Genomic DNA, 143,500 nt, shown 5'->3' on the forward strand with positions numbered 1-143,500 from the left:
GAAAGAGTTGCTGCATCACATGCGCCTCAGGCGCAAATAGAGTGCGCCCTAGGCGCATTCAAATTTTCTCTTTTGAGGTAATGTGCCTCAGGCACACTAGAATTGTCCCTCTGGCGCATTGTTATTTCTCATTTGATTTTAGTTTCGCCCCGGGTGCATCTCATGAAATTACGTAGGTCCTTCTTGTTGCAAGTTTTGCTTATTTTGAGTTCATGTTCGCCATTTCCTTGAGACTTCTAAGCTTCGAAAGAATGTTAAATTTCCTTCAATCGGCTATTCATGGAAAACCGACTCTTCCTTGGCTCACTTTGTGTGGTTTCCCAGGTGGTCTTTTTGGGTGGTGACATGTCAGTAGAAGTTTTTAGGAAGTGAAAAACTTGTGTTTGGGCCAAAATAATTTGGTTTGAAATGCCTTTCAATGGTTCAAACCATGTAAAAATCGGAGTTTAGGAGTGTTCATGACAAGACTGCAAAGTTTGATCGATTTTAAAATTTGAAGGATGTGCCTGGGGCGCATTGAATTGCGCCTGGGGCGCATGGAAACTTACTGATATAGCTGGCTCTTTGTTTTCATAGTAAATCCTATCTCGCTCTTTTTCGTTTAAGCTTTGTGCTTGGGCGGAACCACGTAAATCTTTTTATCCTTCTTTTCGATTGCTTGTTGGTTTGTTTGTCTCTACTTCTTGGTTGTCATAACACAGACATTGACAAGAAATACTTTGATGAAATCCTCAAAGAGATAATATGAACAGAGATCCAAATTGTTAAATGGAATTCTTAGAATCCCGTTGTACTGACTTCTTGTGCCTCTATTATGCTTCAACAATTCTTGTAATGTTTAAAGGTTTGCATTTTACAGACTCCAACCAATTAGGAATAGGAAACTCACTAAATAAGGGATTAGAAATAGTTGCCGCATCACATAGGCCTCAGGCGCAGTTCGAGTGCGCCCTTGGCGCGTCAAAGGTGTCTGTTTTGATGTAGTTGCGCCCCAGGCGTATCCTATTTTCTCAGTTTTTGTAATGAGCCTCATTTGAATTGCGCTCCGGGTGCATCCTATTTTCTCTTTTGATGTATCCGGTGCAATTCAAGCATAATGATCAGTTGCGCCCCGGGCGCATTTAGTGAAATTACCAAGGTCATTTTTCTTGCAAGTTCTGCTTATTGAGACTTCATTTTAGCCATTGCTCGAGACTTTTAACCTTCCAAAAGAACATTTAAACTTCGTGCAATCAACTTTTGAAACCTATGCAACTATGGAAAACGACTTAATATATCAGGAATTAAAAGGGAAAGAAACATAACAAATGCATTTTGGATGTCTAAATGTGTGCATTCCAACACTTATCAACATGCTCTTATGTCCATTACTTCTTGGCTTCTGCAAATTAAGGAGGAGTTTATCACGATAAGGGGACCTTTAAGAGCAAAACGATTCAAATTAATTGGTTTACCTGGGCTTGCAAAGTACCATTACCAAGAGCAGAGCCGGCTCATAAATTTTGAAGGCCGGAAGCGAGCCTCTTGAATGAGGCTTCTCTATATTTTCTATACAGAAGTTGGTTTACAAAGAGTTTCATAAATAAATAAAAAGCATTACAAAAGATTTACCTTTACAAAATATATGCATATAGTTATCCTAAAAAATGCGACCATTACAATATCGCAAAATCCAATGTTTGAAAATTAGTCTTCTCGCATTTTTTGCTGCAAACGTACTAATTAGGTCTCCATAGTCAAACTGCTTCACCAATTTATTCTCAATAGATTATATATATATATATAGTCAATCCATTTAATAAAAGAACTTACTTGATAGAGGTGGAGAGTTGGAGATGGAAAAAGAGGGGCCTCAAGGTGGGACCAGATCCCCTCAATTTGCATCGGACCAGTTTGGTCCATTTAGTGCATCCGAGCCGTCCAAAAGTATTTTGGATGACTCTGATTTAAAGGGGTGTTTTTAAAAAATAAAAATAAAACAAAAACACCCCTTTAAATCTGAGCCGTCAGCCAAATTGACCGGATCCAATCCCCCTTAAGGCATGCTATTTTCGTCCACGGTCATCGGACGTTGTGTCCTTTCCCTCGCGTAGTCAGACGTCAAGCATTTTTTTTTTTTGGTGGTCTTTTGTATCGTTCATGGCAGGTTTTCCACAAACAACAGCTTGGCTTCATCGGGTGATCTCTGAGGACTCCTGTGTTCTCTCCTACAAAGGGAAATTAAGAGACTCATAGTCGCCTGTTCCTTGAGTACCAAGTCTCGATCCATTGCAGTTTGGGGTCACCATTGCAGAAGTGAAGTGATGGTTCTTTTCCTCAGCAATGGTCAGAAGTGTGGTGAATCTAACCCCAGTAAAGTGCTCAAGTTGGTGTTTTCTGCTGCTGTTTTCAGGAGTGTATGCCCTTATACCATGACCGTAACGATCGGTGGAAACTTTCATAAGAGCTTCACCATCCTTTGTATAGTATAATGGCTCCAACGTATCACAATCTGTTAAGGTCAAATTCGATATGATAAACAACAAAGTCCACGATTTTTTCATACCGTATTCCTTCTTTTTGTAAGTTTAGATAACTATGAACCCCGTGCGCTGAAGATGATTTTTTCAACATATTTTTTCCTCCAAAAGAGCAAATTTAGCCAAGTTTTCTACTTTTTGAACTTTTTTTTTTATCGACAAAGTAATATATGTACCACAACGTAGTAGGTCCATTAGTTTGTCCTCTAGGATGAACTCCAGTTCGCTGCTTCTGCTAATTGACAAGAAATAATTTGGTGATGGCTAATTTTTTGATAACTCAGGCATCCGGGCTGACTTACACCAACCTCGACTAATCCTGGGGGCGCAATCCTATCGCCCATTTGTTGGGAGCCCAATTAAATTGATGATGGCTAATTTTAAATGTATATGAAATACTCAATGTGATAATTTAATTTGTGTTGGAGATTGGAATTTTTCAATGAATTCTTCGCGGATTGTGGCTCTATTATCCTTGAATAATCCTTATAATGTTATGGGCATGCATTTTACAATCTCCAACAAATTAGGACTAAAATCTCAATAAAAAAAAGGAAGTAGAAATAGTTGTTGCATCACATGCTCTTCAGGCGCATATAGAAAGCACCCCTGGCGCATCGAATGCGCCTCAGGCGCATATAGAGTTTGCCCTGGGCGCACCATTTTCTATCTTTAGGTAATGCATCTCAGGTGCAGTACTTGAATTGTGCCTCAGGCGCATATAGAGTTCGCCCTGGGCGCACCATTTTCTATCTTTATGTTATGCGTCTCAGGCACACTTGAATTGTGCCTTAGGCGCATATAGAGTGTGCCTCAGGCGCACTGACTTTTTCTATTTTTGTAATGCGCCTAGGGTGCGTTTAAATTGCTCCCTGAGCACATCCTATTTTCTCTTTTGATGTATTGCGCGCACCTCAGGCACATTGTAGTTGCGCCCTGAGCGCATGTAGTGAAATTGCCTAGCTCATTTTTCTTGCAAGTTTTGCCCATTGACACTTCACTTTTGCCATTGCTTCCAAAAGAATGTTAAACTTTGTGCAACTGGCTTTGGAAACGATTTAATATATCACAAATAACACCCTCTATCAACAAGCAGGGAACAAGAATTTTAGGTTTGAATTTCAAGGGGTGCAGAGGAGACTAGAGTCACTGGTTGTTTTCTTGGATGGGCTTGACGTTGGATTAGATTGCTTGTATAATTTCCTTGTATAATTTGATGATGGCTAATTTTACAATCTATATCAAAATCCTCAATGAGATAATTTGCTCGGAGATCCGAATTTTTCAATAAAATCTTCGCGTATGGTACTCTAGTTGAATCACAACGTACTGGCTGCTTGTGCCTCTATTGTCCTTGAACAATCCTTGTAACGCTCAAGGGTTTGCATTTTACAATCTCCAACCAATTAGGACTAAGAAACTCAGTAAAAAAAATGAATTAGAAATAGTTGCTGCATCACATGCGCCTCAGGCGCAAATAGAGTGCGCCTCGGCGCATTGAAATTTTCTCTTTTAAGGTAATGCACCTCAGGCGCACTGGAATTGTCCCCCGGGCGCATCGTTATTTTCTCATTTGATTTTAGTTTTGCCCCTGGCTTATCTCATGAAATTACATAGGTCCTTCTTGTTGCAAGTTTCATGTTCGCCATTCCTTGAGACTTCTAAAGCTTCAAAAAGAATGTTAAACTTCCTGCAATGGGCTATTCATGGAAACCGACTCTTCCTTGCGCTCAGTTTTTGTGGTTTCCCAGGTGGTCTTTTGTATCGTTCATGGCAGGTTTTCCACTAAGAACAGGTTGGGTTCATGGGGTGATCTCTGAGCAATCCTGTGTTCTCTCCTACAAAGGGAAAGAGACCCATAGTCACCTGTTCTTTGAGTACAAAGTCACTATTGCAGAAGTGAGGTGATGATTCTTTTCCTCACCAATGGTGTTTTCTGTTGTTGTTTTCAGAAGTGTGGTGATGATTCTTTTCCATCCACGATGATTTCTTTGAACGATTGGGATCTCTTATCGAAAGAACTTGCAGAGAAGAAGCTGGTAGAGGGGGACGCATTTGAATTACCTTCTCCATCAGAACCAAATACATTTTGGACTGAATGCAGCCATTGTAGGATCCAATAGAAATACCCTGTTTACATGAATCCAAACCTTAGCTGCCCTTTTCTTAAACACCCGTTTCATGCAACTGAGATAGTTGACTCACCCACCGGTCGACACAATTTATCTACCCCTCATCCCCATCCCTGCACAATCAAAAAATGTGAGCAGTTCTATTGCAAAGAACATGTCTGCAGCAAGAGGGAAGAAATGAGCTTCAGAAATTCTGATTTATTTTGGAGAAAAGGTATGAAGAGTCACAGCCACAAGGGTGGTAGATCCGCTTCCAATTTGGTGTGGAAAAATCCTTGAAACTAATTTGACTCCTTCAAGACTTAAGATGTCAAATCTTTGCAGCCCCTTGTGACATTGATTCCTCACAACTTTTCCCCAAGATTTGAACTCCTGAATGTTGTGCTTTATGGGAGTCATACACAACTTATGAGAGGAAAAATCTCCGACTTTGTATTAATCGACTCAAATACAAATCATGAAAACCCTCTCTCAGACAACTCTAGTTCTCTCTGATCTCTCTCAGTTCCACACCTTTCTACTCCTACACATACATGTATACATACAAGAAAGGTGAAACAAAAGTCCAAAGCCATTTAAGGCTCAGTCACGCGAGAATCAAATTTGGATTTTTACACCAACACTATCATTTGACAAGGACATCAACCACACCACCTCCACCACCGCTTGATCACCTTCCTTGCACTAGTTCTGTCGCCGCTACCTTGAGCACAAACACTTCACTACTGCTCCTCCATCACCACCCACATCGTTTCAAACTATCGCCAACACAACCACCTCGCCATCATTCCACCAACATCCACCGTGATTTTATAACTGCCCACACCAAATCTCCCATATCACACAATACAATTTGAATATTTGGCCTCTAAAATTAATTTTGTTGGAATCTACTGTTTAGCTTTCTAGTTTAGCAACAAATCAAAATTGCATCACTGCTGCTGCTAGATCAGCTTGAAGATCACCATGTGACCACGGTTTTGATTAGCAGGGGCGGAATTCATGGAGTTGTCTTGAATTCTCACACAAGGGTCTTAGTTTTGGAGGATGCGCCCTGGCGCACTGAGAAGCTCCCCGGGCGCATGGAAACTTATAATATTAAGGTCCCAAATCATGCCAATCGTCAAGCCTAACCACACAGATTGGCCATGGCCTACCACCAATCTGTCATCGAAGGCTGGAAAATAGATCTCAAATCGAACCATTTCCTCACAGGCCAAGGGATTCGATCAGTAACCCAAAATATATATGGCCAACACTTTTGTCCATCTTCATCCTCGTAGACATATTCCTCACAAGCTTGTATGGATCCCTAATTAATGCTACTAGTTTACACAAAATTGGAGTTCGGGAGTAATCGGAGCAAGATCGCAATGTTTGGTTAAGATGCGCCCGAGGAGCATTGAGTTGCGCCCGGGGCGCATAACATTGCGCCTGAGGCGCATTTGAACTACACAACAAGTACTGAAACTTCACGGGCTTGCCAAGAACACTTGTGAACTCCGATTTGCACGTGGTTTAAACCATTGAAAAACTTGTTGAGTCTACTTTATAACTCAAGTGGTTTGAATAAATTATTTATCAATTAAAAAACATGACAATTTTGCCCTTAACAAGTCAAGGGTTTTACTCATTGTATGTTTCATTATTTACTTAAATACCTACGTTGGTGATAAAGTTGAAATATGGTGCAAGTTGTGGGGCAAACGAAGGATGTCTACAGGGTGAAGTAATAGTGGTGGAGTTGAGGTATCACGGTAGTAGCGTTGGTGGTGGAAGGATATATGGTAGTGCTCCGAAGATTTTTGTTATTAACAATGGCTCTCTACCCACTTTTCATTAGTGAAATTTTATTATTTTTATACTCAGAGTCCACAATCTTGTAGTACTTGGAAAAACCTTTTTGACAACATATAATAGAACTTGATCCAGTTTAAAATGAGCGAAATGTTAGCATCTTAGTGAATTTTTTTTTTTGACCCACTAAAAGTAAAAATGGCATCTTTTTTACTTGCGTATAATTTTAAATCCAAACAACTTAGGTTATAAAATACATTTAACAAGCTTTTTAACGGTTAAAATAACAAACAATTTAGAGTTTAGGAGTGATCGGAGCAACCTCGCAAAGTTTGGTTTGTGGTGGAATTTCAAAGATGCGCCCGGGGAGCATTGAGCTGCGCCCGAGGCGCATTCGAACTACACAACAAGTCAAATTTTGAGGGCTAGCCACGAACACTCCCCAACTCCAATTTACGGGTTGTTTGAACCATTGAAAAGCTTGTTGAGTATACTTTATAACTCAGGTGGTTTAAATTCAAATTTATTTATCAATTTAAAGACATGACAAATTTGTCTTTGACAGGTCAAAAATTGGAAAAATCATCGCAACACTCTCATTTTAAATAGGATCAAAATAAAGAGGATATTAAACATAACAAAATGTTATGGAGTCAAACCATAAAAGAAATTTTTTTGTCGAAATCACTAAGACTAAAATACGTTTTTGCGCCCTTCTACTCATTGTAAGTTTCATTATGTACTTAAATCCTTACGGTGGTGATAAAGTTGAAATATGGTGGTAGTTGTCAGTATGCGAAATATGTGTATAGGGTGAAGTAATGGTCGTGGAGGGGAGGTGTTACGGTGGTAGTGTTGGTGGTGGAAGGGTGGTAGTGCTCCGAAGATCTTTGTAGTAGATGATGGCTCTTTACCCACTTTTTACAAGCAAAATTTTATTATTTGAATAGTTTTTTATTTTTATCGGCTATTATTTGTATAGTTAGATTGCAACATCTTGTAGTACTTGGAAAAAAGTTTTCGACAACATATAATATATCTTGTTCCAGTTTAAAATGAGGGAGCGAGATGTTAACGCACATCTTACCGAAATATTGTTTTTGACCCACTGAGGATAAAAATGGTATAGTTTTTTATGTAAAAATAATTTTCAATTTAAACAACTTAGATTATAAAATACATTAAACAAGATTTTTAACGGTTCAAACCACACACAAATTGGAATTCGGGAGTGAACGGAGCAAGCTCGCAAAGATTGGTTTCTAGTGGAATTTGTTCAAAGATGTGCTCGAGGAGCATTGAACTGCGCCCGGGGTGCATAACATTGCACTTGAGGCGCATTCGAACTACACAACGAGTCAAACTTACCGCACTGGCCGCGAACACTCCCAAACACTGATTTGCACGTGGTTTGAACCGTTGAAAAGTTTGTTGAGTATACTTTATAAATCTGGTGGTTTGAATCAAAATTAGTTCTATGGGATTCATTCATTCCTTAAGTGGTCGACAAAATTCAAAAGGCTTTCCACACTTCATCAAAACACACAAAAATTATTTCACCATTGGAATTCGTCCAAGGCGCTCAAGGCGGCGCTTATACATTGAGCAAATTTGGGTTTTTACACCAACACTATCATTTGACAAGGACATCAACCACACCACCTCCACCACCGTTTGATAACCTTCCTTGCACTACTTCTGTCGCCACTACCTTGAGCACAAACACTTCACTACTGCTCCTCCACCACCGCCCCCATCGTTTCAAACTATCGCCACCACAACCACCTCACCATCATTCCACCGACATCCGCCGTGATTTTACCACCGCCCATACCGAAAAATCTCCCGTATCACACAATACAACGTTCTCAATGTCGGAATCTACTGCAATCGATCAATTCGTAGAAACTCAGTCTCCTGTATCACACAATACATTTTGAATATTTGGCCTCTAAAATTAATTTTGTTGGAATCTACTGTAATTGCCTGCTAGTTTAGCATCACTGCCGCTGTTAGATCAGCGTGAAGATCACCATGTGACCGTGGTTTTGATTAGCAGGGGCGGAATTCATGGAGTTGTCTTGAATTCTCACACATGGGTCTTAGTTTTCGAGGATGCGCCCTGGCGCACTGAGATGCTCCCGGGGCGCATGGAAACTTCAAAATATGTCAAATTTCGCGGGCTTGTCATGGATACTTCCGAACTCTGATTTGCACGTGGTTTGAACTGTTATAAAGTTTGTTAAGCCTACTTTATAAGCCAAAGTGATTTGCATCCAAAATTATTTCTGCAATAAAAGACATGATGATTTTACCCTCAACGGGTCGATAAACAAATCTAATTTGGAAAATCATCGCATCACACTCATTTTAAATCTGACCAATACCTATTTTTTATCAAAAAATTGGGTATTAAAGGTAATAAAATATTGTGGAGTCAAACCATAAAAATAACTCAGGTGAATAACAAAGAGGGTATTCAAGGCTTGTGCCTAAACTATTACATCATTGTTGACTTAAAGGGAGCCCATCTTTCATTATTATTTTTATAACTCATGTGTTCGGATCAGTTTATGTGCACATCGATTAATCCTAGAGGACCAATTCCACCGGCCTTTTATGGGAGCCCCAGTTAAAAGTAGAGCAAAGCTCTGTAAGGACTAGCCCAAAAGAGTTGATAGCACCTGTAAGGTTTTGAGCGTAAAACCTTAGAAGGAAGTAAACTCTTAAGTTTCGTACTTTTACCACCAGACCAACCCTTTGCGGTCATATATATACATTCTAGATTTTTGCAACTCTCACCTTCCTAATTATCAGATTATTGTTGACTTAAAAGGGAGCCCACCTTTCAATATTATGAAGACTGTGTGGTTCAACCTTATCCCCTCTTCATTTAGTATAAATAGCGAAACCATAGGACAATTCTTCTCACCATCCTAAATTCTGAGCTTCTATAACTACGCAAAGTGAAAGAAAATACTCCCAAACTATGGCTAGTTTTTGAAAACCAAGGAGTAGTCGTTAGGAAATCCGATCGATTAGTTTGCTCGCACCAGACCACGCTTAGAATCGAAGAGGAGCTAAACAAGCTAAAGATATCGGAGGCATCATCAACCGTGACGAATGCAGAGAAAATCTGCCGTGGTCTATTAGGCCTAAACGAAGCAAACAGATGCTTGGACGAGGCTCTCAAGTTGCCACTCACCCGTGCCGTGGTCTATTAGGCCTAAACGAAGCAAACAGATGCTTGGACGAGGCTCTCAAGTTGCCACTCACCCGGAAAGCCCTATCTCTCGACCAGCACGAGAGATGGATTGATGAGTCCTTTGACGCTTAGGTCAGGCTTCTCTACGTTTGTAGCACTGCAAAGGATTTCACATCTCAGATAAAGGAGCGTGTTATAGATCTCGAATCTGCTATCAGGAGAAAGATGGGGGATTCGATGATTCAAATCTGTACCGCGAAATAATTTTCCTTTAGGAAGGAAATGAACAAGGGCGCGAAGAAGTTGATAAAAGACGTGAAGCTAATTTACAACAAAATCGCATCACTGCCTCTGTTGGATCAACAGCTTGAAGATGATCACCATGTGACCGTGGTGATTAGAGTTCTAAAAGAAGTTAGTTCGATCAGTGTGTCCGTTTATAATTCCCTCCTCTTGTTCTTTTCCCCGCGGATTTCGAAGCCCAAGTCCAAGAGTTGGTTCAAATTGTTGGACAAAGGAAGAGTGGCGTGTGAAGAACAGAAGGGGAATGGGAATGAGTTGCAAAGAGTGGATGTTGGATTGAGCAACATATGGCAATGTGGGGGTTCAAGTGAAGTGGGTGAAAATATGAAGATGGCACAAAATGGGCTTGAGGAGTTGTAGGCCAGTATTGAGTCTATCGAGAATGGTTTGGAGTGCTTGTTTAAGGGATTGATTAAAGCAAGAGCGTCTCTTCTAAACATAGTCTCCCTATGAATTCCTTGTAGGACTTGTTTAGAGTTATGGATTTGAACTCTGAGTTCAACAGCCTTGTACATGAATCCATTGTATAGGTGTATATGAGAAAAAGAACATAAAAATTGTGAATCTCTCTCTCTCTCTGAATAACAAATGTCAATCCTAGTTAAACTTTGGGCGTTAAATTTAGAGAGGGAGGAACTTTAACTTGAAGAAATATGTCGAAATGGAGGAGGCCACATTAACAGAAAGGATCGGATCAATGCTCTTGACGATCTGGAGGAGGCCACATTCTGTTTCCTTTGGGTTTTAGTTTGTTTGGGTGTTATGTTGTGGGGTTTTTTAGCAGTTGTAAGGGTTTCACTTGGGTCATGGTGTCATGGTTGGCTTCTTGCCATCCTTTTTGGTTTGGTTCTCGCGTGGCTTTTTGCCGGTGTAATGGCCAACACTTTTGTCCATCTTCGTCCTCGTAGATGTATTCCTCAAAGGCTTTTATGGATCCCTAATTAATGCTACTAGTTTACACAAAATTGTAGTTCGGAAGTAATCGGAGCAAGCTCGCAATGTTTGATTAAGATGCGCCCAAGGAGCATTGAGTTGCGCCCAGGGCGCATAACACTTTTGTCCATCTTCTGCATAATGGCCAACACTTTTGTCCATCTTCGTCCTCGTAGACGTATTCCTCAAAGGCTTTTATGGATCCCTAATTAATGCTACTAGTTAACACAAAATTGGAATTCGGGAGTAATCGAAGCAAGCTCGCAATGTTTGGTTAAAATGCGCCCGATGAGCATTGAGCTACGCCCGGGGCGCATAACATTGCGCCTAAGGCGCATTCGAATTACACAAGTACTCAAGTGGCTTGAATCATTGAAAAACTTGTTGAGTCTACTTTATAACTCAAGTGGTTTGAATAAATTATTTATCAATTAAAAAACATGGCAATTTTGCCCTTTAACAAGTCAAAAAACAAATTATTTTGGAAAAATTATCGCATCTTTCTCATTTTAAATCTGATAAAAATAAAGAGGGTATCAAACGTAACAAAATGTTGTGGAGTCAAACCATAAAATAAATAAAATTTTGTTTTGAAAAATGGATTTAAACCAAATCAATTCAAATATCGTCGGAACCACTAAGACTAAAATACATTTTCTTGCCCTTTTATTCATTGTATGTTTCATTATTTACTTAAATCCCTACGTTGGTGATAAAGTTGAAATATGGTGCTAGTTGTGGGGTAAACGAAAGATGTCTACGGGGTGAAGTAATAGTGGTTGAGTTGAGGTGTTACGGTGGTAGCGTTGGTGGTGGAAGGATACATGGTAGTGCTCAGAAGATTTTTGTAGTTAACGACGATTCTCGACCCACTTTTCATTTGTGAAATTTTATTATTTGTATACTTAGAGTCCATCGTCTTATAGTACTTGGAAAAACCTTTTTGACAACATGTAATAGACCTTGATCCAGTTTAAAATGTGCGAGATGTTAGCATCTTACCGGAAATTTTATTTTTTACCCACTGAGGTTAAAATGGCATCTTTTTTTATTTACATACAATTTTAAATCCAAACAACTTAGGTTATAAAATACATTCTACAAACTTTTTAACAGTTAAAACAACAAACAATTTAGAGTTTTGGGTGTGATCGGAGCAAATTCGCAAAGTTTTGTTTGTGGTGGAATTTCAAAAATGCGCCCAGGGCGCATGACATTGCGCCTGAGGCACATTCGAACTACAAAACAAGTCGAATTTTGCGGGCTTGCCACGAACACTCCCCAACTCCAATTTACGCGTGGTTTGAACCATTGAAATGCTTGTTGAGTATACTTTATAACTCATGTGGTTTAAATCCAAATTTATTTATCAATTAAAAGACATGACAAATTTGCCTTTAATAGGTCGAAAATTGGAAAAATCATCGAATCACTCTCATTTTAAATTGGGTCAAAATAAATAGGGTATTAAACATAAGAAAATGTTGTGGAGTCAAACCATAAATTAAATTAAATTTTGTCGAAATTACTAAGACTAAAATACGTTTCCGCGCCCTTTTATTCATTGTAAGTTTCATTATGTACTTAAATCCCTACGGTGGTGATAAAGTTGAAATATGGTGGTAATTGTCGATATGCGAAAGATGTCTATAGGGTGAAGTAATGGTGGTGGAAGGGAGGTGTTATGGTGGTAGTGTTGGTGGTGGAAGGGTGGTAGTGCTCCGAAGATCTTTGTAGTTGATGATGGCTATTTATCCACTTTCATCAGCGAAATATTATTATTTGTATAGTTTTTTTTTTTGATCAGCTATTATTTGTATAGTTAGATTACATCATCTCGTAGTACTTGGAAAAAACTTTTTGACAACATATAATAGACCTTGATCCAGTTTATCATATAACCTTTGGTGTTGACATGCGAAAGTTTGAACCACAGCTGTGATAGGAGTCATTGTTTAAGTGATGACTTACGTATTCTAGGAGGTGAAGTTTTTCCCGACCATATAGAAATGTATTCTTCTTTCCACTTCTGATTTGCAAGAGTAGAATTCAAAGCTATAAACATCATATTTGGTGGAGTATATGCCTCATTTTACGTACTCTGGAGGAATGTAACCACTGCAATTCAGGAGTCAACATCGCCATTTTTGTTTACTATAATACATGTCTAAAAGATTTGAGAATAGATTCACTTACTATGTTCCAACAATCCAGCCGGTGTTTGCTTCATGTTCATTTTTCTGAAAAATTCTAGCTATACCGAAATCTGCAATCTGAATTATGGTGAATCTTGAATATTCTTGAAGATATAGAAGCCCTTGAGTCACGCCTTCGATGATATGAACCCGTTTCTCCCAATCCAACAGTGCCCGTCTAAGCGAATCTACATCATACAAATTAAGAAGTCACCACTCGATAACTCAGGTAGAAGCTGGACGAGCAGGTTAGACTTCAACTGATCATGATTTCATTCAAGCTTGAAGGTATGTGGCACAACATAGGAACCTCTTAGTGAAACTCTTCTAGCCTTTTAGGCACAAACACATCGAATTCTTCTGGATTACTGTGGATAAGTAATATTGTGGGATAACATACGGCAAAATATTAGTTGTACCATGTTTGTTTGGTGTTCGGATAAGGAGAGAATTGTTTAGAGTCGTTAGACTGTTGGGAAAAGGAGGGATATAATCTGGATGGACTTAATCTCAAAAGTCCATGGGGTTAATGTCTGTTCTTTGTTCAGGAATCAGGTATTGTGGTTTCTAGTGTTTGTTCTTTCATTTCGTACAAAAATCTTAGTACTGCAGCAATGCCGAGAGAGGGTATGGGCCTGGAAGTGTTTTGTTAGGCGCCAAATAATTACTGGTATAGAAGGGGAGTGTAAGAGATGGCGTACCATATAGGTAGAAATCCAAACTTTTCTTAGGCATCTACTCATAGATCAGCAGCTTTTCTTCCTTTTCAGTACAAAACCCCACAAGTCTTACAAGATTGACATGTTGAAGTTTTGCAGTGAGTGTTAGCTCATTTATGAACTCCTCTTGCCCTTGTTTAGAAGATTCCGAAAGTATCTTCACCTCAACTTCCTGTCCATCTCGCAATCTACCCTGCAAAATCTCACTTGGTTAGTGTTATAAGCAATTGAATAGATGGCAAATTTTGTGATGCCTTCAGCAAATGATTGCTGCAAGTACCTCTAACCTGAACTTTTTTCATCTATATATATTTTTTTTTTCTACTTTATGCTCTCATATTGGAAAGCACTGCATGCAAATGCATAATCAACCAACTCTAGTGTTAACGCAAGTAGATATGACACCGGTCCAATTCTTTCTGTGGTTTCGAATGGCCTAATATAACGTGGATTTATCTTAATTTTCGGAAAGAAGAGTTCCTTGGGTGATACCTTTAAGAAAATTGAGTCTATAAGTTGTACACCACATATCTCCTCTCCTCTGTTGTACTATATAACTTTTTGCCCATGGTAGGTCTGCCCTTGTTCGTAGGTTTTATTATTTCCATTTGACCAGAGTGATGAAATATCAATGCAAAAGTTGTTTTCTATTTGTAGGTTGGGAAATGATTTTCACACTTCCCTTATATTCTACTTCTGGCCATAATTCTTCGAGGCCAAGAGTAATTATTGGCGGCCATGAGTAATTCTTCGCAACCATGAGTAATTCTACCAAATCCTTGAAAAAAATCCCTGGTCATCAGTACACAATCTAAAATCCATGCATCTACTTGAATTACGTACATGGAAAGCACAAATCAAAGATAACACATAGGGATACAGAAGTGCATTACATGACCAGAACGTGGAGATACGAATGGCTTATCAAATTATAGGAAAACTGAATAGCAGAGACACTACTGATTAACTTCATAAATCAAGTGGTTTGAATCAAAATTAGTTCTGGAGATTCGTTCATTCCTTAAGAGATCGACAAAATTCAAAAGGCTTTCCACACTTCATCAAAGCACACAAAAACTGTTTCACCATCGGGATTCGTCCAAGGCGCTCAAGGCGGGGCTTATACATTGAGCAAATTTGGGTTTCTACACCTACACTATCACTTGACAACGACATCGACCACACCACCACCACCATTCGATCACCCTCCTTGCACAGTTGCACTAGTTCTGTCGCCACCACCTTGAGCACAAACACTTCAGTTTTGCCACTTCCAATTAACTTCTTCCAGATTTGTATTTGGGACTTGTCCACAAGCAAATAGCGATTTTACGTCGGTGACAACTCCATTCCACCGATTTGCTGGATAGGAGAAACTCTTAACCCTTTCCGTAACCCAAACTCCCCCTTGTCTATGAGGCTTATTTTCACAGCTAGCCCAGCTTCCTTTACCAGAAGCACCTTGTGACTCCTCACACCTTTTTTCCAAATCTGAATTCCTGAAGCCCATTTTTCCCTCTTGCAATACACATGTTGTTTACAATTGAACCACTCACGGATTCATTCTGCAGGGATGAGGGAGTGGGTGAGTCAACTATCTCAACTCCATGAAACGGGTGTTCACGAAACAGATAGTGAAAGTTTTGATTCATGCAAACAGTAGAGTTTTGAAAATGAATTCTTCAAGGGCTGCATTTGTGCAAAATGTGTTTGGTTTTGATGGAGGAGGTGATTCCAATGTGTCCTCCTCTATCAACTTCTCCTGTGTAATTCCTTTAGCCTTAACAACCTCACCATTGTTGCACTCCATTTCTAAAATGTCTTTCTCCTCTTCCCATGCGACTCTAGCCCACTCCGGTGTCAAAAAGAACTCATTTCCCTTCATCTGAAGTCGAGTTAAAATAACTCTCGTACATCCTCTGGTTAATTAGGGCCTGTTCAGATGGAGGTAAGTTGAGTTTGTTTTGGCACCAGAGTGGGCTAGACTCACATCGGAAAGGAAAAAGATATTTTACAAATGGAGCGCAGCAAAGGTGAGGCTGCTAAGGCGAAAGAACTTGCAGAGAAGAAGCTGGTAGAGGGGGGCGCATTTGAATTACCTTCTCCATCAGAACCAAATACATTTTGGACTGAATGCAGCCATTGTAGAATCCAATAGAAATACCCTGTTGTTTACATGAATCCAAACCTTAGCTGCCCTTTTCGTAAACACCCGTTTCATGCAACTGAGATAGTTGACTCACCCACCGGTCGACACAATTTATCTACCCCTCATCCCCATCCCTGCAGAATCAAAATATGTGAGCGGTTCTATTGCAAAGAACATGTCTGCTGCAAGAGGGAAAAAATGAGCTTCAGAAATTCTGATTTATTTTTGGAGAAAAGGTATGAAGAGTCACAGCCACAAGGGTGGTAGATCAGCTTCCAATTTGGTGTGGAAAAATCCTTGAAACTAATTTGACTCCTTCAAGACTTGAGATGTCAAATCTTTGGCTACCAAATTCGGTAGATCACACCAAATCCTAGAAAGAAAGCTCTTATCATCAGTACCCCCACAATCTATATCAAGGACAACAAATATACAGATACATAATCACAGATGCATTTACAAGATGCTAATATAAAATGTAAAGATATGATTGCTTACCAAGTCTCGGAAGCATGAATAGCAGAGGCTATTGATGAAATCCAACCAAATTTGCTTGGAACCTTATTGACTAGCCATATCAAAGATTCGAAACATCGCCAAGTTCGGATCTTTTAGAAAACACAACTATTGAAATTGTTTTGCCTCAACTAGTTCTAAAAAATTGTCCAACACAACCATGAACAAAATGTAGGATGGACTCCTTATATTTATAGCAGACTGTTTCCCAGAATCAACCTTCTTGGCATTGGGTTGAGACAAATCATGCATGGTCAATTTTTCTACTCTACTTAATGAACCATTAATATTCTTGTCAGTATTGGAAAAATAAATATCTCTCCTGGAAATCAAAACCAATTTTGAATTATCAGATGCTTGGTTAAATCTTGGGTATGAAAGCTAAGTATTACCATCTGAGATAATTGATTTAGGGAATTAATTTTTGCCACTCTCCTTTTCTCTAACAGCACTCCCCTTCTTTCACAAAACAAATCACCTAATAGAGACACAGAGGGGAGTGTCATTACAGAAAAGGGGAGTGGCAAAATCACTCCCCTTGATTTAATCTTAATTCTCACAATGACTTAAACTTTGTGTAGCTTACATCAATGAATTTCTTTTGTAATTTAGGGGGAAGAACTAATAAATGCATATTATAAAGCTGATTTTCTAAGACTTTGTTTCCCATTTTGTCTGTATTTGCCTAAATCTTTAAAAAGACAGCAGAGAAAAATCCATGCCAAATTTATTAGTATAAATGTCCTGTCACTGTTGGCATGGATTGCTGAAATGAGTCCTATCTGGAGATGGTCCAAACATAACTTGTAATCTCACTTTGATTTTTGCAATCTTTTCTTTCAGCAAATCAATTCATCAATATTTTTGCCCGCAACTTAATCTCTTAAAGATTTCTAGAATCAACATTGGAAAAGGAAGGACTTTTTTCTTGGGCTGGGCTGAGTTCTCAGTTTCCACCAGCAGCATTTGCATTTCCATCATTCTGTTCTTCCATTTCAAACTTGGCCCGGATTTCCATCCGAGACCTGTTGGCTAGCAAATTGGTATTTTCCAACCTTGACAACTCCCTTCCACTATTCCCCCTGACAGTTTGAGAAACTCTAACAACCCTTTCTGTACTCGAGCTCCTACCCTGATTTCCATGCGCAACACCCCCACTTCCCGTCTCCAATTGACTACGCGCCTCTCTTGAAGTAACATTCGCCTCGAGCCGGCTCCTTTTCAGAGGCCGCTTTCCCTTTCCGGAACTGGACTTCACATTGGAAGCTAACCCAACACCCTTTCCCTCTGCAGCGCCTTGTGACACTGATTCCTCACAACTTTCCTCCAAGATTTGAACTCCTGAAGTCCTCCGTTTTCTTCCTCGTCTAGCAGCAAACATGTTGTTTGCAATAGAAACACTTACATTTTGCTTCTGCAAGGATGAGGGACTAGGAGTAGATAAATTCTGTTGACTCGTGGGTGAGTCGGTTATCAGAACTGCATGAAACGGGTCTTTACAAAACATGCAACGAAAATGTTGCGTATTCATATTGTACTTTGCAATGGTCACATTCTGTCCAAAATGTTGTGTCTGGTTCTGGTGGAGGTAATTCCAATGTGTCCCCCTCACCTGACTTCTCCTCAGGAATTCCTTCAGCCTTCGCAACTTCATCTTTGCCGCGCTCCATTCGTAAAATGTCTTTTTCCTTTAGAAATGCGACCCTAGCCAAACATATTTCTCCATTTGTAAAGTACTCTTCGATCTAAAACTCTTCTTAACAAGAAAACGACCAAACCATAAAACCACAAACATAATCATCGTAATCGAGTAACCAGAGTACGAACTGACAGTAGTTGTTCACCATCAACACTAGTAGCACATATTTTCTACATCCAACACTTCTATATCCTGATCTAAAAACTGTCTTTAGATAACCAACCGGTATGCAAATGAACTAACTAAATAGAGAACTTTGAAAAACAATTCAATGAACACTGATTTCATCATCATTTTGATTAGCCATTTTTACACCCATCCAGTGATCCAAATTAACCTAGAGTCAATCTATAATTCAAAAGAGCAAAAGTGGTCTGGTGTAGTCACCATTGAATTTTACTCACTAGAACTCCCAACTGGTTCCATCGGTTTGAATTACTCTTGGCCACCAAGAATTACTCATGGCCGCACATAATTAATTACTCATGGCCGCAAAGAATGACTCTTGGCCGCAAATAACAACTTCTGGCCATAATTCTTCGCGGCCAAGAGTAATTATTGATGGCCATGAGTAATTCTTCGCGGCCATGAGTAAGTCTGCCAAATCCTTGAAACAAATCTCTTATCATCAGTACACAATCTAAAATCCATGCATCTACTTGAATTAAGTACATGGGAAGCACAAATCAAAGACAACACATAGGGATACAGAAGTGCAATACATGAACAGAATGTAGAGATACAATGGCTTATCAAATTATAAGAAAACTGAATAGCAGAGGCACTGCTGATTAACTTTATAAATCAAGTGGTTTGAATCAAAATTAGTTATGGGGATTCGTTCATTCCTTAAGAGGTCGACAAAATTAAAAAGGCTTTTCACACTTCAAAAAAGCACACAAAAACTGTTTCACCATCTGGATTCGTCCAAGGCGCTCAAGGCGGGGCTTATACATTGAGCAAATTTGGGTTTCTACACCAACACTATCACTTGACAAGGACATCAACCACACCACCACCACCACCATTTGATCACCCTCCTTGCACTAGTTCTGTCGCCACCACCTTGAGCACAAACACTTCACTACTGCTCCTCCACCACCACCCCCATCATTTCAAACTATTGCCACCACAACCACCTCGCCATCATTCCACCAACATCCACCATGATTTTACCACCGCCCATACCGAAAAATAGTTTACAACGTTCTCAAAAGTACATCAAAAGTACAAATGTCAATCCGGGTTAAACTTTGGGCGTTAAATTTAGAGAGGGAGAAACTTTAACTTGAAGAAATATGTCGAAATGGAGGAGGCCACATTAGCGGAAAGGATCAATGCTCTTGACGATCTGGAAGAAGATGATTTTTTTGGAGGAAGATGATGAGCTCGAAGGAAGGAGCCTCCCTTTCTCTGGAATTTTAATTATGGTATTTGGCGGTGCTTTTGGTTGGTTACTCTTGGCATTTTTAATTTCCTTTGGGTTTTAGTTTGTTTGGGTGTTGTGTTGTGGGGTCTTTTAGCGGTTGCAAGGCTTTCACTTTGGTCATGATGTCTTGGTTGGCTTCCTACCATCCTTTTTTGTTTGGTTCTCGCGTGGCTTTTGCCGATGTGCCCGACATCCATTTAATCTTTGTATCCTGTTGTGCCGAAAACGAAATTGAGAATATAAACAAAACAACAAGTGAAAATCAAGAACACAAGATTTACGTGGTTCTCCAAACTGGGTACGTCCACAGGAGAAGAGCAAGAGGATCCACTATAAACGGGGAGATAAAAACAGAGCCGGCTATACCCGTAACTCTCGTTGAAGCATCCAATTACAGATATCTAGGGACAAATCTCTGGCGGAACCCGATAGGGATACTAAAACCCTAGGTGGAACCCAATAGAGCATAAACCAAAACCCTAATATCTAATCTTCAACATGAGAGACCCCTTGCGGGCCTCTCCAAAGGGATTCACTCAAGAAGTCCAAAACCTAATAAAGAGAATAAGGCTATATTTATAGCCATAGAGTCCTTCCTAAAATCAATACTTGCCCAAACAAAATTCCTTGCACCCAAAGTCTAAACCAACAAGGAAACAAATCTTTTAGGAAGTCAAATATCTTTTCGACCATCCCAAATTCAAGGCATATCTCCAACAAATCTCCACCTTGACTTGAATTCCCTCGAACTCAACACTATAGGCAATTCTCTCCTTCAATCGCTCATCTCCCCAAAAGCCCCCCATGGGGCAATCACTAATGGCATAAACGAGCAAGGCTCAAGCACACCTGCTTGACATTGTAAACGCGACTTAGGAAACCCAGCCGCACATGCCTCCAAATTGAGCCTCTATCTTCCAACGGGCACCTCCCACCCAACGCATCCCTCCCGGATACACACGAAGATCTGCTCAAACTCCACACGGAGTTAATTACCGACTCCACCACGGAGTTACTTACCGAACGAGTATACCGATAAATATAGTCTCCTCCTCAAACTCTTGACAAACTTTATACATCTCCTCCAACAAAAAAACCCTTGAATAATCCTTGTTGAACAAACTTCTCAACTTTGTAACAAGTCGCCATTGAAACGATCACCAATTGCACAATCCATAGCGGAAAACAAAAGCCTCGAATTGAAAACCCAAAGCTCCGATACCAGTTTGTTGTGTCGAAAATGAAATTGAGAATATAAACAAAACAACAAGTGAAAATCAAGAACACAAGATTTACGTGGTTCCCCAAACTGGGTACGTCCACGGGAGAAGAGCAAGAGGATCCACTATAAACGGGGAGATAACACACAGAGCCGGCTATACCCGTAACTCTCGTTGAAGCATCCAATTACAGATATCTAGGGACAAATCTCTGGCGGAACCCGATAGGGATACTAAAACCCTAGGTGGAACCCAATAGAGCATAAACCAAAACCCTAATATCTAATCTTCAACATGAGAGACCCCCTGGGGGCCTCTCCAAAGGGATTCACTCAAGAAGTCCAAAACCTAATAAAGAGAATAAGGCTATATTTATAGCCATAGAGTCCTTCCTAAAATCAATACTTGCCCAAACAAAATTCCTTGCACCCAAAGTCTAAACCAACAAGGAAACAAATCTTTTAGGAAGTCAAATATCTTTTCGACCATCCCAAATTCAAGGCATATCTCCAACATATCCCTTCTCAAAGATTAATGAAATCTTTTTTGCCGATTAAAAAATAATAATAATATTTCACCCTTAGCCTAGGCCATGTCCAAGAATCACCATGGATTTTGGGGAAACTTTAGCAACAAATTAAGATCTAGCTACACATATTGAGCCCAACCCTGCTTCGAAACTTATAATATTAAGGTCCCAAATCATGCCAATCATCAAGCCTAACCACACAGATTGGCCATGCCCTACCACCCATGTCATCAAAGGCTGGAAAATAGATCTCAAATTGAACCATTTCCTCACAGGCCAAGGGATTGGATCAGTAACCCAAAATATAATGGCCAACACTTTTGTCCATCTTCGTCCTCGTAGACATATTCCTCACAAGCTTGTATGGATCCCTAATTAATGCTACTAGTTTACACAAAATTGGAGTTCGGGAGTAATCGAAGCAAGCTCACAATGTTTGGTTAAAATGGGCCCGAGGAGCATTGAGCTGCGCCCGTGGCGCAAAACATTGCGCCTGAGGCGCTTTTGAATTACACAAGTACTCAAGTGGCTTGAATCATTGAAAAATTTGTTGAGTCTACTTTATAACTCAAGTGGTTTGAATAAAATATTTATCAATTAAAAAACATGACAGTTTTGCCCTTAACAAGTCGAAAAACAAATCATTTTGGGAAAATCATCACTCTCATTTTAAATCGGATAAAAATAAAGAGGGTATCAAACGTAACAAAATGTTGTGGAGTCAAACCATAAAATAAATAAAATTTCGTGTTGAAAAGTTGATTGAAACCAAATCAATTCAAATATCGTCGGAACCACTAAGACTAAAATACATTTCCGTGCCCTTTTATTCATTGTATGTTTCATTATTTACTTAAATCCCTACGTTGGTGATAAAGTTGAAATATGGTGCTAGTTGTGGGGTAAACGAAAGATGTCTACGGGGTGAAGTAATGGTGATTGAGTTGAGGTGTTACGGTGGTAGCGTTGGTGGTGGAAGGATACATGGTAGTGATCAGAAGATTTTTGTAGTTAACGATGACTCTCTACCCACTTTTCATTAGTGAAAATTTATTATTTGTATACTTAGAGTCCATCATCTTGTAGTACTTGGAAAAACCTTTTTGACAACATATAATACACCTTGATCCAGTTTAAAATGAGTGAGATGTTAGCATCCTATCGGAAAAAAAAAAATTTTGACCCACTAAGGGTAAAAATGGCATCTTTTTTATTTACATACAATTTTAAATCCAAACAACTTAGGTTATAAAATACATTCAACAAACTTTTTAACAGTTAAAACAACAAACAATTTAGGGTTAGGGTTTGGGGGTGATCAGAGCAACCTCGCAAAGTTTGGTTTGTGGTTGAATTTCAAAGATGTGCCCCGGGTGCATGATATTGCGCTTGAGGCGCATTCGAACTACAAAACAAGTTGAATTTTGCGGGCTTGCCACGAACACTCCCCAACTCCAATTTATGCGTGGTTTGAACCATTGAAAAGCTTGTTGAGTATACTTTATAACTCAGGTGGTTTAAATCCAAATTTATTTATCAATTTAAAGACATGACAAATTTGCCTTTAACAAGTCAAAAATTGGAAAAATCATCAGATCACTCTCATTTTAAATTGGATCAAAATAAACAGGGTATTAAACATAAGAAAATGTTGTGGAGTCAAACCATAAAATAAATAAAATTTTGTCGAAATCACTAAGACTAAAATATGTTTCCGCGCCCTTTTATTCATTGTAAGTTTCATTATGTACTTAAATGCATACAGTGGTGATAAAGTTGAAATATGGTGGTAATTGTCGATATGCGAAAGATGTCTATAGGGTGAAGCAATGGTGGTGGAAGGGAGGTGTTACGGTGGTAGTGTTGGTGGTGGAAGGGTGGTAGTGCTCCGAAGATCTTTGTAGTTGATGATGACTATTTATCCACTTTTCATCAGCGAAATTTTATTATTTGTATATATATATATATATATATATATATATATATATATATATATATATATATATATATATATATATATCCGCTATTATTTGTATAGTTAGATTACATCATCTCGTAGTACTTGGAAAAAACTTTTTGACAACATATAATAGACCTTGATCCAGTTTAAAATGAGCGAGCGAGATGTTAGCGCGCATCTTACCGAAGTATTTTTTTTTTTTGACCCACTGAGGATAAAAATGGCATATTTTTTTATGTAAAAATAATTTTCATTTCAAACTTAGATTATAAAATACATTCAACAAGATTTTTAACGGTTCAAAGCACGCACAAATTGAAGTTCGGGAGTGAACAGAGCAAGCTCGCAAAGTTTGCTTTGTGATGGAATTAATTCAAAGATGCGCCCGAGGAGCATTGAACTGCGCCCCGGGGCGCATAACATTGCGCCTGAGGTGCATTCGGACTACACAATGAGTCAAACTTCTTGCACTGGCCCAAACACTCCCAAACTCCGATTTGCACGTGGTTTGAACAGTTGAAAAACTTGTTGATTATACTTTATAAATCAAGTGGTTTGAATCAAAACTAGTTCTAGGGGATTCGTTCATTCCTTAAGAGGTCGAAAAAATTCAAAAGGCTTTCCACACTTCATCAAAACACACAAAAACTGTTTCACCATTGGAATTCGTCCAAGGCGCTCAAGGCGGGGCTTATACATTGAGCAAATTTGGGTTTCTACACCTACACTATCACTTGACAAGGACATCGACCACAGCACCACCACCGTTTGATCACCCTCCTTGCACTAGTTCTTTCGCCACCACCTTGAGCACAACCACTTCAGTACTACTGCTCCTGGCCTCCACCACCACCCCCACCGTTTCAAACTATCGCCACCACAACCACCTCGCCATCATTCCACCAACATTCACCGTGATTTTACCACCGCTCATACAGAAAAATAGTTTACAACGTTCTCAATGTTGGAATCTACTGCAATCGATCAATTCGTAGAAACTCAATCTCCCGTATCACACAATACATTTTGAATATTTGGCCTCTAAAATTAATTTTGTTGGAATCTACTGTAATTGCCTGCTAGTTTAGCATCACTGCCGCTGTTAGATCAGCTTGAAGATCACCATGTGACCGTGGTTTTGATTAGCAGGGGCGGAATTCATGGAGTTGTCTTGAATTCTCACACAAGGGTCTTAGTTTTCGAGGATGCGCCCTGGCGCACTGAGATGCTCCCGGGGCGCATGAAAACTTCAAAATATGTCAAATTTCGTAGGCTTGTCACGGATACTCCCGAACTCCGATTTGCACATGGTTTGAGCTATTATAAAGCTTGTTAAGCCTACTTTATAACCCAAAGTGATTTGCATCCAAAATTATTTCTTTAATAAAAGACATGATGATTTTATCCTTAACGGGTCGAAAAACAAATCAAATTTGAAAAATCATCGCATCACACTCATTTTAAATCTTACCAATACCTATTTTATATCAACAAAAAGGGTATTCAAGGTAATAAAATATTGTGGACTCAAACCATAAAAATAACTCAGGTGGAAAACAAAGAGGGTATTCAAGGCTTGTGCCTAAACTATTACATCATTGTCGACTTAAAGTAAAGGGAGCCCCTTTAATTATTATTTTTATAACTCTGGTGTTCGGATCAGTTTATGCGCACATCGATTAATCTTAGAGGACCAATCCCACCGGCCTTTTATGGGAGCCCCAGTTAAAAGTAGAGCAAAGCTCTGTACGGACTAGCCCAAAGGAGTTGATATCACCTTTTTAAGGTTTCGAGTGCAAAACCTTGGAAGGAAGCAAACTCTTAAGTTTCGTACTTTTACCACCAGGCCAACCCTTTGCGGTTATATATATACATTCTAGATTTTTGCAACTCTGACCGTCCTAATTATTAGATCATTGTTGACTTAAAAGGGAGCCCACCTTTCAATATTATGAAGACTATGTGGTTCAACCTTATCCCTCTTCATTTAGTATAAATAGCGAAACCAAAGGACAATTCTTTTCACCATCCTAAATTTTGAGCTTCTATAACTAAGCAAAGTGAAAGAAAATACTCCCAAACTATGGCTAGTTTTTCCAAACCAAGGAGTAGTCATTACGAAATCTGATCGATTAGTTTGCTCGCACCAGACCACGCTTAGAATCGAAGTGGAGCTAAACAAGCTCAAGATATCGGAGGCATCATCAACCGCGATGAATGCAGAGAAAATCAGCAGTGGTCTATTAGGCCTAAACGATGTGTACAGATGCTTGGACGAGGCTCTCAAGTTGCCACTCACCCAGAAAGCCCTATCTCTCGACCAGCACGAGAGATGGATCGATGAGTCCTTGGACGCATAGGTCAGGCTTCTCGACGTTTGTAGCACTGCAAGGGATTTCACATCTCAGATAAAGGAGCGTGTTATAGATCACGAATCTGCTATCAGGAGAAAGATGGGGGATTCGATGATTCAAATCTGTACCGCGAAATAATTTTCCTTTAGGAAGGAAATGAACAAGGGTGCGAAGAAGTTGATAAAAGACGTGAAGCTAATTGACGACAAAATCGCATCGCTGCCGTTGTTGGATCAACAGCTTGAAGATGATCACCATGTGACAGCGGTGATTAGAGTTCTAAAAGAAGTTAGTTCGATCAGTGTGTTCGTTTATAATTCCCTCCTCTTGTTCTTTTCCCCGCGGATTTCAAAGCCCAAGTCCAAGAGTTGGTCCAAATTGTTGGACAAAAGCAGAGTGGCGTGTGAAGAACAGAAGGGGAAAGGGAATGAGTTGCAAAGAGTGGATGTTGGATTGAGCAACATATGGCAATGTGGCGGATCAAGTGAAGTGGGTGAAAATTTGAAGATGGCACAAAATGGGCTTGAGGAGTTGGAGGCCAGTATTGAGTCTATCGAAAATGGTTTGGAGCGCTTGTTTAAGGGATTGATTAAAGCAAGGGCGTCTCTTCTAAACATAGTCTCCCTATGAATTCCTTGTAGGACTTGTTTAGAGTTATGGATTTGAACTCTGAGTTCAACAGCCTTGTACATGAATCCATTGTATAGGTGTATATGAGAAAACAACCATAAAAATTGTGAAACTCTCTCTCCCCTCTCTCTCATTGATTAACAAATGTCAATCCTGGTTAAACTTTGGGCATTAAATTTTGAGAGGGTGGAACTTTAACTTGAAGAAATATGTCGAAATGGAGGAGGCCACATTTGCATAATGGATCGGATCAATGCTCTTGACGATCTGGAGGAAGATGATTTTTTTGGAGGAAGATGATGAGCTCGAGGAAGAAGCCTCCCTTTCTCTGGAGTTTTAATTATGGGGTTTGGCGGTGCTTTTGGTTGGTTTCTCTTGGCATTTTTGGTTTCCTTTGGGTTTTAGTTTGTTTGGGTGTTATGTTGTCGGGTCTTTTAGCGGGTGTAAGGCTTTCGCTTTGGTCATGGTGTCTTGGTTGGCTTCCTACCATCCTTTTTTCTTTGGTTCTCGCGTGGCTTTTTGCCAGTGTGCCCGAAATCCGTTTAATCTTTGTATCCCTTCTCAAAGATTAATGAAATCTTTTTTGCCGATCAAAAAAAAATAATAATATATCACCCTTAGCCTAGGCCATGTCCAAGAATCACCATGGATTTTGGGGAAACTTTAGCAACAAATTAAGATCTAGCTACCCATATTGAGTCCAACCCTGCTTCGAAACTTATAATATTAAGTTCCCAAATCATGCCAATCATCAAGCCTAACAACACAGATTGGCCACGCCTTACCACCCATCTGTCATCAAAGGCTAGAAAATAGATCTCAAATTGAACCATTTCCTCACAGGCCAAGGGATTCGATCAGTAACCCAAAATATAATGGCCAACACTTTTGTCCATCTTTGTCCTCGTAGACATATTTCTCAAAGGCTTTTATGGATCCCTAATTAATGCTACTAGTTTACACAAAATTGGAGTTCGGGAGTAAACGGAGTAAGCTCGCCTGAGGCGCATTCGAACCACACAACAAGTACTCAAACGTAACGGGCTTGCCAAGAACACTTTGTGTGGAACCTTGTTGACCAGCCAGATCAAAAACCTCCAAATCAAAATCTAGATAGTATGAGAAATAAATAAAACATGATTTATGTTTACCAAATTTCCTGATTGATCGAAATCAATGCAGACGATTGAAACGAGTGCTGGAATGTGGATATGGAAAGATGGAGTTTGTTTCTTTGCCATTTTCAAAACTTCTTTGGAAGCAAATAATGAAGTGGATGAAGTATGAAAGAAGAATAATAAATGGAATTTATTAATCTTGAAAGTAAAAGTACAATCGACTAGAACAGTCGAGTGAACGATTACAAGTTATAACTACTCCTAGAAAAGATAAAAAAGATTGGCGCGATTGGGTGTGTCTTACAATGAGGCCTAAAAAGGCTATTTATAGAAAACAAAGATGTGCACGAAATAACTTCCTAACTTCTTCAATACTCTTTATTCTCCTTTGCTTCCACTTGTCCAAATAACTTCCCACTAACATCAAAGTGTGTAGTAGCATGTCAAGTGTTCTTTTCAACCTCCAAGTGTGTAGGACAATGTCGTGTGTCCTTTAAACTTCCAAATTTGTAGGAGTAAGCCAAGTGTCCTGCACATCATTAAAATACAAGCAAATAAAGGAAATACTAAAACTAGTTATATTAATATGAATTAAATAAAATAAAATAGAAAGCATTCTCATAATCACCACATTTCGATCGATCATCGATAGGCGGTGAATATATGGTGTAAACAATTTCGTGCCAAGTTCAAAAACAACATTATATGACAGCATCCGCATTGACTGATTCCCATATACAGAAGTTTATGCTTCCTTCAAATTTCTACTCTGTTCAAAAACAACATTATCTAAGTATTACGTACCATCTGTCAATCTTTTTTTTGGAGATAATTGATTTAGGAAATTAATTTTGTCACTCCCCTTTTCTCTAACAGCACGCCCCTTCTTCTTTCACAAAACAAATCACCTAATAGAGATACAAAGGGGAGTGTCATCACAGAAAAGGGAAGTGGCAAAATCACTCCCCATAGTTAATCTTAATCCTCACAATGACTTAAACTTTGTGTAGCCTACATCAATGAATTTCTTTTGTAATTTAGGGGGAAGAACTAATAAATGCATATTATAAAGCTGATTTTCTAAGATTTTGTTTCCCATTTTGTCTATATTTGCGCAAATCTTTAAAAAGACGGAAGAGAAAAATCCATGCCAAATCTATTAGTATAAATTTACTGTCACTGTTGGCATGGATTGCTGAAATGAGTCCTATCTGGCTTTGCAATTGTGAACAGAGTAGAAATTTATTTCCTTAAGTTCTATTCAACTAATATGACAGTTCAATGCATGTGGAGATGGTCCAAACATACCTTGTAATCTCACTTTGATTTTTGCAATCTTTTCTTTCAGCAAATCAATTCATCAATATTTTCGCCCGCAACTTAATCTCTTAAAGATTTCTAGAATCAACATTGGAAAAGGAAGGACTTTTTCCTGGGCAGGGCTGAATCCTCAGTTTCCAGCAGCAGCATTTGCATTTCCATCTTTCTGTTCTTCCATTTCAAACTTGGCCCGGATTTCCATCCGAGACCTGTTGGCCAGCAAATTGGTATTTTCCAACCTTGACAACTCCCTTCCACTATTCTCCCTGACAGTTTGAGAAACTATAACAACCCTTTCTGTACTCGAGCTCCCACCCTGATTTCCATGCACAACGCCCCCACTTCCCGTCTCCAATTGACTATGCGCCTCTCTTGAAGAAACATTCGCCTCAAGCCGGCTCCTTTTCAGAGGCCACTTTCCCTTTCCGGAACTGGGCTTCACATTGGAAGCTAACCCAACACCCTTTCCCTCTGCAGCGCCTTGTGACACTGATTCCTCACAACTTTTCTCCAAGATTTGAACTCCTGAAGTCCTCCGTTTTCTTCCTCGTCTAGCAGCAAACATGTTGTTTGCAATAGAAACACTTACATTTTGCCTCTGCAAGGATGAGGGACTAGGAGTAGATAAATTCTGTTGACTCGTGGGTGAGTCGGTTATCGGAACTGCATGAAACGGGTCTTTACAAAACATGCAACGAAGGTTCTGGTTCATGAAAATAGTTGCGTATTCATACTGTACTTTGCAATGGTCACATTCTGTCCAAAATGTTGTGTCTGGTTCTGGTGGAGGAGGTAATTCCAATGTGTCTCCCTCAACCGACTTCTCCTCGGGAATTCCTTCAGCCTTTGCAACTTCATCTTTGCCGCACTCCATTCATAAAATGTCTTTTTCCTGTAGAAATGAGACCCCAGCCAAAAATATTTCTCCGTTTGTAAAGTACTCTTTGATCTAAAACTCTTCTTAACGACAAACTGTAATGAAATTAACTAACTAACACCGAGAATTGGATAAGTAAAAATGGATTAGTAGTGATAAAAATCAAACAAAACGACTTTGAACATTACTAGTAAATGCATCTTCCTAGTCATGGAAGCCAAAATATCTATCCTTTGTAATTGCCTTCTTAAAAAGAAATCGACCAAACCATAAAACCACAAACGTAATCATCATAATCGAGTTACCAGAGTACGAACTTACAGTAGTTGTTCACCATCAACACTAGTAGCACATATTTTCTACATCCAACATTTCGATATCCTAATCTAAAAACCATCTTTACAACCAACCGGTATGCAAATGAACTAACTAAATAGAGAACTTTGAAAAAACAATTCAAAGAACACTGATTTCATCATCATTTTGATTAGCCATTTTTACACCTCCAGTGATCCAAACCTAGAGTCAATCTATGATTCAAAAGAGCAAAAATGGTCTCGTCTATGTAGTCACCATTGAATTTTACTCGCTAGAATACTCAGCCGGATCCATCTGTCTGAATTACCGCAAAGAATTACTCATGGCCGCAAATAATTACTCTTGGCCGCAAATAACTACTTCTGGCCGCAAATAACTACTTCTGGCCGTAATTCTTGGCAGCCAAGAGTAATTCTTTGCGGCCATTAGTAATTATTGGCGGCCATGAGTAAATATTTGCGGCCAAGAGTAACTCTACCAAATCCTTGAAAAAATCCCTTATCATGAGTACACAATCTAAAATCCATGCATCGACTTGAATTACGTACATGGAAAGCACAAATCAAATACAACACATAGGGATACAGAAGTGCATTATATGAACAGAATGTGGAGATACAATGGCTTATCCAATTATAAGAAAACTGAATAGCAGAGACACTATTGATGAAATTCCCTCCAAATTTGTGTGGAACCTTGTTGACCAGCCAGATCAAAAATCTCCAAATCAAAATCTAGATAGTATGAGAGAAACAAATACGACATGATTTCGTGCCAAGTTCAAAAGCAGCATTATCTGACAGCATCCGCATTGACTGGTTCCCATACACAGAAGTTTATGCTTCCTGCGATCTAACACTCTTCCTACCTACCAGCAGCTATGAAAATGATTCTAGCTAGAATACCGAATTTTTGAAAAAGGGAAAACGGATTAGTGGCGATAAACTCAAACAAAACGATGTGGAAGACTATGGATTTAGGTCATCTTTGTATTTATGGGAGCCAAAAAAATTTCATCCCAGTGTAGTAGCATTATTTATGAGAAACCGACAAAACCAGAAAGGTAATCGTCATAGTCATCTAACCAGAATACCGAACTCTTGAAAAACAACCGTCTTAACGACCAACAGTTATGAAAATGAACTAACCAGAATACCGAACTTTTGAAAAACACAAATCAATTTGTCATCTAGAAATTCCAAGAAAACTACTTTGATCCAAACCTAGAGTAGAATTAACCCAATCCATAATTCAAAAGAGCACAAAACTTCTGTGGAGCCACCACTTCAAGCTCAGAATCTTAGAAACTTGAGATTTGAGATCTGGGGTTGAAAAGAAAGCCCTTATCATCAGTTCATAGTCTCAATCAAGGACAACATAGATAGAGAGATACAGAGTTTCAGAATCACATATATATGTACAGACTACAGAATGGAGATATAAAAGGAGAGATATAATTGCTTACCCAATCTCAGAAGTGTGAATAGTAGAGGCACTATTGATGAAATCCCACCAAATTTGTTTGAAACCTTAGGAACTAGCCAGATAAAAAAATTCCCAAAACAAGATTTGGCTCAGCAAATTCTAACAAAACCTTTTAGAAACAAACATGAGTAGAATGAGGATGCACTCCTTGTATTTAAAGCAATTTGTTACCTCTAACCATACATTAGGCATTGGTTGAGACCGTGAGCACTCTGGTTAATGAACGATTTTGTCTAAATATGGACAATGAGTTAAAGTGAAAATCTTCTAAAACCACTAAAAGTTTAAAATCTTTTTGTCTTTATTAGAAAAACAATACCTTTATGCTTTGTAGGACAGATATGAACACAGACACGGCGGGAGACACGGACAGGGATACAAGAAACAACAATTCTAAAAAAATGGGGATACAAATACAGTAGAGGGACACAATAATATATTTTTCAACATTTGTTAGGTATGCAAACCAATAAACACTAAACATTTGGATTGTGATACCTATCAAATGCATTATCGACCGATAGTGTATACCTATTCGCACACATATGTTTCATGTAACTGTTTTGGGCCAACACTTTTGAAGTTAAAAATATTTTACCCCGAAAGAACTATTTAAATTCATAAAAGTCACATTGTTTGTCCCGATGTGTCTTGCCGGCGTGTCCCTCCCATGGCCCCGCATAAAAATATTATAATATAATGGACACATCATGTGGTGTGTCCTATATGTGTCCCGGTGTACCGTGTGTCTGACACGAATATGGGGATCTCTCTGTGTTTCATAGCCTTTCTGGGAAATAAAAATGAAGTTGAGAAATAGTTTTCTTGTTATTTTCATGCTATTCTTTCTTTTTCCAAAGCTGATTTATCAGATACCTGGTTTCAAATCTTGAGTATGCAAGCACCATATTGCCCCTTTGTCAATCTTTTTCTTGAAATAGCTGATTTAAGCCTAAGTCTCACAATAACTTTAATCTTTTATAGTCTAAATCAATGGGATTTCTCTTTAGTAGTAATCGATATAAGAATATCCCGCAGTTAACGAACTAATAAAAGCATATCAGAAAGCTAAATTTTTTAGAATTTGTTGGCTAATTTTTTTAAGCAAGGCTAGATGAAATTACTTCCATGCAATTTATTTAAGACTTGACTTAAGCGCCCTCTAAGTCAAGATTGGCCTCATTTTTGAACTTCCGATTTTTTATCGATATTCTTTATTTGTTTGCATAACAAATGATACTAAAAGGCAATTTCCACACGGAGCTTTGCTCTTACTTAAATTGGGTTTTCGCTAATAGACGATGAGATTGGTCCTACGGAATTAGTCGAGGTGTGCATTAGGATACCCGAGTTATGAAAAAAATGGTTACCTCGGTCCACAATAATTAATTTATGCCGTATCACTGTTGACATGGATTAGTGAAATGAGTCCTCTCTGGATTATTTTTTTCTTTCCTTGTATTGTAGTCAATTTATACAGTTCAACTCATGTGGACATGAATTAAATATCCAACCATATTTATAATCTCATTGAGATTTCAAAGTTTCTTGAAGATTTTGGCAATCCAAAGTATAAATACATAAACAGATTTCAATTAAATGTTCATATTTTTCTTCTTTTGTCCCGTCCATTTCTTTTATTCCCGGATGTGAGACCTAAACATAACCCCAATAAACTAACGGTGACAATGGTAAAGCTCAGAGTGTAATTAATTGTCAGTTACTGCAAGTGAAACGGCAACAACTTTGTGAATCTCACCTTATCTGACATGACAGACTTTAAACCAAAAAGCTCACATGATAATGTAGAAGAGTAATTACTCATGTTTGGGCGTACAAACAAACCAAGCTGGGAGCCTTGGAATCATTTGGAAATTAGTTGATCTTAAAATAAGCAACGACCAATTCATAAGCACACAAATTGCTTAGGGTGTAGAAAGAAACTAGCTGGACTTGGCATGGCTTAAATGTGTTGTTTAGGACTTTAGGAGATGGAAGAGATAATTCAGGTTCAATTTGAAACTGGGGTAACACACGGGGGGATTTATTTTGTAATCTGACCTAAAATTAGTTACTTCCCTTTTTTGCTTGTCATGTTTTTATTTTAAAGGAAAAAGGGACCGAAATAATATGCAATGAGAATAAAAAGGAAAAGAGGAGGGAAATAAAAATCTCCATTATTCTTTCTTGGGTATTGTTTGTTTTTTACTTTGTTACTAATGACTAAGTTCCGCTAAGAGATTTTTGGATAAAAATCCTTACTTATTCGATTTCTCTCGTCAAGACGAATCAATAAGGGTAAAAAAAATTGTCGCAAAACGAACAAACGCGAAAAATCCAAAAATCCATTAGCAAAACTTGGCCTAAGAATTCTTTTCCTCAAGTTCCAAACAATCTAAAATTTTCACACAAGTTTATTTGAGGGGAAATATACTGTATTTTTGAAAAAAGAGAGGTTTTCTATACCCAAAATTGAATCGATTATCGAAGTGGATCCCGAATGAGCCCTACACAGTCAAAACTGAACCGGTCCAATTTTCTCCCTGACTGGAGAGGATACGTTTCTAACTTCCTAGCGGAATAAGAGATGTTCCCAATAAAGAAAAATATCGATTCCATGGAAAATGTGATCGATGCCAAAACCCAAAAACGGAGAAAGTGCAAAGTTGACTGACACGACTCGAATTGGCATTTGGCAAATACCAAGTGCAGGACCTGTCCTGAAAATGTTGAACGACGAACAAATAAACAGCAACCTTCACAACACCTTGGGGCCTCTGAATCCAAGTTACATCCGAGAATGGCGGGAGAGCCTCTCCAGGACCATCCCAATCCAACTTTAATGATGTGTATTTTAGAACTCGTCAAGAACATCAATCATTTCAAAAATTACAGTGATCGAATACCATTAAAACATGATAAGAATCCAATGATCTTGTGAAAATCGGGTACCTATTCAATGTGCCAAACTATTTTTTAAAGATGAATATCATATCAATCAATGTGATTTTTGGTATATTTGGGAGTTCTCGACAAGCTCTAAAATAAAATATGACCGGTGTTGATCACTGAAGCGGCCCACAAACGCCCTTAACAGGACGGGGTCCAGGTGGATCCTCTCCCACCAAAATAAGTAGGAGCAAGACAAAAGCATCTTCCGATACATGAAATTAGTTTTCAATGTAAGCTTCATAAAACGTGTTTCATGAAGTAAATAAACAAGGAATGTTCGGCACAAGACTGCGAAATTTTAAAATCACCATTTTCTACAAATAAACCATATCGTAAGTTAACGGCAGAAGAAAATAGTCTCAGACAACCTTTTTTCTTCAGTATCCATCCAACTTTTACCAACAAGAAAACTCTGGTTTTCAAATTACTCAACCTCCTCCAGGTAATCAGCAATTTCAGATGGCGTTAGGACTCTGAAATATGGAAATAAACAAGTCAGAATAGTCATTCTTACTGAGCATCTCATCACTACTGAATTAGGGCCAAGGGAAAAAGGTATTAAAAACAAAAGCTTGCCTGAATTTTCTATCATTGCCGATTATGCCAATCTCAATGTTCTTTTCAGAGATCTGTCCTTCAAATCTGGAAAGATACACAGAATGACAGGTTTATAAGAGCTACAACGAGGAGCTCCATCAACAAAAAAAATTAGGAGCAAGCACGATTTATTTAATCTACAACGGTACATTATTAATGTAACTTATTGTGTAGGGTCTTCCATAGTTCCTTGCGCATTCATCAGCATGTGAAAAAGGTCAGATTCTTACCCCTCCTTCAGAGTCAAGATTGCTGTGTGGACAGCATCATCAAGCTCCATATCATCTGTGTACCTGCAACAAACACTCAAATTGATTCAGCACTCCATCAATTGCATATCAACACAAGTGGAATCTGGAATTGCCATGATACATGGCTGGTCCAGATTCGTATCTGGTGTCAAACCAACCAAACCTCAAAGTGAAGGGTAAGGCTATGTGAACTTGCATGAAAATACTGACATTCGTTAAATCTATTGTGGAATAACACAGTATTCCGTTTCAGTTAAGAGAGTCAAGTAGAAACTTTACTCGGTCTCACAAAAACAAACATATAATGACAGTAGTATTTCTTCGATCATATAACAAATGTCCAGCGGCAAGTATTGGATAAATACCCCCAACATTTCTCCATGTACCAAGTGTTGGACGTGGGTACTTGATTTATGTTTAGACTCCATGTAACATTAGTTGGAACTTGGAAGTAAATAGTACGGAAAGCATGATGCTCGAATGGTTTAACCCCGTCCACAACTGCATACTAATCAAAACCAGTTTCCATAGCAAAATGCCATTTTAGCACTAAAGACCAGTTAGTTCACATCTAATCTTCACACAGATTAGCTGTCATTTGCAGTCCAACAGAATGAAAGAATTTGTTGAACCTTTATCATAGTTGAATGAGGCTTGTGGATATTGAGATGGTAATTAATAGGATAAGATGGAAAAGGTAGTGCAGAATGGCAGAACCCAAAGATCCAGTAAACAACAAACATTCAGGGGTGTTACTAATAGAAACTAAGGAGCAAATACAAAGTTTTGCAGAAAGTTGTAATCAATGAAATTAACTCACCTCTTCTCAAGAAATGTTTTTGCATTAGACACATTCTTTCCCATTGCTGAAGCTTTCCAAGAGAAGTACGAACCTGATGGATCCACCTACAACACACAACATATGCACATACAAAAGGGTAAAAAAAATAAAAGAAGGAATGAACAAAAAGGAAGGGATCTTATGAAAATCTACATCTTAATAACTTGAGAAACAATAAAAGAAGATGAAGGAAAAAGTATTCAAGGTAATAAAACAAAAATTGGACAGGACGAGTGCTAATCAATGTTCAACACCAAACAACAACATGCACCAGAATCCAGACAGCTCGTTAAAATTTTGCACAATATGTGTAATTGAAAAGCCAAAATATGACAAACAGGCATTAATGATGAGCAAGGTACATCTTATGTTAAAATGGCAAATAAATGAGAGATCTAAAGCCAACCATAGCTCATATAAATAGGATGGATCATCCAAATTCGCAAAATCACAGTTGTAGTAGACACCTAAAGGGGTTTTTTGTCCCTTTAAGTCAGTTACAAAATATATATAAACCACCTGAAAACTTTAGATTCTTCTAAAAACAACTAATACTATCATAACTGGTGCTGGTCTATGCGAAACCATGAAATAATAACTGCATAACATGACCTGTTTGTGGAGACCAAAAAATAATTGAAGACATAGTACAGGTACATAGGTTGTATGGTCATATAGAAACAACCAATCAAGGGTAAAAAAAGAAATAGTTGATGGACTCAACAAGATACGTTATTTTATTTTGTGCGTGTGGTTTTGGATGCTAATGAAAACCCCTAACTTATAAGTACGCACTTTGGTGAAATATCCTTAAGAAAATTCTGTTTACAAAAATATAATGCTTAGTCACAACTCCGCAAGAGCAGAAGAAAGTACTAACCCTGTTTCATGAGACTGGCCCTATGTGGAAAAGAATGAAAACTGGGCATGTACAAAAATCTCAAACTACAACAAAGAAGGTTAATCCAACCACTGATGGAAATGGCCGAATCAGGGTCATAGGCCACATGCACCAACAATAAGGTTAACATCAGATCAGGACCCAAATGGCATACCTGATACAGTTGGGGACCCTTGTCATCAAACCCAGCAACTAGCAGCGAAACGCCAAAAGGCCTTACACCACTGCAAAGAAACATAAGGGTAACTAATGGCAACAAAAATAAGCATCTGCCAGAGCCAAATCTAAATCCAAGCCATGATTCATAATGAATAAAACAAGTGGAAAAGGACAGAAACAAAAAGGTTCATATGTAGGCCCACGTCCATTTTGACTATGATGAAAAGGCCAGCCTAGTACAAAAAATCAGCTTAACATAGCTTCAAAACCTTCCAATCTTTATTTTAGCTTTCAAGTTTCTCTTCCAAACTCCCAAGTGTTCTGCAAGGACTGGACATTTGATAATACTACTTTTTAAGTTTTAAGGATCACATTGTAACAATTTTTATTTGCAACATCAGTGAATTTATTTAATTGCCTCAAAATGAGGTTTTACTGTTAAAACCCCACCAGCCTTGTTTCTTGGAACCAGCAGTGCAAAGATACCCTGCTTATCTCCTAGCACTCCTTCAAGATTGTAATGGTTAACAAAGTTACTTCATTAACTCGCTAAATTTAGGGAAGGTATTCAACTTATACATTTTCCCCTCTTTTTATCAAAGAACCTTTCAAGACACCACCATCTTTAAGGTACAGTGATACGCAAGTGTTTTCCTGAATTCAATATCAGAGACTCTACGCCCCTATCTCAATCCCTGAGAGAGAAAGCGGGAGGGAGGGGTATCATTATCTGAACTTGTGTGTTTGCTAGCAATAGTTGGGCGAAAACCGTAGGGGATGCATTAAGTTACATATTTGCAAGTTGCAACTAGTAGGGTGAAGATAATGCTGCAAAGCTGACCTTCAAGAAAAAATTTCAAGTATGATAGTCAAGCTCTCTTGCCAAAGAGGGAAACAGAACCCTGCCCATATGATAGTCTTTATGAGATGTACAAACATAAAATGCGAGAAAATAGTTACCCTGACTGGGTGAATTCCTGCATAACAGCAGCAGTTTCCCTAACAAGTTGAGTTACAGGGATCGGTTCCTGCAGATTACCATCATCGGCATCATCAGAGACAGAGTTCTATGGTCTAAAGGAGTAATACAGCTAGCATAAACAGAAATGCAAGGGCAGGATTGAATTGTGATATCATTAATGACTTGGCAAGAAACAGGAAATGTGGCAAATACAGGAAACAAACAACGAAAAGGAAAATTGATTGTACCTTGTATAATCGATGATATTGTTCAGCCTGCTTCCTGCTTTTTCTAACCAAAACTCGAGCATCAGGGCCCATGCCACTGCAAGTGATAAGAAAGTCAAGTGAGAGAGATGCAAGGTGCTGGGGAAATATCCAAGAACAAAATAAGGAACTAAAAATGCAAAACAAAGTTAGAAAACTCATTATTACGTCAAGGCAATGTTTGGCTTGTACAACAACGGCTACATGCACATCTAGAAAGATGGGTCCTTATTAAGTTTCCCATATACCACATTTTAATTGGACTAAGTATTAGGATGTACCAGTTATCAAGAGATCAAACTCTAAATGCACTTAAGATATGAGAACATAATACACTTCCATATCATGACAACCAGTCTAGTTGTGCCCGGTGCCCACTCAAGGAAAAGTAAAGCTGGTAAACTAGAGTACTGAGCTAATGAGGCATGGAGGCTAGTCAGAGAAACCAACTCTCAATCACTCAAAGACTTCCTTTAGAGTTCAAGACCAAAATAAACTTTTCCGATAGCGCTTTTCTGCAATTTTCAGTTCCAAGATTACTACAGGCCAGGTTATATGGTGTTAAAGTTATGGCAATAACAAGACGTAGGAGCATTAAATATTCAAACCTATATACAACTCCAATATTTGGGGTCAATATCTGAATCTTTTGCACCTGCAATCCAACAATTCCAAGAATTAAAGCAAGCCTCTCTAATTTCTCTAGACATAAAAAATAACGAAGAAAAACTGCAAACATTCTTAATATTAATCAATCTACAGTACAGTGCAATAGTGAAGTGATAATTGTAATTACAAGAAAAGCCATATAAATTAGAAAGAAAGTGAAAACTCTTGGCACAGGGGTCACCTTTTGAGCTTACTAAATAAATGGCAAATTTATTTAATCACACAATTAGAGATTTTGATAGCTGAGTTATATCATGGAATTGTGATAAAACAATTTGCAATAGTAAGTTAGTAACATGCTAAATATTAGTAGACATCTACTACTAAGAGAAAGGGGGAAAAAGGAGGAGGAGAGAGCCATAGAATTGGTTGATTTACTAAAAAATCAAAGAAAATATTGCATAAACTCCAAGTCATGTCACGACTAGGAAGAGCCATGGAAAAATGTTTATACTAACCGATGCTTCATCAACCAAGATAGATGGTAGTTTCTTCTCTGTTGCAATGACGACACCATTAGCAGCTGCAAACACCAAAACAAGAAACCAAAACAAGAAAATTATACCAAAAGGATCACGAAGATATAATTATCTAAGCGTGAATATAGATATCTCCACTATGCCTACGAAGATGGATAGCCAAGAACACTCTAAATAACTACAAGGGTCAATAGTCAAGACCAATGATTAGACAAGTCCAACCACTTCAGCTCACAAGTAAAGTTTCCATAGAAAAAAGAGAATAATAGACAACAGAGAGGAAAGGAGCAATATTGGGAGTCCTTTCAGAAATTGAAATACCATGTTCCCCTCTTTTCAATGTCTCACATGCTACTCTCAAGGTAACTTTGAAGGTGCTAAATGGCTCAAACCAACTTGGTCAACTTTTAAATTGGATTTGAAAACCAGCTATACAGCTTTTATCATCAATATTTTCCTTCCCGCAAATTGGCATAAATTTAGATTTTGACTCACTTCAACTAACTGTAAAACACTCAAAATTCTTGGTCACAGAACACGATAACTTTGCAGGTATTAAAAAGCTCTAACAAAGTTGGTGAACTGGTAAATTGGATTTCATTCTAGTTATACAAGTATCAAAAAATATCAACAGCCTGGTAAAATAAAGGAAACAAAAACTTATGAAGCACAAGCACTGGTACACAAGAATGTGAACGGTACAAGACCATTCAAACCACTTCAATAAGCAACAGAACAGAAAATTGCCATATGCCATAGACCTAAATATGCTTTCACGTGCAAAGAGAAGTTGGTGCACCCAACACACCAATGAGACCTCTCACTCACACAAGAATTCTCACCTCTACTATCTGCCCCTCCTCCTCCAAATAAGGTTGCATCTTCATCAAGATATCAAATTTAATCGCTTCCCCTAAGATCAATGAGGATTTCTACGCAACTGATGACCCATCAGCGAACACTAAAAAGGGAGAGGCAACACCTAGTCTTAAAACATACTATATCCAACATGGCCCTAAACACGTTTGTTTCCTTATCTAAAAATGGGGTGTCTGCGTAGCGTGTTTGTGTCCGTGCTTCGTAGATGGCAAAGGCCTAACATCCACTACGCTGTGAACTTATAGTCTCCCACTACCTTAGTACCATGCTTGCCAATAGCCTACAAACGAAAGCCAATACTTTTACGAAAAAAACACTTAAATATCGACATTTAATAGAAGGGAAACGTACTAAATAAAACCATAACCATCACAAGGAGATAGTAGGTTTCGCATTACCTTTAATCCCCAAGGATGTTTGACCCGATCCGACGGCCGTTAAGGCGTGTTCGATTTGAACAAGCTTCCCAGAAGGGCTGTTCCACATAATACCAATGGTAAGTAAAAATCAGAAATTTGTGGGAAAAAAACACACAAATACGGATGTATAATACTTTTGATGAGTACAAAAAAAGGAAATTGAAAACTTTAATATCAATTAAGTGAATTCATACCTGAATGTGGTGAGAGAGAATGAATACTGGCTGTCGCCCATGGTGTTTTCGTTGGAAGTAGCAGAAATATCACTGCAGGACACAAAGATTAAACTAGGGTTTAAGAGGAACAATTGCCTTAGATAGATCTAAACATAGAAACCGGTGGAAAAGTTCACAGCTTTTTTGAATAAATGGCAGAAACCACATAATTGATCGATCGATCGACTGATCTTGCGTGAAAAAAAAAAGGAAGCGGAGAGAGAGAGAGAGAGAGAGAGAGAGAGACTTACAGAAGAGAAACAGAGAAAGAAGCGGCGAGGGGAAAGGGTGGTGTTCTTCGATGGTGTATTTGTTTTGTTGGGCTCGACTTGTGCTGCAAGAAGGGACTGAAAAGCGATTTGAATAGGCAGAGGAAAAAAATGAAATATATTTATACTTGATCTAACAAAAACAAAAAACATAAATTTCCCTTGTTTATTTATTTTTTACTTAAACCACGTTCTTCTAAATTTTTTTACTTTTTAAGTACTTAAAAGTGAGACGCCCCTTTTCATTCGGTCAAGCCACCCTTGATCAAAGGGGCGAGGGACGTTGAGTGACTCTTAGAGGTAGGTTATTTATTTTTTCTCAATTCAATTGAGAGAGAAAACATTAAATGAAACCGAAAATTTTATACTTGATCAACCAAATAATTTATTGATTTCCTCTTTCTAAATGAATGCGTATTGTTTTGGTTTTCTCCTACTTTGGCAAATGATTATCGGGATTTTTTTTTCGATTGACAGGAAAAAAAAAATGATTATCGGGATTTTGTTATTTTAGTTTTAGAAAACGCTTAGGTTTTTTTTTTCCCTCCGGTGGGACGCCTATTTTTCATTAACAAAATACTCCAATTGTGTAATTGATTGTGTACCTACTAGGCTACTACCTAGAATTTTCCGTGTATTTATTAGTATAAGATTACAAATGCCAGTTGTTATGTCGAATAAGTCGATATGTCCGAGTGGTTAAGGAGACAGACTTGAAATCTGTTGGGCTTCGCCCGCGCAGGTTCGAACCCTGCTGTCGACGTATTATGTCTTTTTCCCTTCTCTCTTTTTTTTTTTCCTTAGTAAAAGGGTGAAAGATTTTTTTTTTCTTAGTAAAAGGACAGAGCAATCCTTTTTTGGGCATAATCACGATCATGAACCACAGGCGAGTTTTGCAGGAAAACCAACTTCAAAAAGGGCGTTAGTATGATTAGAACCTCCTGAACCAACTCTTTTCTCAGTGTGATCGCGAATCATAAGCGAGTTTCACAAAAGAACCAAAAATCAAAATGACGGCGTTAGCATGATTCAAATCTTGTGACCTCTTGATCCAACTCTCTTGGGCATAGATCACGAATCACAAGTGAATTTCTTGGAGAACCAAATCCAAAAGAGTGTTGCTAGCATGATTCAAACCTCGTGACTTCCTGACCACCACCCTCTCGGGTTTAACAAAGTTAAGGGAAAGTGAACAAAATTATTCTCCCGTGTCGGGTGAGGAATGAGCGACTAGGCTATCACTTCCCTTGTGTTACAAATAAACACCCCCCCCCCCCCCCCCCCCCCGGTTCTTGTTTCAGGGTTTTCCCGTTCCTCTCTTTTCCAGCGCCCTTTTTCCTCATTCAAAAAAACCCATCTCCAAATCAATGGAACCCAACACAGCAATCTCGATACCAAAAACCACCCAGGAGCTAGCAATCGAAGGCCAAACCCACTTAGAAGCAACAATCGAAGCAGCCTTCCAGATACTCTCCTCCATGAACGACGAGCTCTGTAACCCTAATCTGTGGTCCACCACTCCTTCTTTCTCTCCTAACAACAGCAACAACAACACGAGTGCTATGGGAAATGGGCATCACGTGAACGGCGACGTTTCTTCTGATTCGGGGCATCATTTCGAGATGGGGGGTGGAGCCCTAGACGAGGCGAGGCTCCGGTACAAGTCTTCTGTCGCCGCTCTCCGTTCGGTTCTCGCTGCTATTCCCAATTCGCAGAAGGTAATAGAAATGGGGTTTAAGTTCGTGGCTTTTGATGTTTTATACTGTATGTCATTCTTCAGCTGAAACATTTTCTCGCTTTCTCTTGACTTCTCCAAGTCAGCCATAAAGAACACTAATACCATCATATATGATGGGGCTCCTACTGTTTAACGGCTGATTTATCTTCTCTTATCACAAAGTCTCAGGAATGTGTTAATTGACAGATTCACTGTGAGCCATATATAGTTGCACTATTTGAACAAGTCACTTCTTTTATGCCTTGTAGATATTCTAACTGTTGAATGAAATGCTGCTGCTGCCATTTTAATGCTTCTATCATCAAGATTCCAACGGTTTTGTGACGTTTGATTGTTGCCTCTGCTGAAATTAGAGAAATTTGGGCACCCTTAGAGATGTTTGTGCCCAATGCTGAAACTGTTTCCCATAACTCATTGATAGCACCAGTAATTTTTGACCCATGATAGGCAAGCCCTTATGACGCTGGTTCCACTACAAGCAGTTCGGTATCCCTGCCAGACCAAGCTGAAATTGAGAAGTTGGAAGAGCGAGCTTCTGTTTTGAAACAGGTACTCCTGTGAATCTAATGTTTCTAGGATTTACTTTTTGTTCTTTCTCTGTTTTGCGATGTTGGGGATGGGAAGGCGATCCAGGGAGTGATGATTTACTAATAACCTAAGATTTAGAAATACTTATCATGTTTGTTTGCAATCCATATTTATGTATTCCTTTCTTTTAAGGGGCAGGGTTGCACGCATACAGACGTGGGACACAGACACAAACTTGGCATTTCGATTATCTAGACACATTGTACTTGTTAAAGTAAACAAGTAATATGTATAATTGAGGTATCTATCTCGAAGTAATATAGATAATAGAATATTATTTCTGTCATGCGACATATCAATAAGAATTCAAGAACTAACAACTAAGCATCCATAGTGATGTTGACCTGGCCTAAACTCGCTAACATAGCATTCCAACCTCCTGACATGTCCCCAACAAGCAGCATAATTTTAAATTGATGTCGGAGACACATTTGTCTGACATGTGTCTGGATCATTTCCGTGTCTTAGACTTGTTGGACACAAGTACGAGTCTGGTAAGTGCTTCTTAGGTTTGAGTGGTCACCTTCTAGTGACATTGGGCAGTCAAGGTGCTACCATCTAATGAAGAAAAGACAAGAGTACAGCACTTGGATATAGATTAGGGATATCCCTTATTGGTTTTGTTTTGGGTTATATTGTATGCTTTTTCGCAAATTGCATTGTATGTACATGTTTGTTTTAGCCACCTATAGTGGTTAGATTTCATTTTACTTTCAAAAGAAGACTATTCTTTTGGAGGAAAAATATCTCTCGCTTCTTGTGATAGCTTAATATATTGCTGGAAATTTCGATTGATATGTGTTTCTGATTTTGTAGGAGCTTGCAAACAAAAATAAGCATCTCAAGCTTCTCATAGATCAGCTAAGAGATCTTATAACGGACATCTCAACATGGCAAAGTCCTTGTTCTATCTGAAATTCAAGTGCAGACAGTGATGCGTCGAGAATCCAGCCAATAAGATAATAGTTCATCTTTACCTTGTTGGTTCGGAGAAGCTGCACTTGTTCATCAAGGTGGTCTTTTATCAGCCGTCAGTGATGAGGTTCTATTAGACAAGGCATCAATGAAGAAAGTGAAATGCTATGCGATAAATGGGGATCCATCTTTACGGATCTTGAATGCCTTAATGTGATTAAGAAATCTTGGTACCATTATGGTCATTTAGGTGATGAAAATTCTGCACTTTTACGGATATTGAGAGAGACTGTACTGTTCCGAGTGATTGCATCACCATCAATACGGCACCCTTTCGTGTTCCAAACACTGTATTCAATCTATCCATCTTTACGGATCGCTTTTGTTCTCCTAGTACTTCGCGTACATCCTTTCCCTTAATCATTCAGAGTTGACTTACCCTGGTGTAAAGCTATTGGACATTACCGAAGGTAGATTATGTGAACAAAAGGTTGATTGAACATGGAGAAGTATAGTCTTTTACTGGGAATTCAATCTCACACATGGTACAACATTGGTTAGGTTATTTAGATGGGTCTTTGTCTTTTCTCTATTAGTTGTTTTTTTATTGCTTCTTGAAATGATCTTCTTGCAATATATTTTCTTGTTATCAATAAGTTTACCTTTCCTAAAAAATATATAGGCATGCATCTTTTTTGAGTCAATCGTTCTCCCTTTTTGACTTTGGTTTGGATCCTTGATGGCAGTAGGATCTGACATTTTCTGGTGCGCGCTCTCTTTTTTTCTCTCTCATAATGTCAATTGTTGATAAAAGGTGTTGGTACTGGAGGACTTGAAGGCCAAACCGTAACAGTTGCTCATGCATGGTTTTAAGGGTTTTGGATGAGGAACGTATGGTAACAAATGCTATGGTTGCCGAGCAAAAAAAAACAAATGCTATGGTAATTTTTGTAGGGATCACTCAGCAAAAAAGGTTTGAACGTCTTCCACAATTGAGAACTGACAAAACAGGTATTGAAAACTCAGAATTTTCGCATCCGGAGCTCAGGAAACAGGCCATTCTCGGAGAGACGTATCTTAAAAATATCTGAAGCTGCAATTGTATTCATTTACAGAGACTAAGAGTTCCAGAAGTCTTAAGCAACCTCTGTGATAAAGAATTCTTAGCACTTTGGGAACCAAACCATGGAGTAACCACTATGGGAAGAAGAAAAATCACATTTCCTTGTATGTATGAAACTACAAAAACAGAGAATACCTCCTAATCAATTATACTGGGCCTTTTTCGTCATCATAGAGAAACAGTTTTCTGCTGCTCCGAATAATTCACTTGCATACTGTTCGGTACTCAACAGCTATGAGTTCCCAGCCCTCCTCAAGAAGGTGAACAGAGAATACCTCCTAATCAATTATACTGGGCCTTTTTCGTCATCATAGAGAAACAGTTTTCTGCTGCTCCAAATAATTCACCTGCATACTGTTCGATACTCAACAGCTATGAGTTCCCAGCCCTCCTCAAGAAGGCGAACACGCCTAACCCAGTGACTAGTGCGGCCCCAGCAGCTACAGTACTGTACGCTGAAGCCCATGAATCTGATTGAGCATAGTCTAGACCTCCAGATCCCGATGAACCCCTCCTACGACCACTTGTTCCAGAATAGTCCAGATGCAGTTTCAATCCCTGTTAAAAAAGAAATCGATTCACAGCTGTTAGGCCTGGTTCACTTGGAGGGTGATAAAACATGACCAAGCTTGTCTCCAGACTCCAGTCCACTCAGAGAGGATGTGGAAAGGATGGTATTGTTTGGGCCAGTGGACCTACTACATGATCCGAACTGTTAAAAAACAATGTTGTTTTTCACATGCTTTTTCTAAATATAAATGAGAAAAATATCATGAACGTAATTATCGGATTGATCTAGTTTTTTTCCATGGATGATCTAGATTTACTCTATGAAGGGCTCGGATTATCAAAGTAGGGCTCATGGTTTAGCCTGGATAGCACCCTCTCTCAGTCCCCTGTTTGAATGGATGGGAGACAATGCAGCCACTTAAACACAGGAATCCAACTTTGTTTGGAAGAGAGGACTTGAGGATTCAGTCCGGCTTGATGGGCCCACTTTGATGACATCGTCTGTTTGACTTTGAAGTCCATGTTTGTGGATTATCCACGAATCAAACTACAAATGATCAAGACACAGGCCACAGGACTATTCTCTTACCTTCCAACCGGCTAATCTGGCATGGTCCACAGCTGCAGCAAGATCACTATCAGATGCAAGTACAACCTTGTCATGGTCTTCATCTTCGTACTACAAACGCGATAAAAAAAGAACTTAGAAGTCAACACAAAGAAAACTTAAAAAATCCAATTCAGCGCATGATACTGATACATACCAAAATTTGAGGCAGGTTGTTGCGGTCAATGTCATCCCCCACCCTCTGAAGAATCGCGGTTATGAGTTCTGTCAAACTCCGTGTATCTGAACTCAGAACCAGCAAAGAGAATACAGCAAGTCAAAAATACTTTCATAGAACATGGCTACTGAAGGTTCAAGTTAAGATGAATGACACGACCTGAATGTAAAGTTAAGATGAATGTCACACCCATAAGATTTGCCCAACAAAAATCCTGATCCCATAATGATACCTCTAGGCCATATCCAGTCACGACTAAGATTTTTTATCAGAATACCTTAAAATTTTGAGTGAAAACTTAATTTGGTATGAACTCCAGGGAAAGTTAAATTTACTCAGATTTGGAGACCCGCCTTCTCTGTTCATGCATACCCAAAATTTGATGATTCACGGGCAGTGGTGGTGCGACCCTGGTAAGATGACGACACGATAGAGGTGCTACCGAGTTGTGATGACAACGATGGCAGTGGTGTATGAACATGTGTGATTTACACCGGTGGTGGTATGAAGTCGGGGGATGGTAGCAAGTGGACATGGTATTCCTCCGATGGTGGTGGTCCTGGTGGATGGAGGTGGCAATGGTGGGAATGATATTTCCGTAGACAAATGAAACTAAACATGACCATTGAAAGTTCTGTAAACAACTTAGTGAGGTCACTTCATCTTGGATGCAAGTCAAAGGCAGGAGACGAATTCTGAGTTAATTTCACCCAAAGTTAAAACTTTACAGTGGGTCTGGGTAAGGAATGAGTTGCTCTCTTCTATCAGTAGAGGGAACCTCAGACCCAGAACTCAGGAACATCTGAAGGTTCCAAAATAGTAATGTCGGCTCATACAGACATATAAGCTGGAATCAGGATATTTGAAGGAGCAAAATGGATGGCATGCCACAGAAGACCCCGGACCCCATGTTTACAACCAGTTGAGCAATGTGAAAAGTAGAACAAAAGGTATACCACAAATGAATCGATGCATCCGGCCCTTTCTATCTTGAATCTTGAAAGCAAAGGCACTAGGCAGACTCGATGAAGGATATGGAAGAGATCTTGCTGTCTCACCACCTTCAGAAGCCAATTTCAAGGAACTGTCACTGAAAGTGTGATCTGCATGTTAGTAAATAAACATGAAAAACGGAAGGTTGAGATGTTATACATACTTAGAGAGAGTCTACAACCTTCGAGTATCTTCATCATCCAAAGGAGATAATGCCATGGCAGAATCCCAAAAGTTTTGCATCATATTGCTTGCAGCCTCATTAGTAACCCCAGCAGTGCTTCCCACCTGGCGAATGCAGGGAATGATGAATAACGGATACAGAAGTTTGCAAAATTTCTTTACAATACCTCAATGATTAATTACCATACAGCATTGGCTATTTATCTGTTTGTGGTAATAGAATTTCTAGTGCTAACGGTTTCATGAATACAACAAGGACCAAAGAGTTGCATCACTGATCTGCAGGACCGATAAGGATTTTTATCCCTGAGTAGGGTCCAAAAGTTTGATAGATGGATCATGGATACCACGTAAAGCCATCTGGAGACTATGGGTGGGTACGGAACAAGGCACACGTATCCGTGATTTAAAAACTACTAAAATTTGAAGTAACGGTATCCAGATTACATGTGCAACTTGAGATTGTGGCATTTCTTGCATAGCATTAGAGCACAAGTTAGGAATAGATTTTAATTAATATTCCAATAGTTTTGCTTACTTCTTAGAGAAGCAGATGTGTGTGTGTGTGAGAGAGAGAGAGAGAGAGAGATATCCAATATCATCCATTTTCAGATTTTCCTCTATGTGTACCCATACTTGAAAATAGAAACGAGTAAAGCAAGAATCACAAAGGTAGTAACCTTGTGTACAACATTTTTGCATAAAAAACTCGAGTGCAAGAAGAACAAGCAAAGTATTAACCTATGCACTATCTTATAACTTTGATAACACCAGTAAAGACATGACATTGCAATGAATTTCTGAAAATCAAAAGGAAAAACTCCATAAGATTCCCCTGCTCCAAAATTTTAGCCGTTTACAGTTAGATAATCAATGGTTTACCATACTTGAGCTTCTTTACTGAAAGACATTGAGGCATTATCCTAGCCACACCCATATCCAATCCTAACTAGTCAACCTATTAACAAATGATGGTCCTGGAAAGATAGAAATGTGACTTACTGTAGCTACAGCAGCATGAGTGATATGAAGTACATCAATAACAGCAACAACAACTCCATCTGTAATGGACCATCCATAATCGTTATGTAACAATGGCAAATCATAATGACGTCTACACAGCCTTTTGCAGCAAATATGATGATGAATTACCTTTATCAGTGACAGGAAGGTGTAGAAACTTTCCATCATGCATGGTATGCAGAGCATCAACAATTGGGGTATCCACAGTTGCACATTCTGGATTTGGGGTCATCACCTAGAATTAAGTTGCAAGCATGATGCACAAGTTCAAGGCTCACTAAATAGTAATATTTCATCATAAGAAAAGTATACGTCAATAATCGAGAGGAAACTTATAAAAGTTTTGAGAAAGGGACTATGAAGTGATCCAACCGAAACTAAGTCCCATGAGAACGATCATATCACCTTCTCCACTAGAGTAGAATCTGGAGGAAGATTTTGTGCTATTACCCGCATCAAGATATCTTTTGACCTGACAGAATTAGAAGGCACCAATCACGATTCCATATTATGAATATATGCCTATTTGCTTTCTTCGGCCAAAAAACATATTTGTAAAGTCAAGTTAATGTAGTGGAAACTCACGTTAAAATTCCGCGTGGTTTGTTTTCTACTATTACAATAGCAGAGCTTATATGACATTCAAGCATCTTCTTTGTTGCTGCTAATACTGTGTCAGTTGGTGAGACTGTCACAATCCTGACAATGCAATGGTAAAGGATTTTGTATCATGCATAGCGTTGGGAAGATTTAACAACAGCCACATAACATATCACATCTAGAGATGATAAACAAAAACAGAGAAGATATTACCTACTTTGAATTCTCGGAAATGATTGTAGACAAAGATGGCCTAAACATCCGCTCTCGAAGTGTTTCTATGAACGTATTAGGACCTGTTTATCAACCAAAACATGAATAAACAATGCAATGACAGACTCCTGTCCCACAGGAGAGACAAGTAAGCTAACATCATTCAACTGAGACAATAAGTTTGTCTGCCAGATAGACAATATTTAAAATACGGACTCTCAACGAACCGGAACTGGATCCCCCCCAGTGTTTTTCAACACCTTCAACAGCAGCTGCAATGGCTTTTCCCTTTTCCGCTGCCCTTTCCATACGTGCAATAGCATCATACAAACACTTTGCTATATCAAGTAAAGCAATGACCTCTCCATTCTCCACAACAGGCAAATGCCTGAATTTTCCTGAGGCAAGATATCAAGAACCATAATCACTGGGCAAACCAAGGGAAGTACACTAGACAATAATGATGTGGACTTTCTGATTAATACTGACCTTGCACCATTTTTTGCAAGGCTTCAACAGCAAGAGTGTCAGAAAGTACAAAAATTGGATTCTTAGTCATAACCTTGGAAACAGGTGTCTCCTCAAGATTCATTTCTCGAGCAATAACTCTTGTTGCTATATCCTTCGACCATAGAATAGGGACAAGACAAACCAAAATTAGAAATAAGACCAACGTGAAATATATAGCACAAAAGGTCTCAAAGTCAAACCTTGTCTGTCAGGATTCCACAAAGTAAGGCATTTGAGTCGGTCAGTAACAAAGCATCAACTCTACGAGCGGCCATCCGACGGCAAGCTTCATGGATAGTTGTAGTTTCAGGTACAGTCAAGGCTTTTGACAGCCTCAATCGCTTCACCGTTCGCTCTCCGGTTAGGCCCCTGTTCCAATTAAGTGGAAACAAATAAATTTTTGTAATTTCAAAATTTCCAATTTTTTGTTTGTCTTGGTTTCTCTGGTCTGGCAGTGTGAGTTGCTCGCAGAGCACCCTACCCAGGGTTTGTAAGATCTATTAGGAACTCATCTGAAAAGCGAGTCATCTGACTTAGGCCTTATCTGGTGCTGCAGTGCGTTTAAGTGTTTTTGTGACCATTAAAGTTCTTTCAGACATATTTGGCTGCAACTTTCAAAGCACTAGACTTTCTAAAAGTTTGTTGCTAAATATCATTTCTCAGTGATTAGGGTAATTAGGCCGAAAGAAGAAATTGAAAACTCTTCTCAAGATGCAATAACTAACCAGTACAAACATCTTTCAGCAGTCTCACCTAAAAAACCCCTTTCTTTTGCTCCATACTCTTGTCTACAAAGATCTTCTATGAAAAGCACTTTATTGGAAGTCGTGAAAACACCTAACAGGACCTCATATCCTTAATCATCTTGTGTTTCAACTTTCAAGAATGTTTCTGCTTAATGACACTCCTTTTTTCTTTGGCAAAACGATCTAACACTCCACTGTTAATGACACTCCTTTTTTTTTTTTGTCATTAAATTACAGAGTTATTCGGTATATATGAGTGATATTGTAAAATATACTCAAGAATAGACAAAAAAGGAATGTGGTTGTCCAAAAGTGGAGTGTCATTAACAATGTTGCAAAAAGCCCACACTAAACAATGTTGCAACAAGGACAATTTAATGGCAGCCCCATGTAAACAATTGAGAGAAAGGAAAACAAACAAACAAACAAGTTGATGGCAGCTCCATGCAACTAAAGAGTAAAGGCTACTTATCAGTCGTTTTGTGCACCCAACCCGACTGGGGAATACTTCATATTAATTTAGCGGGAAGGCTTATGGAAGCATAAAGGATTCCAGCTGATGATAACTTCTTGCTGTGTTCTGGTTGACAATTTTGTCAAGTACCTTGATAAACTAATATGCCACACCAGATTAGCTAAGTGCATAAAGAAAACTAGGATTGGAGGGATTAATTTTTCTAATTTATTGCCGCATATTGCACATACAGTTAATTTATGTTATAGTAAAGGTAATCTTGAAGTTCCAGTTTTATCAGGGTAAGTTGGAAACTACTTTTGTGACACAACCTCAAAAATGTATCCACGCCAATCAGTGCTCTCTCTTTCTATAGAATTATTAGAATAGATGAGAGAGAGAACATACATGGAACGAGAAGAAGTTATAGACTTTTGTGTTGCGTCAGGGCCAAGGTCACCATTCTCCGAAGCTTTCTTCTTCGCCTGAGAGGTTGAGCTCGTTAACGACACACTTCTTCTTCTTGAAGAACCTCCTTGACTCGTGGTCATTATCACGAATTCCTTATGTACCAATCAAGCAGAGAACAAAGAATCAGCATCAAAGCACACGATGTGAACTTCAAAAGAAAATGGACAAAATTCCAAAATTTCTATCTTCATAATCAAAAAATTAACTGATAATTCAAATTTGAACCGATTATTGCTCATTCGCCTATCAAGCACTGTAACGACCCACTCCTGCCTTGTAACGTACAATATTGTCTGCTTTGGATGCCCAAGCTCCATGGACTTCCAGTGGGTCACTCATCCCAACATTGCTGCAAGGCGAGCAAGCACTGTGAAGTTCCAATGAGCTTTGACACCCTCACGGCTTTAGAAGAGCTTGTACAAGATAGGGCATGATCGATTATAAATCACTCAACTTTGCTTTCACCAGGCGATGTGGGACCCGTGATCACCCATCCATACGTCTACTACCGGGACTAAAGCCCGGTCCCAGCCTGGTTATGGGCGTCACAATCTAAGAACGAAGAATCGACACAAAAGCACACAACGCGACTTCAAAGAAAACGGATTAAAAAAAATAAAATCATAAACTCATCTTCGTAACCGGAAAATTACCTCACAATTCCAATTTTAACCGGTTAACAACAAAATCACACAACGCGGATTTCAAGAAGAAAACAGATAGTAAAATACAAAAAAAAAAAAAAAAAATCTTATCTCCAAAATCGTAACCGTTAATTACCTGGCAATTCAAAGTTGAGCCGATTTCAGCTGGACGACAAGGAATGGAGAATTGGAAATTCCGATGGAGCAACGGATGAATTGACTAGAGGGGACCGATCGGAGGACTAGATTTTCCGGGGAAACTTATTCCAACTTTCCCGGGAAAATTCGCCGACCGGGGGAGGGGGGGGCGCGGTTTGGCCGTTTGGGTGGAGAGAGAGAGAGAGAGAGAGAGAGGAGGGAACCCTAAACAATGGTGATGGATTGTTTGACGAATTTGTTCGGAAAGATTCGAATGCTGGGAGTGCAGCAGCCAATAAGGCTCTACCACGTACGTCAGCTGATTCTTTAACATACGGCGAGGAGGCTACGATTTTAAAGTTTAGGAAGGAAATCGTGAGGCGTTGAAATAAGTGGTGGTCAAATATTGTACTTTCCACTGGGCATTTTTGGAGAGAGAGAGAGAAATTCCGTTCATTCTGATGTTTGATTTTTTAGAGAGAGAGAGAGAGAGAGAAATTCAGTTCATTCTGATGTTTGATTTTTCAGATCTTGTATATATTGATCCAATATAGTTTGATACTCCGTATTTTGTAAAAAAATTATCTTAATTGAAAAAAGTTTTGAATTAGTGTATTACTATTAAGTTGTACTTTCTATTTCTTGAAACTTAAAAGTATTTTGAAAACATAATAGAATCTGATTAACATAATTTTTTGATGTATCTCAACGAGATTTGCTCCGTTCTACTAAATGAAATAAGTATTTATTTTTTTGAGTTAAACGTGATGTATTGTGAGAAAATAATTTGTCTCGTAACAAAAATTAAGTACTTAAAAAAATAAAAATCTTAGCGGAACGGGACCTAGAATATGAACAACCTAGAAAGATTCCAAAACTGAATAGATTGTCCGTGCAACCCCTCTATTTTGTTTTTGTTCTTTTGGTGCCAACCAAAGGATTTTGTATGTGTCTGAAAAGTCATGAAAAGAAAAAGAAAAGAAGAGATAAAATATTTTTTTCCCTCAATTTCATGTTTTTTATAGGTTTCACATACACTCAAAAAAAAATTATTTTATGCTTCTGAAACAGTGGGTCTGGGTTACCCATTCCACCAGTGAAGGAAATCTTTGGTTTCCGCCACGACCTGTTACGGGCCTCACAAGGCATTTTTTGTTACAATCTGAACAATTCATTTGCGAAACCCACAAGCAGTGGTGGAAATCCCACAGAACATACTCTCTATTGGTAATATTACGTCTTAATAGATTTTCAAAATAAATAGATTTTTGTTTGGGGATCTGGAAAAATTCCTTGTTTTCTTCTAAAAGTTTCAAGAAAGTTCACTTCTATTGAAAGCCGCTTTAGACCCAAGAAAGATGAGTACTAAATAAATTCTGGAGTACATGGATTGTTGAGAAAAGAGCTCCTCTAACCGTGGGAATGGCGTCGAGGAAAAGAAGCTCGTCGTTTGTTCCAAAACCCCTCAAGGAAAACTATTTTATGAATCGGTCCAACACTAAACTGTTTGATCCAACAGCATATCACAAATTGTATACGCGAAAAGGGTCATTGAGGACAACTATAGCGACCCTGATACGATTATATGTATTTTATCTCTCAACGTCATACTTTTCATTGATTTTCTTTTGTCTCTTGTTTCTACATTTGTTTTGCACGTGTTTGTCGTGTAGTCGGGGAGGGTGGCTATTTCGTGAGGCTGAAGTTTTTTTCAAGGATTTTGGGACTTTTGTATTGTTGAGCCTTTTATATTGTTTGAGTCATTTGTATCTTCTGTGTTTGTTGAGTTTTTTTTTTTCCCCTATGATTGGTGTATAAGCCAGGAAAATGAGGTATGGTATGAAAGAGTAACTGGGCTGCCGTACAAATAGCTTAGCCTTCTTGTTTGATTCATTTGAGTTTTTTGTACAAATAGCTTAACTGGGTTGTTGGTGTGAATTTTTTATTTTTTTTAGATACTTCTATTTTTATAAACTTAGGTTGTGTTAAAGACGGATAACCAGTGTCGTTTTTGTCACTGTTATGCTTTTTATTTGAACTTTGACTGCGGCCGGAACATATTGGGCTTCTATTTGTGATTTACCATAATTTTTCCAATATAGAGGTAATACTTATGATACTTATAATAGAAGGACTGTTCTACCAGGAAGAAGAAGATAAAGTCCCACCTGAGAAACAAATGCCATACTTCCTTCTGGGCAGATGTAATAGAAGTAGGACTGTTAAGAATTATTTAGCTTGGAGAACCAATCTCTGATACCAGATGTTAAGAATTATTTATTTTTGGGCACCACACAAGGAATGAATCGCGATCAGAATCAAACGAAGGCACATCACACTTGGAAGTCCAATATGTTCTGGCCACAATCAAAGCATAAATAAAAAGCATAACAGTAACAAAAACGACATTGATTATTCATCCTTAACACAACCTAAGTTTATAAAAATAAAAGCACTCAAAGAAAAAATTCACACCGGCAACCCAATTAAGATATTTGTATGGAAAACTCAAATGAATCGAACAAGAGGGCTAAGCTGTTTGTACGGCAGCCCTGTTACTCTTCATACCATATTTCATTTTCCTGGGAGGCGGATAATGCAATATTCGACTCCGAACCCTCCACCCGTCCCCGAATCTGCCCTGATCTCTGACTGATTTTTTTTGCCCTCCATCCCCGCCCCAAACACCCCAAATAGGGAACGGAGATCCGAATTTGGAAAAAAAAAAATGGAAAATAGCATTTTTCACTTTTCAGTGCTATTTGGACTCATTTTCTGGTTCTTATTTGGACTGAAAATTTCCTCACGGGGAAAGAAATATAGCAATTGTTTCAACCTGGGATTAAAATCTGAGGTGTTCCAACCAAATGCTGCAAATCTACCATGGATTAGGCAATGGGGCTGTTGAACTTCTTCAAGTTCAGTTGGGAACAAAATAAGAGCCCTAAGGATTCGGGCTGAAGCACCACGTTCTACCTATTGGACATACCATTTGTTGTTTGCTGGATGGAGAAGGTCGGACAGCGATTTAGATCGATGGGAGATGAACACCTGAGAAGAGAATGAGAAAGAGAGAACAGAGAAGTGAGATATACGAAGATGGAGAAATAATCGCGTGGTACCCATGATTGGCGGAGACGGAAGACCGGTGGTGCACAACCCGGTGGCGACGAGGGGCGGTGGATCGAGACAAGTAGTACAATATACAATCTGCAAGATGGATCTCTCCACCAGAAGCTGTATGGAGAATCTATAGATTTCCGATGCACGAGATAAGCCCTGCAGTTATAAGCTTGCAACTGCACCTTGATGGATGCCAAACATGCAAGTTCAGAAAACATACAAGACTCAAGTCCATTGCAGAAAATGAGTTCTCCAAGAAAACAATGTTGACTGAATTCTTTTGGATGAATGCTAATGATCCACAAGCAAAAGCAACCAAGTACTTTTACAAAGACTTCCCAGCCTCATTTGTTTGGAACAAACAGTCAAAGACTTGGAAAGCAAGACAGCAAAAAGATGTTATTGGAAGAATTGTATCAGCTAACCCAAATGAAGGAGAACGATATTATCTAAGGCTACTATTGACTCATATTCCAGGACCTAAATCGTACATGGATTTGCAAACTATAAACAGAATACTCCAATTTACAGCACATTCAGAGAAGCAGCAATAGCGCATGGAATATTAGAAGATGATCAAAGCAATGACAAGTGGATGGAAGAAGGCTGTGCATTTCGGATGCCTATTTCGCTCAGACAGCTATTCAGTACCATACTTGTATACTGCAGTCCTAAAAATCCGAAAGAACTATTTCTCAAATATGAAGAAGCAATGGGAGAAGATTATAGGTAAGTCCAAAAGCTAACAGCAGATGAGACTCAACAGAAACTGCTTGCTGCAATAAACTCAGAACTTGAGTCAATGGGAAAAAGCCTCAAAGATTTCCAGCTATCTGATCTGAGAACAACTGAAATCACAAAGAATCCTATATGCAAGGAGATACTTGATGAAATTAACCTTCAAATTTCTCAGTCTGACTTAGCCAGTATCACATTGCTAAATGAAGACCAAACTCACGCTTACAAGAGATAATAGACTCAGTCTTCCAGACAAAACCAAAGGCTTTCTTCATTGATGGTCCAGGAGGCACAGGAAAGACTTTTCTTTATCGATCTATATTAGCAACAATAAGATCACAAAATCTGATTGCTCTCGCTACTGCAAGTTCAGGAGTGGCAGCCTCGATACTACCAAATTGAAGTACAGCACATTCTCAGTTCAAAATACCTATCAATGGTGAAGGCAAATTAACCTACAATGTAAAAAAGCAATCAGGCCTTGCAGCTCTTTTAAGACGTAACTCTCTCATCATATGGGATGAAGCATCGATGGCCAAGAAACAGTCAATAGAGGCACTTGATACGATGCTACGTGATATTACAGACCTTGATATTCTCTTTGGTGTAAAAGTAATTGTATTGGGTGGTGATTTTAGACAAGTATTGCCTGTCATACCTAAAGGAAGCAAAGCTGATTCCATGAATGCAAGTATTGTGCGATCTTATATATGGCCACAACTTCAAAAAATCAAGTTGAATGTCACCATGCGAGCCAAAACTGATCCCTCATTTAGTCGATACCTTCTTCGAGTTGGCAATGGCTTAGAACCACAAAATACAGAGGGACAAATTAGCATTCCTGAACCACTTATCCTCCAACCTAACTTATCAATGCAACCATTGGATCAATTGATTGACTTTGTCTTCCCAAACTTCAGCACCTATCGAGCTGATCCTTTATCCTTCACAGACTCAGCCATTCTAACTACTAAAAACCAAGCCGTGGATGAGATTAACGATGCAACGTTAGCAAGATTTCCAGGTGAACCCGCAGAATATAAGAGCTTTGATGAAACCAATGATAGCAGTCAACAGGGTCTATACATAGACTTTTTAAATTCCATATCACCCCAAGGAATGCCACCACATCAGCTCATACTCAAAGAAAACTGCCCCATCCCAATGCTGCAAAACATAAATCCATCAAAAGGACTGTGCAATGGTACAAGGCTCATATGCAGAGAGTTCAAAAAAGTGAAAAACATCTGATTGTAGCCGAGATAACCGTTGGAGAAAAAAAACACAGCATAGTTTTCATTCCAAGAATACCACTTCAACCCACAGATCCCCACCTTTACCCAGTAGAATTCACCCGTCGCCAATTCCCAGTTAGGCTATGTTTCGCAATGACAATCAACAAAGCCCAAGGCCAAACTCTCAACACAGTAGGAATTTATTTACCCGAACCAGTTTTCTCACACGGACAACTATACGTCGCTTTATCAAGAGCTACAATGGCTATGAAGATTAAAATACAGCTGAAGCCGACAACCAATGATCCTTTGCTTGCTCATCATACCAAAAATATTGTTTATACAGAGCTTCTAACTGAAGCTCAGTGTACTTAATCATAAATATCTTCGTACCTATATATTTATATAAGTATTATATAACTCCCATCTTAATCCTAACTGTGCATATGTTAGTTTATACTTACCTACTAACTCAGTCACGATAATTAGTTGGGCAGATCACAGATTGCCAACCAACATACTTTCCATAAGCATTATCAATCGACAATCGAGGAGATGGACGGCTGAAGTTATAGTCACTGAAAAGAGTCTTCCAAAAATACCATATGGCGGAGGAAGGCCGTATCAAAGGCTCATTCTTCAGGACATAGAGGTACAATTCTACTAACCTGGACAAACCGAAAACACCATCACAAAATTGTTCACTAATAAACATTTAATTAAACATACACCTTATTTTAATGCAGGGGAAGCAGGTCCAAGCAACAATCTTCGAAAATGATATCGACTTTCTCTCCAATATGCTGAAAATATACTACACGTAAGTACATTCACTTGTGCATAAGGCAATCATAATATGGGTTAAGCAGTTCAGTGCGTTCTGTAATTGTGCTTAAGGAAATCATAATATGGGTCAAGCAGTTCAGTGCTTTCTTTTACTTCCCTTTCTTCTTGCATACCCTCGTGGTTTGAATACATGCATCAGCAAGTAGTGCCGAAGAACAATACTTTCATTGAAAAGCTACTTTTCGCTATGTGAGCTAAACTCTTGCATATTTTGGTATTTTTGTTGGATTCTCATTCCAAGAATCAATGTGTCAGTGACTTAGTTTGTCAACAAGTTGTCCTTTTCCTTTTTTTATTTTGTTCGTGGGGGTTTCCAAATTTAATTACACACTATCTTGATTGAGGCATGTGGCAGTTTTACAGGTCAACAAACATACATCTATTCCATGGATTCTTTTCTTTTGGTGATGGATTAAGTACGAGACTTTGACGCACAAGGTATACAAATATGACTTCGGAGCATTCAACCAGTGCAAATTCAATGTCCGATCAATCTACGAAGGACATCAAAGAAGAACCACAAAGAAACACCGCTCTTGCTCTGGAACCCAACACTCCAAGCAAAAAACAGCGCATGGAGATTTACAAGGGTGCATCATAAGGTACAAAAGATGCAGCAATGACCGCACCTGAAAACACTATCATGAAGGACGCAAATACAATCAGCGAGCCAAAGAAAATGATTGAATCCACTTAGCACTAAATGTGAAAGGCCAAACGCTACCAAGTACAGAGCCAATTTTTTTGGACTATATGTTTTGCCCAACAAAAAAAACATGTATGTAATCGTTAATATGAATTTTCCTAAATGTTTGCAGCTTAAAGGCCACACTTAAAACCTTCCTTCACATATGCACATTGATGTAAATTATTTGCAACTTAGCCTTTAGTCTCAGTTTCCTATTGAAGTTCTGTGCAATTTTTGTCAAATTCCATGGGGGATTTGTACCAAGTGCAGAGGCAAATATTTGGACTACATGATTTCATATCCAACTTCTGTGCATTCCCAGTTTTTCCAAATTCCATGGGAAATTTAATTCTGTTGTCCAAAATTATTTCCAACACTTTGAGTCCTTGCACCACATTAAGGGAAGTTTTTAATCTAGAGGATGCTTTAGTTTTGATTCTTGAATACTTTTGCAAGACTGACTTTTCCTGTATTCTTCTTTCGCTACATTGATTTGCAAATGAAACCAAAAGGCAATGGGCACGTCATTATCGTACAACGCACGTAGCGTACTCCCTACTTTAGCTAAAAAGCCCTCAAAATAGCCAAGCTGGGAATGATACCGGATTCATTGATGCTTCCAGCATAAAATGTTACGAGATCCATGGAAGGAAACTTAGAACCCAAAATAACAAACGGAAAAGAATCAAACCAAAAACTTACTCGTCATCTTTAAAAATCCACAAAACTTGAAACCCTAAGGATATATCAAAATCAAGAGTACCACTCAGGTGGATTACAAACCACAATCTGTCAAAAAAAAAAAAGAGGCTGCTTTTGGCAAGCCAAGTGACAAACAAGATCCATAAACTTAAAATTGCATTAACAAAAACAAACAAAGGTCACGGTCGCAGTCTCCCAAGTAATTCTGCAGAGAGCCAGCAATGGATCATGGAAAGCAACTCTTCAAAACTACATATATCACTCCTCCCTGCGAGAAACACATCGACTGCTTTCAGAAAGTACATTACGTAGATTTCTCATGCTCCTAAGCTGAAAGTTAACCAAAACTTTTAAAAGCTCAGAAGGTACAGTAGGGCAAACCAGTAAATATTAAAAAAAAAACACCTGAATATCTTTCTTCTCTTAAAAATTCTTTGTTTTAGAGCAGAGACATAAGATACGGAGTATATCCCAGTATGCAGTGTGTCACCCTAGTTTTCCTGTGCAATATGACACAATAGCTACAAAACTTGGTAAATGAAGACCATGCCCCCAGGACAGTATGTTTAATGCGGCATCATTTAACCTAGAGAAAGCCATAGATGTTCTCTTACAAATCGGACAAATACTTCAATTAGATACAGTAGAATGTACCCTTGTCTACGGACACTGACAAACTTTAAGGAGAAATCAGTGCATCAAATGGAGGAAGGAATGGAATTATAATTTCACGAAAACATATACTCCCTCCATCCCATTTTAAATGCTCTCTACTGAAAACCGGGTAACTTTGACCTCAAAATAAATTTATTGTTTTTGCACCATTCAAAAGTACTCACTAAGATCTTTTGAACGGTGCAAAAATATTTGACAAAGTCAAAATGCACGACTTCCCATAAGGAGCATTTAAAAGGGATGGACTATGGAGGGAGTAACAACTAGCACAAACTAACTACGCAAGTAAACTAGCATATCAATATTTGAGAGCCTCAAAACCTAACAACATAGGATGCACAAGCTTAAACTTAAGCTCAGTCTGTGTTTGGCTGGAGGGAGGACTCTCAATCTCGTCCCAATATAATGGTCATATTAGGGAAAGAAAGATGCATAAAAAGGGAAGGAAAAAATAAACAGAAGTGATTGATGAGCGAGCAAGCAACCAAAACAAGCTGAAGAAAAACACAGCAACATTCTCGAATAACCAAGTGTGCCTAACACATCCCAATAATAATGTACGAATAGTGTAAAATGCACCTTCATTCGATCAGCGTCTACTGGTTTTCCCAATCCCACGCTTCCCAGAGAACAAATGCTTCGGTCTCAGAGTAGGAATGACTCTATCCGCCTCACCCCGCCGAGCATCTTTATTCCTCTTCATCATAGATTTCTTAGCCAGTGTCAGAGCCTTCCCCTTTTGAGCTGAATCCTTGTATCCCTCACCCGGGACCAACTCACCTGGTGGCCTTGACTTTGACCTTGACCGGGATGTTGACCTCATCCGTAGCTTCTTGTTAGGTTGGTCAACATCCAATTCCATGGAATCATGATCGACGGATCTCTCCCTCTTACGACCCCTTGACTGGCTGCGTGCCCGGTTAATTGCCCTACTTGGATCCAGTCCCAAAGCTGATAACTGCCTTCCCATTCTCTCTGAAGTGAACTTTTTGTCCTTGTCGAATTTCCTTGGTACAGTTGGTCTGCTCTCTGCAGTGCTCTTCTTTATCCTATGTTGTTGAATGAGTAAACTTTTCTTTTTGCGAATCTCAGTTAGAGCTTCTTGCTCTTCTTGGGTAAGTTCCTCTACATCCATGTCCAAATCCTCATCCCCCTCCTGCTCCTGCCGAAGACCTTCTTCCCGCTCTAACTCCTCAAGCCTATTCAAGATATCAGGATCAACGAAATCATACACGTTGTGTCCATCTAGAATTTCCGGCATTATATCTTCTTTCCATTCATCATGCGCTAAAATATAGTGCTTCTTCAAGCTAGCAGAATAAACACCTGCGCCTCCATTTTCATCCTCCAAATCCCTCTCCAGCTTCCTCTTCTCCTTCTCCATTTCTTTCTTAGCTTTAGCTTCCAACACTGCCTGAGGTATACAAGGTGGCCTTTCTTTCTGATCACGCGGCTTTGGCATTGCAACATGGAAGCGATTAAGGCAATCATTAATCTTTTTAGACTTCATTTTCAATTCCACTCTTTGGTTCAACAACCTCTCACAAGCCGCGTTTTTCACTGAAATTACCCCATCTTCAGTCAAAGTGCTCATGGTCAAGAGCACCCCCTCCTCGTTTGTAGGATCACCTCCTTGACCAATCAGAGTCTTTAAAGCTTCAGCCTTCATGTCCATGACCAACTTCTTGTCTTCTTCAGATATGCCATCCAACGGCTGCAAATCAGTTTTATTGCAAACTACAATCAATGGTTTGTTCATGAACAAGGACTTAATACTGTGAAAAAGAGCTGCTTGCTGTGCTATACTGTATCCGCATGACCCAGAAATATCTAAGAAGAATAGAACAGCAGCTCTTAAATGTGCCAGAGCAGTGATGCTGCACATCTCAATGATATTTCGATCTTCAAATGGTCTATCCAAGATCCCTGGCGTATCTATAACCTGATAGCGCAAGTATTTGTAGTCTGTATGACCTACAAAAAGAGATTTAGTGGTGAAAGCATAGGGCTGGACATCCACATCAGCTCTAGTGATCTTGTTGATAAACGAGCTCTTGCCAACATTCGGGTATCCACAAATCAAAATTGTACGCGTGTTTGGATCGATTGAAGGAAGCCTTGCCATATGCTGCCTGATCTGCTCAAGGTAGGCCAAACTAGGGCCCACCCTCTTTATCACAGTGCACATACGGCCAAGAGCAGCAACTTTAAGAGCCTTGCATCGATAAAGTGAATCACCATACTTTAAAAGTTTCACATAGTCCTTCGCAATCTTACCAATTAGATTTCTTGCAGTATTAATTTGCCCAAGGGCAAGCTTGTAGTGATCTTTGTTGTACAGAACATGAAGGAGGTCACCATAGAATGGGTGAATACCGTCAAGACGAGGGAACTCCTCGATGATAGTTGAAAGCTTCTCATGGAAATTCTGCTGTGTGTATTTAACTTTACGCATGTAGAATTGACGGATGCGGGAGATGGCATAACCCTTGTGAACAACAGTTGGTGTTTGGCGTTGAGTGCGGGAAAGGATAATATCAACGAAATCATCCCTGGTGGGAACAACCGTTATCTTCTTAAAGTTATACTGAACCATCGTTTATGGATTTAGGTTACCCCCTGCAATAAATACACAGATATAAGCTAAAAACTCATAAAACTAGAGAATGCATAAAATCAATGCACCATACAAAATTGCCAAAGTATAATGATAACAATAAATCATTTCAGCATATTGGCGTGGTTTATCAGAAGATTCAAGACTGACATTCACATGTTGGAATTATTCCAAGGAACTCAAAGAACCATTCATCAAACAAGGATTCCTTCATTACGAAGCCCTTAAAGTTGACCCTCGATAAAGCACCATTCCTAACGTGTTGAAACCATGCATTTCAAGGAACTAACATAATTAAACAGTCACTAGAAAACTACAAAATCACGTTTTACATCTTGCACACCCACCGTAATTTCTAGAAGTTGGAAAAGACCCTTTTCCTTTATATTCCTAAAATGGAAGAAAAATAAGCCATCTCCAGATATTCAACTCAATGAAGTGTTATCTAAAAAATCGGTTACTTCACAAGCGGAGGCAATATCAATTAACTCATCATCTCATCGGAGGATCTGATATATAAATCCTTGCATAAAACAAAAGATATAAGGCCATGCTTAAGGCTTTATAAAGTCTTAAGAATGATGAGCCATAATGGTATCAAAATGCTAGATAACAGAGCCTAAAACCATAAGAAACCCCATTTATTCCACCACCCATCTCCTCAATATGGTACATGAGAGCTTGTAATTTTCAAAAACGTCAATTACTAGTATGTTGCACACCTACTCAAAAACGTCAATTACTTTCCCAATTCACACTTTTGTAACGAGAAATCCATAGAAAATATTGCATCTATTTACAGCCCCTTTCAATTTTGAGAAATGGTGACATAAGAAAGTCGACCACTTTCTCACCAAATCTCACCATTTTGGTGATATGTAGTAGAAAATACAAGTTTTGTACTTCTCTCCATTTCTCGCCAAATCACCCAATCCAAATGAGTGATTTTGCAAGAAACTCTAATCCTTTCTTTTCTTATAAAATTCTGAACACAAAGTAGCTTTAGTGACCCAGCAGGAACTCTAAATCCACACATAGGATAATGCAAGCGTATTCTACAAAGCGACGAAGATATAAAACATTTTTATCCAATCATCGGTGCTAAATCAAGAGGAGAACAACAACAACAACAACAACAACATCTATATATACACGATAATACATGCATATGTAGAGAGAGAGAGAGAGAGAGAGAGAGAGAGAGAGACCCTGGTGGTGGAGACTTCAATACTCCGCTGCAGCTGTGTCCTGCGTTTTCTTCAGAGGGAGAGCGAAGCGAAACTCTTCTTGCGAAAATATACGTATATATGTGGGCTGCCGAAGGGCATTTTGGGGCATTTCTCAATGTGAATTGGGCCTTTTGACAGTTAGGGCATCGTGAGCTGACGGATCGGGCCGGGTTAGAGATAAACGCAGACATGGGTTTTTTTTGTAGGGCCGGGTATTACAAGCAAGCCTCTGTGTTTTTTTTTTAAAATGGAATAAAGAAAATAGTAGTAACAAAAATTTAATTCTGGAAGAATGTTTTTTACTAATTTTATCGACAAAGAGGAATTCCATTTGTTAGAAATGATGAAATTATAATGTCGAGTAAATTAGGAAGTGAATGCATGAGAGAGTTTTGAAAACATTGTCTAGGATCACCGTATCATTTCCATCCTCTTTTCCACCGTTTCATGTGGGGCGCACTCAGGTCCCCATTTTTGTCCTATGAATTTAGAAAAGATACCTACCGATATGCATTGAACTGATTTTTTTACAGGACTCTATAAAAAAATATTTTAAGATATGTAAGTATTTTTTTGTATTTTTGTGGGACATGGAGCGGTGAAAATGATCATACGGGTGATAGTAGCACGGAGCATAAATGCACTTTTTTCTAGTGTTGTTTTGGCATAACATTTTGCCTATTTTTTTTAGTTGTTTTCTCTTAATTCTTAATTAGATTAGGATCAAATTTTACATCTCATTGTCCGTATAGATGCGATGTAAAGAAAAAGTACAAAAATATAGAGCAAGACCGAAAACAATTCATATAAAATGACGAAGAACACCCAAAAAAAACATATCTCCCATTAAAACTGACTCGTTTAGTCTTTCCCTACAGAACACATAGGAAGTCTTTGACCATTTTTTGAAGAGAAAAAAAAAAAATCCCCCTCCGTTCCATATGAGCGGTGCTACAGTTTCCGAATACATATATATACAAAAATATTGAGTATTTGGATCGAACACCTACACACATCAAATGTTGTTGATTCTTATCTCGGCCCACTCGTTTTTTTTTTATAGAATTTTTGGACGGCTTGGATCGGCCGTCTGGTGGCCGGAATGGACCCGGCAGGACGTCGAGATCTGATCGGGATCCCTTTGTCGGGAACCGTAGACTTTTCGGTTCCATAATATTGCTTGTGACGTATGGGGAATTGAACCTTTAAAGATGACATGCAATTAATATATGTACCCTCAGAAAATTTGTTGAGATTGGCAACCCTACCCCTTGTTCTCTGCTTTCAAAATTACTTTAATGATTTACGAGGGTTAATTTGTGTAAATCTAAACACTTTTTCTTTTGACTTTGTTGAGCTCAGAGTGCCACCATGAATTTAGTTACACAAAGTCACCCCATACGACCGCTCAAAAAATAGACTTTCGGGTGCAATGTCAATTAATATCATAAAAGACTTAATTGAAACTCTCCCTAACACCAATTGGTTTTAGAAGAAATGATGAAAAAGCGGTTCGATAATTGGTAATCAGACCCAGGAAGTCATGGGCTATAGTTGCGGGAGCGTCATCGTGAGGGATGGATTGTTGGGCTCGGAGTGCCACCATAGATTTGGTCACACAATGTCACTCTCTGCGACCGCTCTAAAAATAGACTTGGGGGTATAAGAAAATTCTACGAGGTGACAAGTTTGTACCGTGCGACTGGAATGCATTTTCTCCATTTTTGGGCTTCTTGATTCTTCTTCCTCCTGTAGACCAAATGACGGATTGAGGTCCGGTAACGGTGGCGTTGGCCGTCTCAGAGTGTCAACCAATGCTGTCCATTAACTTGACCTTTTTCGCGGCATGAATAATTTATTAGCAACGAGATTGGATAATTGAGATTTGAGAGTGTACGACGGGAGAGACAACTAGTTGGTTAATTCTAGTTGGCTACCGACGATACAAGAAGTAGTATATTGACGTTCAAATAGTCCATCTTGGCAAGGTTAATTTGATGATCCCTTGATTCCTCACTTGAGAGTGTATCGAATCCAAAATTCGAACTCACACACACACACACACACACACACATATATATATATATATATAATTGAATTCAAGAACGACCCTCAGATTATTCGATAAAAATCCGCAAATGCGAACATTTATACATTAACAGCTGAACACATGCATGTTAATTTTCTCAGGTTAACTACAAACCGATAACAGCAAACAGTTTTCATACCAAAAAAAGAGCATAAATACAAATACAGAACATGCAATATACATACTATAAATATTGGATAGTATTTGAAAGTTGCATAATTACATGCGCATTATATGATGGGAGCTAGACCATGTGGAGTTTTTTTGGCATGCAATTCCTGTCTAGAGTGCGGCTTCTTGATCTTTAATTAACCTGCAATATTAATTGCAACATGCATGTTGTGAGTTTATGAAAATAAAGATTTCTTATAAAAACTAATACTCCGTAATAATTTATTTATCCCTAGCATCTCTATTATAAAACAGAAGGGTATGGGGACAAGTTGTTGGAACGATTCCGATTCATTTGATTCAAATGCTGTAGTGCATCCTCTCACTTTCCGGTTAAGTGTCCATGGTTTTCATCTAAATCACACAACTGCCATCCTCTTTCAACCGGGATGCGTAGTGCCGTAGGCACGGACGAGCACTAGTTAATTAACGATCTACAAGCAAGTCCACTGGTTGGTGCCAAATAACTTTGTCAATGTCAATTTTTGGCTTGTTTAGAGTAAGTCCACCTGTAACAGTGTCAAGCCAATTAAGCTCGAACAAGCTACTATTCGGCCCTTGGACGTACTTATGATGCATGTATTCAAATTTTGAATTACTAGAAAATATCTAATCAACTCAATTAAAGTTCATTTAAGATCGGCTTATTTTATAGGCAAGCTCAGCTTGAACAAGTATTTGAAGCTCATTGAGTTTTCAAACCAAATTTGATCAACCACCTAACGATCTCGTTCAGCTCATTTATCACCGTAATTATGGTTATGTGCTGTTGACTTTAATGGAGATGGATTAATTGTTATAAGTGAAATCGTAGTGCTGTAAAACGTTGATTGACTAATTCCGAAATTTCATACAAAGGGCAATTATGTCGTATTATCTCCTCTCTTTTTTCACAACCAAGTTCAATGTTGCTTTCGGTCATTTTTATTTTTATTTTTTAAAGATAATTCGCTATTCAACACCGAGGCATAACTATTGAATAATCATGTGAGGAAACATAATCATTTATCTAATAGAATCAAATAGATAGAGGAAAAGTAATTTTTAGAGAGAAAAATGATGAAGCAAATTAACCTAGAGGTTACTCTTACTAGTGCTTGAGAGACTTATGACAGTTGGTAGTTTGAATAGTGTAGCTTTTTTGCGGCGAAATGAAAAATCATGCAAGTTCATAAGGATCTAAGTGCAAGGCTAGATAAATTCAGGAGCCGAATGTGACCCCATAGCTATCCGCCACTTTAATTATACTAGCTAGTGCTTAATTTTTGGTTATTATTACTAATCATGCATTATTATTTTGTCGTGCTAATTCACGTAAGACAAAATTATACAGCCTTGACCTTTTTCTTAGGTTTGTTTGGAACCTAAGGAAGAGAAAGGAAAGGAAAACAAAAATAAAATTTCGCTTCCTTTGCTTGTTTTGAGAGGAAAAATACAAGAAAATAATCAAACTATAAGGCTTATGGACAATAAATTTTCCTTAAACTTTTCTTCTCTTTTCCTTTCCTTGCTATTCCATAGATACCAAACAGGGCGTTAAGCTTTTCAATTTCAACATCTTTATGTCGAAGCACTTTAAGTCATAATATATGATGGTCCCATCTTCATGAGTGTGAATGATGGGTCTGCTATCGATGCTGATTTCAAGCGAATTTTCGTATTTGTTATTATTTTAGTTGTATTTTTTTTTTGGGTTATAATTTTAGTAAAACAAATTTAATTTGTAAGTAGTACTACATTATTACCTGTGAAGTGAATTGATAGTGCCGGGTCCCTGTATTCTTGAGCTTCCATTATCTGCCTCCTCCCCTCGTGCAACTCATGAAGCTTCACCTCAAATTAACATTCAAAATATTCAGTTTGATTCCATATATCATGACTAAGGGAAAATGCTGCAAAAACACGCCCGGTTTTGATGTGTAGAATATGCATTCCTTGAATCGTCTTATATTTATTACATCTTGCTTACAAATTCATAAAATCAGTCTAAATTTATAACTTCAGTTTAGGAATTCATAACATTAGACCTCAAATCGTAGCATTATTTTCAACTCATAACATTTGTACGTTTTATCTTTACATTACAAATGTTAAATGTTACAAAATTACGATGAAAATGTCATAAATCGTTTATAGAAATTATGATTTTCGTACAAAATATGTATGCATTTTTGTACAAACCAACGGTACGCGCGAATTGAATGCAAGCCGTACATATCCAAATATAGGTTTATATTGTAGCATGCATTAATGATTAAGAAACATTAGTGAAGCAAATTAGATACGAAGTTTAAGTAGATCCTCACTCTTTTTTGGAGGTGAACGTTCTCCTCTTGCAGGGTCCTCTGCTGCATTTACCACAAAATCAAAACATTATTCAAATTTAAGTATTACAGTCTCTAGTTTTCAATTTGGATGCTGGCTTCTCTACTAGTCCTAGAGAAGTCTATGCAGTTCAATCTCGATCATTTTTCTTGGCAATTTATGGTCCAGATTGTAGAAAGTATCCCACAAGTAAGATGAGTTGGATATTAAAAACACTTTTAAATGGTTGAGATTAGACAAACGGTCCTTGACAAACCGGATTCTTTCAGTTTTAGAAAACCAGTTTGGAACCTTTTAAATTACAGTTATGAGACAGAAGATCTCATCATTTTTCAATCCGTTCATTATTTTTGTTGGTTATTTCCCCGAAGTATTAAATCTGAAGTCGTGTTTCAATTATGTGAAACGAGTCCAGTTATAAGGCCATTTCGCAATTCGAAATTTATCTAGTCATCATTTATTTGAGGTGCTGAAATTATATAGTTGATCAGGTGCACGCAAATTCTGTATGGTACACACGAGAGTGGGGATAGAGTCTCACCTTTTTCTTCATGGAGTTGATGTGCTCCGAAAGGATGCATCTCTGTAAGATAGAGAAAACCCATATTTTTTGGTATTTGTGGAATAATGTAATGTAAAAAAGTCCAAATATTGGGTAAATTTTAGTCTCAACCCATCAACAAAAATATTAACTTCCTCTATATACGAGTTGAACCCGCAACCTCAATATACTACTGCATCTAAAATGCAGTTACTATACTATACATTGGTCCTGGTTCACAATGGTTATTTTGTAGAGCGTAGAAAATTTCATGCACGTTTGGGAGAAATTAAGAATAATGTTCTTTCCTATTTTACGTTCTTTCGTATAATGTCTTGTGAATAATAAGGTTACGTTTGTGGTGATAATTTTCAGATTGATAATTTCATGCCACATTAATAATAGTCAAGTACAATTTTTGTAATTAGGACATTGTGAAAATTATATTTTGTGATCAACTTCCCAAATTTATCCACACCAAAAGAGACTCTTCCTTTCTGCATTAGAATAGATTAGCATGCACTGGATATATATGCTATTGAAAAATTATTCAAAATAAGCCTGTTTTGGCTTAGTAATCCCGCAAGGTTATGTTTTTGGTCTTTATTTGATTTTTTTTCGCCAAATTTTTAAGTGTTGCCTCAAATTTTTTTTTTTTTTTGTAGATTATTGTTCGTTTCAACAAGAGAAATTTAAAACTTAAAAATGCTGTTCAAATTAAAAAAGTTCACTAAAGACAAATATAATCTAAAACAATTGTCTTTCATTTTCAATTATCTTTTCTTGAATAAAAAATAGTTTGGTTCATACTTTTTTTTTTCTGACTTCTTTTCAAGATGAATCAATAATTCACAAAAATGGACGCAAAACTAACAAATGCAAAATAAACTGAATAAAGAAAAAAAAGAGACAATTTGACTTAATTATTAAGCCAAAACACCTCATGAAATTACCTTTTTAGATCGGACGCGTTCGACTCCAGTCCGCATCTGGCGCTCTAATTTCTGTAATTCTTTCATGCTCAACATCGATAGATCTTCCCCAGCAAAGTGCCTGCAGGTATATCAGGAAAAATGTCTCCATACATTTCATTTGTTACTGTGTTTGATGAAATGGGTTAAAGAACAAATTACTTCTGTTTTGCTTCCAAGGTTTCTATGGTTCTCTTTAATTCTTCCATTTCAGTCCTCCAAATCTGGCATGATCAATAAAAAAAAATAAAGCAGAAAGAAAAATAAATAAATAAAATGAAAATGAAAATGCAGCTACACTTTGTTTTTTTAATCTAAAAAATAAAGCTACACATTAAAACGAATTATAATTACCTCCATGGTTCTAAGCCCTTGGTTAGATTGTGAGTTTAGTCTAACTTCACTCCTGTACCTTGCAATGGTCCTATCCATTCTGCACCAATTAATTAATTGACATAATTAAATCCTCAAAGGCTCAAATTTTATGGTGCTATCATTTTTTCATAACCCTATAAGCAAAAAACATTTAACTATCAGGTAATACTTTCAAGGTTAAGCTCCCCTCCATACCCTACCAAACTCAATTATTATGGCTCCATTTTGGCCTCAAAAAAAAAAAAAAATCAAAATCATTCATCTCGAACTCTTGCATTCTAGAATATGTGTGTGAAAAATCATCTAGAATTGACTAACATTTTTTTTTGAATAATAAAGGTCAATAATCTTTGAATGATGAGATACGATGACCAAAGGGATCATGAGCACAGCTGCATCAAAACGAGAAGCTAGAAAACATTCCAACTATGCTGCCACCCAATCTCTCGACAATCACATGTCCACGCAAACCGTTAAAAGAGGAAAATTTTGACTAATATAATGAATAGAAGTTAGTATTTAAGTTGGTACTAAAATGAAATTAAGAAGTGATGATAAAAAAAAAACAAAAATGAAATGAAGTGTAGTGAACAGATAATTGCTCATGACAGTGAATAATTAAACCTGATTAAAAATCCTAAACAAATAAAAGTAGAATAAAATTACTCGTGACTGGAGAAGTGGTAAGCCTTTCCCGAAGGAGAGAACACGAGAAGAGCAACCTCAGCATCACAGAGGATAGAAAGCTCATAGGCCTTCTTCAGAAGCCCATTTCGTCTCTTTGAGAAGGTTGCTTGCCTGCTTGATGGATTCTCTATCCTCTTTAGCTCTACTTTCCCTCTCCCCATGCTCTCTCTCTCTCTCTCTCTCTCTCTCTCTCTCTCTCTCTCTCTCTCTCTCTCTCTCTGATATTAAGTAGTTTGGTACTCTGTATTTGAAGGCAACCCCTTTTAAAGAACAGACAAAGAAATGGGGGAGTGTTTTAGGTCCCTGTTTTTGTCCTTCTTTTGTTGATCTCATATAACCGATAGCAAAAGCAGTCTACGTAATTTACGAAGTAGACGAGCTTCGCGGAGACATATTATTAGGTGATCCAGGAAACCGTATGACAACGAAACTAGTTGGAACAAAAGAATTAATCACGAACAAATATGAACTAGTTGCGAAAAGCTCTTGGGGTCATCTCATGCATAAAAACCATTTGGATTAGCAAAGGTTGGTGGGGGGCTGGAGAGATTAGTTCTGTGCTGCGCACACGCTGGCCCGAGGATCACTCTTCATTACCAAAAAAAAAAAGTATGAACAAGAGACATTTCCTCCCTCTACGAACACCCAATAAGAGATAAATCTCAATTTTTTTATTAATTCAATAACAAACAAGTTTTGCCGTAGGCATTACAACAATACTTATGCCAAAAGAAATCCTAGACCAATTAGGAAACAACTAGACTTGCTAATCAAGTCGAAATTATAGAAACAGAAAGCCTACTGGTACATACAATCTGTGCACAGATTGTGCACAGATTTTATGGTGGGGCCCACCATGGGTCCCACACAAATGATCCGAGCCGTTCATTAAATGTAAAACATTTTTTCAAGGGTTATTATTAAAAATCAGCTCAATCCAATATCTATAGGTGCTTGATCTAATCATCTAACTTTTCATTATCCGAAAATCTGAATGAAAATTTAGATAATTGGATCGAGTACTTATAGGTATTAGATTAAGCTGATTTTTTACGGGGACTCTTGAAAAAATATTTTACATTTAATGAACGGCTCGGATCATTTGTATGGGACCCGTGGTGGGCCCCACCACAAAATCTGTGCACAATCTATGCACAGATTGTCTGTACTAGTAGCACGGTTCTTATAGAAATTACAAAAATTACCAAAAGTAAAAATTTAGAAATATATTGCAGAATCACATACTAAGCGACTAAAAAAAAGTGTCAAAACAAACGGCAATTAGGCCATCCACAGTGGTATAATCAAAAAAAAATAACCAAAAGTTGACTCATCAGCTTTTTATTATTCATTTAAGAGGTTGCTAAGTTTAACAATGTTGAGCTTTACAATTGTCACTTTTAGTCCATAACCAAAATAAGGGTCCACTACAATTTCACTTTCTCTCCCCCTCTGTTTCCTGTCATTTACTTCCCTCCATTTACGGTTTTTTTTTTTTGGCAAAGATTTATCGATTCACTCTCTTAATTTTGGAGAAAAATCGGTAACTTTCTTCCCTCCTATTATGAATTTTTTTGGGGAAAAAAAATATAAACGAGAAAGAAGAGTGAAATATCTTAATCCGGTGATGATGGTTGAATTGTAAATGATCGAGAGATATGAGCTTAACTTTTTTGGGAAGGAAAGAGATATAGCTTGTGGGTGAAGTGAAGAAGATATAGATTAGGCGAAGAAGATAAAAAAAATACCAATTGAAACATGTATGTATACAAATTTTAGAACTAGTTAATTTATGTGGTGTGGAATCCACAAATTTTGATTATTGAAAAAAGTTTCTAGTTTTTGTTATCCAAAGCCTAAAATTTGATTATTTTTAAGGATGCTGCCTAGTTTGATTATACCATTGAGAGCCATCTTTTGCACCAACATTGTTAACTTTAAAAATAATTAGCTTTTGATTATACCACTGTAGATGGTCTAAAACGGATCTTCCTACTAAAAGTTATAAGCAAAATGATTATTTCTTAAAATGATAAATTAGGTCAAACTGAGGTCCAAAGAAATAGGCCAAAAACCATTGGGTCCTATGGTTCCATAGATAAATTTGGGCGTTTCGCTTCAACCATGGGACTTATATATGGGCTTTTTTGCCATCGTTGGGTCACACCCATACTAATGCTGCTTAGGCCGCGAACGGTCCAGACGATCAAGGAACGTGCATGCGATTCACTCGACATCATTACGCCACTGCCACGTGGTGATCTAACATTTTGAATGATCGATCATTCATTTGCATAAGATCAAGGAGTGGGTGGTGGTATGAGAGCTCTTTTCGGGTTGAAACCGTCCGTCCGTCCTCCTCCACCAAGCAACCAGCAAAGCAAGTTGTAGGGCTGTGACCAACCATGCATACGACCGAAGGTCCAGGTTATGGTTGCGTTGTTAGGCCCGAACAGAACATGTGGGTCAAATAAGTATTCGTTGGTCTGTCGTTATTACCATGCACACTTAACCGTTCCGTTCGGGTTCGACTCATATGAGCGTTCGGGTTCGGCCCACTACACAAGGATTAATTATCTGGACCATACATGAACGTGTGATTATAGAGAATATTAGTAGAATTTATAATAGCACCTCGCACGAGACATTAATTATCTGTAATCAAGAATTTATATAGGACCCGGCAACAGCCTCTCTTAATTTAAGGTTCTTTTTTGCATTATCTTGGCTAATAAAATCTGCATGCTTGCGCGCAGTTTGACTCAATGTCCGAGCAAATCTCTAGCTAGCGGTTCTAATGTTTGGAATGTTTGGCTTTTGTATGAATCGAACTAGTACTCGCGACTCTTGACTAACAAGCCCTTTAATTATTTTTTAATGCTCACTCGACCAAACCCCTCGGGTAAATAAAAAAAATGCATTAAATCCATGCAAGCCAAGCCACATAGGTAACCGATGTCTCGCACTTTCATAACAAAGGTGTGTGTGGTACCTAGACGTAAATTAATGAAGTGTTAACCAACAGTGAAAAGTAGCGCATAATTATTACGTGAAAAAAGCAAGATAAGATAATGGAGAGCATACATAATTTGGAATTTTTATATTTTCAGAGGGTATTTGCCGCTCTGTTATTTATAGTCTGCCAAGAATTGTCACAGTGAGAGCTGACTCACTAGAAAAACGTCTAGAAATTGTACCCGACGCTATGTTCAGATTGCATTTTAGCGTGTCTTTGGGACACGGGCATCGGTTAGTGTACATATACACAATAGCACTTTAGCAAATTGCAAATCATAAAGAACTATCAACGACAGCAAATTGCAAAAATTATAAAAAACTATCAGCGAGCGATCGACACGTGGCGCTTTTTGTAATTCGATTGTCGACGAAAGAGAGGTCGACACGTTTCGAATGAAATGATAGATGGACTGATTACATGTTTAAGTTTAGAAAATGGAGGATATGATCATGTATACGACCCATTGAATAAAAGTGAATAGACATATAGTCCCCCCACCCCCCCCACCCTTCCCCTTTTGGTGATTTTTCAACAGCAATGGAGGAAATGGAGAGACAGTTGTCGAGTTATCCCCTCGGTTGGCAGTACAATTTGAAGGTTGTCAAACATCTCTGCTCCCTTCAAGTTGGCCCCCCCTTATTTTATGGTGTGATGACCATATATATTCAGTCACATGATACAAAACAAAAAAAAACCATATTCAGTCGATCACAAACCTAGGTTGATCTCGTTCGATTTGGGTTTTGAGGTAGGTTTTTAATAATACTGAGTGGAGAGACATAAAATTTTTTTTTATCAAAGAGCGTGCTTATGAGTTTTGAAAGCCCAAAGGAACAACTCATTCTCTTCAAAGCCAAAATAAAAAAGGGCAAATTTCACTCAGACCCCTTGAGGTATCTGACAATGACAGAAGGTACCCTTCAGTTTTCAAAAATGACAGAAACCTCTCTTATTTCACAGTTTGGGTTTCATTCATTAATTCCGTTAGTGAAATGGATGGAAAATGAAATCTTTAATTTTATTTAGTTCTACAGCTATCTTAGGGCTCTTATTGAAAGTCTTAAAGCAAAAAATTAATTATGACCCTTTTAGGATAAAATGATCAAAAAATAAGATCTTCGCACCGATTCAAATGGATTAAAAATTGAAGCACTTAAGTATCTTCTCTTCATTTGGTTCTATGGCTCTCTCAGGGCTCTCATTGAAAGTCTTGGGGCCAAAAATTAACTATGATCATTTAAGATAAAATGATAAAAAAATAAAAATCTTCACACCGATTCAAACGAATTAAAAATTGGAGCACTTAAGTATCTGTTTTTCAATTGGTTCTATGGTTTTCTTAGGGCTCTCATTGAAAGCCCTGGAGCGAAAAATTAATTATGAACATTTAGGATAAAATAATCAGAAAAATAAGATTTTTGCATCGATTCAAACGGATTGAAAATTCGAGCACTTAAGTATCTCCTCTTCGTTTAGTATTACGGCTATCTTAAGACTCTCATTGAAAATCTTAGAACCAAAAATTAATTATTGCACTTTAGGATAAAATAATCAAAAAAATAAGATCTTCGCACCAATTCAAAGGGATTGAAAATTGGAACATTTAAGTATTTGCTCTTCATTGAAAGCCCTAAAACCAAATGTAGAGCAAAAATTTAAATGCTCCAAATTTTAATCCGTTTGAATCGGTGCTAAGATTTTATTTTTTTAATCATTTTATCCTAAATGATCATAATTAATTTTTGGCTCTAGAACTTTCAATGAGAGCTCTAAGATAACTGTAGAACTAAATAAAATTGAAGATTTCATTTTCCGTACATTTCCGTACATTTTCCGTCCATTTCACTAACGGAACTAACAGAATGAAACCCAAACTGTGAAACAGGGGAGGTTTCTGCCATTTTTGAAAACTGAGGGGTACCTTCTGTCATTGTCAGATACCTCAGGGGTCTGAGTGAAATTTTCCCAATAAAAAATTCAACTAAAGGTTCTTAGAAAGATCATAGGATACTAGAACAATCACTTTTATTGTACTAAAACTGCAGAAATTTTGGTATATATTATTATTTTTTATTTTTATTTTTTGCATAAAGACGATTTTCTCTTTGCATAGAGGTCTTTTTATCTCCCTTTTGTCAATTCAATTGTAGTCTGATGCACTTTATCGACATAGTAACTTTTTTAATCGAATTTGCAATGATATCGCCTTTTGCCGATCTTCGTAAAAAAACAAATGCAGCTAAATTACAATTGGGTTAGCTCAGTTTGCAACATCTCTATGCTTCCATTTGGAAGGGGATTAGGTCAATTCCCAACGATGAGAGTTGAATATATGTTTGTCACGTGGAAGATCAATACTTCTCATAAGCTAGCCTTAGCCTTCTGATCCAATCGATCTCCCTTTTCAGAGATTTAATAATTGCATAAAAACACCGATGCTGGCTCGATCGAGGACACTTTGATGCTAAATTCAAACTCAACTGATCAAGAAAGTATTATGGTAAGTTGATAGAACGTGTATACCTCTTTATGATTAAATCGTGCAACTTTACAAGATGGATGACTTGCTTTCCAAGTAGCAAACCTAGGTCATCAAAAGATTCTCTTCAAAGCCAAAATAAAAAGAATTAAAGAAAGGTTTTTTTTTTTTCAGCTTTTTAAAAATTTTGGGTGGTGCTTTTTCTTTTTGGATAAAGACATTTTTTTCTTTGCATAGAGGTCTTTTTCTTTTATCTCTCTTTTGGTAATTCAATTGTAATTCGGTGTACCATATCGACATGGACATGGATGCAATCAAAAGTGGGCTTCTTTTTCATTGTTTCGCGACAACATTTTGTTCAGTCCTGCAATTTGCAAACAATTGAAATTGTTCGAACAATAAAAACCGAACAATTAGAAATTATAGAAAAATTGAGTTCTGAACTATCTCAACTTTTTTACTCCGTAGAAGACTTGAGAAATCAGAACAATGGTTTGGATGTAGAGATTCGGAGAATCTTGATCGCATCGTGAGTGGTGGTTGTGGGAAGGGATACTGCGAGAAATGGTGGTTAAAAAGAGACATTTATATATGAGGATTTGGACAGTGATAAGAACAAACTTGGACAATCGAGGAGGATAAAGACACAAGATAAAGTAGTAGTGGATGCCGATGGTGAGGTGATGGAAGAGGAACTACGGTGGTCTGAAGGTGGAGGTCGGGTTGGTAGGTGGTGGAGGAGGGCGGGGGAAGGAAGGAGGAGTTTTGTGATGAGTAAATGAGTGTTTAGGCTAAACATTAATTGAGTCAGATTATTTTTTGTTCACAATCATGGCATTTGTTAATTTTTCGTCAATTTAGTGAATTATTAGTTCGTCCTGACATGAGAAATCTAAAGAGTAAAAAATTATGACAATTTTTAAAAAAAAAGTTCACTAAAAGAAAAAATAATTCAAAACAGTTGAATTAATTTTGTCTTTATTTTAAAAATTAATTTGGTTCACAATTATTTACCCTTTAGATTTTCCCCTTGCACTCCCTTAATATCAATCACTTAACCCACAAAACATCAAAGCGCAACTAATAAATGTAAAAATAAATAAATAAATAAAGACAGAAAAATCATTTTGTTACGAGTCGTTAATTAATTACAAACAGGCAAAAAATAACCCCCCTCAATTGAAGTGTACTGAATCTGTCTCTCCCTCTCTACCTCCTCCCTTCAATGGCGACTCTGGCTCGATTGTCCAGAAAAGCCCTAACCTCCTCCCCTCTCACCTCTCACCACCACCACCACCTCCTCCGCCGCACTCTCGCCGCCGAAGCAGCAGCAGCCACCCCGAAGATCACAGAATCGCCAGATCGAGTGAAATGGGACTACAGAGGACAGCGCAAGATCATCCCTCTCGGCCAGTGGCTCCCCAAGGTCGCCGTCGACGCCTACGTGGCTCCCAACGTCGTCCTCGCCGGCCAAGTGACCGTCTACGACGGAGCCTCCGTCTGGAACGGGTCGGTCCTTCGGGGCGATCTGAACAAGATCACTGTCGGGTTCTGCTCCAATGTCCAGGAGAGGTGCGTCGTCCACGCAGCTTGGTCTTCTCCCACAGGTTCGGCGTCCTATTGTACTGTTTTGTTTCGTTTTTTAGGGTTTCGTTTTATGTGAAGATGTGTTTGGTTGGTGAGAAATTGTTGGTAGATTGGCAATAGGAAAATTAGGAAGAGTAAACAATTACTTGAAAATTCCAAATACCTATATTGATATCAAGTGTCCGGGTAAGCTTACGCAGAACAACTAATCTAGGACCAAGCCCACGGCCCCACTGCCCACTAGCGGGGCCCAAGTATGGCCGGGCAAATGGACTGAGACCTTAGGTGGGAGCAAATCCTAAGTGCCAGCCTCGACCACCAGGCCAACCCCTAAGCAATGCACGGATCCGATAATTTATATACGGGTGCCGAACCCTTAATAAAGTTCAAGCAAGGGAAATAAACCAAAAATAGAAAGACTGCAATTCCACACACTGAAATATAAGGAGTTGTGGTTAACATGAATCTAGTTTTATGTTAACATTTTATGTAGGGTTTGGACCTTGGGGATGCCAATGCCCCAAAGTCCCAGGAGTTGAATTGCACAACGTTGTAACATGTTACACTTACGACTGAAACAGAGAATGTGGTGATCGAAAGTGGTCACACTCCCTTTGACATTCTATAAGTAAAGTAAACCTAATGAATTTAAAGGAGGAGAGAGAGTGAAGTTTTAGCATGACACGTTGTGAGGGAAATAAAACGGAATAAACTCAATGAAAGCATGGATATCTATCACGCAACTCAGACAGATATAATTTTTCCCGTTTATGTTCTGAATTTGCGTAAACCTTGCTCAGGATATAGGGGATAGGTATGAGAGATTATTCGGTGCTTATGAGCATTGCTCGAGGGCCTTCCTCACCAGACATTAGTGGGGGGCTATGTAGCACTGACACGCCACAAGAGCGCCGTGTCCACGTATTGGACATGGAGACACGGCGGGGACACGCTCAAATACGTATTGGATGTCCAATAATTATTATTATTTTTTGATAGGGGACACGTGGAGGACACGGCTAGGGTCAAAATGTAATATATATTTTTAATTTTGAGGGGTTAATATGAAATTATTCAAAAATATTTGGGTTAAACGGTAATTATGCTTTATTTGGACCATGGTAATCTTATGCATTCATATAGTGTCTTCATCAACAGTGGAAGAAGAGAAAAAATATGTGTATATGTATTTATATATATATTTATTTATTTATTTATACACGTGGCGTGTCCCCCGCCGTGTCCGTATCCCCATTTTTTTAGATTTGCCGTCCGTGTCCGTATCTGTGTCCGTGCTACATGGGTGGGGGGTACACACACTTTATGGTGGGTTCCACCCCAATGTGTGGTAGAGAAGGCCTCTAGAGCATGACTGAATAATGTTTCTTTACGAATGCAGAAATATAAAACAATCAAAAGCAGAAGCTGTAAGGATACCAAATCTATGGGTTTACCCAATGTGGGCTTCATCTGTAATCACTTCAGCTGTTTTACTGAGATTATGACAAATACTAGAGATACATAGACGTTTCCCTATCGCCATGATATTTAGTTTGGGTTATAAGTCTGTTGATCCGTTGAAGTACCAAACCATTATATAAAACACCTCGGGGGTGCAAACCTGCTCTCTGCCACCTCATGGGCGAGGGGCAGCGCGCACTTGCAACCCTCATGACAGGCAAGGTTAGGTGAGCAGACCATAAGGTCCACACTTTATAATAATCCAATGTTATCGTCTTTCAGGAAAGAACAATCATAGAACGTTTCTCATCAATATGATCACTAAATGGAGCTCTGAAGCCATGCCTTCACCAGTTCTGAAGGTTGGCGATAAGAGATGAGTTGATTAGAATTGCTGTTATGAGTGTGCAATACCAGTTCATTTTGTTGATTCCCCCCATGTGTATTTTCCTTGTGCCTGGGAAAGTGCCTCACCTTTCTACCTCCCTTTCTATAAGAAGTCCCTCAACAGTGCCACAAACTTTTTATGGGAGCTGAATAGGGGTTTTTCAAGTATGTTTCTTGCTTGGATGATGACTCTTGGATAGTAAATGCAGCATAGAGAGCCTCAGTTACTCAAACTAAGATTTAGTTAACAATGCTGGTATTTGAAACTGCAAAAATGAGGGAACAAGTGTCTGCAGTATACCTCTGAAAGTCAGGTTGAAAGTCTATTCCTGTTTCACAGGATTCCGAAGACCCCTTACCCTATGCTTTAAGCTACGAACAACCAGGACCCTCAAGAGCATGTGTACCTTCTGTAAATTCAATGGTGTCACAAGGGTTCTTCTTGATACAGTGGTAGGCTGGTAGCTTAACCACCTAGAGAGAGAAACACAATCATACACACGCGTGTCCACATCCCACATATTGACAGGGTGTCCTGTTTTGAAGAGTTCAAAAGTTATTGGAAAAGTAAGACAGGTGCCGAGGAGTGTCCTAAGGTGTGGGTGTTCAACGAGAGTCTGAGGAGTGTCGGCGCTTAGGTTATGATTACTGGTGCAGTGGCCAGTGGAATCAGTGCGACTTACAGTGTACTTGGGACTCCATATTTGTACTATGCCAACCATTTTCTATGAATAAACTATCGCTGAAAAAGACTAGACAGTGACAGACTTACTGAATGAAAATCTTATTTGCCCAAACTCTATATTTTAACCACTCACTTCTTCATGGTACTTGAGGCACTTCATAGCTTTTACATCACTGCTTGTTCCTCTATGAATGCTTTCCAGTGCTGATAAAAAATAATCCTTGAAAGAGGTCCTAGATGGAAACAAGGAAAATGTTCTGGTACATGTAAGAAGATGTTAAGCACGACTTGAGAGGACAATTATTGCTCTTCCCCCCTGCAGCACTAGGGGTTTGATATTCATGGATATATGGTCTCCTCTTAGATTTGACGCTGCCCACAAGAGCAATGCAGTTGTACCATCATTAAATGCCTTCTCTAAAGAAATGGGTTCTTTTCTTTCTCTTGATCAAGCATCTTTCTTTCATTATTAGTCTATTATTTTACTTCTTCTTCTATTATTCCAGGTAATCTCATTGTTTTGCAGCCAGATATTAGCACTAGGTGTAGTGACGTTTAGTAATCCAGGTTAGGAAGCATCAAGCTAGTCATTAAGCAATGAAAGCGCGGAAGTAGGATATGAAAAGGTAAAGTTGGCATGCTAGGGAATCAATTGAGGAACGCATGTTCTTATATCATGGTTGTGTCCTTTCAAAAATAAAAATAAAAATTCATGGCTGTGAAAAAGTTGTATGGGTGTTATCACATATGTTGAGTTTTAAAAAGACAATATAAGGTCCTACAATAGGTAACAAAGGGTTCAATGGCTTTTCTATTGTTTGAGGTATTGAGAGTAGATCATGAACTGGATTGAGAGATGACTATTGTAGATATATAGGTCTAGAATGCATGTCGGGAGCCACATCATTGATATGCCATCTTCTTCATGTGCTTTGATCCCATGCTTGGGCCTATAGGTGACATGTAAACCCAGAGTTTATTGTTGCCTGTTGGTGCTACGGTGCTACCTTATTAGGTCAAGCCATGTTGGGCTAGACTAATCGGTGCGGTGCCTCGACATGCAGAGACTCTTTGGTAAAGTTCCCTAGATTCACTCGACCTCCCTCGACTTGGATCATCCAAGTATATTTGAAGGTGTGGCTCCTTTACTCATGGACATGCCGAAATGCTTAATCCCCCTTTTAGAGAGGTAGAGCGTTGATGCTCGAGTATGTCTTTCCTATGCCCAGTGGTCATCCACCGTTATATCTAATAGGCCTGTGGCTGTGGTGATCTCATGCCAGCTAGGTCGGGTGAAGGGCCCTTCTCACAAGGTGGCCCGATTTAGGAAGTCTGTGAAGATTGTGAAGTGGTCAAAGGTGGGATTCAAAAAATTAAAAGCTGACAGCCTGACACTTATGTTATCGTATATGTTGAGAAAGTAATAGGAATAAGATGAGAGCCTTTTAACAGTATGAATCAATGAGCATAAGAAAGCAGAGACACCTTTCCTATTTATTCGAAAGCCTTTCGACTCCGAGGCAGCTCTTCTAATTTTTTTTATCTTCCACTACTCGTCATAGTCAACTAATTTATAACTAAAGCAAAAAGATTTAGAACTCAACGCTAATCCTTTGTGCATTTCTGCAGTGATTGGAAATTCACTTGTGTCTCTGGTAATCTAATTTAAATCATAGCCTATCGTACATGTCCTTTTGTCATTTCCAAGTACAATTGGTCACTCCATTTCCCTCCAACACCCACCATGCTGGAAAACTTACCTTTTTTTCCCTAGAACGTAATGTAGACATTTATGATTTATCAATGGGGAGTGGGGACAGCATCCAAAATGGATTTAGCAAGTATATCCAGATATGAATGCATTGAGTAGCAGGGCAATCCCTCTTTTGTAGCATTCAAGGAACTCCAATCTCTCTAAAAGAAACTATTTGATCCAAAAGGGTTCCGTAAGAGTGGGCCTCAATGGAACACCACCCTTGATAGTTGATACCAATACTATGGATACCGTACTCTCTACTAGGCCAATCAAAATATTAATTCTTATACAAGCTTCCATATTAATTCGTCTACAAGCTTTCATGACAGTCGAGGATCTCCCGGCCAGATGTATACATAATAACATTTTGGTTTACAAATTTGGACTATTAAGGGCTTGTCTCTGTGTGTGTTGCTGCTTCTTTGTCGCACCTTGTATCCCTGTCTGTGTTCTTCTTTTTGTAGCATTCAGGTCCCATGTCTATGCGTTTGCAATCCCCGAGATAGCTGTGCTTTTATGGTATAACTATTTCTTGCTGCTTGGTAGTTAAAAAGTGCGTCATAGGACTGTAAAACACTGTCATAGGGGAGGTGAATGCAGTTTTGTTTTCAAGAACTAGATTGGTGTGTTTTTAAGATGCATGCTCGTGGCTCAGAAACGATTGCCATCAAGCATGATTCTTTGTTTGTGCAGCTTGTCTGATGAGAGGATGTTTGCTTTTTTAAGTCTCATGTTGGCTGATTACTTATGTTACTATTGGAAGATTTCAGTTAATGTTTATCCCCAATAATGGTTGATTATTGGGATAAATATGCAATTCTATACCTCAATTTATGGAATGTTAAGCATCTAAAAATTAGAGGATAATGGGCATCACTTCATTCCAAAAACTTCAATCTTTAGAAGTTGCTGTCAGCTGATTGCTGAACAAACTCACAGAGAGGCATTTTCTTATTTGTGGTAGTGCATTTGGTCAGACTCTCAATCCCTCGCACACAGACACACATACACACACACACAGAGCCTACCAAAAAAAGAAGAGGTAATTAAAATATGGACTAACTAAATAAAATTTTTGTGGCCATGCTTAGATTTGGAATTTTGTGGAGAGGCTTTTGATGCAGAAAGAAAAGGTTGGAATTTTGATGGGAAAATTTTGCGGCTCTTCTTTTTCCCCTATAATCTAGTAGAATCCCTTGTCTTTTGTTTTCCTTCCAAATCCAAAAACACAAGGATTTCCAGATTGTGATATTTTCACTTTTATGTATCAGGACTGCCTGCTGAGACATCCATCGAAAGGTTCGTATCAATCGGAGCTTCTAGTCTTTTGCGTTCATGCACAATTGAGCCAGAGTGCATCATAGGGCAACATTCCATCCTCATGGAAGGTTCTTTGGTGGAGACCCACTCTATCCTCGAAGCAGGGACTGTGGTCCCGCCAGGCAGGCGGATCCCAACTGGTGAGCTTTGGGCTGGCAATCCGGCAAGGTTTGTTAGGACCTTGACCCACGAAGAGACCTTGGAGATTCCTAAACTCGCTGTTGCCATCAACGACCTGAGCAAAAGCTATTTCATGGAGTTCCTCCCTTACTCTACGGTGTATTTGGAGGTCGAGAAATTGAAGAAGAAATTGGGGATTTCCATTTGATGATTTTACGTTTTCATACTAGTGTATTATTGGTGGCTATGGAGTTCTGCTGGACAGAGAATAAGAAAGTCTCGGACTCTGAAAGCAAGAGCATTGTTGCTTTGGTTTGTACTACTTGATTTTGATTGCAAGATAAAGGAACTGGTTGCAAGTTCAAAGTATTGGGACTATGAAATTTTTACAAGTGCCAAAATGTTTTCCTTTTACTTTTCTTTTGTGGGATTTTTTTTTTTTTGGGCCGGATCAGGTGTTCTTTTGTCATTTTGGTGAATCCATGAGATTATTGTTAGCTCAAGAATTAGTTCGGTTGGTTGGTGGATTTGTTCCTTATATAATTGATCATAGTTCGATTATTGGTTAATTTTTTTGTGAATTCCTTAGTTTCAGTGTAGATGACCTGAATTTGACCGGACCGGGAAGGGATTAGATGATTTGCCCATAAGTTGGTTCAGACACCTTGACTGTCAAACCCAAAATTAAAAAAAAAAAAAACCAATTTAGTTTAGTTTTAGTGTTCGGTACCCATTTTAGTTCAGTTTTAATTTAGTTTTTCAATCATTATCATACTTCTTCCTTCAATTATTATCATATTTTTTCAATTATTACTTTCTCATCTCTCTCTATCTCTCTCCAATTATTACCTCTCTTCAATCATTACCCTATTTCTCTATCCATCCACCACCAAAACTAAACTAAATTAAACTACCAACCAAACAAAGCAATATTTCTTCCTCCAATTATTATCATATTTTTTCAATTATTACTTTCTCATCTCTCTCTATCTCTCTCCAATTATTACCTCTCTTCAATCATTACCCTATTTCTCTATCCACCCACTACCAAAACTAAACTAAATTAAACTACAAACCAAACAAAGCATATATATTATATTATTATTGTTTTCTTTCTCTTACCTCTCATACCGTTCCTTTAGGAGCTGCGTGTGATTTTTTTCTTTTAGGAGAAGAATTCTTCTTAAAAAATATACTACTGTAGACATTCCTCACAGTCACAAAGCAAACCCGCAAAAAGCAATTGCGGGGGAAATATCAATATATACCGATTAACCAAAGCTATGGCTTTAAATTTTATTTTTTTTGTGTGTAAAAATGGAGAGATATTATTAATCTGAAGGGCGAGCAATCCTAAACATCAAAAAGTATGGAATCTCATAGGGGCAGAGCATTAGTCCACAAGTTGGACATCCCACTGGAGATGGCTTTCTTTGCACTCAAATGTGCGGCCTGATTACAATTACGTTTAACAAAACAAAAATCACATGAAAAGGAGTCCTTATAAGCCAAACAATCCTGAATCAACACCGCAATATCTGAAGCCGGAGTCTTAGTAGCCGAACAACTCTTAATAATTGCCTCCGCATCTGATTCAATAATAACCTTTGGAAAATTTAAGGTAATACCCGACTGTAACCCTTCCCGAATGGCTAGATCGCCTCTGCAATATTCCTGGGCGAGTTGAAGCCTTGTGTACTTTAATTGCAAGGCCCAGCACCGCACCATTGTCTCCTCGAGCAATAGCACCAGTCCCAACCATATTGTTCCTATTGCCGAGCGGGTGAAGGGGAGTTGCTGGACTAACTCAGTGGTTTGGGCCTTCTTATTAGCATCTAAAAAACTTATGGAAATCCACATTGGCTATAGCTACTCAACTGAAAAAGATGAAGTTGAATTTTGAAAAGCTTGCTAAGGGGTAATATTTCCAAATTTCACATTGGCCCCATAATATGAACATAATTGATAAACTAAAACAAGTTCGAATCCTAAAAAGATTCGATGCTTGACGGGGAAAGAAAAATTATAAATTGGCCCCATAATACGAACATAAATGATTACTAAAACAAATTCGAATCCTATAAGATTCGATATTTGACCGAAAAAAAACTTTAAATATTTGTTGAAACTAACTAGTCATGTAGGAGAGTAGTTGATATAAATATCTAGATGCGAGTAAAATTGAGCTAGACTAAAGAATTTTTAACGGAAACCGAATCTAATTGACAATGGATAACGTTGGCATATGTAAGAAAAGTATTTAAAAATACGTAAAATACATATAAAAACATCAAAATTTTTTATTAAAAATCCTAATAATTGTTTTACATTACTTGGAACCTGAAGTACGACTACCCATTCTCTAGCATTACGCTAAATAAATTAAGTTTCAAATTATTTTTTTGGTAGAAGAATTACATTCACAGAGTTACGATAACGAGCATGACAACATCGATCATGCGAAGTTTGCATAACTAAATTCATCCCTTTACAAAACAACCCAAAACATTGTCTCACAGAAGCAAAAAGAAACTGACAATGAAATTAAGAATCTTAAACATGAGAACAATTAATAGTTAATTTCATGCCTACGATAAGATTCGAATCCTTGATACACCTTGGAGAAAGTGTACAAGGGGCCGGCTAAATTTTGTAACACATTTTGGAGATGATTAATTTTCGGACCTCAATTTGATAGCCAATATTAAAAGTCACATTAAGTTGCGTGTAGCAAAAAATATTAAGCTCGACAAGCTCGTGTCGGATCAACTCCTTTGTTTTTTTTTTAAAAAAAAAAAATCAGTAATTAGCTGAACTCAATGTTGAGTGTCAAGACCGAGTCAAGCGATTAAAATATTTTTAAGTAGCTTGATATTCGCGAATCTAGATCTCTCTTGGTGGGACCGTATCCAACTTCAGTTTATTTCTAACATTTTTCATACGTTTTCTTCCAATAAAATTAGGTCAAGGTCATGCAATAATGGAAGGTCATGATGGGACACTAGATTAGGTGTGTGTATATATATATATATATATAGTTAGCAAACACTAGATTTAGGGGGGGTGAATCTTTGGTTTCTTCGTTTACTATTTAGTTTGAAAGAAACCAATCATTGATAAGAAGCTCCCCCACTTGGAAAATATGCTAAATTAAATAATTGTGAAGTAGTTGAACAATTTACATTTGGTTCCGCAAATTTTTTTTGGTACGTCGGAAATTACATCAATTTTTTCTAATTTTTTCCGTTGCTGATAAGGATTTTGTACCGCTTTAACCCCAATTACATGCGGTCTCGCGCCTCACATATGTTGGGTATACTCTTGGAAGATGCCTGGAAATTATCAAGCAATTTTTGAGATTCGAGATGACAAATTAAGCTTCATAAAACCTAGCTGATCTCAATGACCCTTGTTGTGAAGAAAACTACTGATCCCTATGTATGATTTTAATTAATAATTATGGTCATCACCCATCAACACATATCATATGAATGTCGACAAATATAAAAGCATGGTGGAAAGAGTTGGTCTCAAATACAAAAATTCAAAGTATGACTATTTCAATGTCCACTAGAAAAGAAAATGTGTGAATGGGTGCATAGTTTTGTGGGTGGGTGTGCAAGAATATTCCGAGATTTGCCATGTAGAAATAAGTCCAAAATAGCTCAATCATGGAGAGGTTCCTCTGAAGTTTTGCTTCCCCGTCACAGAGAGAGAGAGAGAGAGAGAGAGAGAGAGGTTCCTTGTCATAAAAGCAAAGAAAAAAAAAGCATGAGAGAGAGAGAGAGAGGGGTTCCTTGTCATAAAAGCAAAGAAAAAAAAAAGCATGACCTTTCAATGTCCAATAGAACAGAACTTTAAGGCTCTAGAATTATTCAAGAAACACACAAGTTGACATTCGGTTATAAAAAAAAATGGAACACAAAACACTGAATGGTTCGTAATTGGTTGCAAGTATCTGAGATTTATCATATAAAAGTATAAAAGTGAGTCCAAAAATAGCTCTAACTTGCTGAGCTTCCTTTCATCGTCATGAAAACTGAGAAAATAAGAAGAAGAAAATCCAAAATTAAGACTTGTTAAGTGAGGTTAGAGGGGGTAAGTGGTGACCTAATCTCATTAATGTGGAAATTAATTACCTACCACTAATCATGATTATCATTCCAACCATAATGTGTGTTGTGGAGCACTAAGCATATGGCTTTGCACTTCAAGCACTAGGTTGTAATTTTTATTAAGTTTTTGTCCTTAGCTGTACTTTAAGCACTAATTATTTGTCATTTTTATTACTACGTTTTTGTCATGAGCTGGAATTCATTACAGAAGATACCAAAGTCCTGCCTAGCTATATAGCTTGTTCGTTTTGGGGTCTCCTAACTTCCGAGCAAGATTTTTGATAAATTTTCTCTATCTATCTCTCTCTTTCCACCAATTACTTATTTGTATGCATTCCAAACAAGTTAACTAGGAAAAAGTACTGAATTAACAGAAATTTTTAGCTAAATGTTTACGGAAATATGAATTTAATTTTTGTGTGGTGAATGTAGAACCAAATTTTTTTTAAGAAAATGGAATCGTTGCTATTCGTGAGTCAAAATTTCCCAAGAATTCTTAATTAGGTCTGTTGAGCAATAATAAAGGATTTCATGGGAGGCAGTTGCCCCGCCCGCCCCCCTTAGTCAGTCCTGTCAATTAACTAACTGTATGAAACTAATTATTTTGTTAGTTTTAAAGCCAATGATGAATAGACAACGACGATAACGTTTATAAAAATTAGATTAGAGAAATGGTAAGGAAACGTATTATGCGAGATGGAAATGGAAAATGCCACAGAGGGAAATGGCCTTGTGCACTTTGTTGAAATGATCAACCACTACATTAGTCATGGTCAATTCTGTCAGCTAGCTGTACGAATATGCAATGACGATAACGTTCATAAAAATTAGGTTAGAGAAACGGTAACTGAAACGTATTATGCGAGATGGAAATTTGGAAAATGCCACAAAGGAAAATAACCTTGTGCACTTTGTTGAAATGATCAACCACGACATTTGTCATGGTCAATCCTGTCAGCTATCTAAAACCAATGATGAATAGACAATGACGATAACGTTTATAAATATTAGGTTAGAGAAGCACGGTAAATGAAACGTATTATGTGAGATGAAAATAGAAAATGCCATGCCACAGAGGAAAATGGCCCTTGTGCACTTTTGTTGAAATGATCAACCACTACATTTGTCATGGAGGACCTAATACGAATAAAAATTAGTATATAAATAACCACTCTTCCAATGAATCATAGACTTGGTCACTTGGACATCTCAACCAATTTTTATTTGTTTTTTGGTTGCTTATCCCCTCTTTCTATTTGGTCTACTTTTTTTCTCCTTCTTTCTCTTGTATAAGTACCCATCCCCCCAAAACCAAGGCAATACCACCATGATCATTTTCTTTTGTTAATTGAATTTCTTTTCTTCTATCTAGTGATCTAATTCTCATCCATCACCGGTGAAGGAGTTGAATCTCTACAAGGAAAGAAACTGATCATCTCAAGAGATACACAACCCTAATTGGAGGTGAATTCCTTCCCCCTTCGTAACCGAATGATTTTATTTACCGTAATCTGAGCAGCTTTTCTTCCGATTGCCACGTGAAGAGAGATATATCTGGTCGTTAATCGTACAACACCGGCTACTTGTTACTACTCTCTTCGCGGAGCTCTGTGTTTCCGAATGCATCTTGATCTCTCTTGTTCGGCTCTGATGAGTGTGTAGAGACTCCTTTGATCACGCAGTGTAAGAATTGTTATATGCGTTAATTGATCCCTCCTATACCCTTTTGTAGTCATTAAGAGATGATGTTGGAATGGCTCAATCAAATCAAATCGCCCAAGGGTTTGGGTTCTTTAATTTGATTGAGCCGTGCCAATATCATTTTTGTGATTTTGGGTGGCCTATGTAGCCGGTCCTCGATCCCTCCCTCCCTCCAGGCTCCTACCAGGTTAGCATTCACGAGCCAAAACCCACCGAAATGTCTTTTTTGGTCTGAAGGAAAAACAAAAACAAATATGACTGCTTTAATTTAGGGGTAACCTTCTTCTTCTTTTTTTAACCTTTGTGTCCCGATTTAAACCTAATTGTGTGAACACAAAATAAGAAAATAAGCTAATTTACTGGAGAACCAAAAAGGCTCATGTACTACATTCATATTGGATTCATGACATGGATCACATGTCTTTTTGTAACATCGCCCCAAAATCTTATATACTACTTGATATATAAAAATGACACATCTTACGCGTCTAAGACAAATGCTTTTGAATTTAACCCGGCCGTATGCATATATACTATATATATATATATATATATATATATATATATATATACACACACACACACACACCTGAATGGGATTTACCATGCATGCAAAGCTTTTTATTACGTACAAAATAGCCTAGTATATATGATTAAATTAATCACAATAAATAGCTCTCCAGTTCGGCTTTTTAAAACGTATTCATGCTTTGCCAGTTGTGTAAGGGATGGAGTTCAAACTCAAAAGTTTCAATTTTGTTCAGTAATTAAGCCGATGGAGCTCCAGTATTTCCGGGATCAATTTGAATATATATGCTTTGTGAACACAGGTTTTAACATATCATGAGTTCTCTCTCTCTCTCTCTCTCTCTCTCTCTCTCTCTCTCTCTCTCTCTCTCTCTCTCTCTCTCTCTGCGCATTGCGTTTAACATTATTTTGTTTGTTTGTTCAAACTGCATTGCGTTTAACATTATTTTGTTTGTTTGTTTGAATTTGCATGTTTGAGTACAACACCCAAGGTTATGACAAGCACCAAGTAAAAGGATTAGTCGAAAGGCGTCTAAGTTGGTCTGGACAAATGCGTTTTCAAAAAAAAAAAAAATAGTGAAGCACAAACTAATCATACCATTGCCGAGCCAATAATAATAATAATCATACCATTGGAAAAGGCTAAAAGCTGTATAATACATGACATCCGAGTATATATGAAAATTAGGAAGCAATAACAGCCCCACTTTTTTCCTTTCCAAAAAAACAATGACTAAGGTGATGTGTTGACAATAATATGACACGTTCCAATAAGTACTTAAAAAAAATCTTAGCGGAACGGGCGTTGCTGTAACACTTTTTCATGTTGTAACAATTTTCACTCTGAGCGCCTTTTTAGAGCAAAAAATTTTGGGGTCTATAACTCTATATCATTAGAGCATATCCAACCCTTACTCTCTCTTTTTAATAGAGTTAAAATCTCCTAAAATCCACCCTAGTCTTTGACTCAAACTCATATCAAGACATACTCAAACTCGTACTTGGATTTAGAAAGACCATTTCTTCCTCTCAAATTTAACGAACCACGTACTCAAATTTATGTTAAGATTTGGATTTGATCATTGGAACGTGTCATTACAATATGAAGCTTTTATTTCAATTTTTTTTTTTGCTTAAACTTAAATAAAATTCAAGTAAAGACTGGAGTACTGGCAATACATGTCTTCTTGGGTTTGAGAGTGGGCCATTTTTCTTCACAATAGGCCCATCAATTGGAAAAATTATTGATTAATTGCTTCTCGAGTACCGCCACATATATTGCTCACCAGAGCCCTTTCGCACCACACCTTGATGTGGAAGCCACACACATTGTGATGAAGTAGTCCATACCGATGTGTGGTAGAGCTAGAATCGTCCTGGAGTATACATAGCGATGCTCAAGTACAGTGCTCCCGGAGTACTGATCAATAATCGCTCCATTGACGGTTTCTGTTTTTGATGGTGGGTAATTGATCGATCATATGTTCCTCCCAAGCTTCAATCCAGGTGACCATGTTATTCCCTAGCTTCTGGTAATAAGAATCAAGAGGGCATTCTTGGAGAGCTCAATGTTGCATTTCTCAACAGTTGTGCATTCTTTTGGGAGACTAATTAATGGATTGGAAATTAGGATATGGGATGCATGATTTCTTCTTAAATGCCGGTAACCTCCTTTGTACTCTTCTTTCTAAAAGTAGACCAAAAAAAGGGTTGCTCGCTTTGCTGTGCCAAATGTACCTAGGCTCTGCAAGCGTCAAGTGAAGTGAGTCCCTTTTTTTTTGGCAAACAACTCGAGGCTTGGCAAAGGGCAGAACTCGATTCATTTAGGGCTTCAACTTGGTTAATTTTTGGTTTGTTCAAAAACAGAAAGTCTACACACACAGCAGATCTGTGCACAGATTGTGCACAGATTTTGTTGTGGGGCCCACCACGGGTCCCACACAAATCATCCGAGCCGTTCATTAAATGTAAAACATTTTTTCAAAGGTCCCCGTAAAAAATAAGCTCAATCCGATACCTATAGGTGCTCGATCCAACCATATAACTTTTCATTATCCAAAAATCTGAATGAAAAGTTAAATGGTTGGATGAAGCACCTATTGATATTGAATTGAGCTTATATTTTACGGGGACCCTTGAAAAAATGTTTTATATTTAATGAACAGCTCGGATGATTTGTGTGGAACCCGTGGTGGGCCCCATAACAAAATCTGTGCACAATCTGTGCAAAGATATGCTGTGTATGTAGCAGGACTCGTTCAAAAAATGAGCCAAGCTCGAGTTATTCGTAGCTCAGTTTGGAGCTTATAAAGCTTACTTTTCTAATCAAGTATCAAAACTAAAAAGGGGATTATTTAAGCTTACTTTTCAAAATTCAACGAGTTTCAAAACTCAAAAGCATGTTTCTAAGCTGAACGAACCGTGTATTATCTTGTTCAAACTTAGTTTGAAAGCTTAACGAGTTTCAAGAAAATATCCAAACTTGATTTGTTTGATGTAATAAATCAATGTCGAACAAGCTTTTGCCAAGCCAAACATGTGCTCGGAGTAGAACAGCTTGGTTCCTTTATCAGTGGGGAAAAAAAAAAAAGCTCAACGAGTCCAGTGGGCTCAGCCCACATATCGTCGTATCTGCCAACTAGTTGGCCATCACCCATGAGCCCAAAATACAAGGCCGATCGGCCCAATTGGTTTCCTGTCAGATACTACGAGGTTCATTATTTCACAGAAAATTCCTGGCCGGTCCCATTTTTTGCTTGAAGTTCCATGCAAACCCTTTTCTGTAGAGCTATCCCATTCAGCCCATTTTAAAGATGCTTTTACTATTTTACCCTTATCACTTTTCACCCCTGTGAAGAATTCACACCTCCAAGAATTAACACCCACAAGAATTTTTGGAGGTGTGAATTTTTAGTGTGAATTCTTGAATTCTTGGTGTGCGAATTCTTGAAATTTTGGGGTGTGAATTCGGCTACACTACTTTGCAGAATTCACACCTCCAAAAATTCACACTTTTTACAGAATTCACACCAAAAAAAACAAAACAAAACAAAAAGGAATGTGAAATCTTTTTCGTCAAAATAATGCAGCCAGAGAACAGGACACGGTAGCTATTAACACCTTCAGCTCGACAAATGTCAACAACAAACATGAAACATATCTCATCAGGTAAACTAAAACCCTAATTGAAATCAGTTGACGACAGTTAACAACTCTTTCGTATCATTGCAGAATCAAACCAAACTAAATTATGAAGAAAAGGATACAATCGATCAACATATATACACGTCGGATATGGTTTTTTGTGTGTGTGTGTGTAATATTGGATCAAGAAATATACTTATATAGTTGTTTGAGGAGACTATCGGCAATTCGATAGTAATGGTGGAGGGGAAATCGATTGTTGACATCGACCCTTCGAGTGACGACGTTTAAGTTGGTCGATGCTGGTGTGGAGAGCTCGGTGGGTTTACCTTCGGAGCTACGGTGGGTTTGACACACAGATCGGGAGGATGGGCGGTGGACAAAGGAGGTGGCGGCGGCAGATCGGGAGGAGATCGAAGGTGGAGCTAAAGAGGAGGCAAAGGCGGAGTACATCATTCGGAAGGCGGATGTGAGAGCGGGGTATATTGGGCAGATTACTTAAAACAGGGCCTGGAAGGGTATGATTAGACGTGTGCTGGGCTTAGACTGGTAGACAATGACAAAAGAGGACCGGTTTGGAAGAACACCTTCATTTCAGAAGTTGGGAACCGGATAGCCATTTGGGCATCATAGATAAGGACGGAGAACTGGTGGCAACCGTCATCACAACGATTTAAATTTTTTTTATTGTTACATAAATTTTTTTTAGTTTACTTCCGAATCTTTATCGAACCGCCATTACCAAGTTTTTTCTTTTTTTTTTTTGGTTATGTGCTGACTCTTTAGTCATTTATAGTCGTTTTTTTTTATTTATTTATTTATAAAGGAGACCCGATAAATAGTCCAACCTCAAATTTAATGGCCAAGTAAAATATTACTAAACATGAGATCTAAATTAAAATAAAACAACCTACAAACTTTGGCTTCAATGCAAATTTTATGGCCAAAGTAAAATAAGTACTTATTTTACTTAGCGAAATTAATACACCCTCATTAGTAATCTAGATTAGTACCTAAAACATTTGGAAACATTGGTTAGAATGAAATCATATATTTTATTTTATTTTTGATATCCATGTATTTAGACTGTCATACGCGCATCTCAACTAGTTCTACCTTTAATGTAATGTTGTTTGTTTAAAATCATTTTGATTTCCTATTTGGGACCATATAATTGCCAAGGTCCCACCAAACCTGTACCACCATTGCCAAAAAATTGTACCCATCACTGCACCCAAACCCACCCAACATGCATTTGTCAACATCTATTATGGGGCTTTTTTTTGGGATGCTTTGAGCACTTGGAGATACAATGCACCAATAAAGTGGATGAAATAGTTGGGAGTCTTGGACTCGAGGAGATAAGAAAGTAAAAGGCTCTGTTGGATTTGTCTAAAATAAAATTGCATAGTACTTTTGGAAAATTTATTTTTAAAACAAAACTTTCATTGTTTCATTTTTCTATTTACTGGAGTCTCTTGATTTCTCCAGCACTAGGCGCTTCAGAATTGCGTTTGCAAGTGACGGACAGAATGGGGATGCTGCCGAGCATTCATGCCTAGTCGGTCCGGCCGTTCATCTTGACAATCGACGGCTCGAATATTAACTGAGCAATGGACGGTTTAGATTTGTATGTGCTCAAATTCAATCTGAGCCGTCCGTGCCAAGATAAACGGACGGATCGGCCGCTCGGCACCACTCTACAGTGAGATGCTTGGACACTGAATTTAGTCAAACGAGGGGTCAAATGCAAAATTATTCTAGTGTGGAGGGATAAAGGTAAAAAGAAAAAGGTCAATTTTGAAAGGGCAACAACGAAATTTATAATTTTGAAGGAGTCAAAACACTAAACTTTATTACGGTTACAAAATATACACAGACTAGGGGGCTTTTTTTTTTTTTAAATTTCTTGATAACTCATACTTTCAGGCCATCTTACGCACACCCCAACCAAGAATCGATTCAGAAACCATCACCCAAATAAATCTTATCAATTTTCAGAAATAGAAATTGATAGATTAGAAAAGTTTCCTCTATCCCGCGAAGTTAGTCCACTACGAAATAATGTTGAATTATTGGACCAAAATATGACGTACTTTATTCGCACTTTTTTCAAAAAAAATCCAGCAACCTATAGAACTAATTAAGATGTTTAAGATGGTGCAATAAAAATCTAAAAGTCATGTTCGAAAATAAATAATGGACCCTTTTTCCGTGATCATTATTGTACTTAGGGGATGGATTGGTGGGGTTATAGATGTGTATGGGCCTCATCTCTAATACATGTCCTACTAGTATGGGGCTCCACCATCACATGCATGGCCTATCAAATAATTTTACCCATGCCATGTTGGGCTTTTCCCTGACAATTGTGGGCCTCTAATTCTGGCATCTGAAGATGCCCAAAATCCCACGAATTTTGACTGCACCAAGAAAAAACACACACACACACACACACAGAGAGGGGATAGGAGTGGTAGGATTGGTTAAATTCAGCAAATTGTAAGGTTGAGTTTGCCCAACTTTTACGGCTTTTTGGCACGGGCTTTTTGGTTGCAGGCGGGGCACCGGAGGAGAAACATATGAGGGATTACCAATTATGTAGTGGTAATGATGCACCACCACGTGGTGACCTAATGCTACCTCTTAGCATTGTGTAGTGGTAATGATGACCCCACATAAGTGTGTAGTGTTGAGGAGTATCAGGCATCACGTGACGATGTTCTAAAAGGGCGGAGTAAATTTTCGAAAAACACACACACAAGAGAGGGACGAGGAGTGGTAAATTGGTTAATTTCAGCAGAGACAATGAATTTTTCGGCATTCATTTTCTGTAGTCTTCACATTTGTGTTTAAATGTGGTTTTCATTTATTTTTGCTAGTAATTGACAAAGCTCTTGCCAAAAGACTATTAACCGATCAGTAGGATATAAGAAAACTACTGGCCGGTGGATTGCATGTATAACAATTAAAATGATTCTGATCTTTCACGACCGTACTGCCTTATACATTAAATAATAGTTCTAGGGTTAGATAATTAAACATAGGAATATTAAGATTAACTTAACCTATTTAGGTTAACATACATATATATTTTCTGTAGGCGGTTTAATCTCACAAATCTTTTCTCTAACTCTGGCATTTGAAGATGCCCAACATTCAACGAATTTGACGGCACAAAGAAAAAACACTCAAATAGAGAGAGTGGGGGCTGGCAGAAAAGATAGCAGTGGTAAATTGGTTAAATTCAACAAAGAGTACTTTTTTGGTATACTACTTATTTGGTTTAAAAAACGCACTCAACCACTTAAAGTAGAGAGAGAGGAGGAGGAGGAGGTAAACACGAGAGATAAAGATATTGAGGCAGCGCTACGTGGTATAAATTATCCCTACAATCGTTTAGAGGTAAAGTGGCCAGAGAGGAATGTCTTCAAAACGAGACAACTCCTAAAACCTTACCAAACGGTCCCTTGAAATGATTAAAACCTAAAGTGTATTTCAAGTTATCGATTAATCCCTTTCACATGTTTATAAGAAACCATGATGGCCATGACTGTACATGACATGACATCTTTATATTAGGTGACATGCCATTAAGCCCATCCGTAGTGCTCCGCCCACTGCTCAATATTCACCGCTCAATATTTTACCGTTCGTCTCGGCAATAAATGTCCGAATTTAAAAAAAAAAATCCTCTTCTCGGAAAGGGTTAAACTCTTCTTTGAAAGAGTCTTTTAAAATTCGGATCTTTCAAAATACTTTTGAACAATAAAATTGAAAATGGTAGAAAAAGCGATGAACATTGAGCGTTAGGCGTAGGCTTTCGGTAAGCCCATGGTCTTTTGTCTACTCATTTTTGTCAACCACGATGTGTGTAGGATTTGTACATTTACAACGTGTATCTATTCATGATGTAAGGAATATTTGTGCATTTTCAAATTACAACATCATAAACTAGACAATGTAGTTGACTACTATATAAAATAATATATTCTTTTCAAGCGTTTTTTTTTCTTCTGTATAATGAGCTGTATTTGGAGTCGTTCAATTCATGTGAATTTAGTAATGCACTATTGAATCAACATAGTACATCGGACAATTGCAAATATAAATGTGCCCGGATCTCTTTATAAATGTTTAATGTTTGATGTATTATTGCTGCAATATCAAAGCAAGATTATTGTTGCAAGATTAATAGGATACAATTAGAGTATCTTTTAAGATTTTAAATTCGAGATTTCAATAATGTTACCCAAATTATGCAACCTAGAGGGGGGGTGAATAGGATTGCTAGTAATAATTACCAATAAAAATTTATCTCTAACAATATATGCAAACAATAAGTATGCAATCAAAATAGAGAGATAGAGAGATAGAACCCGTTTATAGTGGTTCGGTCCGGATTTGTCCACGGTCCGGCCCTACTCCACTTCTCCTCAAGCAATTACTTGAAGGTTAGACTAATCTTTAAAAGATTACAACTTGTAAGTCTTGCGGGTGCTTACAAGAACCGAATGCCTCTAGCTTTCCCGAGGAGCTAGCACAACCGCAAGAATTTTCTCCGAAAACTTCTCAAAAACAATAACACCCAAATTCCAACCCGAATTTGGTCTTCTAAGCTTTCAAGTGTTTGACTCAAACACTCACTTAGGAAATACAAGTATGTGAAGAAGGTATGAAAATTATCGCTCACGACTTGTACAAATTTTCTCTCAAGAATAATATGAAAGTGGAAGAACAATGAGAATTTTTGGCTTTGATCTTTTGAGAATTTGCTCTTGCAATAATATGGAATGTTGTAGCTTGTGTATGTACTCATTAATGAGTTTTTGATGCCTTATATAGCCATCCATATGCTTCCTAGCCGTTGGAAGCTAGCCGTTGGAACTAGCCGTTGGAAACTAGCCGTTTGAAACTAGCCGTTTGAAACTAGCCGTTAAAACTAGCCGTTGGAACTAGCCGTTAGAACTAGCCGTTAGAACTAGCCGTTGGAACTAGCCGTTAGAACTAGCCGTTAGAACTAGCCGTTGGAACTAGCCGTTAGAACTAGCCGTTAGAACTAGCCGTTGGAACTAGTGGTCATCCGGGTGGTCGTCCGATGGTTTCCGGTTGTCACAGCTTTCTGTTCAGACAGCCGGCTTGTCAGCCGGTTCGTCAACCTGTGGCTCACAATTTCATCTAAATAAATCCGTTAAAGCATGTATTGAGCTCAATAAAGTCTTTGTAAATATAAATCATGAATCCAAGAGACTTTATGCTATATTTCAAGGTCACGAAAATATTTAATTCGGGAATCGACTTTTCGATAATTTTGTATTTGCCGAATAAAAATATCATTGAATTAATCATCAAAATAATTAATAGAGATGCATATAAATTTTCACAAATTATAATGCATACATTTTTCAACAATCTCCCCCTTTTTGATGATGACACAAAATGATAGTTTTTATTCAAGTAGGAGTTATGCCAATCTCCCCCTTAATACATGCACCAAAGCAGTTATCTATGATCAACGAGTAATAGCAATAATCATCAGATCATAGCAAGCAATTTTTTTAAATTTGCCCAAAATGGCAAGATAGATCAATTAAAACTTGGCTTTTTCTCCCCCTGTGACATCATAAAAAAAAAACTAAAAAGAGAAAAACAATAAGGCCATGGTTCCAGCACCATGCCGCTCTTGCCCTGTAGCACTCTATCTTCGTTCATTGAGAGCTTGGCGTCCTTGATTTTCGTATTCTCGAATAATGGCTGCTACAGCGGCAGCTACAATGCCAATCCAATACCACAGAGTATCCACATTTACATTCCATCCGAACCATGGTGGTATTCTCATGGTAAGTAACGCACACAGCAGAATGAAGATAAAGAGTTGCATCCAAATGGTTTGGATAAACAACCTGAACTCTGCTCGTTCGGCATCTCTTTCGTAAAACTCAAACGGTAACCCTTGCGGTATGTTTGCCATTGCTTGATGAGAGATTTAGGCCGAGAGAGAAGGAAAGATAGACAGATGAAGAGATAGAGAGAGTGTTGTTGAATTTATAGAGTATGAGATTGCCGAATTGTTTGAAATGGTGCGCCGAATTGTTTGAAATGGTGCGCCGAATTGTTTGAAATGGTGCGCCGAATTGATTGAATTGCTGCGCCGAAAGAGAGATAATAGGGGATGCGGCACCGAATAGAGATAGGATAGGGGATGCGGCGCCGAATAGGACAAGAATAGGGGAAGAAAATTGTGTTCGGGTGTTTATTGTTGTGTCCCCTTAATACATGCTCCCCCTAAAAGAGAGCTTTTTAAAGAATGCGAGGGGTATTACCGAGAATGATTATCCCTGCAAGCTTAGAGACAAGAAATTCATATCGGCGAAGTATATAAGAGACAATTTAAGCACTAAGCCATGAAGTTCATACAAACTAAGTGTAAGAGACTTAATAAATCAGAGTTAGCAACGCAAAAGCTTGAATAAGTCTCAACCTCACGGTTGTCCGGTTGGACATCCGCTTGGACATCCGACTGACTGTCACGACCCTGACCCGCCCCTTGAGGTCTTAATCATGACAAATGCCAGTGATTTCTAGCAGAGGGCTCCCAAAAGACAGATTTCCAAAACCCACGAAATTATCAGCATATAACAGATTTGTTCAAGACTCAAAATAAATGATCAAACTTGATTCTTGTACATCTAACCAACACTTAAACATGTAAAGAAGGTAGGAGATCCCTACCTCGAGGGTTAGAAGCAAGCCCGAACATGGAGGAAACCTCAAAGTGCTCCGATCATGATTCTTCTTCGATCAATAGGAAGATCTCGTCGCGTAGAACAACTTTAGTACTTGGGATTTTTCCGAAATCTCATTCTAAGGCGATGAAATCGAAGAGAGAAGTTTGGAGGAGAGGTGAGAAAGAGAGAGAGTCGGTCGAGGGAGTAGAGAGAGAGAAACGTGTGTGTGTCTGCCCGGAAAAGAAAAGAAATATATGTGGGGGAGAATTATCCCCTACACACACCTTCACTTATACACCCATGCATATTACACTTGCATCCCGAACTTCTAAATTCTAGCACATTCGACATCCGAACTCATTCTCCATTTTATATCACAACTCATGCCTTAATAAAACATAAAGAATTATGGAAATAAAATACGGGTCTCTACACTGACAAATGCAGGTTAAATCCAGAAATCGTTTAAGAGGAGTAACATTAAAGACCATAAAACTGATTTTCTTCATACCAAACACAGGAAAATGAAACATATAATAAAATGTTTGGAGGGTGATTTCTTTATCAAGATCATTTGTACTCTCCATCAAGTATGATATTTACGAATTCAATCAACTCAACATTGAATCCAAAAAAAAACTTTTGACATCAAGAACACAACTTTTTCATAAATGATTAGACATGCCGAGTTCTCGTCGAATGAAACAAAATTGTTCTTCACCAAGGGGTTTTGTGAAAATGTCCGCCAATTGCTTGTCGGTACTAATAAAGTTAAGTTCAATATCCCCTTTTTGAACATGATCTCTTATAAAATGATGTCTAATCTCAATATGTTTTGTTCGAGAATGTTGAATTGGATTCTTGGTTAAGCTAATTGCACTAGTATTATCACATTTAATAGGAATATGATCATATTGCAAATTGAAATCCTCCATTTGTTGTTTGATCCACAATATTTGGGCACAACAACTTCCGGCTGCTACATATTCCGCCTCGGCGGTAGATAGAGCTACGGAATTTTGTTTCTTGCTATGCCAAGACACTAGAGAGTGCCCTAGAAATTGGCAAGTCCCACTTGTACTTTTACGATCAACTTTGAAACCTCCAAAATCCGCATCCGAATAACCAATTAAATCAAATGCAACTCCACGTGGATAAAACAATCCTAAGTCATGAGAACCGCCAACATATTTAAAGATACGTTTAATAGCTTTTAAATGCGATTCTTTAGGACATGATTGAAATCTAGCACACATGCAAACACTAAACATTATATCCGGTCTACTTGCAGTGAGATAAAGTAATGAGCCGATCATACCTCGATACATCTTTTCATTGACGGCCTTACCATTCTCATCTTTGTCTAGCTTAGTTGATATGCTCATTGGTGTGCTCATTGGCTTTGATCCTTCCATGCCAAACTTCTTAATAAGTTCTTTCGCATACTTGGCTTGGTTGATTATGATCCCCTCATTAGTTTGCTTGATTTGAAGTCCGAGGAAGAAGTTAAGCTCCCCCATCATACTCATTTCAAATTCACCTTGCATACACTTAGCAAACTCTTTGCACATATTATCATTAGTGGCACCAAAGACAATATCATCAACATATATTTGAATAATGAGCATATCTTTACCTTTGGCTTTAATGAAAAGAGTAGTATCAATTTTTCCACGAGTAAAGCCATTGTCAAGCAAGAATGAACTAAGTCTATCATACCATGCACGTGGTGCTTGCTTCAAACCATATAAAGCTTTTGAGAGTTTAAAAACATGATCGGGGTATACATGATCTTCAAAGCCGGGAGGTTGTTTGACATAAACTTCTTCATTTATGAACCCATTCAAAAATGCACTTTTCACATCCATTTGATAAAGCTTGAAATTTTTGAAAGATGCAAAGGCAAGTAATATGCGAATAGCCTCTAATCTAGCTACCGGTGCAAAAGTTTCTTCAAAATCAATACCTTCTTCTTGATTATAACCTTGAGCAACAAGTCTAGCTTTATTCCTAACAATATTTCCGGATTCATCTAGCTTGTTACGAAAAACCCATTTAGTACCTATAATAGAGTGATCAAGAGGCTTAGGTACTAATGCCCAAACTTTATTCCTTTCAAATTGATTTAACTCATCTTGCATGGCCAAAATCCAATTTTCATCATCTTGAGCTTCCGGAAAGTTTTTAGGCTCAATTTGAGAAACAAAAGCTTGATTTTCACAAAAATTTCTATGAGACGAGCGAGTGGTTACCCCTTTCGAAACTTCTCCAAGAATCAAGTCCTTTGGATGGTTTTGCACGAATCTCCAATCCTTGAAAAGATCTTGGTTGTCTCCCATGGCATCTTGAGGTTGATTAATAACTTCATCTTCTTTGATTTGAGAGCTTTCTACTTGAGTATCACCATCAACTTTTTCTTGAATTTTCAAGTCATGAATCTCATGTGTAATTTCTAAGTCATCATTATCAACAACATCCTTAGTAGCACAAGGATTAGATTCATCAAAGGAAACGTGAATAGATTCTTCAACAAGATTAGTGCGCTTATTATAAATTCTATATGCTTTGCTAGTAAGAGAGTAACCAATAAAGATGCCTTCATCCGATTTTGAATCAAATTTACCCAAGTCATCTTTTCCATTGTTTAATATATAACATTTACAACCGAAGGCATGAAAGTAATTAATGTTGGGTATTCTACCATTCCAAAGCTCATAAGGAGTTTTCTTGAGGATAGGCCTAATTAAAACTCGATTCAAAATATAGCATGAGGTATTAACGGCTTCCGCCCAAAAATATTTTGGCAAAGAGTTTTCACAAAGCATAGTGCGGGCCATTTCTTCCAAAGTACGATTCTTTCTCTCAACTACTCCATTTTGTTGAGGAGTACGAGGTACAGAAAAGTTATGACCAATACCATGTTCATCACAAAACTTTTCATATAAAGAATTGTCAAGTTCTTTTCCATGATCCGTACGAATGTTAGAAATATCAAATCCTTTTTCATTTTGAACTCTTCTACAAAGTTTAGTGAAATTAGGATAAGCTTCATTCTTATGAGCTAGGAACATCACCCATGTATATCTAGAGAAATCATCAACAACAACAAGACAATAATAGTTTCCACAAAGACTTGGAGAGCGAGTTGGTCCAAACAAATCCATATGAAGTAATTGCAAAGGTCTAGTAGTTGAGACAACATTTTTGGACTTAAAAGAAACCTTGGTTTGTTTTCCTTGTTGGCAAGGACCACAAAGTCTATCTTTTTCAAATTTGATTTTAGGAAGACCTTTTACCAAATTTTTTTTAGAGAGTTTTGAAATAGCATCCATACTTGCATGTCCTAGGCGCCTATGCCAAAGCCAACTATTTTCACTCAAAGCGGAAAAACATTTTATATCACAATTACTTAAATCATTGAGATTAAAAACATATACATTTTCAAGTCTTTGTCCAACGAAGAGTGTCTTGTTGCTTTTGACATTTTCAATGATACATTTAGATTTTTCAAAGATAACACGATTTCCTCTATCACATAATTGACTTATGCTAAGAAGATTGTGTTTTAAACCACTAACAAGTAAAACATCTTCAATAATAGGAGAATTACCTATATCACCGATTCCTATGATTTTGCCTTTGTTGTTGTCTCCAAATGTGACATGTCCACCATCTTTAGGCGAAAGAGAATTGAAAGCCCTCTTGTCACCGGTCATGTGTCTTGAACATCCACTATCAAGGTACCAACTTCCTTCCTTGAGAGAACTTTTGAAGCATACCTACAATAGCACATCATTTCTTGACTTTTGGTACCCAAATCATCTTGGGTCCTTGAAGGTTAGCATTGATACGGTTCTTAGGAACCCAGACCTTTTTTGCATTAGAAGATGAGTATCCTTTCATAGGACAAGTAGGAGAAATATGACCAATTTTACCACAATAATGACATGTCAATTTAGAATGGCTAGAAGGAGGAACATCTTTTCCAAAAAGATTTTTGTGTTGAGTGGGATTATAACCAATTCCGGCCTTGTGAAAAGAAACCATTTGTTTTCCAAGAAGAATGTCTAAACTTTCTTTTCCATTAGTGAGTTTTGAAAGAGAATTAGTTAAATCATCAATTTGTTTTTCTAAAGATTCGTTTTTGGAAGTATCCTTCAAATACTCTTTTTCTTTTGCCAAAGAGGTTCTTAAACTTTCATTTTCTTCCTCCAAAATATCTTTCTCTTCAATTAAATCATCCATTTCTAGTGAGAGATCTTTAGCAACCTTTTTAAGAAATTTGTTTTTAGAAACAACTTTTTCAAATTCTACTTTCAACTCTTTATAGGCAATAAACAATTCATCAAAGGAATAGGATGAGTCGAGATCTACCTCGTTTTCTTCAATGGCCATGAAACACAAGTTAGCGACCTCTTGTTGCTCATCGTCCTCATCGGAGCTACTATCGTCACTATTGTCCCATGTGGCCATCATAGCTCTCCTTTTGTCCTTCTTTGAATATTTTTTGGCATATGGACATTCACTTTTGATGTGGCCGGGCTTCTTGCACTCGTAGCAAATGATTGGATCCTTTTTGATGCTTTCTTCTTTGCCTCCATCTTTTCTTGAAAATCCTCTGCCTTTGTGAGATGCTCTATTTTTGAGGAGTTTCTTGAACGTTTTTGTGATGAGCGCCATTTCATCATCCTCATTTTCGTTGCTTGAATCCTCCTTGCTTTTTGATTTGCTTGTTGTACTTTTGAAGGCAAGATCCTTAACTTTCTTCTCTTTTTCACCCTTGAGGTTGTGATGCATTTCCTCCGTCATGAGAGATCCCATGAGCTTGTCCATCGTGTATGTTGAGAAATCTTTGGATTGTAGGATGATGGAGGTGGTAGTGTCCCAATTGGTTGGCATGGAACGGAGCACCTTCCTTGTCATTTCGGATTGACTGTAAATCTTTCCAAGAGCTTTTAAACCGTTAGTAATACTAGCAAATCTAGCAAACATTTGAGATATAGATTCATCCGGTTTCATTTTGAAGAGCTCATAGCTATGCACAAGAATATCAATTTTGGACTCCTTAACTTGACTATCTCCTTCATGTGACATTTCTAACTTATCCCATATTTCTTTAGCCGATTCACATGCGGAAACACAATCATATTCATTGGGAGTAATAGCACAAAAAAGAAGGTTCATAGCTCTATAGTTCTTTTCTATTGAAGCCTTTTCCAAATGACTCCACTCATAATCTGGTTTAGGCATAGTCTCTTCTCCAACTTTCTTAGTAGGAATAATGGGACCATTTTTGATAATTTTCCATAGATCATAATCCGTGGATTGAATAAAGATCATCATTCTATTTTTCCAATGAGAGTAATTTTCTCCGGTGAACAAGGGAGGTCTATTGGACGATTGACCTTCGATACAAGAAACATTACTAGTGGTTGCCATGGATCTTAACTCTTAGATGGTTAAATCTACAAACAAGAGCCGAGGCTCTGATACCAATTGTTACCCAAATTATGCAACCTAGAGGGGGGGTGAATAGGATTGCTAGTAATAATTACCAATAAAAATTTATCTCTAACAATATATGCAAACAATAAGTATGCAATCAAAATAGAGAGATAGAGAGATAGAACCCGTTTATAGTGGTTCGGTCCGGATTTGTCCACGGTCCGGCCCTACTCCACTTCTCCTCAAGCAATTACTTGAAGGTTAGACTAATCTTTAAAAGATTACAACTTGTAAGTCTTGCGGGTGCTTACAAGAACCGAATGCCTCTAGCTTTCCCGAGGAGCTAGCACAACCGCAAGAATTTTCTCCGAAAACTTCTCAAAAACAATAACACCCAAATTCCAACCCGAATTTGGTCTTCTAAGCTTTCAAGTGTTTGACTCAAACACTCACTTAGGAAATACAAGTATGTGAAGAAGGTATGAAAATTATCGCTCACGACTTGTACAAATTTTCTCTCAAGAATAATATGAAAGTGGAAGAACAATGAGAATTTTTGGCTTTGATCTTTTGAGAATTTGCTCTTGCAATAATATGGAATGTTGTAGCTTGTGTATGTACTCATTAATGAGTTTTTGATGCCTTATATAGCCATCCATATGCTTCCTAGCCGTTGGAAGCTAGCCGTTGGAACTAGCCGTTGGAAACTAGCCGTTTGAAACTAGCCGTTTGAAACTAGCCGTTAAAACTAGCCGTTGGAACTAGCCGTTAGAACTAGCCGTTAGAACTAGCCGTTGGAACTAGCCGTTAGAACTAGCCGTTAGAACTAGCCGTTGGAACTAGCCGTTAGAACTAGCCGTTAGAACTAGCCGTTGGAACTAGTGGTCATCCGGGTGGTCGTCCGATGGTTTCCGGTTGTCACAGCTTTCTGTTCAGACAGCCGGCTTGTCAGCCGGTTCGTCAACCTGTGGCTCACAATTTCATCTAAATAAATCCGTTAAAGCATGTATTGAGCTCAATAAAGTCTTTGTAAATATAAATCATGAATCCAAGAGACTTTATGCTATATTTCAAGGTCACGAAAATATTTAATTCGGGAATCGACTTTTCGATAATTTTGTATTTGCCGAATAAAAATATCATTGAATTAATCATCAAAATAATTAATAGAGATGCATATAAATTTTCACAAATTATAATGCATACATTTTTCAACAAATAATAATCAAAATCTATATAAAGTGTTTAAGAGTACGTACGATATGAGCAAAAGCTAAATCCAGGTTTCATTCCATAACACAAGTCATTGACTTGTAAGCCGTAGTCTTCAGGCAAAGGTAGATTACATCCATTGCTCATTGCTGAATAATACTAAAAGAAATACTGAATAAGAAAGGAAAATTAAAGCCAGCAGTAGAGCTACGATCTTCTAACACAGGGCAACCCAATGGCAGCAAGAAAAGGAGAGAGCCAACTTTTTGGATTGTGGGCAGAGAAAAGCGGACATATCTTCTTTGTGTTAGTCGACCTAAGCCGCACTCTTACTGTTGGGGTGGGGCTCAGCCTAGCTGATCAAGAGTTTGCGAAAGGGTATTTCAAAATGAATTTTAACACAATAGATTCTTGGCTAGCTGACTCCCAAATACCAATAATTGGAAATTGCATTATGTACAACCAAAAAGGCAGAGATCCCTAACTGGGGGGATACAAAAATTGAAAATTTTCTTTCTCTATCCGACATCTAACAAATACCCATTTTTAAAACTTCAAATGGGTTGTGTTTCATTTTATCTTTCATTTGATTACTTATAAAAATAGAGATATATAGAGAAATGCATGCATGATACATTGATACCCCTACTTTAAAAGAAAAAAACTTTTCTTGCAGACCAACTTTCAAGAAATTATTTGCTCATCATGATTGCAAAAAAAATACCATATATCTAGCTAGGGAATTATCTTATCTCCAATATTGTCCTTGCCCCCAACATTATTAATCCATGTAGTACTACTCATTTCACAAAATGGGGCCTTCAACAGATTTTGACCCACAGACGAGATTGGATTCCATTTCCATCCAATTGGAGAGAAATAGAGCTAGCTACCTCCTTCAACATAACAAGATCATTTAAACAGCTCAAATTACACTAATTAATTTAATAGGAAGAAGGAATAAGATCTTTTTTATTTTGGTTCTCTTTTTTGGTGTCTTCTGTGTGTGGAATTTCTTCCCGTTTGTGAACACTTCTATCACCCCTGTGTAGAAGTTTTTAGTTGTTTTCTACAGTGCTCCGTCTGGTTGGAGTGGTGGGTTTAGTTAGAGTTTTTTTTTTTTTTGATCCGGTTTAGTTAGAGTTGGGTATAGTCTTTGGACTGAGTCCGCTCCTGTTTGGTTTCTAGATCTCTTGTTTAGGAATGAAGTTTCCTCTTGATGTATTGTTGAATCTATAATATTACCTGTTATAGTAGTTTTGACCAAAAAACAAAAATTAGTAGGAACAAGGTAACGCCGACATTATTAATTTGTTATATCGATCAGTCATGGTTGGACATATTTCAGCAAAACAAATAAGTCTAAGTAGTAGATGGAAATTAAGTGGGACTTTGGATTCTATTTTTCGTCTACAAAGGCTAAAAATTCACGAACACGCCGAGAGAAACGCGCTAGTCTCCAACAGTATTAACTAGGGCTGTCTGCGGATCGGTTTGATGCAGATTGGTCCGGTTTTCAATCCGATCCGCTTGCAGCAGATTGTCGTTTTCTCCATCCGTCAACCGTCCGTGAGTTTATTTGGTTGGTTCGGTTTGAATGCGGTTTGTGCGGATCGGTTTGAATGATTTCGGAGGATTTAAGTATGCAATTTTTTTTTTATATACACCTAAAAATTGAAAAATAATGCTCCAAAACTTCAAATCCGTCACAAATTCAAACAAGTCTAAACCAACATTACTTTGAATTAAGTTATATTCATCCACCCTAAAGGCTAAAGATAATTAAACTATTACATTATCCAATTAAGTTACATTCATCCATAAAAATTTTAAAAGTTCAAAATGACATCATAATAGAGAAGGTTATTAACATTTTCAACATAAAACCATCATAAAATACATGTTTATTACTTTATTATCTTTGGAATTTTGTTCAAATTGGTCAACATCATTCATAACCTTCCGTAAAAAAATAGGAACATTGCGGATTGACAGATTGAGCGGAACCGATCCGGAACCATCAGAATAGTATTTTTAGATCCGTATCCGTTCGTAGCTTGTCTCGGTTTAGTTTGATTTGGTGCGGATTGGACGGATCGGTTCATCTGCTGAATAGCCCTAGAACTATTAACATTATCTTTCTTGAACCTACATATAGTGGATGTTACCAATATATATTTTCATCAGTAAAGACATGCTATTAGGTCTAATTTTCCAAAATAAGCCGGAGTTTTTTTTTTTTTTGTTTTCTCCTCATTCATTTTTTTTTTGTTTGTCTCAGTGAAATATATCAAAAAAGTAAAAAATTATAACTTTTATCCTCTCTTTTTATGAAAATATCCAAATTTAGCTCTTTTAGCCCAAAAAACTAAGCTAAAAGTGTTAAGTTTGAATATTTCAAAAAATATTTGGATAAAAGTCATACTTCATAATTTTTTACTTTTTCGATTCTTCTCATCGAGACGCATCAACAATCAACAAAAATTTGATGCAATCGGAAAAATAAAAAAATATGACTTTTATCTTCTTCTTTTTGAAAATATCCAAAATTTAACATTTTCAACCCAGTTTTTTCGGTTAAAAGTGCTAAATTTTGGATATCGCAACAAATATTAAGCTAAAAGCCATACTCTGTAATTTTATTTTTTTTGTTCCTCTTGTCGAGACACACCAACAATCGACAAAAATTTGTTACAAAAATAAAAAAGTACAAAAAAAAATTAAGTAAGAACAAAACAAAAAAAAAACGTCAGACTTACTGTATTTTGAAAAACTAGGCCTTAATTAACGAAGACGCAATGACGGGCTACCCTTGCACCAACCTTAATTAATGTTAAGAAAGAGAATCCATGTTGATTCGCCGAGTCCGTAGAGCAATTATTCGTTAATGGGAGCCATTTTTTGTCTCATGATGTCACTTCTCAGTCATTCCAATTAGACACATCACCGTCCACTTCTGTCGGTAAAAAACAAGAACCCACAACGTCTCTTCACAGTTCCGATAGCACATTTCTCTGTCTTTTTTTCCCTAGCCAATGATTATCCCGGTTGAGTTTTTTGGCCCCGTTTGTTAACCTCTTTAGGCTTTGGGGTTGGACCGATAATCCCAAGAAATTTCTAATCTTTTGTTTGGTGTCATAATGAAAGTGTGGACTATTAGTCTCACGGGCATGTGAATTCCCCCATTAGAAATATTATTAATACCTTGTGGGACTTGGTATTAACAATCCAATCTCTTCTTTGTCAATGCATAAATATAAAAATAGTCTTTACCAATCGCATCTCCTTATCAATCATATCCCATGTGAAGGGCAAAAACGAAAATGTATACGATCAATCCAATCCTATTTCATGTGAAACAAATATGATATTAATAATCTCATCTCAAACAAACATACTCATCACCAATCTCATCTCCTTACCACTCCCTTCTCATTACCAATCATAATTCTAATCTCACCTCCTTACGAATCTCATCCCTCTAATACTTTTATCAAACAAGGCCAAAAATTCTAAACCAATAATGCTATCCGGATTGGATCCGGCACATTTCTGAATTTTTGAGGGCGAAACTACTTAATTGCTTAGTTTCGCGCCCTACAAATTAAAAAATATATCTTCACCGATATTAGGTTAGATCATCTTTGTGAGATCCGAGATAAGCCCTACAAAATCCATAGGTACATGGTATGTACATTTCATATGTACACATAGCAGCACTCTGACTAGATCAAAAAAGTGCTACGAGTAATAAATAGTAATAAATATAGGAGGCGACCCAGCCAAAAAACTTCGCCCAACTTGTTTAGGAATTACTCCATCCGTCCCTTTTTAAGTGTCATGTTTCGTAATTCCAACTTATTAAAAATACATCATCATTACACATTTTACCTCAATTTTCTCTCCTTACCTTCTATGAAAACATTATCATTACATTTTTACTCACTAACTTTTCAAAATAAAATCTAAGGGCAAAATGAAAAATTCACCAACTTTTACCCACTAACTTTACAAAATGGACATTTATTAAGGGACAGTCCAAAATGAAATACTGAACTCTAAAAAAAGGACAGAGAAAGTAGGAAATATTCAAGAGAAAAAAAAACAAAATAAAAGACGCACGGAGATTAGCAACGATGTCAGAAACCATCGCTCTACTAGTAGAGGTGGTTGGAGAGTTCATGAAATCTAGAGTGGTAATTAAACTTGTTCTCGCCACAACAGTGGAACCAGAGTAGCTGAAGACGTCTTTACCGTTGCCGTCGAAAAGCCCAAAATTATATTAAGTATTGCTATTTGCCAAACATTATACTCACGCCGAGGTAAAACTAAATCACATAAGTTGTGTGCGCGAGTAGATGTGATAACGAAAGTGCAAAAACGTCAATGTTGTCAACAACCGTAGTACATAGTGCATGTCTTCTTGTTTCCCACTTTTCCGCCACGTAGGTGTGAGCAGAAAATCAATGGCGTGTGCGGTGTGAACGCGAGCCTACCAGAACTTGTTGCGTCCAACGTAAAGAACTGAGAGCGCCTTTAATCTGACTTCGTATGTAGTGCGATTGTGTGTAACCCAAAGGGTGATGGCACAATGTGGTTTTGTGTTTTTGCCACAACAAGAATTTCCCAACCGTGTGAGCAGTGGCGTAGCCAGAAAATCGCACCAATGGGGGCACAATTCATATACGCAACTTTATTGTGAAAAACAGAAAATTATCTATCTCCTTTTAACGACTTGACATGCCTTGATTTTTGTTTTGCACTATTTATTCAAGACTTATTTCTATTTAAAAAGTGTTTAGCTATCAAATAATATTAAAATAACAAGGAAAAAAAATAAAAATATCATATCTTGCAGATAAATTTATAAATTTCCTAGTGGTCTAAATGAATCATCTTCAAATACAAAAGAGAGAGGTCTTATTAAAAGATTTAAGAAGAAAAATAAAGAAATAAGGGAAAGGGCGAATATGAGTGTCGCTTGATTTGCATATTTTGATAAGACAATAATCCATACTTATAATTCCTTGAATACATGGTGGTTTGGAGGCGAATGTTCAGTGAATGGAGGCTTCCTTATGAGTAATTAATTATTTAGTGATTAAGGGACCTTATTAAGTTGTGCCCTAACACACTTTTCCATGACATATTTATACTAGATTCATAGTATTTATTCTTGAGTCTCACACGAATATGTGTTGGAAAAGAACATATTGAGACACCATCTGGCGATGCCCTCAATGATTTTTCCTTTTTCGAATGTGATACACACTTCTAAGGTTTTTTTTTACAAAAGCAAAAACAAAATAAACAAATCCATCCAGTGGGGGCCTGAGCCCCACTAGGCCTCATATACCTCCGCCATTGCGTGTGAGAAAAAAAAGTAGAGAACAAGAATAAAAAATAAAAGTTTCTAAATATTCATCCCCAGAACTCATTCCACGTAAGTATTCATCCGGCACTTTTTGAACAATTATGTTTTCATCCTTCCAGAAAGTGAATTATCTATCTTACCCTTTTTAATAAAAAAATCCATATGTGTGAATATATATTGCCTTCCTTAATTAGTAGAATTCAATTATTTCCTAATTTTGTGGGAAAGTTCAAATATTTGTTATTCTCTTCACAAAACTAGCAGAAAGTCTTTTCCATTCAATCCATTCATCCACATGAAAACCTCCATTGATAATCATGGTATAAATGCCAAAACAAGCCATAAATCAAAAAAATAAATAAATTCAACAAACAAGATGACAAAAACCCATGAATATTCAATTGCCAATTCATGGTTTATTGCAGAAATAAACCATGAATACCCAAACAAGCCATAAACAAAACAAAACAAAAAAATTAATATTCAATTGTCGATTCATGGTTTATTTCTACAAATAAATCATGAATACCCAAACAAGCCATAAAAAAAAAATCAACAAAATCAACAACCAAGACAACAAAAAAACCATGAATATTCAATCGCCGATTCATAATTTATTTATGCAAATAAACATGTATCAGTCGAAATACATTACACAATCTGCAGAACCATCACCACCTTCTTGAAAGCCAAAACCAAGAGATTCACCTTTAAACCTCGCTTCTTCATGAACCCAACTACCGCACAACACGATGCGAAAAACCAGGTACTAGCATAACATAAACAACACTTTCGTAGTCGCTATGGGCCCAGATAAGTCACTTACGTTGCCTGGAACTTCCACGTAAGCAAAACCATCACAGGGTTTGGCTTCGCGGGATGCGGGACAGCGATGAAGGACGGTGACGGCGGGATGGGCGAGAAGAAGCCAGCGACAGTAGTGGGTGATTCCACATGGTGCAACCCCTTTGTGACTTGAAATCCAACTGGGCCGTCGATCTCGCCAAGAATCTCGAAGACAACCTCTTAAAGATTTGCTCCGGCGAACCCAATTACCATCATCTTTTTGCAAGGAAAACAAATTTCATGATTGGCATCCTCGTCGATCTTAGGCGGTGATGAGTTTGTCTTGGGTTAGAATTACCGGTGACGGTGGAGGAATCACCAGCGACAGGGGAGGAGAAGATGACAATAAATCATAACCATTAGAGGAGAATCCACCGATGGTGGTTTGTCAGACCCAATAAATAAAGCAAGGAAAAATTTCAAAAAAGCCCCTGAACTTTCTGATAACTTGCAAAAAAACACCTGAATTTTCACTATTAACAAAAAAACACCTAAACTTTGCATTCCGTTAGCAATTAAACCCCTGCCGTCCAATTCCGTCAATTTTTAACGGATGGAGCTAACGGAAGGCGTTAACTTTTTATTTTTTTTTACTTTTTAATTCAAAAATTACTTTTAACTCTTTCTTTTTTTTTATTGGTAAATAAATATACAATAAAGTTCTTTTTTTTTCTTACTATTTATCAAAAATTACTTTAACCATATTTTTTATTTTCAAATTTCACCACCCCCCCCCCCTCCCTTTTTTTGCTTATTAGAATCAACTCCACACCACCAATTAACCCTACAACCAACCGCCAAAGCCTTAGCCACAATTTCAGAAATTCAAAAGTTCTTTTAACCTCCTCTTTGTAACCTTTTCTTTTTTTTAGTACTTTTACTTCCAAAAATTATTTTTAACTCATTCTTTTTTTTAGTCATAAATAAATATGCAATAAATAGTAAAAATGGGTTAAAGTTATTATTATAAATAGTAAAGATTAGAGTTAAAGTAATTTTTGATAAATAGTAAGAAAAAAACTTTATTTCATATTTATTTACTACTAAAAATAAAGAGTTAAAAGTAATTTTGGAAGTAAAAAATATAAAAAACAAGAATGCTAAAAAAAAGAGTAATTTTGAATTTCTAAAATTAGAGCTAGAGCTTTGGTAGTTGATTGGTGGAGTGGGGTTAAAGTTCTAAAAAAAAAAAGAGGGAGAGAGAGAGAGAGAGAGAGAGAGAGAGAGAGAGAGAGAGAGAGAGAAGGGGAAAGGTACAATTTGAAAGTAACAAAAAAGATGGTAGTTAAAGTTATTTTTGTAAATAGTAAAAAATAGAGTTAAAGTAATTTTTGATAAATAGTAAGAAAAAAAAAAACTTTATGGCATATTTATTTACCAATAAAAAAAAGAAAGAGTTAAAAGTAATTTTTGAATGTAAAAAGTAAAAATAAATAAAAAGTTAACGCCTTCCGTTAGCTCCATCCGTTAAAAATTGACGGAATTGGACGGCAGGGGTTTAATTGCTAACGGAATGCAAAGTTTAGGTGTTTTTTTGTTAATAGTGAAAGTTCAGGTGTTTTTTTGCAAGTTGTCAGAAAGTTCAGGGGCTTTTTTGAAATTTTCCCATAAAGCAATTGCCATATTTGATTCCAATTGCAATGTGAAGGTAGTGATATATATATATACGGAACGGTTCAAGGGACACCCTAAAAAAACACCCAAAAAAATACCCATAATCTCATTCTCATAGTTCCCGATCAAATTTTTATGATCCGAACCGTTAAATGTGTGCAGAATGTGATTTTAAGGGTGCCCACGAGAAATTAGCAAAAAAAATGACCGGAAAAGGTTTGATTTGAGCAGTTTTTATTTGAACCGTTCAATAAAAAATCGTTCGAAACTATTCGGATCAAGCCCTTCCCGGTCATTTTTTTTGTTGATTTCTCACGGATACCCTTAAAATCACGTTCTGATCACATTGAGCGGCTCAGATCATCAAAATTTGATCGGAAACTATGAGGTGTTTTTTTAGGTGTTTTTTTGGGTGTCCCCGGAACCGCCCTGATATATATATATATATATATATATATATATATATATATATATATTTATCATTTGTGATCCTAATTTTTAGGCGTACAACAAGAGATTTGTTCCCATTAAAATGAATCCAAAAATCACGTTGGAGACCTTCAACTTTAGTTTTTCATACCAAAATTCTATGCTATATATATTAACCATGTTAGTTTAAAATAAGGGCAGTATTGGGTGTTTAAAAATGTGAGGATGAAAATATAACTGTTTCGCAATGGCCAGGATGAAAACATAACATGATCTAAGTGGGAGGATAAATATTTAAGTATTCCAAAAAAATAAGAACCTTATTACATCGGAATAATAAAGTTGGAGAAAAGATAAAAAAATCCAATTTACTTGATGAAGTAAACGGATTGGAACAACTGAAAAAATAAAGATAAAATAAACTTGCTGAAAGTTTGAGTTTGATAGAAGCTCTGGGCTTATGTGATGTTGGAACCCTTTCTCCTTCTTCAATTCTCATATTTATAGACCAAAGGAGGTGCAAAGAATTAGCAGCCGGATTGTGGAGGAGTAATGGCCGCATAAGTCCAGATCACGGGGGAGTGGGGTTCTTGGGCCCAATGTTATCAATACCGTTCCGTACCGACTGGTACATACCGTTTTTTATAGAATCCGGTACCCTACATCTCTAGTTCCATTTTAACTCAAATACCGGCCGGTATCGGTCAGTACCGGCCAATACCGGATAGTACCGGACTACTTATAAATTTATTTATTTCTTCAAATACCGGGCAAATACCGGACGGTACTGGACAAATACCGGATTTTTTATTTTATTTATTTTAAAAAAGTGTATATTATACTATAAATTATTTTAAGTAGAAAAATAATACTAATAGTGATCAATCCGAAACGGTACCCGATATTTAGCCGGTACCGATGAGCACCCAAGATTGTATAATCTTGGGCCTCAAATCCTTCGTTTTGAGTCGTTTTTATATTTAAATGTTTGTTTGTACTCAATGTTGCACGTAAGGTATCTTGTTGAGTTTTGTAGGTAAAATGTGCAAATAAAGCGGTTTTGAATGCCAAAAGACATCCCAAGTGACCAAGCACCTGAGGCCACTAGGGTTCGTGCAACCAAGTCCAACAGAACCAAGTGGCGATGCCCTAGAAGAGACCCGGGGGTGTCAAGGAAAGTAGGGAAGAACATAAGCCTTATATCTGCAATTCTGCAGAAGGTTATCGATAACAATTGCTTATGTTATCGATAACATTTCCTCACTCATGTGTTCACCAAGCCTTCCAGGATAAATATTTATCGATACCCAGTGCAAGTAATCGATACCTTTGCACTATCTTGGTCCAGAATTCGTCCCGAGACAAGGAGAGCGATAACATAGGGTCCATGTTATCGATAACTTATTTCTACGGGGGTTCATCAGAGAGGAGTTATCGATACCTTAGAAGTTGGTATCGATAACTCTTGTTTACAGCAGATATTTTTCTTACTTTTCAGACTTTCCACTTATAGAAACTTTCTTTTAATAGATAACTTTTTGGAATTTTTCTGACTTTTGAGGAGAGAGAAGGCCTTTGTGTATAAATAGGACTCTCCTCTCTCCTCTTTGGATCTAGTTCATTACTACTTTAGGTTTTTTCTCCATTAATTTCTTCTTAAGCTTTTTAAGTTGTAATTTCTCAAGAACACATTAAGGTATTTGCGTTACGTTAATTTCTCAAGTATTAAAATTGTTCTTATGTGTTGGATCTTTTACAATATCAAGTTTAATTTCGGTTCTATCGGTTAAACATGTTTTTCAATTCTGGCATGCTTTCTAGTCTTTTCATGTTGTGTGAGTAGTCGATTAGGCTTGACTATGAAGTGATTTAACACCTCGTGACTTATGTTTATTTTGTCTTTCTCAACTTGTTGGCTTGCAAAATGAGAAGGGCTAGCCCTTATGTAACAAAACTTGCCAATGTTAATTTCCGGTGATCATGTGCTAGCTCACGTGGTTCCGGAGCGACGTCTCGGTTCGTGTTTGCCAAAAGAACAAAAGAGCTCACTCGTTTTCCGTACTACATTTCTAGTCTTTATTGGTTTCATAGCTACATCTTCCGGTTGATAGCCTATGCCGTGCGATTCAACCGAGTTTTCGTTGAGAATGGCTAGATGACTTAAGTTTCGAGTGTTATGGACTTTTACACCTTGCCGCTTGTTTAATTTAGTAAAAACTCATTTCTAGTATTTTTCATAAAAGCATTTTCCACCTTTCAAAGCAAAACCAAAAGTTGGCCGTCTAAACGCTAGAAACCCTTATATCTACAAATCTTAGCAAGTTATAAAGAATTTTCTCTGTGGGAACGATACCGGACTTCTGGATATTATGCTGATAGTGACCTAACCTTACGCTCGGGGTAATTCAACCTTTTTTCAACGGTTAGGTTGTGGAGAAGCAGGTACCGGTACGTATCGTACCAGTAGGAAAATCGGTACCCTGGCCGGTACAGTATTCAGAACATTGCTTGGGCCGCATAAGTTGAGATCATGGGGGAGTGGGGTTCTTGGATGATTGACAAGTGTCCCATGGCAAATATAACTTCCCTCCTTGACTCTTTGGATGCCATGTGTCCATAATTCCAATATTAAGTAAAAAAAAAAAAATTTGCAACACACAACTGTTATGTGTGTTGTGTAACAAATTCTGGCCATTCAGATGTATTTAGATCAGATCTGATTAAATCCGTTATCAATCTGAACTTTTTTTTTAAAAACAGTAAATTTTTTTTTTGAAAATTTTTTTAAGAAGTTGTATTTTTATTTTAAATTTAAATGTTTTTTTTGGAAAATATATTTTTTTTGAAAAGAAAATTTTTATTTTTTTGAAAAATATATATATTTTTTGCTAAAATTTTTGAAGTACAAAAGTTTTCGGATCGGATCCGAATTATTTGGATTCGGATTATCACTATCGGATTTGAGTCTTATCGGATTCGGGTCGAATCTGAATCTATAATATCCGAATCGAATCTGGCGCATTAACAGGCCTATTTATGGGTACTGGGTACTCCTTAACTTCCTCCTTGTCACTTTGTTCTGCTACATTTATGTCGCAACCAACCTTTCATATTGAAATTCATTGCCGAATGAGACAGGAATTAGGGATGAATGAGACTTCTAACAAATTAAAATAGTGGGGACGGCAATCGATCCCTTTTCATATGGGCTTATCGGGTTTGAGTTGGGGTCCGGTTCGTTTGGATTCTCTACTATTTAGGCCTTAATTGGTTCTCATCTGGTGATTTCGCTGATCTTACTTCTGCAGGGGCCTGTGTTGAAGTCTGGATAATTTTGGCTCATTCTTGTATTTTTTTTATGAAATTTGTATTGCCTTCGGACTTTGTTATGAAATGAATTGAATGTGTCAAAAAAAAAAAAATCCCTTTTCCATTTTACTGCGACATAAAGATCGTTTTTAGTCATGTGTTTTAAACGGGCACTTTATTTTCTTCGGAAATATTTCGTTTTTAATGAGGCGCTTCTTTGGTTTCTAGGCAACAATTTTTTTTTACAAAGGTTGGTCTCAATGAGACGAACAAGAAAAAAGAAAGAATCAACCTAATCAAAAGCTGACAAAAAAAAAAAAGGAAAATGATATTTGCACTCTAAAAAATAGAGGAAATTGGCTTTGGAATTACACTGATTTTAGAGTGTCTGCATCAATTTTCGGAGTGCCAATACCATTTACCAGGAAAAAAAAGGGACGAAAGAAAGCTAAGGCTCCGTTCAGTTGCCAGGAATATTGTACGGGAAAGTTATTCTCAGGAAAAGTCAAGTAAAGTGAAGTAAAGGAAAAAGAAAATTATTTTCCTGTGAGTGTTCATTTGACAAAAGAATTTTGCAAGAATAATTAAGGTTTAGTTGTTCATTTGTCAGGAAAAAGAAACTTTCGGGAAAATTTTGTGAGTGTTCACTCATTTTCCTTTTCCCGCGACACAAAATCCTGTGTTTTTTGCAGGATCACTTTTGCCGGAAAGTAATTCCTGCAGGAAAACTTAAAAACATGTTTCCCATTACTTTCCTGCCAACTGAACACAACAAAAATCATGGGAAAGTTGATTTTCCCATCCTTTCTTGTACTTTCCTGACAACTGAACGGAGCCTAAGGCTATGTTTGGTAAAGTTGCCAGTTTTTTATTTTTCGTTTATGAAAAACGGAAAATGAGTTTTTGTTTATTTATTAAAAACTAATGACAAAAAACATGTTTGGTGACTATAATAGTTTTTGTTTATTTATTTTTTGGACTGCCAAAAGTGTTTTCAAAACAAATGAAAAAATAATTTTTGTGTTTCTAAATTTCCTTAAACTTGTGGAATTGATTATGTATTTTTGTAAAAAAAAAAACAGAAACAGAAACATGTTTATGGTGCCTGTTTCAAAAAAATATCGAAAACAAAAACAAAAAACTGGTAATAAAAACTTTTCTAAACAAAGCCGAAAATTTAATACATTCAATTTTAAGTGTTGAATTGAGTTATCGAACAACCCATTTATTTCGAGTAAATATCTTTATAATATCTCGATTTATTTACACAAATAGTAAATGACCTCTACTCATGGTTCACAAATTGAGGGTGATTTTTTTTTAATTCAAGTTATTCAACGATAGTCCGTGGTTTTTAAACTCGCCACTATGCCCTTAGTAGTGTTTTTACTCAAAATATAACTTTGAACATTTAGGCTCTGTCTGTTTCGATGTAGAATGTTTTACAATGTAAAATGTTTTTCATGTAAAATATTTTTTTAGAAAATAAACTTCAAACTTTTATTTTTCGGTGTTTGGTTGGCACTTGAAAAATATGTTCATAAATCAAAAAAATAATGTAGAGAGATAAATGAGGCTTAAACGGTGGAGAGATTTGAGAATATTGGAATTGAACGTGGGTCAAAAATGACGATCGAAAAAACTGAGCAGTGAGAATTGCAGTAGAAGGCAGTGGGTTCATTTTGGAAAATAACTTACGAAAGATTTAATGGTAAGTCATTTTCATCTAATGAATATAAAAATCTCATTTTTTACACAACCAAACACCGAAAAATAGGTAAAACATTTAACCGAAAAATATTTTACGCCCAAACAAACGGAGCCTTAGAGAGTGGACAGTGTGCTTATGCTATGTAAAAGCTTATTAGCTGTGAATTTGATGAATTGAAAAAACATTGAATTTATGTAGCATAAGATGTGGGTCCGTATTAAACAGTGACTTGCTGATGATGACGTGTGCATTAAATGAACCAAATCGTAACCAAATTAAATGTACTTTATGCAACAGACAGAAATACTGTGCTCAGGCAATCATTTAAATCACATTTACACATATTTCCTAACTATATACTGTCACACAGAATTATTACGATAACAATAAATTGAATTACCCACATTTGTCCTCTGTATTTATTATAGTAGGTAAGTAAATAAAATGGTTCAATTCCAAATGATTTAAATGAATTGTGGGCCCACACTCGTTTTGTTGCTGCAGGTGACACTGTTTGTTGTTTTCCTTTTTCGAACAAGAAAACAAAATAATTTCCTCAAAAATGGACCTAACTTCACTACTGAATTAAATTTTTTTTATCAAGGAAAAACAGTGGATCGGTTTTTTTTTTTCCTCTCCTCTGTCAAAATGGACTAGACGATGCAATTTGGTCTCGTGGACCATTTTTCCCTACCAAGTTGTGTAAGGGATATTTTATACGTCTTTTTGAACTACCGTCTTTAAAGCTATTTTTGTTCTACTTTTTCTGTACTTTCAAATGTTACTCAATTTGTTCCGATTTGTTCGTCATTTTTATTATTTGGGATTTTCTACAAAATTGTCTATATGTTTCGCTATACTCCAATGTTTTGTATATACAATATGGATCTTATTTGATAGATCTCGATTAAATCTATAATATAATATTTTTGAAATTATGTAAAACAATATGGATTGTGAGATATAGACATTTTTTTGAAGAGCATGTTTGTCGAAATTGGACAAACAAATTGGAAGGGAGGGAGTACCATTTACGGTAAGAGACCGAATCACTCATTCTAGCTGTCACATATATCGATCTTAATGTCTTTTCTACCCCTACCATCAGGGACAGAGCTATGCCTTACATAGAGAGGAGGCCGAAACTTAGGATCTAAAATTTCACATATTTACATGGTTGTTGAATTTTTGAGTTTTTCTTACATACAGTTTGAAATTCAAGTGTGAAATTTAAATTTTGACTTTGTATAAGAAAAATATACTTTTTCTATTCATACTAGTCGAAACATACCTACACACATAAGAGGAAATAATTATTTTCTCCGGTCACTTTTTATTTCCGAATTTTTTGAACTTGGGGACTATGTTGTCCCTCGTTGTTGGCCCAATTTGGGCTATCCATATTCGGCAATGAAAGACTCAGATTTTACCTTGATTTAACGGCTGAGATGAAATATGAGTTGTTCATTGCCGAGCATGAACGGCTCGGATGAAACCAACACCTAAGAGACAGCAGAGTCCCTCATTCAGTATTTTTTTTGAGTTCGGAGGGCTCGAGCATTTTTTATACTCCAATAGGAAAAATTATACGACGCCTCTAGCAGTGCTCCGAACTTTTTCTCAACCACGCATTTTTTTGAGGCTTGAGATCTTTCCTCTAATAGAGATCTCCATATAATATTATATTAATAATTTAATATGACAGTTCTCAAAGGAGTACAGTAGAATTTTCCCGTACCGTCAACTTTGTAAGTAGTACTCCATCTTGCGGTGCATAGGAGTACAATCTACGGCAACAAAACCCTTTTGGTTCGATTGCTGATTATACTAATCTGGACCTTACGCCGGCACCTAGTGCTAGTCTGTTTCAATAGCAACACGTCGTGGAGTCTGTTAGGTTGTAGTGATTTATGCAGTAGTTCGTGTCTTAGATGTTGGTGATTTTGGTTCACTCCTGCTTTTATGATGTAATCTTTGCCTTCGAGTTTTTGCCAGAACTAGCTCTTTTATTGAACTATTACAAGGGGTAAAATGATAGGAAACCCCTGAAATTCACATTTTAAAAAAAATTTAAAACGATCGCAACACAAGCTGTAACTTAGGGCCGGCTCAAACTTTTGCTTGAAATGAAATTGTAGCAAAATCCATGCTCACAAATGTACTGAGAAATAACAAATCCACTTTTAGTCCTCCGTATTAACGCAATCTCCAAAAAGGGCCACAAATACCAATAGTAGATCAGAATCACAGTGCCCGCCTTCTCCGTTGCACGTGCCACCCGTATAAATGTCCACGTCGGTTACATGATACCCCAGAAAAACCCACTTGCGCTACAATCTCTATAAGGATTTTTAGAGAGAGGAAAATAGTCTGAGAGAGAGAGAGAGAGAGAGAGAGAGAGACTCTGCCAGTCTCTCACACACTTTTAAGCTTATCACCAGTTATCTTCAGCTCATCTCATTTTTCCGGCCCATGGGAGAGGTCTCAAATCTAAAACCCATTTCGCACATTTCTCATTCTTCTTCTTTATGTGAATTTGTTAACTTGTTGATGGTGGTGATTAATTGTGTTTTGGGTGGTGTTTGTACAGGGAGAAAACAAAGCAGAGGAAAAGAAAATGGAGGAAAAGAAAGCAGGGGAGGAGAAAAAGGAAGAAACCAAAGCAGAGAAGGTGAGTGAGGAGAAGAAAGAGGAGAAAAAGGCCGAGGAAACCAAAGATGCCGCGGCGACGCCACCTCCTCCGCCGCCGCCGCCGCAGGAGATTGTGCTGAAAGTATACATGCATTGCGAAGGTTGCGCTAAGAAGGTCCGCAGATGCCTCAAAGGCTTTGAAGGTTAAATCCGTCTTTTCAACTTCTGCCTACCCTGATTCTCTCTCTCTCTCTCTCATGTGGTTCGTTATGCTCTCTTGGCATATCCTAAAACAGTCCTCTCTTTTTCTTTTTCTTTCCCGAAATCTCCATCGGATTGTCGGTTTTTGTTTTTTCTATTAACAGAACAGTTGAAAATTAGAAAGGAAAAAAAATTCATTTGATGCTAAAAGGAATTCACCAATTCGGAAAGAGATTAAATTTTTTACACCGCCGATGTAAATATTTGTTTCCTTCAAATCGATTATATTGTATTACGTCACCATGTTCAAATAATTGGGATCACTATTTTGACGACGTGTCGTAATATAATTGATTTCGAGGAAACAAATTTTTACACCGACGGTGTAAATAATTTAATTTCATTCGGAAATCCTGACTTCCTTGTGGTGTTTACGAAAAATTCTAAGAGTAGTTTTTGAGATTTGAGCTATTAAAAATTGTCGTCTTTGTTGTCTATCTTATATCTGAATTTTTGTTACATTTGCGTTTAATTTGTCATGTTAATGTTAAAGTTAAAGTGCGATAAAAAGTTTTTTATTTATTTATCATATTTATTGAGGGGTGTCCCACCCAGCAAAAAATTCTTTTGGGGGATGAAAACGTACTTTCGCTTTTAATATACTTGTTTGTTAAGAGAATTCATGATATCCAGATCATGAAAGTGTCCAAGAAAATAAATGAATGATCCAAATTAATTTTAGCAGACTTGTTTGTCAAGAGGATTGGTGTAATTCATGACATCCGAACCATGAAAGTAAATGAATGGTCCAAATTCACTTTGCAGTAGACTTGTTTGAACCATTCATTTACTTTTATGGTCTGGATGTCATGGATTCTATCATTTTTAGATTGTCAATTCATAGTTTAATTTGATAATTGGACTTTTCCCATAAAGTAATAAATTATTCACTTCGTCCGGATTTAATTGTCTCTAATTCTATTCTAACTGGCTAAAAAATAGGTTATATTTTTTAATCCGTAATAAATTTCATATCGAATATGGATCTTGTTTAATAGATCTCGAATAGTTTTGTAATACAATGTTTTCGAAATAATGTAAAACATTATAAATTGAAAGATATAATCGATTGAAAAATAACATGAACTCTAAAAATGGACTATTAAATCCGGACGGAGGGAGTACTAAGTTAATGTAGAAAAAGGTTTAGAAAAAAAAAATGTAAAGAAAATTGAATTTCCTGGCTAATCTTGTTTTTTAAAAATTTTGGTTAATATTTTCTAAAAGTTTTTAGATTCAGTTTAATTTATGGGTAATTTTTCTGGACAATTTTTGTGGATCCGTAGCATTTCTAGAACGGGTATTGAAATTTAATGTTTCATTTTTTGTACGGCTGATAGGAGTGGAAGAGGTTCAAACCGATTGCAAGGCACACAAGGTAGTGGTGAAGGGGGAAAAGGCAGATCCGGTGAAGGTACTAGAGAGGGTCCAGAAAAAAAGCCACCGGCAAGTGGAGCTCATCTCTCCGATCCCGAAGCCGCCTCCGGCGGAGGACAAGAAAAAGACGGAGGAAAAAGAAGTTGCTAAGCCTGAAGAGAAAAAAGAAGAGGTCATTTTTTACTTCTTTTCTAGATACTATAGAATTGTAGAGCTCAATATTTTAATGGTCCAAGGATTAATCAAGTTGATCGGACAACGATAAATGCTCCTTTGGACCACAATGGCCAAGAGAAAAATAGCCAAAAGAAAAATAAACAGTCGGATTTGACGGGGCAAGTCTTATATTACTACTAACCTAGGGGAAATGGGATGATGGTGGTAGTGGGGTTTGAGCCCTCACTTCGTGAAAGGAGTATGGATGCCTACCACTAACCGTTGTTTTTGTATCGTGACAATCATCTTTTGTTCCGGTGACCATTGATTTTCGATTAATGTTTTTTCTCGGATGGTAAATGTACAAGTAAAACCGTGGTGGGTCATATCTATCTCATAAGGGTGACATGAGAGGATTCACACCGATTTGGATCTCATGCATTACAAATTGCTCTTTTTCAGTCTTTAATTTTACGGATCCGTTTTACCTTTCTCTTTTTAGGAGGTCTCATGTGTTAGTTGTTTTTTTGCTCTGCTACAGCCTCAGGTGATAACTGTAATCCTACAAGTTCACATGCATTGTGAGGCTTGTGCTCAAGAAATCAAAAGACGTATTCTCAAAATGAAGGGTAATTTCTATTCCTCTTTCTCCTTTTTGTCATTAATAGAATTTTTCGCTAATTAAAGTTTTAATAAGTCTACGTACATTCCTATCGACCACTTTCCGACCACTCATCTCTCACATATATGTGGGGCCGACTCCACAATTAAACGTATGGGACTGACACCTATGTGAGAGAGGAGTGGTCAGGGAGTGATTGGTAGTCTGCTGTGGTTGGTGGTTTATGCCTTGTTTGGATCAAGATTTGGAAAAAAAATTTCAACTAAAAAAACATTCATTATACTTATTTTCAATCATTACTTTCTACTCATTATCTCTATCTTCAATTATTATTCTCATTTCTCTTTTTATCTCTTTCAACTCATTACCTCTACTTCCAATCATTATTCTCACAAAAAATTTCTCAAAAATTCATTCAAACACAACATTAATCTTTCTAGCCGTTCTAATCAAGAAAACACGACAAAGAAAACCCAAAAAAAGCCTGCGGATTCTTTTATTCTATCTTTACATTCTGGTCATTTTTAATTCCCTTCAATTCAAGTCAATTCTGCCTTTGTTGACAGCAATATTAGTTTTCTTTTATTTAACTTGTCAATTTTCATGTTTTCAAAATTAGTCGAGATACACATAAGCTAGTCAAAATATCAGGTTATTAATTATTATTATTTTTTTTGAATGACCCAAATCTTGGATACCCTTTAACATCATATACTACTTTTCGGCTTTTAGCCTTTTAGGTACCCTGTTTCAGTTGTAATCTGGAAAGTACTTAATGATCTCTGTTTTGAATCTCTTAAAATAAAGCCCTCAAGCATTTCTTTTGATTCTTTATTCACAATGATTATGTTTTACAATCTGGACATTCTTTACTTGGAATCTAAAAATTAATTACTCTTTTAAGATTCTACTAAATTCTTTTCTGTTCAATTCAAGTCAATTTTCCATCTGGTGACAGCAATTTGTTTAGATTACTTATATTATATATATCTTAGACCATTTTTGGGATAATTGAAATTCAATTCAAGTAATTTTGTTGACCATTTTAGTCAATTTGTTTACTTTGAGAGTTACTGTTAGATTACCCAAATCTTGGACTGCCATTACCATGAAGTCCTTGTTCAGTTAATTCACCAACTTCATTGCATTATGCAGGGGTGGAAAATGTGGAACCAGATCTAAAGAGCTCTCAAGTTACCGTAAAAGGAGTTTTCGACCCACCGGATTTGGTGGAGTACATTCACAGGAGGACCGGTAAGCACGCGGCGATAGTGAAGCAGGAACCGGAAAAGAAAGAAGAAGAGAAGGGCAAGGAGGAGAAGAAGGCGGACGATGGCGGAGACAAGAAGGCCGAGGAGGCGGCCAAAGAGAAGAAAGAAGGGGGTGGAGACGCGGTTGTGGCGGTGGCGGCAGAGGGAGGCGAAGAGGTTGTCGATGTGGTGGAGCTGAGGAAGAATGAGTATTACTACAATTACCCTCAACACTACCAGATTTACCACCCCTATGAATTGCCCACTTATGCTCCAGCAGCTCCACAGATGTTCAGTGATGAGAACCCTAATGCCTGTGCAGTTATGTAAAAAGAGTGGAAAGTTGGGGGGTAAAATGGGGAAAAGTGTGCACATGGGCTATTGCTCTACATGTGCTCATAGAATTTTGTGAGTCCTTTCTTGTACTTTTTGTTTTCCTTTTCTTTTAAACCGGTTTTTATATATAATTAATAATACAATGGCATATATAAATCTTTGAAATTTCGTACCTGATCTAATTTGTTCTGCTCAGCAATCTTTAGGTGGTTGAATTTTTGGTTTATTAATAGTATTCTCTGTTTGAATTAGTGGATTGAAAGAATCTTAAGACCTTATTCTGCTAAGAAAAATATTGTGAGAGAATGCCTTATTTCGTAAAACAAAAAATTAGTACTTAAATCCACTTTTGACATTGTGGAAGGATAAGAGAAACTCAAAAAGGGTTTAAAAAAATTGAATAACCAATGAAGATCTGGTTATGAAGTTAACACCCTGTTTGGAATTCGTGGAAGATCTGGTTATCAATTTAGACCATTTAGTATATTTAGTCAATACAAAACTCACAGTAAATTCTCAATTCAAGTCTTTTTGTGGGCTCAATTTGTTTATGAATCATTGAAAAAAAAATTAATAATAATGGAAATCAATTTGTTTATCAATCATTCAAAAAAAAAAAAAACCCATAATGGAAATCTATTAAAAAAAAAATGAAAATGAACATGAGTTTGAGAATTTACTTTTTCAGTGACAAATTTGCTTCATTATTAGATAATGAAGCAACCAAATCAATTTAATAACTAAATGATTCAGATCATTAAATAAAGGATTGTAATTTTGACATTTCAAAAATTGATAGAAGGGCTCTAAAACTAAATTATATTAATATACTGTGGAGTACTTTCTATTTCGCGTCACACACTTGGGAGTATGTTACAGGTAAAGTACCTTGTTTAGCTGTCACGTCAATTGAAGTTGGTGGTCTCCACAGTTTTCCACCACACCATCAAAAGTTGGTGAGGACTGAGGAGGTAGCTATTTGAGCTGACACTTGAACAATATTGCAACGAAGAGTGCTAGGGATAAATAAAATGAGCAAAAAAAAACTCTTTTAAGTGTACATAAACTGTTTAGATTTATTGTGCAATGCATTTAAGCCGTTTATGTACACTTTAAGAATTTTTTCTTTGCGTATTTTTTTTGCACTTAGCATTTCTCTATTGCAATGGAGAAATAAACTCCATACTACCACTGATGGTGGTGGTAGCCTAGATGGCAGCATAGTTGTCAAAACCCCACTAATGACTCAGGTTCGAGTCTCGCTAAAAGGGGTAAATGGACCATCGCCATCTAGTATTTAAGTGGTGTTGTGGTGACGGTCTGTCCTTACGAATAATAGCTATGACTCGAACCGAACATGAGCCTCTATGGTCACGCACAGGGGGTTGCTACTTTGGTCGTCCTCTCCCATCATTTTTTCAGTTAAAAAAGAAGAAGAAGAAGAAAAACACTAACAATCTCAACTAACAAACCTCTTTTTATTTTTTCAGCAAAAGACAAAAGTCAACATTATTAGTTGTAATTACTGAAATTTAAACATCTGTCAAATGCATTGGAAAACATAGTGCCTATCACTTCACTTGCGGCAACTAACAAACAATATTACAAGTATGGTTATCCTATTTTGAGTAACGCTCAAATACCATACCACAATCCTCCTTAGTCCTCCAAAATACATCATTGCAAACTCATTATGGACCCATATAAATTATCTATATCACTAACACATACATTTGACAATGACGAACATATTTGTAAAAAATCATCTTAATTATTAGAAATAATTAGTCACGTGTTAGACACAGATAAAATGGATTGTAAAAATTATTCTAAGCTTAAGTCGTCCATTTTATGAACAAAAAAGCTACTTGTTCACACACTTTTCGATCTCCGATCAAGTAATTAATTAACTTTTAGCAATACGCTTTTCATTGTTTACTAGATCAATGGCGTGAATCATTCGCTTCCCTTTGAAATGCGGATGCGTTTGTTACGATTGTACACAACCTTTATTGACCAAAGTAGAAAACCACAAGATCAAGAACACTCCCTTCAGAAAACAAAATTCAAAGAAACTTGAAAGAAAGGGAAAAACATATCCAAATGAGGTGGAGATCATGTTTGGGAAATGTCCCTGTATAAACAAGGCAAAGAATATGGGAATTTTGGTAGAAATTCAAGGGATGTTTCCCAACAGCTAGCTCCTAAGCCAGGCCAAACATTGGAAAGAATCAAGAGAACCATGCATGTAGTCTTACACTGGGAAGTGTTTTCTTTTACTACTTAGTATTATTTTTTAGCACATCTTGAAAAGAGGATTCAAATTTTTGTTTTTCCCAAACAGAATTTTTTTGTGACACTGATGTCTCAGATTCATGTAAGTGGGGAAAAAAAACAGAAAAAAAGAAAAGAAAAGATGAGGACAATCATAGTCTTTATGCAGTATTTGCTTTCAATTTAGTACTTTTCATGTCTATACAGGGCCACAAGCTTTGCATTTTTCACCTTCACAGCGCGTATGTTCTTTTTGTGTTCATTCTCCCCTCAAAAGTCACACTGGTGTTGTGGCTAACCTATTTCCTTTTGGGTCCCACCAAAACACTTGCCTACCACGAACCGGGACATCATGCCAGATTAGCATTATTCTTTTTTTATAACCAGATGTCCGAGTCAATTCAGCCGACGCACGTTGATTAATTCTTTGGGGTCATAAGTTAGCGATCGGACAAACGCTCTGATTACCCGAACATTGGATAGAGTGCATAGTACTATCAGAATGGCCAAGGAAAATATACCCCATCTTGGAAAATTTTACCACATTGGATTCAAACTTACAAGATGATGCTATGGAGTACTACTTTTACAACATTGGATAGAGTGAATGGTGTCAGAATTGCTGGGGAAAATGGGTGGCCATAACCAAGTAGTTGAAAGCAGAAGCTCTGATTATTTAAACATGGGAGGAAAGTTTTGTTTTCTCTTCTCTTCTCTTCTTTGTGATTTAACGTTTCCTTAGCCTAATATAAGGACAAGATGCAAATCTAATGACATCATAGCAATTGCTTAATTATATTTAGACAGGCTTGCTTCACACAAACCGTCTATGATTAAAAAATGATTTCAAACAAAATCCTACGGCATGTTATTGTGGAACCCGAGGGATGGTGTTATGCTCATTTGAATCGTTCATTCAGCAATTCAACGATTTAAATCTCATGTTCGTCTGTCCGGCAATCTAACAGTACAACAGTACTCCAAATCTCATGTCCGGATGGGCATTGTTGTGCACGGTGCTGTACAACACCTGGACGGGGTGATGTTAATTAGTTGTTACATACAATCGACACCCTTCCCTCACCCGTAAGGCCATACCGTTGCACAATTACCAAAGATGGGCCCTATCGAGGTTGGCGTCATTTTAGCGGATTACTGGATTCCATGCCGTATTACTAGTAGTATTTCACCAACAATGACACCGACATATTATTCGGGCACACCCCAACTATATCATTTTCAGTGTGAACCTCACACATTTAATTGCAAAATGAGATCCACATGTATTTGAGGGTGATGCATGTGGTCGGAATGTGGCCAAGTGATGTGCCGGTAACATTACTGATATTCCACCTGTACATGTATTAAAGAAAAAATTACTAAGGTAAAAAAACAAAGTTGAAAGAACATCCATATTCTTCTTCTCTTTTTTTTTTTAATTTTTAAATTGACTGTTTTTTTTTTTTAACCAAGTGTCCAGATAAGCTTTCGCATATATTGACTAATCTTGAGATACTGGAACTAACAATCAAGCAAACTTCCAGTGATCCAAAGGAATGATAGCCACAAAGGAATAAGAAATTTTAGGAATATGGGAGTCCGTTAATTGGAATTCCGTGGCTCAGCTCAACGCCTACTCAGAAAACAGTCTCCCCTATTTCTATCTACAGCAGGCCGAACTAGTAGAACATAATCTGTAACTGCTATTTAAAGAATAAAACAAATTAATATACGCTTTAATTACGTGGCCTCACATGTCTTGTGGGTGTGTACTTGTCTTTGTGTTTGTACATAGTTGTAAATTTTTGGCTTGGCCCGTCTTTGTGTTTGTGGTTGTAAATTTTTTTGCTCTCTCTCCACCGCTTCCAAACTTTTATCAGTTTATGTGACTTAGCTATGGACCTTGTTTGGTTAGTTGGTGAGTTTGTTCTTCAAATAATTGGTTAGATTCTAAGGGACAAGCCACAAGAAAGTTTTTTTTTTTTTGGAATTTTTTCGTCCCGACGTGGAAGATCTATTTTTGACTGAATTGAAAAAAGAATTAGTTAATATGAACCGGGCGTAAGCAGGTCCGGATACCTCTCACCGTCGTTAAAAAAATTGGACTTGATAGGGAATATCTCTCATTCCCTGCAAGTGGATAGTGCCAAACAGTGTATGCGGTGGAGGTGAGGTAGAAGATAAACTTCCACAGTGAGGCAGTTGTGCCCACTTAAATTCTTCTGACAGAATTGTCACTTTCCGGATGAAAACATTTGTCCGTTGCGATGGATGCATGGGATGGAAAAGCTGGAATTTTGGTGTGGGAAGGATCGTATTTACACGTAGGGCAGTAAATAAATCAAGCAGTTCGCGAGCTTGGCTCAGCTTGTTTGACAAAAACTCAGTTTGTTAAGGGTGACTCAACTTGGTTAAAGAGGCTCGTTTAATAAATGTTTCAGCTTGGTTGGATAAGAACTCGGCTCGTTAAGGCTCGAGCCGAGCTCGAGCTAGAATTTTTGGCTCGTTTAGTAAATAAGCCGAGCTCGAGCTCGAAAATAGATCCTCAATTTAGAAAGTAGCACGCACGACTCCGACACCTGACCGTCTAATCAATTTATCGCCCTCTTGGTTGAGCTGAACCCAAGTGCAGTTAGAAAAAGCATCAGAAGTCAACAGTATGAAGACTCTTTAAGCAAGGATGGAATTGATGATGAAGTTTCTTGGGTACATTTTTGACTCAAAAGAGCAGAGCAAAACATGATCGATATGGAATTGCAGAACACCATCATGGCAGGTAATACTCTTGGTATAGCTTATGATGATACTGGCGTACTAAGAATGAAAAAGATGATAGAGGAAGAGTCCAAACAATTGCAATTGATGTGGAAAAATAATTCCTTTGCTCCGCTGCAGAGGAATTATTAATACAAATATTCTACAACCACACCCAACATCACACACCCAAATACACACCCTCTCACAAAACACAAGGGTCCCACACACACTGCACAACACAAGGGTCCCACACACACTGCATGTATGTGCAGTATGTGTGGGACCCTTGTGTTTTGTGAGAGGGTGTGTATTTGGGTGTGTGATGTTGGGTGTGTTTGTAGCATCTCTTATTAATATCAACCATAATTGCTAAGGTTTGGAGTAACTATGAAGATTATTTCATGGAACATAAGGGGACTAGGTAGCTCAGTTTAGAAGAGATTTTGTCAAAACTAATAGAGGAAAAACAATGGTGATCTAGGGCTCCCCAAGGTTGGAAGTAGATGAAAAACTTCAAATGTTTGGAAGGATATATGTGCTATAGACACTATATGTGTGCTGCTACGGGAGATTGTGTCATCAAGGGTTTTAGTGTCAAGGTCAATTCAGGAACAAAGATAAAATTTTGGAAGCATAAATGGTCGGGTGATGAGACTCTTCAAGCTGTTTTCCCAGGGCTTTCTATTTTGTATACCCAAAAAGAAGCAATGGATGGTGGATATATGATCAAAATGAAGGTTTCTGGAAGTTCCAATTCAGGAGAGTTTTGTATGATTGGGAAAGAGAACAACTTCAGAATCTTGTGCAGTTGCTGAGTGGAATTGCCCTTCAACATTAAAGATACTCATGATCATAGTTTGTGGCTTTGCTGAGTGGCTAAGAGAGGTTTTCGAACTGATGATCATAGTTTGCGGCTTTGCTGCTAGTATTGAGACTCAGATGTGGTTATTAAGGGGATGTTTGGAGGTTGCTTATCTTATTAATGTTTCAAAAGCTTTGGGTTATTCAGTGTCATATTTCTTGTCAACTCCTAAGATTAGGAGGGCTAAGAAGATTGGTGGTGATCTAGAATTCTGCTGGAATACTGATACTGTTGAATAATGGAGGCTGATATTGGTAATTACGGCTTTGTTCGTTTCTATACTTAACTTTGTTTTCTAATCATTATTCTATATCTTTCTTCAATCATTACCCTATTTTTTCAATTATTACTTTCATTTCTCTCTACTCATTACCTCTCTCTCCAATCATTACCTTATTTCTCTTTCTACCCACTACCAAAACTAAAATACTCAAAACTCGCAAACGAAAAAGGCGTACACTTTTGCAACAAGGCGTACACTTTTGCTTCAAGTGGTGACTTAATTATCAACTACAAGTCGACTTGCTCTGGGGTAGGACTTGTCTGAAGTGGAGATCATGGTTATCTTGGGATTTTCAGCATGGCTTTTTTGGTTTGGTACTTTGGGCCATTGTAATCTTGGGCTCATTCAATCTTCATTGAATGTAAATTTTTTTTTTCTTTTTTTTCCTCGCAGGCCTCTTATGATATTCCAATCTATATGGTCTATATTTGGTCTTGTCACGATGTATCCTTTGTCGAATTTCTAATAAAATTTTGATGTCTATCAAAAAAGAAAAAAATTATCGCTGGACTTGAATCATTCATTTGATTTGAATGTGTTATTTGTCTCTCTATGTGTAATAGGTTTGTGTAACAATTGTGTTAGTTGAAACACTGTAGGTTATAATCATTGTATTCAATCATCAATAAATTTTTAACTGATTTCACAAAAAAGAAAGAAAGAGTATTATTAAAATTTTTTGAGACCGAAAAAGTAAATACTCCACCAAACAGGCCCTGCGGGTGGTATAAGAGTGAGAGTCCAAACATTTTACCTTCATCTCAATCGTCAACATCATTGCCTTTTTGGGCAAGTTAGGATCAGGTATACCATAGGTTATGGTCCATCACGTGCTTCCACTAACTATGGTAACCCACTACCGACCTAGCCCTAGAGAGTGATTCTCTCAAGTGCTTCAAGGCTTTTCCCGTACATTAGTGTGACGCTGTGAAGTTTGCGGTGGAATCCATACAAATATGTGCGCTGGAAAAGAGTTCTGTACAGCACTGAGAGCAATTAATAATTTTTCGTTTGTCATATTATCCCGAAAAGTTATTCAATGACATTAGGCATCGCCACGTGATGCATCAGGCTCCTCCTCCTCTACCGTAAGATCATGTGGAACTCAAAAATAGTTTTATGGACGTACACGATTATGTGGTGTTGAAAGGACCTGCGGCATGGCACAGTGCCTGCCCAAGGAGCACAATATATATATATATTTGAAACCAGTCAATTCATGAGGGAGAGTTTTGCGGAAAATTAAATTAATGAGGGAGAGTTTTGTTTCTTGAAAGCCGTTCTCAAGAGAGAGGGAAAAAAAGCTTTGAGACTCCAATAGAGCAATAATGCTTTAGTTTTTTTTTTTTTTTTTTTGGGCTTGGGCTTTGGTTCCTTATTCTACCAAAAAACAAATGTTGAATAGTAGCAATAGACTACATGATTCCAGCCCAAGGCAACAAAAAAAAACAGATTGAAATTGGACTTGAGTCAAGCCCTCAAAAAGCTACTATTGTGGACCCAAAGGGCTTCAAACATTAGACATTGTGGACCAAAGGGCTCCAACATTAGCCATTTTCAAGTGCTTGGACCGCTTGGTTGTAGGCATCATCACATAACTAATGTAGTAGTATGAGTTTAGTTAATCAACAATTTTCATTGGCTACTATGATGATTGATCCCTACAATCACTCTTTGTTGAATACTTAATTTTAAAACGAACAATTAAATTAGATTAACTTAACTTATGCGGTTACGCGTATGCTTAGTGGGTATAGAATCAATCATGCATGCACCATTTCACAAAAGTATATATACGTGAAAAATCTCGAGTGGGAAGAAGAATCATGGGAGGGAAGAAGACTATATAATCTAGCTAGTTACGCATACAATTAGCTTCTTATTACGTACACCTAAAATAAGGAGTTCTCAATCTTGGTTAACAACATCTTGGCCGAATTCACGTGAACACGCACTCCAATACATGACTTCTTTTATATCTGAATCCTTGAATTCTGCAATTTTTTAAGTCGGAATCCCCTAGATCAACTCCCAATTACATCTAAACTCCACGAAGAGCTTCTTGAGGTGTATAAGACGAACACTAGAGCTTAAGAGAAGCTTTTAATTGAAACTGATCCCAAGGGCCAAGATCTCATCATCAGTTCTGTAAAGGAGTCATGGCACAAGCTTTTCTCTACTTGTAACCCATGCATGCAACCTCTGAACTCCAATCCAAACTTTGGAATTGCTTAAGACTTGAAACTAATTAACTGTCTTTGGATGAATTAAAACAAAAACTGCTTCATTAAATTAAAGAAAATTGCAGTTGTACTGAAAATATCACGGAATTGTCGAGTAAGACACTTTTAGTCGAGCGGTAGCATAACAACAGATAGGATACTTACTATCCCAAACTCGTAGGTTCGACTCCTGCATCCCTCTAGTAAAAACCCTTTGAGACCACTACAAGTTTGTCAATCGCTAAGTGTAAAGTATCGTGATTAATCTTAAAACGGGTAATCTGATCCAAACATCCGATTATTTTTATAAAAAAAGAAAAATTCATCTCACCCCGTTACAACTTGCACTAGTTTATGTGGGTGTGACAAAAACTAAAAAAGAAAAGGAGAGGAACACGTGGCTTGAGCATAGGGTAAACAACAAAGCAGTTATGATACTCCAAAAGAAACGCAGCTGCATTCAGTAAAAATATTGGCCGGTGCTCCTCGATTAGGAAAAATCATTCAGTGTTCCTTCTGCTAGAATTAAGGATATGATTTGGTCAATATCCTTAATTGTGTAATCTTATTTTATGCAGTAGTTGTAAAATATTTCCATGTAATCTTGTATTCTTTCCTTGTTAATATTTGTACTATATATATTGTACAACTGCGATGAATGGAATTATCAGAAAATTACTCCACAATTGTGTTTATTTTCATGGTATCAGAGCCACATTCAATCTCCTTTTCTTAAACTCTAGGAATTGAAGTAGGTCCTGTATTCACAATTGTTGGCGTTTCTGTTCATATCATTCCGCTGCAAAATTTTCTTTTAGTGCCTCCATGACTGAAGTAAGTGGTGCTAAATCACCAAAGAAGAACGAATCTTCGACTATTGTGTCCGGTCTCCATATGCAGGAAACATCCTTTCTCATCACTCCGGAACGGCTGGACGGTACCAATTATGTGGAGTGGTCTTTGAATGCCCGAAATAAAATCCGTGGGAGAAAACGTTGGGGTTATATTTCGGGTACCAAGGCTGCTCTATCAAATAAAAAGTCAGAAGAGTATGAAGAATTGGAGGATGAAAACTGCTTGGTCAAATCTTGGCTTCTTGATGTGATGACAAAGGATATTCGGTCTCTCTTTCTTCGATTGTCTACGGCAAAGGAGATATGGGAGGCAGTTAAAAACACGTATTCGGTTGATCAGGATGCGTCAAAAGCCTTTCAACTTCATTGCGAGGTATTTTCTGTCCGCCAGAATGGAGGTTCTGTTATTTCTTATTTTGGCAAACTACAGAAAATATGGCAGGAACTTGATGATATTGATGCATGTATTATGGAGTGTGCTAATGATATTGCTATATACACCACAAAGGTTAATTCCGAACGTGTGTATAAGTTTTTGGCTGGTCTTGATCCTCATTTAGATGGGGTTCGAGATCGTGTACTGTCTACAAAACCACTTCCTGATATACAGGCAGCTTATGCTATAGTGTGTTCGGAAGCTAATCGCCAAGATGCTATGCTTGGAGAAAATATTGGAGAAGGGACTGTAATGGCTTCTCGAAAGATGACCATCTCAAAGAAAGATCAAAAATGTACTCACTGTAATGGTACTGGTCATACGGTGGACACGTGTTTCCGACTTCATGGGTATCCAGAATGGCATCCAAAGGGTAAGAAGGCATCTCATAAGGAGGCGAACTCTGATCCAAAAGCAAATCTAGCCACAACCCTTGCATTCACTGCTAAATCTGGTATGTCTTTTACTAGAAATAGCAATTGGATAATTGACTCTGGCGCAACAGACCATATGACTTGTGATCGTTATAAGTTTAGTCATTTATCTCCTAAATGTTCCAAAGCCACTATTACCATTGCTAATGGTGTATCATCTCCGGTTATTGGAGTTGGTACAGTTCCATTATCTTCCATGTTAGAAATTCAGGATGTCTTATTTGTGCCGTCGTTAAATTGTAATATTCTCTCTGTGAATCAATTAGCCAAATCTCATGATTGTGTTGTTCTATTTTTTCCTACTCACTGTGTCTTTTAGAACATCCATACTCGGGAGAAGATTGGCAGTGGTAGACAAATGGGCGGATTGTACTATCTTGAAGATGGATTCCAACAATCTGATAAAAAAGGGCACGCTCTTGTGGTAAATGGAGATTCGATGAATAAGAAAAAAGAGGAAATTTGGTTATGGCATAGGAGACTGGGACATCCTTCATTTGGCTATCTTAGGAAATTATTTCCATCATTGTTTCATGGATGTAATCTTTCAGATTTTGTTTGTGAAACTTGTGTGAAAGCAAAAAGTCATTGTACTACTTTTCATTTGAGTGATCATAAAACAGATTTACCTTGTTCATTAGTTCATTCAGATGTTTGGGGACCGGGCCCAATTTCTACTCTTAATGGGATGATGTGGTTTATAACTTTTGTTGATGATTGCACTCGCATGACTTGGGTTTGTCAAATGAAACACAAGAGTGATGTTTGTTCAATTTTTCACATGTTCCATCAAATGATAACTACTCAGTTTGGTGTTCCAATAAAAGTCTTTCGTTCTGATAATGGTGGTGAGTACGAAAAGAAAGAATTGATGGAATTTATGCACTCTGAAGGGATTATTCACCAAACATCTTGCACAGATTCTCCTCAACAAAATGGTGTCGCAGAGCGAAAAAATCGACATTTATTGGAAATTACTCGGCCTCTTTTAATTGGGGGTCATGTTCCTATTTACTTGTGGGGTGAAACTTTGAATTCGGCGGTCTATTTAATGAACCGTATGCCATCCAGTGTTCTTAATTTTCGAAGACCATTGGATGCCCTTTCTGACCATTGCACTCTCCCACCGGTAGTACTTCTGGCTCCACGAATTTTTGGGTGTGCAGTTTATGTTCATTTGCATCCGCGCCAACGGACTAAGCTTGAATCTCGTGCTTTGAAGTGTGTTTTTGTGGGATATGGGAACAATAAAAAAGGCTACAAGTGTTTTGATCCAAAAACTCGAAGGCTTTATGTTTCCATGGATATTACCTTCCACGAGACCGAACTTTTTTACAGGGCGCCAACTCCTAATTTACCATTTCCAGGGGAGAACTCAGACGAAGTGATAAATTATGCAGAACTGGAAGCATTTTTTACCTCGGAAAATATTTCTTCGTCCGGAGATTCTTCAGGACAGGGTGAATTTTCAGATGAAATGGAAGAGTTATCGGTTGTTGAACCAGAGACGTCTCATACTGAAGATAATGCTCTTCATGATAGTACAATGCCTCCCAACAATTCAACACAACCACTGAGCCAGTATTCTTCTGAGATTCCTCTAGAGGTATCCACTAACCCTAACTCCACTTGTAGTGATGATCTTTTTTCTGAATCTCAAGTGTCTCAATATCGTCTTCCGCCTCGTTCTAATCGTGGTGTACCACCTATTAAATATGAGCCTGATCCTAAATCCAACGTTAGATACCCCATTAGTAATCATGTGTCTTGTCAAAAACTGTCCAAGTCATATGCGTCTTATGTGCTACAGTTATCATCTGTTCCTATTCCTAGTAAAATGCAGGAGGCTCTAGCAGATGATAGATGGACTCAAGCCATGGCAGAAGAAATGGCACCGCTTGAGAAAAATGATACTTGGGAGCTTGTGACTATACCGAAAGGAAAAAAGACCGTGGGATGTAGATGGGTCTTTGCGGTCAAGCATAAAGCAGATGGGACAATTGAGAGGTATAAAGCTCGATTGGTTGCGAAAGGATATACGCAATCTTATGGGGTTGATTATTAAGAAACTTTTGCACATGTTGCCAAACTTAATACAGTTAGAGTGCTCCTGTCTTTGGCGGTGAACCGAGATTGGCCACTTCTTCAATTTGATGTAAAAAATACTTTTTTACATGGAGATCTTACAGAGGAAGTGTATATGGATCCCCCTCCAGGTGTGGAAAAATACTCAAATATTACAATGGTATGCAAACTTAAAAAGGCATTGTATGGGTTAAAACAGTCTTCAAGAGCTTGGTTCGGTAGATTTACCAAGTCTATGAAGAGCTTCGGATATAAACAAAGCAACTCAGACCATACGTTGTTTTTAAAGCATCGAATGGGTAAGATTACTGCTTTGATTATATATGTTGATGACATGGTGGTGACAGGAGATGATCAAGAAGAAATTGAGAGCTTACAACGACACTTGGCCTTAGAGTTTAAAATGAAACAACTTGGAGATTTAAAATACTTTCTCGGAATCGAGGTAGCCCGCTCAAAGAATGGTATTTTCTTGTCTCAACGAAAATACATTCTTGATTTGTTAACTAAAACAGGTATGCTTGGATGTAAGCATGCAAATACCCCTATTGAACAAAATCACAAGTTGTTTAATTGTTTACATGCAACTTCTACTGATAAAGCAAGGTACCAGAGACTTGTGAGAAAATTAATTTACTTGTCCCATACTAGGCCAGATATTGCTTATTCAGTATGCGTAGTAAGCCAATTTATGCATGATCCTTGTAAACCTCACATGGATGCTATGGAACGCATATTGCGATATTTAAAGTCTGCTCCGGGTAAAGGGTTATTGTTCAGCAAGAATAATCACTTGAAGGTAGAAGGTTACACTGATGCAGATTGGGCTGGTTCATCTGATGACAGAAAATCTACATCAGGATACTTTACTTTTGTAGGGGGCAACCTTGTGACTTGGAGGAGTAAAAAACAACCGGTGGTAGCAAGGTCAAGTGCAGAAGCTGAATATAGAGGCATGGCTTTTGGAGCATGTGAGTTACTATGGTTGAGGAACTTGCTTAAGGATTTGGGTATTCACTCTCAGAAGACAATGAAGCTGTATTGTGATAACACTTCTGCTATAGAGATTGCTCATAATCCAGTCCAACACGATCGGACGAAGCATGTGGAAATTGATAGACACTTCATTAAAGAAAAACTTGAAGCCGGAATCATTGCTTTCCCGTTTGTGAAGTCTGCAGACCAACTAGCCGATGTCCTTACCAAAGCTGTTGCCAGCAGTGTTTTCAGTCACTCTTTAGACAAGTTAGGCATGTGCGATATACATGCTCCAACTTGAGGGGGAGTGCTAGAATTAAGGATATGATTTGGTCAATATTTGATTTGGTCAATATCCTTAATTGTGTAATCTTATTTTATGCCGTAGTTGTAGAATATTTCCATGTAATCTTGTATTCTTTCCTTGTTAATATTTGTACTATATATATTGTACAACTACGATGAATGGAATTATCAGAAAATTACTCCACAATTGTGTTTATTTTCACCTTCCGGTGTTCTAAAAATCGAAATTAATTGGGGATTTGCTGGCGAGGCATATCCGACTAGATCTGACTAATCGCTATGCGACGATTAATCACAAATTACTAGATTTCGAAGCTCGAAGGTGACCGATCGTCCGACTAGCTCCTAACAACTTTTAGAACATTGGTTCCTTCCACCACTACATTTTTTTTTTTGGGTAATTAATCACCACCACCACTACATATTGATATGGTTTCAAGACAAAGTGTACATGTATCCAAACAATGTAGTAGAATCCTATAAAGGTCTGGAGCACAGTCACATAGTGCGTGCTCTGAGACATTTCAGTAACCGGGGCGAATTTAAAGAGGTGCCAGGCTTAACATGCCGTTCCTTGAATTTTGCTACTTAGTGCTAGTTTTGTACTAACATTTACGTACCCCGAAAACATACCAATCAACATCCGATTGAAATAATTTTGGACTACCATGGTTTATATTCTTGACAAGTATTAAAATGTAAACAATAAAATTCTGATCATCGAAACGGTCCATAAAACTGACCATTCTTTAGTAAAAATACTTTAGTGGAGGATCCTTCTCTTTACATAAATACCAAAAATAATAGTTCATAGAACATACATCGCCCCCGTAGTGGAGTTCTATTTTGTGCTTATTTGAGATTTTTTTTCAAATATGTCATGTTAGAACCTTTATGTTCAATAGAGAATGTTTCAAAAAAAAAAAAATTTCCTTACCATTTTATCATTATAGTTAATAGTGAAATTTGTTTAAGCTTATGATAAATAGGTGCCCCTCCGTATTGAATTCATGGATCTGCTAGCTATTACCGGTAACACACATTCTCATGAGGTCCATAACTATATATGAATCCCGCATAAATGTAAAGTACTGCTGCAATAATCTACAACATCGCGTGAATGTGTTGCAAGACTAGTGAAGATTTACTCCTCAATTAGCCATGGTTAAGGCAGAATCCTATTCTATTTAGTACTCCCTCCGTCCCAATTTAATTGTCTCAGTTCTATTCTAACCAAATAAAAAAACTAGTTATATATTTAAATTGGTAATGAATTTTATCTTAAATATGGATCTTGTTTAATAGATTTCAATTTGTTCTATAATACAATGTTTTCAAAATCACCTAAAACATTATAAATTACAAAATATAATCAATTGAAAAGTGACACGAACTCCAAAAAATAACATCTAAATTGAGACGGAGGTAGTACATAACTTGACGCGAGCCCCCCCTCTGGGTCTTAGAAAAGCCTACACACTCACCATCACAACACTTTCAGTCCAAAATTCATCACTTTTCTCTCTCCCCGTTCTCATCCAACACACACAGTTTTCTTGATTTATTCTTTTGAGGTTTTAATTACTCCCTTCATAGTTAATTTGAAATTTCCAATCAAAGCCAAAAAGGAATCCAACAATGAGCCGTTTGGGGACTACGATCACCTTTCTTCATTCTCTAGCTGAGTAAATTTCTTCCACCCGATTTCTATTCACATTTTCTTTTCAAGATAATTGTATTCTAAAATCATACATTCGTCAGGATACGTAAGCGGGCTTAGATTTTGATCCATATATCCTTCTTGTACTTTCGGGTTGGACTTCAGTCCTCTAGTTTTTGACGTGATTGATATTCTCGATGAGCCTTAAATAATATTGTACATCGTTTCGATTATCTTTGTGGGTTCGAAAAAGACCTTGGAGGATATCTTTTGTTGGTTTAATCTTTCTAATCTGCTATGCAGGCCAATTATGACTCTTCTGTTCCCCTTGTAAGTGACCTATCAATTGCTTTTCAAAATTCTGTTTCATTTCCGAACTTGGCTTCAATTTTTTTTTATTATTCCAAATGAATTAAAATTGAAATTCGTCACTTTTTTTTTTTTTTTTAAATTATGGGTCTCAAGGTATGCATCGGCTATAGCAATAGAGACAAGATCAACGGTGGATGATGAGCAGTGGCTTGGTTATTGGATCCTTTTCTCCAACCCATCTTACAATGGTAATTACTACATAACTTTTTTTTTTTTTGATCAGCAAAAAAATAATTTCATTAACTCATAAACACAAAGTTACAGAGATAATAGGAGCTTGGATACATCGGTCTGACCATCCAAGACGCTCTTCTCCAAACCACACGGAGGAACTGAAATAGGCTCAACAGGTTGAGCCTAAACCAGGAAAACACCCATTGGGACAAGCCCACACCTAAAAAGGTCTAAAAGACCAGATCCGTATAATTCAGCACAAACCTAACCCTAACCCAACCAAAGACCA

The 143,500-nt window shown here is 37.5% G+C and overlaps 11 protein-coding genes, 1 long non-coding RNA gene and 1 other non-coding gene across 19 annotated transcripts; 8 read left to right on the top strand and 5 right to left on the bottom strand.

The window, feature by feature from the left end:
- Positions 1–25,815: 25,815 nt before the first annotated feature.
- On the top strand, positions 25,816–27,576 carry LOC131309664 (uncharacterized). The gene is made up of 2 exons (XM_058336265.1): positions 25,816–26,277; positions 27,472–27,576. The coding sequence occupies exons 1-2, from the start codon at positions 25,816–25,818 to the stop codon at positions 27,574–27,576; spliced, it is 567 nt and encodes a 188-aa protein (XP_058192248.1).
- Positions 27,577–28,857: 1,281 nt separating this feature from the next.
- LOC131309665 (uncharacterized) lies at positions 28,858–29,601 on the bottom strand. The gene has a single exon (XM_058336266.1). The coding sequence runs from the start codon at positions 29,599–29,601 to the stop codon at positions 28,858–28,860; it is 744 nt and encodes a 247-aa protein (XP_058192249.1).
- Positions 29,602–34,541: 4,940 nt separating this feature from the next.
- On the bottom strand, positions 34,542–41,405 carry LOC131310891 (proteasome subunit alpha type-2-A). The gene is made up of 12 exons (XM_058338149.1): positions 41,248–41,405; positions 40,976–41,047; positions 40,761–40,837; positions 39,463–39,527; positions 38,944–38,990; positions 38,318–38,393; positions 38,069–38,136; positions 37,104–37,173; positions 36,028–36,113; positions 35,187–35,249; positions 34,936–35,001; positions 34,542–34,832 (listed from the first exon to the last, which is right to left on the bottom strand). Exons 2-12 carry the CDS (start codon positions 41,014–41,016, stop codon positions 34,784–34,786), a joined length of 708 nt encoding a protein of 235 aa, XP_058194132.1. The 5' UTR covers positions 41,017–41,047; positions 41,248–41,405; the 3' UTR covers positions 34,542–34,783.
- Positions 41,406–41,946: 541 nt separating this feature from the next.
- Positions 41,947–42,028, top strand: TRNAS-UGA (transfer RNA serine (anticodon UGA)). Its single transcript has one exon. It is a non-coding gene; the product is annotated as a tRNA-Ser (tRNA).
- A 437-nt stretch (positions 42,029–42,465) lies between these two features.
- Positions 42,466–44,899, top strand: LOC131311490 (mediator of RNA polymerase II transcription subunit 30). The gene is made up of 3 exons (XM_058338979.1): positions 42,466–42,983; positions 43,451–43,552; positions 44,408–44,899. The coding sequence occupies exons 1-3, from the start codon at positions 42,633–42,635 to the stop codon at positions 44,504–44,506; spliced, it is 552 nt and encodes a 183-aa protein (XP_058194962.1). The 5' UTR covers positions 42,466–42,632; the 3' UTR covers positions 44,507–44,899.
- A 666-nt stretch (positions 44,900–45,565) lies between these two features.
- Positions 45,566–53,383, bottom strand: LOC131311492 (CBS domain-containing protein CBSCBSPB1-like). Of its 2 annotated transcripts, none has more exons than XM_058338986.1 (15): positions 52,898–53,383; positions 52,055–52,209; positions 50,647–50,815; positions 50,426–50,558; positions 50,164–50,334; positions 49,941–50,019; positions 49,709–49,822; positions 49,529–49,595; positions 49,253–49,358; positions 49,103–49,161; positions 48,099–48,205; positions 47,881–48,014; positions 46,904–46,989; positions 46,729–46,818; positions 45,566–46,187 (listed from the first exon to the last, which is right to left on the bottom strand). In XM_058338986.1, the coding sequence occupies exons 2-15, from the start codon at positions 52,195–52,197 to the stop codon at positions 46,002–46,004; spliced, it is 1,644 nt and encodes a 547-aa protein (XP_058194969.1). In that variant the 5' UTR covers positions 52,198–52,209; positions 52,898–53,383; the 3' UTR covers positions 45,566–46,001. The 2 variants fall into 2 exon arrangements, with proteins under 2 accessions (XP_058194969.1, XP_058194968.1); XM_058338985.1 differs by lacking the exon at positions 52,898–53,383 and adding an exon at positions 52,324–52,445.
- Positions 52,258–52,738, top strand: LOC131311497 (uncharacterized). Its single transcript, XR_009195494.1, has 2 exons — positions 52,258–52,398; positions 52,429–52,738. It is a non-coding gene; the product is annotated as an uncharacterized LOC131311497 (long non-coding RNA).
- A 2,902-nt stretch (positions 53,384–56,285) lies between the features above and the next one.
- On the top strand, positions 56,286–56,995 carry LOC131309666 (uncharacterized). Its single transcript, XM_058336267.1, has 3 exons — positions 56,286–56,509; positions 56,554–56,751; positions 56,836–56,995. Exons 1-3 carry the CDS (start codon positions 56,286–56,288, stop codon positions 56,993–56,995), a joined length of 582 nt encoding a protein of 193 aa, XP_058192250.1.
- Positions 56,996–57,291: 296 nt separating this feature from the next.
- On the top strand, positions 57,292–58,011 carry LOC131309667 (uncharacterized). Its single transcript, XM_058336269.1, has one exon. The coding sequence runs from the start codon at positions 57,292–57,294 to the stop codon at positions 58,009–58,011; it is 720 nt and encodes a 239-aa protein (XP_058192252.1).
- Positions 58,012–60,239: 2,228 nt separating this feature from the next.
- LOC131311491 (nucleolar GTP-binding protein 1-like) lies at positions 60,240–64,814 on the bottom strand. Of its 4 annotated transcripts, none has more exons than XM_058338981.1 (3): positions 64,732–64,814; positions 61,486–63,525; positions 60,240–60,499 (listed from the first exon to the last, which is right to left on the bottom strand). In XM_058338981.1, exon 2 carries the CDS (start codon positions 63,500–63,502, stop codon positions 61,496–61,498), a length of 2,007 nt encoding a protein of 668 aa, XP_058194964.1. In that variant the 5' UTR covers positions 63,503–63,525; positions 64,732–64,814; the 3' UTR covers positions 60,240–60,499; positions 61,486–61,495. The 4 variants fall into 4 exon arrangements, with proteins under 4 accessions (XP_058194964.1, XP_058194965.1, XP_058194966.1 ...); XM_058338982.1 differs by having other exon boundaries at positions 60,240–60,561; XM_058338983.1 differs by lacking the exon at positions 60,240–60,499 and adding an exon at positions 60,642–60,731.
- Positions 64,815–66,844: 2,030 nt separating this feature from the next.
- Positions 66,845–72,149, bottom strand: LOC131311496 (truncated transcription factor CAULIFLOWER D-like). Of its 2 annotated transcripts, none has more exons than XM_058338991.1 (8): positions 71,891–72,149; positions 71,204–71,282; positions 71,012–71,073; positions 70,832–70,931; positions 69,879–69,920; positions 69,319–69,357; positions 68,758–68,839; positions 66,845–67,154 (listed from the first exon to the last, which is right to left on the bottom strand). In XM_058338991.1, the coding sequence occupies exons 1-8, from the start codon at positions 72,070–72,072 to the stop codon at positions 67,150–67,152; spliced, it is 591 nt and encodes a 196-aa protein (XP_058194974.1). In that variant the 5' UTR covers positions 72,073–72,149; the 3' UTR covers positions 66,845–67,149. The 2 variants fall into 2 exon arrangements, with proteins under 2 accessions (XP_058194974.1, XP_058194973.1); XM_058338990.1 differs by having other exon boundaries at positions 69,319–69,360.
- Positions 72,150–78,541: 6,392 nt separating this feature from the next.
- LOC131311494 (gamma carbonic anhydrase-like 2, mitochondrial) lies at positions 78,542–85,126 on the top strand. The gene is made up of 2 exons (XM_058338989.1): positions 78,542–79,016; positions 84,557–85,126. Exons 1-2 carry the CDS (start codon positions 78,635–78,637, stop codon positions 84,931–84,933), a joined length of 759 nt encoding a protein of 252 aa, XP_058194972.1. The 5' UTR covers positions 78,542–78,634; the 3' UTR covers positions 84,934–85,126.
- A 38,061-nt stretch (positions 85,127–123,187) lies between these two features.
- Positions 123,188–127,688, top strand: LOC131311493 (heavy metal-associated isoprenylated plant protein 7-like). 2 transcript variants are annotated; one of them, XM_058338988.1, is made up of 5 exons: positions 123,188–123,362; positions 123,472–123,715; positions 125,114–125,317; positions 125,846–125,935; positions 127,084–127,688. In XM_058338988.1, exons 1-5 carry the CDS (start codon positions 123,354–123,356, stop codon positions 127,506–127,508), a joined length of 972 nt encoding a protein of 323 aa, XP_058194971.1. In that variant the 5' UTR covers positions 123,188–123,353; the 3' UTR covers positions 127,509–127,688. The 2 variants fall into 2 exon arrangements, with proteins under 2 accessions (XP_058194971.1, XP_058194970.1); XM_058338987.1 differs by having other exon boundaries at positions 123,189–123,362; positions 125,114–125,322; positions 125,848–125,935.
- The last annotated feature ends 15,812 nt before the right edge of the window (positions 127,689–143,500 follow it).

Source organism: Rhododendron vialii, chromosome 12a (assembly GCF_030253575.1).
Source record: "Rhododendron vialii isolate Sample 1 chromosome 12a, ASM3025357v1".
In the NCBI taxonomy this organism is placed as follows: Eukaryota; Viridiplantae; Streptophyta; class Magnoliopsida; order Ericales; family Ericaceae; genus Rhododendron; species Rhododendron vialii.

What these genes read in the sequence shown, in the direction of transcription:
- LOC131309665 (XM_058336266.1), bottom strand. Translation starts at nt 29,601, where the DNA reads ATGGAGTGCGGCAAAGATGAAGTTGCAAAGGCTGAAGGAATTCCCGAG.
- LOC131311491 (XM_058338981.1), bottom strand. Translation starts at nt 63,502, where the DNA reads ATGGTTCAGTATAACTTTAAGAAGATAACGGTTGTTCCCACCAGGGAT.
- LOC131311490 (XM_058338979.1), top strand. Translation starts at nt 42,633, where the DNA reads ATGGAACCCAACACAGCAATCTCGATACCAAAAACCACCCAGGAGCTA. An exon ending in CTATTCCCAATTCGCAGAAG is followed by an intron (nt 42,984 to 43,450) that starts GTAATAGAAATG and finishes GACCCATGATAG; the next exon opens with GCAAGCCCTTATGACGCTGG. An exon ending in GAGCTTCTGTTTTGAAACAG is followed by an intron (nt 43,553 to 44,407) that starts GTACTCCTGTGA and finishes CTGATTTTGTAG; the next exon opens with GAGCTTGCAAACAAAAATAA.
- LOC131311492 (XM_058338985.1), bottom strand. Translation starts at nt 52,434, where the DNA reads ATGGAGCTTGGGCATCCAAAGCAGACAATATTGTACGTTACAAGGCAG. An exon ending in CTGGGGGGGATCCAGTTCCG is followed by an intron (nt 50,020 to 50,163) that starts GTTCGTTGAGAG and finishes GTTGATAAACAG; the next exon opens with GTCCTAATACGTTCATAGAA. An exon ending in GATGCATCGATTCATTTGTG is followed by an intron (nt 46,990 to 47,880) that starts GTATACCTTTTG and finishes TTCTGAGTTCAG; the next exon opens with ATACACGGAGTTTGACAGAA.
- LOC131310891 (XM_058338149.1), bottom strand. Translation starts at nt 41,016, where the DNA reads ATGGGCGACAGCCAGTATTCATTCTCTCTCACCACATTCAG. An exon ending in AATATTGGAGTTGTATATAG is followed by an intron (nt 38,394 to 38,943) that starts GTTTGAATATTT and finishes TATCACTTGCAG; the next exon opens with TGGCATGGGCCCTGATGCTC. An exon ending in CAGGAATTCACCCAGTCAGG is followed by an intron (nt 37,174 to 38,068) that starts GTAACTATTTTC and finishes GTTTCTTTGCAG; the next exon opens with TGGTGTAAGGCCTTTTGGCG.
- LOC131309667 (XM_058336269.1), top strand. Translation starts at nt 57,292, where the DNA reads ATGGCCAAGAAACAGTCAATAGAGGCACTTGATACGATGCTACGTGAT.
- LOC131309666 (XM_058336267.1), top strand. Translation starts at nt 56,286, where the DNA reads ATGTTGACTGAATTCTTTTGGATGAATGCTAATGATCCACAAGCAAAA. An exon ending in CATATTCCAGGACCTAAATC is followed by an intron (nt 56,510 to 56,553) that starts GTACATGGATTT and finishes TCCAATTTACAG; the next exon opens with CACATTCAGAGAAGCAGCAA. An exon ending in GCAATGGGAGAAGATTATAG is followed by an intron (nt 56,752 to 56,835) that starts GTAAGTCCAAAA and finishes AATGGGAAAAAG; the next exon opens with CCTCAAAGATTTCCAGCTAT.
- LOC131309664 (XM_058336265.1), top strand. Translation starts at nt 25,816, where the DNA reads ATGAACAAGGGTGCGAAGAAGTTGATAAAAGACGTGAAGCTAATTGAC. An exon ending in GGGCGTCTCTTCTAAACATA is followed by an intron (nt 26,278 to 27,471) that starts GTCTCCCTATGA and finishes AAATCAATGCAG; the next exon opens with ACGATTGAAACGAGTGCTGG.
- LOC131311494 (XM_058338989.1), top strand. Translation starts at nt 78,635, where the DNA reads ATGGCGACTCTGGCTCGATTGTCCAGAAAAGCCCTAACCTCCTCCCCT. An exon ending in AGCTTGGTCTTCTCCCACAG is followed by an intron (nt 79,017 to 84,556) that starts GTTCGGCGTCCT and finishes TTTATGTATCAG; the next exon opens with GACTGCCTGCTGAGACATCC.
- LOC131311496 (XM_058338990.1), bottom strand. Translation starts at nt 72,072, where the DNA reads ATGGGGAGAGGGAAAGTAGAGCTAAAGAGGATAGAGAATCCATCAAGC. An exon ending in TACCACTTCTCCAGTCACGA is followed by an intron (nt 71,283 to 71,890) that starts GTAATTTTATTC and finishes TAATTGGTGCAG; the next exon opens with AATGGATAGGACCATTGCAA. An exon ending in TCAACTCCATGAAGAAAAAG is followed by an intron (nt 69,361 to 69,878) that starts GTGAGACTCTAT and finishes TGGTAAATGCAG; the next exon opens with CAGAGGACCCTGCAAGAGGA.
- LOC131311493 (XM_058338987.1), top strand. An exon ending in ATGCCTCAAAGGCTTTGAAG is followed by an intron (nt 123,716 to 125,113) that starts GTTAAATCCGTC and finishes TACGGCTGATAG; the next exon opens with GAGTGGAAGAGGTTCAAACC. An exon ending in ACGTATTCTCAAAATGAAGG is followed by an intron (nt 125,936 to 127,083) that starts GTAATTTCTATT and finishes TGCATTATGCAG; the next exon opens with GGGTGGAAAATGTGGAACCA.